The following is a 144,179-nucleotide window of genomic DNA, read 5'->3' on the forward strand; positions in this document are numbered from 1 at the left end:
CACCAGGAAGGCAAAAATTCCATCCCATCAAAACAGACTGAAATGTCAGGTGGTCTTTCAAATAGCTCTTACACTAAAAGGGCATTATCATAATTTTCACATCTTCACAGTATTATTCCAACCTCATAGTGTGGAAATATATCTATAAAATCACGTTTTCGACTCCACTGGGCCTTTAACCTTCTGCAAAGGTGCCAACAATGCACTTGTGTGAAGGCTTAGTCAATCTCAGGGAATCAGGCCATTTGACTAACCCCCTTAGGCAATGAGGCAATGAGGCTCTGACTCATGGCAATGCTGAGATTGATTAGGGGAATGATCATTAACTAGAGGAGGCCACGATGCTCTCAAATCACTAAATGGTCATTTGTTTTACAGGAAATAGAGGTCATTAATCACTACAATGAATGGGATTGTGCATGTGTGTGTGTGTGTGTGTGTGTGTGTGTGTGTGTGTGTGTGTGTGTGTGTGTGTGTGTGTGTGTGTGTGTGTGTGTGCGTGTGCGTGTGTGTGTACGTGCGTGCGTGCGTGTATATGTGCGTGTGTGTGTGTTCCTGGTAGTGTCTAAGATTCAGTCAAGACTTGAGGGGATCTGTTGGGGGGCTGGCGACTATCCTGGGGCCTCTCTGGGCAGGAGGGCTGACTGGTAACATATCTGATACTTGGAATGATGCTGGCTCTTCTCCTTATACATTCACAGTGAGTAGTCAGTGTGCGTGTGTGTGCATGTGTGTGTGCGTGTGCATGTGTGTACGCACACATGTGTCTATTCAAATACCCCATGTCACATTTAAAGATGCTGTGATATATCAATATATACATTTCATACATAACAATTCAGCACCTCACTATTTGATCAATCAAGTGGTGCGTTAGTAACATTTGATGACGATTGTAATAAACTGATTTTTGTTTCCCTTTTAAAATGTAACATTGGCTAGTTATTTCCAGGTGATTATAATACTATCCTATGGCCGCCTTGTTTAACACAAGGTAGTGCAGCACGCCCAAAACTCAGACAACGGAGAGTAGACCAGGGTCCTGTTCAGGAGGGAGAAAATGTTTTGAAGCAGGGATTTACTACCTGACCTTGTCCAATAGGAACACAGATTTTGAGTTTCTGATGCAACACATTTTGCACTGCTGAACTCTACCCTGCTGTCAACCTGAACGACAGCTGAAGCCCTAAAAAAGGTCAAAGGTGAGATGGTATGACACAAATATCTCCCATCGTCTATGAGAAGGTCAATGAATGCCCATCACAATGAAGGTGGTGTGTGTCTAAACTGTATGTATGTTACCTATATGTATCCAACCCACTTTAACACTCTGTGGAGTCCATTTTACTATACCAACATTCAACTTTGCACATTTTAGCGAACCTGTTTGATATATAGTTGCTATTTGTGTTTCTGTAGTGTAGAGTCTTTCGATATTTCCCAAAGGATGTAAACATAAATATATAACAGTGTATTATGGCTGTACACAAGGAGGCGCCGTCGCGCTCTGTGTGAAAATTCAGAGTACTGTAATTGATGTTAAATAAATCATGTTTTCAAACCGTTATTTATAGTGCACATGTTAATGCAGAGCATGTGTATTTCTTTCCTTTCCGAGAATAGATAGTGTTGTGCCTGGAGGAACTAACTTTCACCTCCTTCTCAGATCAGCGCTAGATTTTCAACATAGCCAAGGCCAGCGTTTCCCAAACTAAGTAACAGAAAAAACTCATTTGTGTTGCCTATGTAGAGAGGAAGTGCATATTTCTATCTTTATTTTGGATATTTGAACTTGAACATTTGAAAACATTTACAATGGACAATAGTTTCACATATACTGTGAGATTTACTCCATAAAGTTTAGTAATCAAAACAAAACAACAAGCATCATCAGTTACTGTTGCGATTGCAATGACATTCTTTTTAGCGTTGGTGTAAAGTACTTCAGTAAAAAATACTTTCAAGTACTATTTAAGTAGTTTTTTTTTTTAGGTATCTGTACTTTACTTTACTATTTATATTTTTGACTACTTTTACTTTTACTTCACTACTTTCCTAAAGAAAATAATGTACTTTTTACTCCGTACATTTTCCCCTGACACCCCAAAATACATTTTCAATGCATTGCAGGACAGGAAAGTGGTCCAATTCACTCACTTATCAAGAGATCCCTGGTCATCCCTACTGCCTCTGATCTGGAGGACTCACTAAACACAAATGCTTAGTTTGTAAATTATGTCTGTGTGTTGCAGTGTGCCCCTGGCTATCTGTACATTATGTCTGTGTTGCAGTGTGCCCCTGGCTATCTGTAAATTATGTCTGTGTTGCAGTGTGCCCCTGGCTATCTGTAAATTAGGTCTGTGTGTTGCAGTGTGCCCCTGGCTATCTGTAAATTATGTCTGTGTTGCAGTGTGCCCCTGGCTATCTGTAAATTATTTATGTGTATTGCAGTGTGCCCCTGGCTATCTGTAAATTAGGTCTGTGTGTTGCAGTGTGCCCCTGGCTATCTGTAAATTATGTCTGTGTTGCAGTGTGCCCCTGGCTATCTGTAAATTAGGTCTGTGTGTTGCAGTGTGCCCCTGGCTATCTGTAAATTATGTCTGTGTGTTGCAGTGTGCCCCTGGCTATCTGTACATTAGGTCTGTGTGTTGCAGTGTGCCCCTGGCTATCTGTAAATTATGTCTGTGTTGCAGTGTGCCCCTGGCTATCTGTAAATTATGTCTGTGTGTTGCAGTGTGCCCCTGGCTATCTGTAAATTATGTCTCTGTGTTGCAGTGTGGCCCTGGCTATCTGTAAATTATGTCTGTGTGTTGCAGTGTGCCCCTGGCTATCTGTAAATTATGTCTGTGTGTTGCAGTGTGCCCCTGGCTATCTGTAAATTATGTCTCTGTGTTGCAGTGTGGCCCTGGCTATCTGTAAATTATGTCTGTGTGTTGCAGTGTGCCCCTGGCTATCTGTAAATTATGTCTGTGTTGCAGTGTGGCCCTGGCTATCTGTAAATTATGTCTGTGTTGCAGTGTGCCCCTGGCTATCTGTAAATTATGTCTGTGTTGCAGTGTGGCCCTGGCTATCTGTAAATTATGTCTCTGTGTTGCAGTGTGGCCCTGGCTATCTGTAAATTATGTCTGTGTGTTGCAGTGTGCCCCTGGCTATCTGTAAATTATGTCTGTGTTGCAGTGTGCCCCTGGCTATCTGTAAATTATGTCTGTGTGTTGCAGTGTGCCCCTGGCTAAAAAAGACTATTGTGCCATCTGATTTTCTTATTATAAGCAATTTGAAATTATTTATACTTTTACTGTTACTTTTGATACTTAAGTATATTTATGCAATTAGATTTACTTTTTATACTTAAGTATATTTAAAACCAAGTACTTTTAGACTTTTACTCAAGTAGTATTTTTCTGGGTGACTTTCACTTTTACTTAATTAAGTCATTTTCTATTAATGTATCTTTACTTTTACTCAAGTATGACAATTGGGTACTTTTTCCACCACTGCTTTTTAGCCCTTTTAATCCTCGACTGTCCAAAATACACCACTAGGGGACACTGTGTGCTCTGCAGAGAAGCGAAATGCTTGGAGCGTTAAGCATCCGTAGCTAAATCTGCTTCATACAGACAGGTTGTAGGCTATAATCCTGTCATCAGATTTATGAAATCATGTTCAGGTTGTTTCCAACTAGACTCTATAACTGTCAATAAGTTACGACTAATCACAATGACAAAAATGGGAAAGTCCATGTCCATGTATCTTACATACACCTCGATGGAAAGTTAGGTGGGTCATGAAATATTAAAGGGCCTACATGTAACAGCCATTAGAGGCTCAGACTGAAAGTTATTTGTTTTACAGCAGATGAAGCATCTATATGCTGAGGTGAATCTTCTAGACCAGGGGTGTCCAACTCATTTTGATTATAAACTCAGCAAAAAGTTAAACGTCCTCTCACTGTCAACTGCGTTTATATTTAGCAAACTTAACATGTGTAAATATTTTTATGAACATAACAAGATTCAACAACTGAGACATAAACTGAACAAGTTCCACAGACATGTAACTAGCAGAAATGGAATAATGTGTCCCTGAGGGAGGGGGGGTGTCAAAATCAAAAGTAACAGTCAGTATCTGGTGTGGCCACCAGCTGCATTAAGTACTGCAGTGCATCTCCTCCTCATGGACTGCACCAGATTTGCCAGTTCTTGCTGTCAGATGTTACCCCACTCTTCCACCAAGGCACCTGCAAGTTCCCGGACATTTCTGGGGGGAATGGCCCTAGGCCTCACCCTCCGATCCAACAGGTCCCAGATGTGCTCAATGGGATTGAGATCCGGGCTCTTCGCTGGCCATGGCAGAACACTGACATTCCTGTCTTGCATGAAATCACGCACAGAACAAGCAGTATGGCTGGTGGCATTGTTATGCTGGAGGGTCATATCAGGATGAGCCTGTAGGAAGGGTACCACATGAGGGAGGAGGATGTCTTCCCTCAAACGCACAGTGTTGAGTTTGCCTGCAATGACAACAAGCTCAGTCCGATGATGCTGTGACACACTGCCCCAGACCATGATGGACCCCCCGCCTCCAAATCAATCCCGCTCCAGAGTACAGGCCTCGGTGTAACGCTCATTCCTTCGACAATAAACGCGAATCCGACCATCACAACCGGTGAGACAAAAGCGTGACTCGTCAGTGAAGAGCACTTTTGCCAGTCCTGTCTGGTCCAGCGACGGTGGGTTTGTGCCCATAGGCGACATTGTTGCCAGTGATGTCTGGTGAAGACCTGCCTTACAACAGGCCTACAAGCTCTCAATCCAGCCTCTCTCAGCCTATTGCGGACAGTCTCAGCACTGTTGGAGGGATTGTGCGTTCCTGGTGTGACTCAGGCAGTTGTTGTTGCCATCTTGTACCTGTCCCGCAGGTGTGATGTTCGGATGTACCGATCCTGTGCAGGTGTTGTTACACGTGGTCTGCCACTATGAGGATGGTCAGCTGTCGTGCCTTAGGCATGCTGCAAGGAGGCATGAGGACTGCAGATGTGGCCAGGGCAATAAATTGCAATGTCCATACTGTGAGACGCCTAAGACAGCGCAACAGGGAGCTTTCTTAGGCGTCTCACAGTACGGACATTGCAATTTATTGCCCTGGCCACATCTGCAGTCCTCATGCCTCCTTGCAGCATGCCTAAGGCATGTTCACGCAGATGAGCAGGGCCCCTGGGCATTTTTCTTTTGGTGTTTTTCAGAGTCAGTAGAAAGACCTCTTTAGTGTCCTAAGTTTTCATAACTGTGACCTTAATTTCCTACTGTCTGTAAGCTGTTAGTGTCTTAATGACCGTTCCACAGGTGGATGTTCATTAATTGTTTATGGTTCATTGGACAAGCATGGGAGACAGTGTTTAAACCCTTTACAATGAGGATCTGTGAAGTTATTTGGATTTTTACAAATTTTCTTTGAAAGACAGGGTCCTGAAAAAGGGACGTTTCTTTTTTTGCTGAGTTTATTTCCTTGGCATCAAAATTTGCAAAAAAATCCATCGTTTTGGGAATTTCCGATGCTCCCTGATTGTCTAGTGATTATTAACGAGTTGGACAGTGAATAAACTGTGTAAATAAACTGATTGTCTAGTGATTATTAACGAGTTGGACAGTGAATAAACTGTGTAAATAAACTGATTGTCTAGTGATTATTAACGAGTTGGACAGTGAATAAACTGTGTAAATACAAGCCCATTATCATTTCTACACACTTTCGGTTTGGTTTAAGTCATTTAAAAGTATATATATATATTTGTATATATTTTTTACTCAAACAACCCGCGGGCCGGATCCGGTCCCTGGGCCGTATGTTTGACACCCCTGTTCTAGACACTAGACAAAGAGAAGGCTAGTTAGGACAGTATGACATAATCGCTGAGTATATTGCAGTCATGCAGGTTTCACGGCATAGACATCCCCTAATATCAAAGTAAATAAAGTAGACTTTGTAACTACACTCTTAGAAAACAAGGTGCTATCTAGAACCTAAAAGGGTTCTTGTGATATCCCAATAGGATAACCCTTTGAAGAACCTTTTTTTGTTCCAGGTAGAACCCTTTTGGGTTCCATGTAAAACTCTTTCCACAGAGGGTTCCACCTGGAACCAAAAAGGGTTCTCCTATGGGAACAGCCTAAGTACCCTTTTTTCTAAGAGTGTACCATGTAACTACTGTTTAACAACGGAGCAAGTACATGTATGAAGTACTTGCCATTTTAGTAATGATCGTGATATGTGGTTGTTTTGCCTACCTTAGTTGAATTAACTGATTGTAAGTTATTCCGTATAGGGCTCAATCAGGGCTAGTAAGTAAGCATTTCACGGTAAAGTCTACTACACCTGTTGTATTCGGCGCATGTGACAAATAAAATTAGATTTGCGTGTCTGCTAATTTACCAAAATGTAAATGTAGCCTACTGCCTAGTTCACTTTAATTACACAATGTATTCCCCATAGTAATTAAGGAATACTACTCAAATACAAAGTGTTTTCCCAATCTCTAAGCACTGATTTAGAGTCATGTCATGTTGGAGTGACTAGACCGAGCATGTCAGGAATATTCTTCCTGTAACGAATCTGCTCTGAGGTAAATTAACTTTTCGGCAACTTGACAAAGATAAAGGTAAGTGAGCTGCAAGAATAACAGCGCATCATTTGAAGGCAGGAGAATAAGAGCATAGCCTATCATTTGACGGCAGGAGAATAACAGTATAGCCTATCATTTGACGGCAGCCGATATATTACAATTATCTTTCTGAAAAAATAGACTGGTAGACTACAGGACCCTTCCCTGATTGTATTATTTGTCTTGGAAGATGATTGTTAATGGGCCGTGGATGATTGATGAGCGAGTCAGAAGAGAAATATGAAAGAGACCAAAACAGACCAGGGATATTTTCTCATTCCATAACTAATTTTAGTCTTGGATATTGTCACGTCCACCCCCGCTCCCCCTCTCCGGCGTTCGACGTCACCGGTCTATTAACCACTGGTCCTGGCAACCCATCCTGGCGCACACTTGGCAACCTTCATTACAAACACCTGCTCCTCATTATGCACACCTGGACCTCATCTCTTCCCTGATTACTTCTCCTTTACATAACACTCTGTTGTTATCACACACCAGGCAATATTGTTTATGGTTCCATGTTTAGATGCGTTTCTTGTTTTGGATCGGCAATGTTCTTCGTCATTAAACTCATTAACTGCACTTGCTTCCTGGCAAGTACTCCATTCATGTACATATATATTTAAGAATACATTGTCATGAATTAATAGCATTTTGTTGGGTTGGGTTCGGTTTGTTTTATTAAATGCATTGAAATAGATATCAGTACTAGCAGTCATATACAGTCGCTGTTGGTCCAGGAAATGCTGGGCAGTTGTTGGCCTATAAGTTGTTTTCAACCTTGGTCCTGATTTTTACATGATTTGCAGACTTTTGTTCTTGACCAGCACGAACCCTCTCAATACATCGAATCAACTAATCATCGATTAGTTGTCGGATGTGTCAGTCAGTCAGCAGTAGGGCTGGAACGAAACCTTTCACATCGTGTGCATCCCTAGGTTGGAGGTCCAGGATTGAATATCACTATAGCTTAGAAGGATCTGGTCAGACAGCCTCCATATTGTAACTATATCAACTGTTGGGTCTGTGGGAGAGATTATGTGGCTGGTTGTCCTGGGAGACCAATGATCAGCCAGGATGATCCATTTAACATCTTTGAAATGTCTGGATGTTTACTCTATTCCTTGATGTCTATATGCCTTGTTTTATATACAGGAGCCTAGCAATTCAGTGTACAAAATATTAGGAACACCTTCCGAATATTGAGTTGCACCCCCCCTTTTGCCCTCAGAAAAGCCTCAATTTATCGGGGCATGGACTCTACAAGGTGTTGAAAGCGTTCCACAGGGATGCTGGTTCATGTTGACTCCAATGCTTCCCACAGTGGTGTCAAGTTGGCTGGATGCCCTTTGGGTGCTGGACCATTGTTGATACTCGCGGGAAAAACCCATCAGCGTTGAAGTTCTTGACACACTGAAACCGGTGCGCCTGGCACCTACTACCATACCTCGTTCAAGGACACTTAAATCTTTTGTCTTGCCCATTCACCCTCTGAATTGCAAACATACACACTTCTCAATTGTCTCAATAATGATTTCATACAGTAGCTTTCAGCTGGATTCACCTGGTCAGTCTATGTCATGGAAATTGTTTTTTTTCTTAATGTTTTGTCCACTCAGTGCAACAAAGGGCATAGCTGACTGAATAAATCTGTATGGACATCCTCTTGTCTATAGGCCAGACAGTATAAGCTACAGTTAGTTCTATTACAATGTGAAAAGCCCATTTGAAAATATTGTAAGAGAGGAAGAGAGAGGCAACGGTTCACGGCTCACTATCAACGAATACAAACCACGTTAATATTTGCCCTACCTCACAAGCCACTTGAGTTTTAAATGTGTCAGCCAAATGAATTTAACACCAAATACAGAGAGGAGAGCAGGCGGGAAAAGATCCAAAAGATTGGATTTATTCTCTGTGACGTCAGTGAACAGGGGTTTAGATGTTGGCCACAGATATTTAGCGACTAGCAAGCCCCGCTGCTGGATTCATTAGCCGTAGCCGCGGCTTCTATCAGGTGTCTCTCTCTGTGTGTGTGTGTGTGTGTGTGTGTGTGTGAATCTATATTCAGCGGAACAACCTCAGATATATTGAATCAATGGCCTCCACCCAGTCCCCGGGTCGGCTCGCCACCCCATGCACTCATATCTGAATACCCTCTGTGTTGGGTTGGAGGCAAAGTTCATTGATACTGCCACTTGTAGTATATTGCCAATTGACATCTATCCAGGCTCTTTAGTCAGCCAATTAGTAGGTCTACCTATTGAGAATTGGATTGAATTGAACATCTGTGTCATGTGTCGCTCTTTGAGATGAAACACAGAGATTGAATGTAATTTTAAGGAACAAAACCTGGCCCTAGGTATATGTGATATAGGGGAAAACGATTTTTTTTAAATTACCTTTGTTAGCGCCTCATTCCAAAAGCCATGCAGCTAATCTTGGATGCAGCACCTCAACCCTCCCACTGCTCAGCAATGTTGAGATATCTAAAACAACCATTCTTCTGTCATCCATTACAGTTTCAACCATGAAAACAAAGCCAAAACAAAAGCGCCACAAATCGATAACCTCTTACCCCGGACATCTGAAAGAATCTATCAAGCCTAAATATCCAAAGCGGCATGACGGGCATCCTCATATTGCATTTTATTGATTCCTATTGAGAAATTAGCTACCCTAAAAATGTTCTGTGGATATTACAGTAAGTGCACGGTCATGGTGGGTTTTTGTTGCTACTGTCACGCTCTGTCTGTAGCGCTATCCACGGGAGACCATTGTTCTCATTAACAGGATATTATAAAATGATGAGCATTTAATAGGAGGTCACCAAGGGATCAATGTTAAGCCCTCTCTCATTTATAATCCTCAGGACTGCAATGCAGCGCCGGGCTTTAAACATGGTTGTGTTGATCTATTCCCAGTTACACTCTGATGGATTAATAAATTAAATGATACTGTGTGGTGCCGTGTTGTGAGATAGTTAGTACAGTAATATATACAAAGACAGAACACACAGGCATACAACAGACACAGGGATACACACACACTGATCCCATACAAATGCACGCAACACACACATACATGTACAGTACCTGGTGAAAGTCTACACACCCTCCAGGCACAGTCTCCACATTTAGCTTCCTTAAAATGAAATCTAAAAAGGGATTGAATTCATTTATTTCCCTACATATCTACACAACCTACTCCAAATGTTCAAATTAAAAGAAAATTATACAACATTTTCCAAATTAATAAAAAATACTAAAACGAAGATGTCTTAACTGCCTAGGTCCTGAACCATTTATCTTTCACTCAATCCTGACTAGTCTCCCTGCCGCTGAAAACATCCCCAGAGCATGATGCTGCCACCACCATGCTTCACCGTAGGGATGGTGCCAAGTTTCCTCCAGACGTAACGGTTGTTGTTCAGGCCAAAGAGTTCAATCTTGGTTTCATCAGACCAGAGAATCTTGTTTCTCATAGTCTGAGAGGCCAAGCAGGCTGTCGTGCCTTTTACTGAGGAGTGGCTTCTGTCTAGTGGCTTCCGTCTGGCCACTCTACAATAAAGGCCTGATTGGTGGAGTGCTGCAGAGATGGTTGTCCTTCGGAATGGTTCTCCCATCTCCACAGAGGAACTCTGGAGCTGTCAGAGTGACCATTGGGTTCTTGGTCACCTCCCAGATGAAGGCCCTTCTCCCCCAGTTGCTCAGTTTGGCCGGGCAGCCAGCCCTAGGAAGATTCTTGTTGGTTCCAAACTTCTTCCTTTTAAGAATGATGGAGGACACTGTTCTTGACAACTTTCAACGCTGCAGACATTTTTTGGTACCCTTCCCCAGATCTGTGTCTCAACACAATCCTGTCTCGGAGCTCTACGGACAATTCCTTCGACCTCATGGTGTGGTTTTTGCTCTGACATGCACTGTGAACTGTGGGACCTTATATAGACAGGTGAGTGCCAATCCAAATCCGGTCCAATCAATTGAATTTACCACAGGTGGACTCCAATCCAGTTGTACCCCTACCTACACTTTACCCCTACCTACATGTACAAATTACCTCAACTAACCTGTACCCCCACACACTGACTTGGTACCGGTACCCCCTGTATTTTTTATTACATTTTTTACTTTAGTTTATTTAGTTAATATTTTCGTGAACTGTATTGTTGGTTAAGGGCTTGTAAGTAAGCATTTCACAGTAAGGTCTACACCTGTTGTATTTGGCGCATGTGACAAATAAAATTTTATTTTATTTGTAGAAACTTTTCAAAAAGGATTCATGGAAACAGGATGCACCTGAGCTCAATTTTGAGTATCATAGCAAAGCGTCTGAATACTCATGTAGATAAGGTATTTCTGTTTGTTATTTTTAATAAATTAGCAAAAATGTCTAAAAATTGTTTTTGCTTCGTCATTATGGGGCATTGTGTGTATATTTATGAGGAAAAATAAGGCTGTAATGTAACAAAATGTGGAAAAAGAGAAGGGCTTTGAATACTAAGGAATCATTGTGTAAGACAAATCAGAAAGGCTAAATCTGATTATTATGTAACTGCTCTTTTAGATTGTAATGGGAACCCAGCTAAATTCTGGAAAACTGTCTAATCTCTTAAGGGTTTTACTTCCTCCTCTCTGCCACAACAAATTAATTCAGACTCTGGCCTCTTTACGGAAAAAATGCCAACATTGATGCATTTTATAACCATTTTATTTCAGCGGGCTATCTCTTTGAAATAACTTCTAAGCCTATTCACAATGATATTGGGCTGGATGCTGATAGGGGAAACTTGCTAAATGATCAGAGACATAATAGTTAAAGCTTTTCTTTAGGTTATTTACAGAAAAATAAGTCCTGGATGCTTTGCTAGCAATAGACAAAAATAAATCCACAGGGACCGACCAATGGTCTGATCCTGGTCTGCTTAAGTGTGCTGCGCCCAGCATTGTTGCCTGAATAACCCACATGTTTTATTTAACATTGTTATCCGGAAATATTCCAAAAGTATGCAAATCAGTTCTGGTGCTGCCATTCTTTAAGGGCGGGTATAGTAGTGATCTCAATTATTATCGGTCCATTTCAAGGCTTCCTTGTCGAGCTAAGATTCTTGAATCCTTGGTAAATGTACAACTTTGCTGTTTTTTGTCTAAGAAATGTATTTTGAATGTAAACCAATCAGGGTTTAGATCTGAGAACAGCATTATTACATCAACCACTTTAGTTGTTAATGATCTTGTCAATGTTTTAGACACTACAGTGAAATGTGCTGCTTTGTTTGTGGACCTGTCAAAGCTTTTGATACTGTTGATCATGTTATTTTATTGAATAAGTCCTCGATAGGCCTGAGCTCTGATGCCTGTTCATGGTTTCATGATTATCTTAGTGACAGAACTCAGGCTATCGTGATTGATGGAATTATCTTGGCAAAGGGGACATGCTCATTAACAGGGGTGTTAACAAATTTGTGGACAACATTTGAGGGAAATAAGGTTTTTGTGCATATGGAAAATGTCTTAGATATTTTATTTCAGCTCATGAAACATGGGACCATCACTTTACATGTTGCGTTTATATTTTTGTTCAGTATATTTTAATGTGTGTAGATGTGTCAGTTCTTCGTATGTTTTACAGGTTTTCATTTTTTTATTTTATCACATACAAATGAATGCCAACGACACACCAGAATGGCTTTCCAATAAATGTTGAGTGTTCCTGAATGGTCCAGTCTCAGTCCTGACTTAAATTTGTTTGAAAATCAGAGACTAGGTTTGAATATTGCTGTCCATCAATGACTCCCAACCAAATGTGTTGAGCTTGAGCAATTAACAAAACAAACAATTGATATTTGTTTGTAGAATGTGATTTAAAATGAGTCCCAGCTGTAATGGCTGTAAAAGATGCTTCCACCAAGTATTAACTCTGGACTGTGAAGACATACACTATCAAGAGACATGTTCGTTTTTCATTGTCATTCATTTGGAAGTTTTTCTTTCACTTTGAAAATGTGGAGTAGGTTATGTACGTCGGCAGGGAAACAATCTAATTTAATAAATGTTTTGATTTATAATGCAGCGCCGGGCTTTAAACATGCCTGTGTTGATCTATTCCCAGTTATACTCTGATGGATTAATAAATGAAATTATTCTGTGTGGTGCTGTGTTGTGAGATAGTTAGTACAGTAATATATACAAAGACAGAACACACAGGCATGATCCTATACACATTTTTGCAACACACACACACACACACACACACGTACAGAAAGTCTACACACCCTTGAACTTTTTTCACATTTTGTAAAGGGGGATTGAAATAGATTTTTTTCACATTTTGTAAAGGGGATTGAAATAGATTTTTTTCACATTTTGTAAAGGGGCATTAAAATAGATTTAATTGTATTTTTGTCATTGATCTACACAAAATACTTTATAAGTATTCTTTATAAGTACATTTTTACAAATTAATAAAAATAAAATAACTAAAATATAGTCGTTGCCTAAGTATTCACCCCCTTTGTTTAGGCAAGCCTAAATTAGTTCAGAAGGCTTAACAAATCATCACATAATAAGTTATATGGACTCACTCTGTGTGAAATAATAGGGGTTGACATGATTTTGAAAACCCCTTCCTCTGTCCCCCATACATACAACATCTGAAAGATCCCTCAGCAGAGTATTGAATTTCAAGCACAGATTCAATTCGAAAGACCATGGAGCTTTTCAAAATTCTCATAAAGAAGGCTGATTTGATGAGTAACAATAACAAATCAGACATTGAATATCTCTAAGCATGGTCAAGTTAATAATTGTGCTGTGGATTTTATATTAAACCACCCAGACACATCAAAGATGTAGTCGGCCTTCTGAACTGAGCTGCAGGAAAGGAAGGAAACTGCTCAGGGATGTTACCATGACACCATTGGTGATTTTAAAACAGCTACAGAGTTCAACTTTAGCTAGGCAAGTCAGTTAAGAACAAATTCTTATTTACAATCACAGCCTACACTGGCCAAACCCAGACAATACTGGGCCAATTGTGCACCACCCAATGGGACTCCCAATCACAGCTGGTTCTGATACAGCCTGGAATTGAACCAGGGTGTCTGTAGTGATACTTCAAGCACTGAGATGCAGTGCCTTAGACCGCTGCACCACTCGGGAGCCCTAGCTCCCAATGGCTGATGGGAGAAAACTGTGGATGGATTCTTGTAGTGACTCCACAATAATGACAGAGTGAAAAGAAGAATACAAATAATATAATAAAATATTCCGAAACATGAACTGCAACAAGGAAAATGGCAAAAGGAATACACTTTTGGTCTAAATGCAAAGGCTCAAGTTTGAGGCAAATCCAACACAACACATAACTGAGTAAATTATGCCTTATTTTCAACCATGGTAATGGCTGCATCACCATGGTGAATTCACCTTTCAGCAGAACAATGACCTACAACACTAAGCCAAATCTACACTTTAGTTGCTTACCAAGAAGACAGTGAATGTTCCTGAGTGGCCGAGTTACACTTTTGACTTAAATCTGTTTGAAAATCTATGGCAAGATTTGATCTGTCTAGCCATGATCCCCACCACCTTGACAGAGCTTGAAGAATTCTGAAAAGAATAATGGGCAAATATTGCACAATACAGGTGTGCAAAGCTCCTATGAGACTTACCCAAGAAGACTCAGCTGTAATTGCTGCCAAAGGTGTTTCTAAGATGTATTAACTCGGGGGTGAATACTTATCTAATCAAGGTATATCAGTGTTTTATTTTTCATTCATCTTTAAAACAATGTTTTAGAATTTTTCTTCCACTTTGACATTACAGAGTATTTTGTGTAGATCATTCACACAAAAATGATAATTAGATCCATTTCAATCCACAGTCCCACAGTATATGGATGTATATTGTGGGACTGCTAGATAAAACTGCTATTAAAACAAACTAAATTAAATGAGTGAGTGTATAGTTGACCCATAACACCTTTCTCTCCAAAAAGTCATCACATAATATAGCAAATGTTTCAGACAAAGGTCGACATTTTGTTTGACATACTGTAAAACAGGCACAAATGAACCCCTAAAAAAACATATTCCTCAAAAATGTTCAAGTGTGTCTGTATAACAATGTCTGAATAACAATGCTACAGGATTTTAACCCATAAGTTGCTTACGTCAATCAAGTCAGATTTTCAGGTTGACATTTCCTGTATCAATTACAGCAAATAGGGGACTTTTGACATACAGCACTATATTAACTACAAGGCACCATATGGTCTGTAAGACCCCAGACATCTTTAAGTTTAGGAGCTTTGCGTGTGCCTGTCTGCCAGCCTATCTCCACTCTCTAAGACACAACGTCCTCAGTTAGAGGATTAAAGTAGCTAATATACATATCAGTTGGTGGATTAAAGTAGTTAATATACATATCAGTTGGTGGATTAAAGTAGTTAATATACATATCAGTTGGTGGATTGAAGTAGTTAATATACATATCAGTTGGTGGATTGAAGTAGTTAATATACATATCAGTTGGTGGATTAAAGTAGTTAATATACATATCAGTTGGTGGATTAAAGTAGCTAATATACATATCAGTTGGTGGATTAAAGTAGTTAATATACATATCAGTTGGTGGATTAAAGTAGCTAATATACATATCAGTTGGTGGATTAAAGTAGTTAATATACATATCAGTTGGTGGATTGAAGTAGTTAATATACATATCAGTTGGTGGATTAAAGTAGTTAATATACATATCAGTTGGTGGATTAAAGTAGTTAATATACATATCAGTTGGTGGATTAAAGTAGTTAATATACATATCAGTTGGTGGATTAAAGTAGTTAATATACATATCAGTTGGTGGATTAAAGTAGTTAATATACATATCAGTTGGTGGATTAAAGTAGCTAATATACATATCAGTTGGTGGATTAAAGTAGCTAATATACATATCAGTTGGTGGATTAAAGTAGTTAATATACATATCAGTTGGTGGATTAAAGTAGTTAATATACATATCAGTTGGTGGATTAAAGTAGTTAATATACATATCAGTTGGTGGATTAAAGTAGTTAATATACATATCAGTTGGTGGATTAAAGTAGTTAATATACATATCAGTTGGTGGATTAAAGTAGTTAATATACATATCAGTTGGTGGATTAAAGTAGTTAATATACATATCAGTTGGTGGATTAAAGTAGTTAATATACATATCAGTTGGTGGATTAAAGTAGTTAATATACATATCAGTTGGTGGATTAAAGTAGTTAATATACATATCAGTTGGTGGATTAAAGTAGTTAATATACATATCAGTTGGTGGATTAAAGTAGCTAATATACATATCAGTTGGTGGATTAAAGTAGTTAATATACATATCAGTTGGTGGATTAAAGTAGTTAATATACATATCAGTTGGTGGATTAAAGTAGCTAATATACATATCAGTTGGTGGATTAAAGTAGTTAATATACATATCAGTTGGTGGATTAAAGTAGTTAATATACATATCAGTTGGTGGATTAAAGTAGCTAATATACATATCAGTTGGTGGATTAAAGTAGCTAATATACATATCAGTTGGTGGATTAAAGTAGTTAATATACATATCAGTTGGTGGATTAAAGTAGTTAATATACATATCAGTTGGTGGATTAAAGTAGCTAATATACATATCAGTTGGTGGATTAAAGTAGCTAATATACATATCAGTTGGTGGATTAAAGTAGTTAATATACATATCAGTTGGTGGATTAAAGTAGTTAAAATACATATCAGTTGGTGGATTAAAGTAGTTAATATACATATCAGTTGGTGGATTAAAGTAGCTAATATACATATCAGTTGGTGGATTAAAGTAGCTAATATACATATCAGTTGGTGGATTAAAGTAGCTAATATACATATCATTTGGTGGATTAAAGTAGTTAATATACATATCAGTTGGTGGATTAAAGTAGTTAATATACATATCAGTTGGTGGATTAAAGTAGTTAATATACATATCAGTTGGTGGATTAAAGTAGTTAATATACATATCAGTTGGTGGATTAAAGTAGTTAATATACATATCAGTTGGTGGATTAAAGTAGTTAATATACATATCAGTTGGTGGATTAAAGTAGTTAATATACATATCAGTTGGTGGATTAAAGTAGTTAATATACATATCAGTTGGTGGATTAAAGTAGTTAATATACATATCAGTTGGTGGATTAAAGTAGTTAATATACATATCAGTTGGTGGATTGAAGTAGTTAATATACATATCAGTTGGTGGATTAAAGTAGTTAATATACATATCAGTTGGTGGATTAAAGTAGTTAATATACATATCAGTTGGTGGATTAAAGTAGTTAATATACATATCAGTTGGTGGATTAAAGTAGCTAATATACATATCAGTTGGTGGATTAAAGTAGTTAATATACATATCAGTTGGTGGATTGAAGTAGTTAATATACATATCAGTTGGTGGATTAAAGTAGTTAATATACATATCAGTTGGTGGATTAAAGTAGCTAATATACATATCAGTTGGTGGATTAAAGTAGTTAATATACATATCAGTTGGTGGATTGAAGTAGTTAATATACATATCAGTTGGTGGATTAAAGTAGTTAATATACATATCAGTTGGTGGATTAAAGTAGTTAATATACATATCAGTTGGTGGATTAAAGTAGTTAATATACATATCAGTTGGTGGATTAAAGTAGTTAATATACATATCAGTTGGTGGATTAAAGTAGTTAATATACATATCAGTTGGTGGATTAAAGTAGTTAATATACATATCAGTTGGTGGATTAAAGTAGTTAATATACATATCAGTTGGTGGATTAAAGTAGTTAATATACATATCAGTTGGTGGATTAAAGTAGTTAATATACATATCAGTTGGTGGATTAAAGTAGTTAATATACATATCAGTTGGTGGATTAAAGTAGTTAATATACATATCAGTTGGTGGATTAAAGTAGTTAATATACATATCAGTTGGTGGATTAAAGTAGTTAATATACATATCAGTTGGTGGATTAAAGTAGTTAATATACATATCAGTTGGTGGATTAAAGTAGCTAATATACATATCAGTTGGTGGATTAAAGTAGTTAATATACATATCAGTTGGTGGATTAAAGTAGTTAATATACATATCAGTTGGTGGATTAAAGTAGTTAATATACATATCAGTTGGTGGATTAAAGTAGTTAATATACATATCATTTGGTGGATTAAAGTAGCTAATATACATATCATTTGGTGGATTAAAGTAGTTAATATACATATCAGTTGGTGGATTAAAGTAGTTAATATACATATCAGTTGGTGGATTAAAGTAGCTAATATACATATCATTTGGTGGATTAAAGTAGCTAATATACATATCAGTTGGTGGATTAAAGTAGTTAATATACATATCAGTTGGTGGATTAAAGTAGCTAATATACATATCAGTTGGTGGATTAAAGTAGTTAATATACATATCAGTTGGTGGATTAAAGTAGCTAATATACATATCAGTTGGTGGATTAAAGTAGTTAATATACATATCAGTTGGTGGATTAAAGTAGCTAATATACATATCAGTTGGTGGATTAAAGTAGTTAATATACATATCAGTTGGTGGATTAAAGTAGCTAATATACATATCAGTTGGTCAACATCAACAGTAAAGAGGCGACTCCGGGATGCTGGCCTTCTAGGCAGAAATGCAAAGAAAAAGCCATATCTAGGGCTGACCAATACAAAGAAAATATAAAGATGGGCAAAAGAACACAGACACTGGACAGAGGAACTCTGCCTAGAAGGCCAGCATCCCAGAGTCGCCTCTTCACTGTTGATGTTGAGACTGGTGTTTTGCGGGTACTATTTAATAAAGCTGCCAGTTGAGGACTTGTGAAGTGTCTGTTTCTCAAACTAGACACTCGAATGTACTTGTCTTCTTGTTCAGTTGTGCACCGGGGCCTCCCACTCCTCTTTCTATTCTGGTTAGAGCCAGTTTGCGATGCTCTGTGAAGGGAGTAGTATACAGCATTGTACCAGATCTTCAGTTTCTTGACAATTTCTCGCATGGAATAGCCTTCATTTCTCAGAACAAGAATAGACTGACGAGTTTCAGAAGAAAGGTCTTTGTTTCTGGCCATTTTGAGCCTATAATCGAACCCACAAATGCTGATGCTCCAGATACTCAACTAGTCTAAAGAAGGCCAGTTTTATTGCTTCTTAAATCAGGACAACCGTTTTCAGCTGTGCAAACATAACTGCAAAAGGGTTTTCTAATGATCAATTAGCCTTTTAAAATGATAAACTTGGATTAGCTAACACAACGTGCCATTTGAACACAGGAGTGATGGTTGCTGATAATAGGCCTCTGTACGCCTATGTAGACATTCCATTAAAAATCATCCGTATCCAGCTACAATAGTCAATTTACAACATTAACAATGTCTACACTGTATTTCTGATCAATTTGATATTATTTTAATGGACAAAAAATGTGCTTTTCTTTCAAAAACAAGGACATTTCTAAGTGACCCCAAACTTTTGAACGGTAGTGTACATATCAGAAGAAGGATTAAAGTAGTTAATATACATATCTGTTTGAAGAAGCCCTTGAATGGGTATCAGTACAGATCAGAGATCAGGGTTGGCCTAGTATGATCACTGGTTCACGTCTCAGTGCTACTTTCGATAAAGATCTGAGAGAGCTCAGAAGAACTCAAAAGCCCAAAATCTGATAATATAACCTAAGATCTGGTATGTTTTCTGGGCCAATTAAGCTGTAGGGGGGCTTTTTGAAGTTCTACATTGAAGGGCGGGAGGCTGGCTTTCCAGCCCGGCCTGAACTCACCAGTGAGGGGGGAAGAGAGGGGAAGACCCCAGGGGTCCCGGTTCCCAGAGCCTGGGTGTGTAATCCAGTCAAACACGCATGCAAATCTCATCTGTGCCCGCACACAATGGCCTGTCTGTGCTCGAGGCCTGGGAGGAGAGCAAGGTGGACATGGTGGATGTTCCCTGCGTGCCACAGATACCCTGATAGGCATATATGCACAAACAAAGAAGACCTGGGTTCAAATAGTATCTGTTTTCTTTAGAAAGGGTTGATCGAGCATCAAGAGACAGATGGCGGAGTTTGGGGTTCCATTGTCCGGGGCCGACAGACGAGCTCAATCAAGCGCAGCTCACGTATTTGAGAGACAATAGAAATATGCATCCCAAATAAAAACTATTTGAACCCAGTTCTGATAGCGACAGTAAATAGACACACAGAGAAAGATTGAGAAACTAGCATCTTTCTTAGGGGCTGTTACACAAACATCTCGCTAATTAGCCAGACATTTTTATTGCTAATAGCGTCTGAAGAGAGAAGATACAGCGTCTCCAATAGAGGAACAATGTGCGGATAGCTACTTGGCACTTCTCGTGATACGGGTCTCTACAGGCAAACAAAGTTGGCAAAGCTCATCTCTGGGGAAATTAAAAATATTTATATTTTCTGGCCAATTAAATTGAATCCCATTTTCAAAAATGTGTTGCGGCTCCTCCGAATAAATGTTTTATTTGTGAGCTGTGTCTGCCATGTCTATCTAGTCTATGCCCATTGTTGAGCTTCATTGAGTTTCCTGACATGGAACAGTGTGGGAGTTGGGAAGGGGACTGGATGAGGGGGTGGATGTGGGGATTTTTCCCAGGGTTCCAGATCAGAGACACAGGGAACTCAGTTTACATCTGTCGCTATTTTATAGATTTATAGGATTAGGGCATATGCTCTTCAGCACACACTGGCTCCAATCTTTAATCTTAAACATTGGATTACATGGTCCTGTGAGATTGTGTGTGTGTGTGTGTGTGTGTGTGTGTGTGTGTGTGTGTGTGTGTGTGTGTGTGTGTGTGTGTGTGTGTGTTTCCCTTCAAATATATATGGTCCCTTTTCTCTGGCATCCCCTTATGCTATTGTGTGTGAGGGTGTATGCGTGCCTGTGTGTGTGTGTGTGTGTGTGTGTGTGTGTGTGTGTGTGTGTGTGTATTCTCCCCTAGAATCTGTTCTATTGTGATCCCAGTTAGTAGACTATAGCTCTCACAGGCAGCCTTCACTCCAATTTGCCATCGTTTGTCCCCATTTGTTCGCGCCCAACAAACAAAAGTTGGCCTTCAAGCTTTCCTGTTGCTCACAGACACACACACACACACACACACACACACACACACACACACACACACACACACACACACACACTGAATTCGGAATCCTCCTCTCTTAATATAATAAAAATTTGTTCTTCATTGACTTGCCTAGTTAAATGAAGGTAAAATAAAAAAATATATAAATGAGAATCCAGTAGGTCTATAACATTATTGAATACTCTAGGCCTGCATTGAATTGCCATATTGTTAGTATATTATCTGAAACTGTATTTGCATTATTAACGACAGTTGATTATAATACTGTTAATCACAAGTGGCTACATGCTGTGACAGTTCTATTGTGGCTTTATCATGAGAGCTCCCAGGCTCAATAAAGTTTCAAGTTTTAATGTAAAGTGAAATGCCTTTCTTGCAACCTCTAACCCCAGCAATACAATAATCAATAACAATGTAGCACAAAAAAATAACAAGGTAGAACAAAAACACACAAGATATAAAAATAAGAAATAAGAAGAACATGAGAAAGAAGCTATATACAGGGTCAGTTCCAGGGTCAGTTCCAGGGTCAGTAGTTATATACAGGGTCAGTTCCAGGGTCAGTAGCTATATACAGGATCAGTTCCAGGGTCAGTTCCAGGGTCAGTAGCTATATACAGGATCAGTTCCAGGGTCAGTAGCTATATACAGGATCAGTTCCAGGGTCAGTTCCAGGGTCAGTAGCTATATACAGGATCAGTTCCAGGGTCAGTAGCTATATACAGGATCAGTTCCAGGGTCAGTTCCAGGGTCAGTAGCTATATACAGGGTCAGTTCCAGGGTCAATAGCTATATACAGGATCAGTTCCAGGGTCAGTAGCTATATACAGGATCAGTTCCAGGGTCAGTTCCAGGGTCAGTAGTTATATACAGGGTCAGTTCCAGGGTCAGTAGCTATATACAGGATCAGTTCCAGGGTCAGTAGCTATATACAGGGTCAGTTCCAGGGTCAGTAGCTATATACAGGGTCAGTTCCAGGGTCAGTAGCTATATACAGGGTCAGTTCCAGGGTCAGTAGCTATATACAGGGTCAGTTCCAGGGTCAGTAGCTATATACAGGGTCAGTTCCAGGGTCAGTAGCTATATACAGGGTCAGTTCCAGGGTCAGTAGCTATATACAGGGTCAGTTCCAGGGTCAGTAGCTATATACAGGGTCAGTTCCAGGGTCAGTAGCTATATACAGGGTCAGTTCCAGGGTCAGTAGCTATATACAGGGTCAGTTCCAGGGTCAGTAGCTATATACAGGGTCAGTTCCAGGGTCAGTAGCTATATACAGGGTCAGTTCCAGGGTCAGTTCCAGGGTCAGTAGCTATATACAGGATCAGTTCCAGGGTCAGTAGCTATATACAGGATCAGTTCCAGGGTCAGTTCCAGGGTCAGTAGCTATATACAGGATCAGTTCCAGGGTCAGTAGCTATATACAGGATCAGTTCCAGGGTCAGTTCCAGGGTCAGTAGCTATATACAGGGTCAGTTCCAGGGTCAGTAGCTATATACAGGATCAGTTCCAGGGTCAGTAGCTATATACAGGATCAGTTCCAGGGTCAGTTCCAGGGTCAGTAGTTATATACAGGGTCAGTTCCAGGGTCAGTAGCTATATACAGGATCAGTTCCAGGGTCAGTAGCTATATACTAGCTATATACAGGGTCAGTTCCAGGGTCAGTAGCTATATACAGGGTCAGTTCCAGGGTCAGTAGCTATATACAGGGTCAGTTCCAGGGTCAGTAGCTATATACAGGGTCAGTTCCAGGGTCAGTAGCTATATACAGGGTCAGTTCCAGGGTCAGTAGCTATATACAGGGTCAGTTCCAGGGTCAGTAGCTATATACAGGGTCAGTTCCAGGGTCAGTAGCTATATACAGGGTCAGTTCCAGGGTCAGTAGCTATATACAGGGTCAGTTCCAGGGTCAGTAGCTATATACAGGGTCAGTTCCAGGGTCAGTAGCTATATACAGGGTCAGTTCCAGGGTCAGTAGCTATATACAGGGTCAGTTCCAGGGTCAGTAGCTATATACAGGGTCAGTTCCAGGGTCAGTAGCTATATACAAGATCAGTTCCAGGGTCAGTAGCTATATACAGGATCAGTTCCAGGGTCAGTTCCAGGGTCAGTAGCTATATACAGGATCAGTTCCAGGGTCAGTAGCTATAAACAGGATCAGTTCCAGGGTCAGTAGCTATATACAGGATCAGTTCCAGGGTCAGTTCCAGGGTCAGTAGCTATATACAGGATCAGTTCCAGGGTCAGTAGCTATATACAGGGTCAGTTCCAGGGTCAGTAGCTATATACAGGATCAGTTCCAGGGTCAGTAGCTATATACAGGGTCAGTTCCAGGGTCAGTAGCTATATACAGGATCAGTTCCAGGGTCAGTTCCAGGGTCAGTAGCTATATACAGGATCAGTTCCAGGGTCAGTTCCAGGGTCAGTAGCTATATACAGGATCAGTTCCAGGGTCAGTAGCTATATACAGGATCAGTTCCAGGGTCAGTAGCTATATACAGGGTCAGTTCCAGGGTCAGTAGCTATATACAGGATCAGTTCCAGGGTCAGTAGCTATATACAGGGTCAGTTCCAGGGTCAGTAGCTATATACAGGGTCAGTTCCAGGGTCAGTAGCTATATACAGGGTCAGTTCCAGGGTCAGTAGCTATATACAGGGTCAGTTCCAGGGTCAGTAGCTATATACAGGGTCAGTTCCAGGGTCAGTAGCTATATACAGGGTCAGTTCCAGGGTCAGTAGCTATATACAGGGTCAGTTCCAGGGTCAGTAGCTATATACAGGGTCAGTTCCAGGGTCAGTAGCTATATACAGGGTCAGTTCCAGGGTCAGTAGCTATATACAGGGTCAGTTCCAGGATCAGTAGCTATATACAGGATCAGTTCCAGGGTCAGTAGCTATATACAGGGTCAGTTCCAGGGTCAGTAGCTATATACAGGATCAGTTCCAGGGTCAGTAGCTATATACAGGATCAGTTCCAGGGTCAGTAGCTATATACAGGGTCAGTTCCAGGGTCAGTAGCTATATACAGGGTCAGTTCCAGGGTCAGTAGCTATATACAGGGTCAGTTCCAGGGTCAGTAGCTATATACAGGGTCAGTTCCAGGGTCAGTAGCTATATACAGGGACAGTTCCAGGATCAGTTCCAGGATCAGTTCCAGGATCAGTTCCAGGGTCAGTTCCAGGGTCAGTAGCTATATACAGGATCAGTTCCAGGGTCAGTAGCTATATACAGGATCAGTTCCAGGGTCAGTTCCAGGGTCAGTAGCTATAGACAGGATCAGTTCCAGGGTCAGTTCCAGGGTCAGTAGCTATATACAGGGTCAGTTCCAGGGTCAGTTCCAGGGTCAGTAGCTATAGACAGGATCAGTTCCAGGGTCAGTAGCTATATACAGGGTCAGTTCCAGGATCAGTTCCAGGGTCAGTAGCTATATACAGGGTCAGTTCCAGGGTCAGTTCCAGGGTCAGTTCCAGGGTCAGTTCCAGGGTCAGTAGCTATATACAGGGTCAGTTCCAGGGTCAGTAGCTATATACAGGGTCAGTTCCAGGGTCAGTAGCTATATACAGGGTCAGTTCCAGGGTCAGTAGCTATATACAGGATCAGTTCCAGGGTCAGTAGCTATATACAGGGTCAGTTCCAGGGTCAGTAGCTATATACAGGGTCAGTTCCAGGGTCAGTAGCTATATACAGGGTCAGTTCCAGGGTCAGTAGCTATATACAGGGTCAGTTCCAGGGTCAGTAGCTATATACAGGGTCAGTTCCAGGGTCAGTAGCTATATACAGGGTCAGTTCCAGGGTCAGTAGCTATATACAGGATCAGTTCCAGGGTCAGTAGCTATATACAGGATCAGTTCCAGGGTCAGTTCCAGGGTCAGTAGCTATATACAGGATCAGTTCCAGGGTCAGTAGCTATATACAGGATCAGTTCCAGGGTCAGTAGCTATATACAGGATCAGTTCCAGGGTCAGTTCCAGGGTCAGTAGCTATATACAGGATCAGTTCCAGGGTCAGTAGCTATATACAGTGTCAGTTCCAGGGTCAGTAGCTATATACAGGATCAGTTCCAGGGTCAGTAGCTATATACAGGGTCAGTTCCAGGGTCAGTAGCTATATACAGGATCAGTTCCAGGGTCAGTTCCAGGGTCAGTAGCTATATACAGGATCAGTTCCAGGGTCAGTTCCAGGGTCAGTAGCTATATACAGGATCAGTTCCAGGGTCAGTAGCTATATACAGGATCAGTTCCAGGGTCAGTAGCTATATACAGGGTCAGTTCCAGGGTCAGTAGCTATATACAGGATCAGTTCCAGGGTCAGTAGCTATATACAGGGTCAGTTCCAGGGTCAGTAGCTATATACAGGGTCAGTTCCAGGGTCAGTAGCTATATACAGGGTCAGTTCCAGGGTCAGTAGCTATATACAGGGTCAGTTCCAGGGTCAGTAGCTATATACAGGGTCAGTTCCAGGGTCAGTAGCTATATACAGGGTCAGTTCCAGGGTCAGTAGCTATATACAGGGTCAGTTCCAGGGTCAGTAGCTATATACAGGATCAGTTCCAGGGTCAGTAGCTATATACAGGGTCAGTTCCAGGGTCAGTAGCTATATACAGGGTCAGTTCCAGGGTCAGTAGCTATATACAGGGTCAGTTCCAGGGTCAGTAGCTATATACAGGGTCAGTTCCAGGATCAGTAGCTATATACAGGATCAGTTCCAGGGTCAGTAGCTATATACAGGGTCAGTTCCAGGGTCAGTAGCTATATACAGGATCAGTTCCAGGGTCAGTAGCTATATACAGGATCAGTTCCAGGGTCAGTAGCTATATACAGGGTCAGTTCCAGGGTCAGTTCCAGGGTCAGTTCCAGGATCAGTTCCAGGGTCAGTAGCTATATACAGGGTCAGTTCCAGGGTCAGTAGCTATATACAGGGTCAGTTCCAGGGTCAGTAGCTATATACAGGGTCAGTTCCAGGGTCAGTAGCTATATACAGGGTCAGTTCCAGGGTCAGTAGCTATATACAGGGTCAGTTCCAGGGTCAGTAGCTATATACAGGGTCAGTTCCAGGGTCAGTAGCTATATACAGGGTCAGTTCCAGGGTCAGTAGCTATATACAGGATCAGTTCCCGGGTCAGTAGCTATATACAGGGTCAGTTCCAGGGTCAGTAGCTATATACAGGGTCAGTTCCAGGGTCAGTAGCTATATACAGGATCAGTTCCAGGGTCAGTAGCTATATACAGGATCAGTTCCAGGGTCAGTTCCAGGGTCAGTAGCTATATACAGGATCAGTTCCAGGGTCAGTTCCAGGGTCAGTAGCTATATACAGGGTCAGTTCCAGGGTCAGTAGCTATATACAGGGTCAGTTCCAGGGTCAGTAGCTATATACAGGGTCAGTTCCAGGGTCAGTAGCTATATACAGGGTCAGTTCCAGGGTCAGTAGCTATATACAGGGTCAGTTCCAGGGTCAGTAGCTATATACAGGGTCAGTTCCAGGGTCAGTAGCTATATACAGAGACAGTTCCAGGGTCAGTAGCTATATACAGGGTCAGTTCCAGGGTCAGTAGCTATATACAGGGTCAGTTCCAGGGTCAGTAGCTATACAGGGTCAGTTCCAGGGTCAGTAGCTATACAGGGTCAGTCAGGCGTAGCTATACAGGGTCAGTTCCAGGGTCAGTAGCTATATACAGGGTCAGTTCCAGGGTCAGTAGCTATATACAGGATCAGTTCCAGGGTCAGTAGCTATATACAGGGTCAGTTCCAGGGTCAGTAGCTATATACAGGGTCAGTTCCAGGGTCAGTAGCTATATACAGGGTCAGTTCCAGGGTCAGTAGCTATATACAGGGTCAGTTCCAGGGTCAGTAGCTATATACAGGGTCAGTTCCAGGGTCAGTAGCTATATACAGGGTAATTTCCAGGGTCAGTAGCTATATACAGGGTCAGTTCCAGGGTCAGTAGCTATATACAGGGTCAGTTCCAGGGTCAGTAGCTATATACAGGGTCAGTTCCAGGGTCAGTAGCTATATACAGGGTCAGTTCCAGGGTCAGTAGCTATATACAGGGTAATTTCCAGGGTCAGTAGCTATATACAGGGTAATTTCCAGGGTCAGTAGCTATATACAGGGTCAGTTCCAGGGTCAGTAGCTATATACAGGGTCAGTTCCAGGGTCAGTAGCTATATACAGGGTCAGTTCCAGGGTCAGTAGCTATATACAGGGTCAGTTCCAGGGTCAGTAGCTATATACTGGGTCAGTTCCAGGGTCAGTAGCTATATACAGGGTCAGTTCCAGGGTCAGTAGCTATATACAGGGTCAGTTCCAGGGTCAGTTCCAGGGTCAGTAGCTATATACAGGGTCAGTTCCAATACCATATGTACAATGTGCAGGAATACTGGAGTATACTGTTTGTATAGGGGTAAGGTGACTAGGCATCAGGATATAATGATAAACAGAGCAGCAGCAGCATATATGATGATTGTATATGAGTGGGTGTGTAGAGGCAGTATAAATGTATGTGCATATTATGTGTGTGTGAGCAAATGGTGGAGTGAGTGTTTGTGTGTGTTGGAGTATCAGTGTGCGTAGTGTGTAGGGCCCTGTGGGTGTGCATAGAGACAGTGCAAAAATGAAGATTTTTGGGGGTGTCAACTCAGATAGTGCATGTAGCCATTTTGTTAGCTATTTAGTTAGCTATTTAGTTAGCTATTTAGCAGTTCTATGACTTGGGGATAGAAACTGTTCAGGAGCCTGTTGGTGTCAGACTTCATGGTCCGGTACCACTTGTCGTTCGGAAGCAGAGAGAACAGTCTATGGAACAGTCTAAGGAACAGTCTATGGAACAGTCTATGGAACAGTCTATGGAACAGTCTAAGGAACAGTCTATGGAACAGTCTAAGGAACAGTCTATGGAACAGTCTATGGAACAGTCTATGGAACAGTCTAAGGAACAGTCTAAGGAACAGTCTATGGAACAGTCTAAGGAACAGTCTATGGAACAGTCTAACGAACAGTCTAAGGAACAGTCTATGGAACATTCTATGGAACAGTCTATGGAACAGTCTATGGAACAGTCTAAGGAACAGTCTATGGAACAGTCTATGGAACAGTCTATGGAACAGTCTAAGGAACAGTCTATGGAACAGTCTATGGAACAGTCTAAGGAACAGTCTATGGAACAGTCTATGGAACAGTCTAAGGAACAGTCTATGGAACAGTCTATGGAACAGTCTAAGGAACAGTCTATGGAACAGTCTAAGGAACAGTCTATGGAACAGTCTATGGAACAGTCTAAGGAACAGTCTATGGAACAGTCTATGGAACAGTCTAAGGAACAGTCTATGGAACAGTCTATGGAACAGTCTAAGGAACAGTCTATGGAACATTCTATGGAACAGTGTCTCCTAGTGTATTGGGCATTTAGTCTGGCGTTTCTCACCAACTAAGGCAGACAATGGTTACGCCCCAAAAGGCACCCTATTCCCTATATGTCCCAAAAGGCACCCTATTCCCTATATAGTGCACTACTTTTGACCAGAGCCATATGGGCCCTAATCAAAAGTAGTGCACTATACAGGGAATAGGGTGCCATTTGGTGTGCAGCATTATAACAGCGACACACATCTCCATTACCAGACTGGCGGACCCTTGCATTCCAGATGAATCATGTTATGCTGCCCACCGAGTCAAACACTGCATGGTAGTTGTACTTCGCTAATGCTACTCAAACTTTCTCACGCAAAATATTAGATTCTGTCTGCAGGGGTAACATGAGAAGACTCCATGTCATCGGATTGTTACTGTTGGTTTCAGTTGGTGGTGGTAACATCGCAGTGCTCCCATCTCAACCGCTGTCTGTGGTGAACCTGAAGCATGATAAAATGGTCTATAGCTCCATAAATGCCAACGGAAGGTCAATCTGTTAATGATCTGTACTGGCTGGGAGGCGAAGCGTCTCTTTAGAGCGCCTGTAAACGGTTGGGCCATAAACTTTAGGTGACTGGGGGTTTAACGGTCAGGAATGAATCCAGTCAGTTGGAGGGATTCAGTTTCAACACTCATTCTCTACCATAAAATTTCAACACACATTCTCTACCACAGTATTTCAACACTCCTTCTCTACCACAGTATTTCGACACTTATTCCCTCCCACACTGATCTGATGTTCTGTGTTATTATGTTTTAGAGATGAGTTGGTCTCATAGACTAGACGTAACATAATAAATGTAAATTATGTTATGTTTGGTATGGTTTAAGGCAAAAACGAAAGTAGGGTGGTTAGTCAGGATGGATGGGTGGGCATATAACGCGAATGTCTAGCAACCCAAAGTTGCGAGTTTGAATCTCATCACGGACAACCGTAGCATCTTAGCTAATTAGCAACTTTTCAACTACTTACTACTTTTTAGCTACTTTGCAACTACTTAGCATGTTAGCTAGCCCTAACCCTAACCTTAACCCTTTAACCTAACACCTAAACTTAGCCCTAACGTTAACCCTAACCCCTAGTCTAGCTAACATTAGCCAGCTAGCTAATGTTAGCCACCTAGATAGAATTCGTAACATATCATACGTTTTGCAAATTCATAACATTAGTACTTTTTGAAAATTCATAACATATTGTACGTTTGGCAAATTCGGAACATATAATAAGAAATGGGTGATGAACATCCACGAAACGTAACATATCATACATATCATGGAGTGTCTCAGATTTATGTACAAAATAATACAAAATGCTCTGAGACCAGGTTGGATGAAGGGAGAGAGAGGGAACTGTTCCGTTTGGTGGTTCACTGTGTCAATGTGTAACTACATAAGGACAAGTTGGCTAAAGCAGGACACCCACAGATGTGGGATCTAAATTCAATCACCCTGTTGCAAGAGAACTTTCCTGCAATGCAGGACATTTTAAACGTGTAGTGTTTTTGTCATTTTAAAAGACTTCTGAAGTGTGTAATTTCCACTTAGAAATTCAGACTTGATTTTCCCTTATGGAAAATTGATCAACCCCTACAGAAATGTCCATTAATTATAATTCACATAGTAATTCACATTTCCTATTGCTACAGGATTATTTTCCTGCTGCAGCAAACTGAATCAAATTAACATCCTCTATCTGTATAGGCTAAAAAAAATCATAAAAAAAGGGAAGTGCAGATACTTGAGGTGTTAAAATCATTTTTTTTTAATGCAGTGAATTTAAACTCTTAATTAACCTGTTACTAGGAAGAATTTGTTGTCAAAAGCATGTATGTTGTACATATTTAAAACAGCATACTAAACTTTTAAATAGCATGTCCTTACTTTAACTCCTACCTAGCGTACCTGATTATAAATTCTCTCATTACTTTGCTATAAACTGTCTGCTCGTGTGGATCTACTAGGAAGGCCATGTGAGCTCAGACAGCGGTTAGTGGGTAATTGGAGACAGAGATGTTGACCTGGTAGTACATTTTCCAGACCAAAGTAAAGACCGACCTTGCTACTTTTATGTTTCTTTGCCTCCAGGGCTTTACGGCTCATGGGATATTTATTGCAAACATAAATCCAATGTTTAAAGACTGTGTGCAAATATGTTCAAGATGGTCTTGCTGATATCCTGTGATGTTGTAGGAATAAATAAATAAACAGTTAACATGTATTATATTCCATGAAGTCTATTGATGTGTTGTCCCTCTGATGGTTATAAGGTTTGATGGTAAGTTTGTAATACTGTATGTTGAAATTAGGAAAAATATATTGTGTCCCCAAGCAATTATGACCAATACAATTAAGGCGAGCAACACATAAAAAGGTACCCATAGTCTTATAGAGAGCAGGCTATTCACTAGTCTTATGAGAAGACTAGAACGAGGGCGTAACGGTACCATGGAAAGCCCCGCTGACAGCGGTCTGTAGGCATTTATAAGAGAAGTGCCTACATGGTCTGCAGCCACTAACATATGTTGCATAGCAAGTAACGACAAGAAAATCGTTGAAGATGCAAATGGGTTAATGTGGGAGATTACCAAGTGTTGTTTGGGAACAGTACTTAGTGAATGTGGATGTGTAAGTTGTGAGATATGACATAATAAGCTGATTGAAATTTGGATAATAAATGGATTGAAATGATTACTGTTAAGATTGAAATTTGGATAATAAGATTGATAAAAATGTGGATAACAAGAAAAATGGATAATAAGCTGATTGAAAATTGGATAATAAGAGATTGGAATTTAGCTATAACGTACTGAGTGAATGAGAGCTGTCAGTGAAAAACTCAGTAAATGTGAGTTTTTCAATCTATAATGTTATCTAGGGGTTCTGTCCACCACTGCCCATCGTAGTCTGGGGCTACTAATAATAGCACTGGTGTTATTGAGCACGGGTTGTTGTTTTATATGTATAGGAAGTAGTGGTCCATTTCTGGGAATTGTCTATGTGGCCTGGGATCACTGTACCATAGTCTCTGGGAGGCTAAAGAACCGTTGAAGATACATATGGTGCGTAGGATGCTCATGGAGCGGTGTGTATGTGAATACCTAAGTTGATTTATATAGGGAAAATAATGAACAACCCAACCTGTTCTGTGAGCTGACTTTTTCAATCTATAATATTATCTACGCTTATTATATATGTATAGGAAGTAGAAGGTGTGAGAAGGTCTTCCTATTGGGAAGAAGGTAGTCCTAGATGAAGCAAACATATATGGAGACTAGTGAAAGTAACAAAGTGAATGGTAATTGGCTTTCAGATAGCACTCTAATAATGCAATGTCTTAGTAATTTAAAGAAGTAAATGTTTAAATAGAAGGTCACATGACGAACAGAGGTATAAGGCCACCATCTGGTGTTTGGGTTAGAGATAAGCTTCCTGTGGAACAATAGATAGCCGTCAGTACACACAGAACTCAAACAGGCTGTAAGGGAAACAGTAAGGAAATTTGGGACAGAGGTATGAATAATTGAATAAGACACATTTCTGACAATTTATTATTAAATTCTATAGTTTGGGTAGCACCAGTGACTTAAGTAAAACATTTTATTTTACTAGGCAAGTCAGTTAAGAACAAATTCTTATTTTCAATGACGGGCTAGGAACAGTGGGTTAACTGCCTTGTTCAGGGGCAGCTCATGGATTCAATATTGCAACCTTGCGGTTACTAGTCCAATGCACTAACCACTAGGCTACCTGCAGCCCCTTTACTACTGTACAGTGTAAAGGTGCCCGGATCCAGGTGTGGAGGGAGCTCCCAAATTAAGGCCATTTTATTTGTTTTTACCCTACCATTTTTACCACACACCTCAGCACCCACACACAACCCACCTTGATAAGAAATGTACTGAAAAACCCAATGCGAACCTGTTTCAACAAACGTTAGAAATGTTTGAAATATCCTCCAGATTGAAATGTGTACTTGGTGCATTGAGTTGTTTGGAACCTCTCCAGCACGCTGATAATAAACAATGATTCATATAAGATTGACTTCCAGTGTCCCTGTGTAGAATTTCCACCACAGACCATTTATACAACGGGTGGGTCTAATCTTATGACCATATTTATATTTGTCAGAGATATGGGGAGTTCGGTTCAATAAAAATGCCATGAGAGGTGAAAAACAACCCAATCCCGGGTCCCCGCTGGTGAGACCCTTCCTCCTAATCAACTCAGGTGTCCCCTTAACCTTAACCTTAACTCAAATTCAGAACATGGTACTGTGACTTGGCTGAGGCTGAAGTATCAGTGAGGTAATTTAAAGGTTATTTCTGATTGATCAGATATGTGTTTACTGTGAATTCCATCTCGTCGACCGTGGGAACATTGCCTTTAATTGTCAATCGTGGTATAAAGCGGATCTTTAGCACTACGAATTAAATCAGCTGGGGGGGGGGCACTACTACCATGGTATTTCTTTCACCCACTGAAGCAGTATTGTCAGTATGAATGAGAAAAAGAGAAAAAAAGAGGAAACAATATGAAGGATGAATACGACCCCCTATATGCCACCTGTTCTAAATAGGCCTCAGTGTGTTTGTTAATCATTAATCTACAGGCAAGGCCTCAATGTGTTTGTCAACCATTAATCTACAGGTAACTGCCAAAATAAAATAAACACTTCGGTAAATGAGGGATATAAAGTATATTGAAAGCAGGTGCTTCCACACAGGTGTGGTTCCTGAGTTAATTAAGCAATAAACATCAAATCATGCTTAGGGTCATGTATAAAAATTCCCAGATGCCAACTATTTAGGCTACCATGAAGAAGAGATTTCAGTGACTTTGAAAGAGGAGTCTCAAAGGAGCTTAGGGGTTTTAAAGGGTGTGTGTGTGTATGTGTGTTTGTCTATGTGTGTGTATGTGTGATTGTCTATGTGTGTTTGTCTGTCTCTGTGTGTGTGTGTGTGTGTGTGTGTGTGTCGAAGTCACCAGATCTAAATCCAATTGAAGACTAAATGGGAGATTCTGGAGTGGCGTCTGAGACAGCGTTTTCCACCAACACCACCATCAAAACACCAAATTATGGAATTTCTCATGGAAGAATGGTGTCACATCCCTCCAATAGAGTTCCAGACACCTGTAGAATCTATACTAACACCTAGTAAGACACTTTACGTTGGTGTTTCCTTTATTTTGACAGTTACCTGTAAATGTGTTTATTAAGGAATACTTGTGGTTAAAAGCAGTGATGTAAAGCCTAGTTTCAAACATTCATCAAAGTTAAGATAGTAATATTAAGTTAAAATAGTACACACAATCAGTCATATTTTTATAGTTAAACTATGTGTTTATATACCATACATTTTTGCAGCGCCTATCCAATAAAATTATATGAATTTAAGATACAGATTCTCAAATCAAATCAAATTGTATGTGTCACATGCGCTTAACACAACAGGTGTAGACTTTACAGAAAAAATGCTTACTTACAAGCCCTTAACCAATAATGCAATTTTAAGAAAATACCAACAAAAAAAGTAAGAGATAAGAATAACAAATAATTAAAGAGCAGCAGTAAATAACACGGCCCTATAGGCTGGCTATATACAGGGGGTACCGGTACAGAGTCAATGTGTTGGGGCACCGGTGTCGAGGTAATTGAGGTAATATGTACATGTAGGTAGAGTTATTAAAGTGACTATGCATAGATAATAACAGAGAGTAGCAGCAGTGTGTGTGTGGGGGGGGGGGGGGGGGGGGGGCAATGCAAATAGTCTAATAGTCTGGGTGGCCATTTGATTAGCTGTTCAGGAGTCTTATGGCTTGGTGGTAGATGCTGTTAGAAGCCTCTTGGACCTAGACTTGGCACTCCAGTACCGCTTGCTGTGCGGTAGCAGAGAGAACAGTTTATGACTAGGGTGGCTGGATTTTTAGGGCCTTCCTCTGACACCGCCTGGGATAGAGGTCCTGGATGGCAGGAAGCTTGGCCCCAGTGATGTACTGGGCCGTACGCACTACCCTCTGTAGTGCCTTGCGGGCGGATGCAACCTGTCAGGATGCTCTCGATGATGCAGCTGTAAAACCTTTTGAGGATCTGAGGACCCATGCCAAGTCTTTTCAGTCTCCTGAGGGGAATAGGTTTTGTTGTGCCCTCTTCACGACTGTCTTGGTGTGCTTGGACCATGTTAGTTTGTTGGTGATGTGGACACCAAGGAACTTGAAGCTCTCAACCTGCTCCACTACAGCCCCGTTGATGAGAATGGGGGCGTGCTCAGTCCTCCTTTTGCTGTAGTCCACAATCATCTCCTTTGTCTTGATCACATTGAGGGAGAGGTTGTTGTCCTTGCACCACACGGTCAGGTCTCTGACCTCCTCCCTATAGGCTGTCTCATCGTTGTCGGTGATCAGGCCTACCACTGTCATCAGCAAACTTAATGATGGTGTTGGAGTCGTGCCTGGCCGTGCAGTCATGAGTGAACAGCGAGTACAGGAGGGGACTGTGCACGCAGCCCTGAGGGGCCCCCGTGTTGAGGAACAGCGTGGCAGATGTGTTGTTACCAATCCTTACCACCTGAGGGCGGCCCGTCAGGAAGTCCAGGATCCAGTTGCAGAGGGAGGTGTTTAGTCCCAGGATCCTTAGTTTAGTCATGAGCTTTGAGGGCATTATGGTGTTGAACGCTGAGCTGTAGTCAGTGAATAGAATTCTCACATAGGTGTTCCTTTTGTCCATGTGGGAAAGGGCAGTGTGGAGTGCAATAGAGATTGCATCATCTGTGGATCTGTTGGTGCGGTATGCAAATTGTAGTGGGTCTTGGGTTTCTGGGATAATGGTTTTGATGTGAGCCATGATCAGCCTTTAAAAGCATTTCATGGCTACAGACGTGAGTGCTAGTCATTTAGGCAGGTTACCTTAGTGTTCTTGGGCATGGGGACTATGGTGGTCTGCTTGAAACATGTTGGTATTACAGACTCAGACAGGGAGAGGTTGAAAATGTCAGTGAAGACACTTGCCAGTTGGTCAGCGCAAGCTCGGAGTACACGTCCTGGTAATCCGTCTGCCCCTGCGGCCTTGTGAATGTTGACCTGTTTAAAGGTCTTACTCACATCAGTTGCGGACAGCGTGATCACACAGTCGTCCGGAACAGCTGATGCTCTCATGCATGTTTCAGTGTTACTTGCCTCGACGCGAGCATAGAAGTTATTTAGCTCGTCTGGTAGGCTTGTGTCACTGGGCAGCTCTCGGCTGTGCTTCCCTTTGTAGTCTGTAATAGTTTGCAAGCCCTGCCACATCTGACGAGCGTCGGAGCTGGTGTAGTAAGATTCAATCTTAGTCCTGTATTGACACTTTGCCTGTTTGATGGTTCATCGGAGGGCATAGCGGGATTTCTTATTAGCTTCCGGGTTAGAGTCCCGCTCCTTGAAAGCGGCATCTCTACCTTTTATCTCAGTGCGAATGTTGGGATATGTTGGGGTATGTACGTACTGTCACTTTGGGGACGACGTCCTCAATGCACTTATTGATAAAACCAGTGACTCTCAGCCCAAAACCCCTTCCTGGACTGTGTGTCACGTTGCATCCCACATGGCAACCTATTCCCTACATAGTGCACTACTTTTGACCAGAAGTAGTGCACTACTTCAGTTGAATACATCCAGTTGGACAACTGACTAGGTATCCCCCTTTCCCTTTCCTTACTTTTGACCAGAAGTAGTGCAGTATATAGAGAATAAGGTGCCATTTGGAGCACATCATCTGCTTTAATTTCGAGGGCTGTGTTCACTCCAACTCCTGCAAAGGCTTCTTTGTGGCTCTAACTACGAAATAAGATTAGAGAGAATTCGCACGCCAACACTTTGATGACAAACACAGAAGAAACGCAAAAAAAATGTCATCCTTCAAGAACCCTAGTAACCAAACCGATTTAACTTGTGGGGGTTCAGTTGAAAATGTCAGTTTTTAACAGTTGTTTTCTGTGAAATGTGAGAGAAGCGCATGTTATCTTCAGTCAGCCCTAAGAAGCTGTGTTGATGCATCCTTTACTCAAGTTCAACCTGCGAGTAATCCAAAGCGTCTAATCTTCTCCCTCTTTTGCAAACATGAAAGTTATTTTAAGTATACTATTTAAATATATATATATATTTAAAGGCCCAGTGCAGTCAAAAACCTGATTTGTCCTGTGTTTTATACATTTCCACAATATGAGGTTGGAATAATACTGTGAAATTGTGAAAATGATGATAACCCATTAGGCACAGATGTCAATTCAACGTCTATTCCACGTTGGGTCAACGTATTTTCATTGAAATGACGTGAAAACAGTTGATTCAACTTCCCACTGGGCACAAACTGGTTTAATCAACATTGTTTCAATGTCACTTGGATTTGAAAAAAGTCATCAAAAAAGTCATCAACAATAAACTGTTGTTTTGAGTGTTCAACCACAGGATTATGTCATCATAGTAACCAATTTTAAACATAGACAAACCTTGTATAAAATATGTTGAATTTGTATCTTTGAAACAATGTCAGATCTTCAAAGTTATATCCTCTCTCAGAAAAGAAACAATAGGCACCTCCTACTACTAGAGAGTTGATCTATCTACAGCTATCCATTTGGTCTCCCGTCCAGGGTTTTAATCAAGCCCTGCTTAGCTTTGATATTTGTCACTGACTACTACCAAGTTTAACAGAGCAAATTAAATGCACGTTATAGGCCATACAGTATATAATCAATTATACTATTAAGGCCTATATAGCTGAAAAATATCCCCATAGCATGATGCTGACACCACCAGAGTTCACTGTTGGGATGGTGCCAGGTTTCATCCAGATGTGACGCTTGGCATTCAGGCCAAAGAGTTCAATCTTGGTTTCATCAGACCAGTGTCTAATGGTCTGAGAGTCCTTTAGATGCCTTTTGGCAAACTCCAAGCGAGCTGTCATGTGCCTTTTACTGAGGAGTGGCTTCTGTCTGGCCACTCTACCATCAAGGCCTGATTGGCGGAGTGCTGCAGAGATGGTTGTCCATCTGGAAGGTTCTCCCATCTCCACAGAGGAACTCTGGAACTCTGTCAGAGTGACCATTAGGTTCATGGTCACCTCCCTGACCAAGGCCCTTCTCCCCTGATTGCTCAGTTTGGCCGGGCAGCCAGCCCTAGGAAGAGCCTTTGTGTTTCCAAACTTCTTCCATTTAAGAATGATGGATGCCACTGTGTTCTTGGGGACCTTCAATGTTGCAGAAATGTTTTGGTATCTCTCCCCAGATATGTACCTCGCCACAATCCTGTCTCGGAGCTCTACGGACAATTCCTTCGACCTCATGGCTTGGTTTTTGCTCTGACATGCACTGTCAACTTTGGGACCTTATATAGAGAGGTGTGTGTGCCTTTCCAAATCACGTCCAATCAATTGAATTTACCACAGGTGGACTCCAATCAAGTTGCATAAACATCTCAAGGATGATTAATGGAAACAGGATGCACCTGAGCTCAACTTTGAGTCTCATAGTAAAGGGTCTGAGTATTTCTGTTTTATATTTTTCAAGAAATTTGGAAAAAAAATCCCAAAACTTCTTTTTGCTTTGTTATTATGAGGTATTATGTGCAAATTGATGAGGAAAATGTTTATTTAATCCATTTTAGAATAAGGCTTTACTGTAAAATGTGGAAAAAGTGAAGGGGTCTGAATACATTCCAAATTACATTTTGATATTTGGTTGCATTGTCAACCAAACAATTTAATATAACTTTTGTAATACAGTAAATACACTAAAGTTAAGGCTATCTTACAAACTAATATAACAGTATTTATTCAACCTTAAAATGAGTAACACATCCATGGCGGATGTGTTACTGCGGTTACTGTAACTATAAATGTCTTCTTATGTAATCATATAAAGCATGCATGTTCAATATAGCATGCATAGTTAATCGCAGGTCTGTGGAGATCTTCACAATTGATGTAATAATCTGTGCAGTATTTCAAACAGCATCGATCACTTTCAACATGTTCTTTTAATGTATTCTCAACTACAATCCAGGTCATTTGGTTCTCCTATTAGATGAAGCACAGTAATAACACATTAAGTTGTTATATAAATACCAAATATCTGACCTTGTATTCCCATTTGAACTTTGTTGTGTTTTTAAATGTTTGAAAGCACAGTGAAAACACATTTAGAAAAAAACAGGAAATTGTTTTAACATTGGAATTTGGTTGTGCTTCTATATGGTTGAAAGCATAGTGATAACACATTGGGAATTCAACAAACTTCTGGCTGTCTTTTTGAGTGTGTGAATAAAGGTTGAAATATCATTGATCAACATCTCAACCAAATACGATCCACATTTCCACGTTGAAATGACGTGGTGTGCCCAGTGGGAATGCCCTTTAGAGTATAAGAGCTGTTTGAAAAGACCACTTGGCATTTCAGCCTTTTTTGGTAGGATGGTGTTTAGGCCTGCCTGGTAACATCACCAGCCACTAAATTAGTTCATAGACCAATAAGAGGGTTCCAAACCTCTCTGCCAATAACAGCTACTTTTCAGTTTTCCCCTCCCCACTCAGACCACTCCCAGATAGTCCTAGCAACATTTTTGCTTGAGAAATTGCTCTTTGCTAAGAAGCAATTTTTGTTTATTTTTGACTATTTTAATTGAAAACAAGCGCAGTAAGGTACAGTACTTAATTGTTACCCAGAAATGATTTGATATTGAGATAAAAACATTTGCATTGGAGCTTTAATATATCCATGGATTAAAATAATCCTTCCTTAATTTCTAGAACTAATATTTTATTCAAATGGGAGCTTTCAGGGCAGAAACTCGCATAGGCAGCAAAATATACTTGCAGCACTGAGTTGTTCAAGCGAATAGTAAGAAACAAATTACAGCATCCCTCTCTACTGTACTCCAGTCTATTCCCCAGTAGTCATTACTGAGGGGGGGGGGGGGGGGGGGGGGGGGGGGGGTAGAAGAATAGAGGATGAATCTCAGAGCTCGTAGTGTTTCGGGGAAGTAGACTCATATCTCGTTACATACAGCTGGAGCTCAATTAGCGGCCATTTTGCCGAGTTAGGCACACTCAGCCCGATTCATTGCTGCGAAAAACAAATGTTGTTTGTCCAATCACGCCCCACATCTGTCAAGCTGCCTCTGAGGCTTTAAGACCTGAGTAAATACTGAAGGATACAGGCAGCTTCTTTAGCAGTGTGAATACAACAACAACCAAAATGAAGTGAGGAGCTATAACAATTCCAGTGGCTTCTAATCCAAGGTAGCTTTGATTTTTGAGTTTTAAAGTTTTTGGTGTACCCAAATTTCCCTCACTATTTTGTTGTTGTTATTGTTTATGAACTGCAATTATTCCACGAGGAGTGAGTCGTATCATGTAAAGTAGGTTGGCTTGCAAAGAGTGTTTCTAATAGTGCGTGAGCGAAAAACAAACTAGTGGCTACTTCACTCTCGATGAGTAAAGTGAGAAAGACCCACCGAGAGAGACTTGTGTTAATTGCCTCAGAAGTGTCTGTGTAGTTAACAATCTTGTCTCATGCGATGTGTTAAATTGAACCCCCGAGGGCGTTTGGGGACAGAAACTGTCCAGCTCTATACTCCAACTGCGTTCGGTATTAATTTACCAGACGAGACAGGTCCTCAACAGAAGGGTCAGTCTTCTCCAAACGATCTGTCGACCCCTTCATCCCTTTCTTTCATCCCTTATCATGGGTGCTCTTTCCTCCATCTAGCTGTTGCCATGGCTACTGGTCGCAGGGACGAAGGAATGAGAAGCACACTGGAGTTTAGAGAAGAAGAACTCCTGTCACTGGAGTTTATAGAAGAAGAACTCCTATCACTTGAGTTTATAGAAGAAGAACTCCTATCACTGGAGTTTATAAAATAAGAACTCCTATCACTGGAGTTTATAAAATAAGAACTCCTATCACTGGAGTTTATAAAATAACTCCGATCACTGGAGTTTAGAGAAGAACTCCTATCACTGGAGTTTAGAAAATAACTCCTATCACTGGAGTTTAGAGAAGAAGAACTCCTATCCACACACACCCTCTGTTATGTCGGACTAAATCCCTTCTTTTGATCCTCCTTTGATGGAACCATTAAGGATGTATCTTATGTACAGTTTGACTAGCTGAGGTATTCAGTTCAGAATGTTTTAGGCTCTCGATGGTGCAGCAATCTAAGGCACTGCATCTCAGTGCTAGAGGCATCACTACAGACCCTGGTTCGATCCCGGTGTATATCACAACCGGCCGTGATCAGGAGTCCTATAAGGTGGCATACAATTGGCCCAGCGTCATCCGGGTTAGGGGAGGGTTTGGCCGGGGTAGGCTGTCAGTGTGAAATAAGAATTTGTTCTTCACTGACTTGCCTAGTTAAATAAAGGTACTTCCATATGCAATATTTGAAGTTAGGGCGGCAGATAGCCTAGCGATTAGAGCGTTGGGCCAGTAACTGAAAGTTTGCCAGTTCAAATCCCCAAGCCAACAAGATGAAACATCTGTTGATGTGCCCTTTAGCAAGGCACTTATCCCTAATTGCTCCAGGGTAGCAGTTGATAATAGTAGACCCGGACCGTGATCCCACTCTTCTAGGGTGTCTCAGGGAGAGTCGGGTATGCTTAAAAAACACATTTCCAATTCATTCATACATATGTAAAATAGAACAAATATAAGCACCCACCAAATTAGAATTATTACACACAAACACAATGAGGACAATGAACTCTGCTGTGGTCTATGATAGAGAGTTGTGCACTACTCACTCCTAGTACTCTTACAAAGAACAAGAACAAGCTCAATTCAATTACAGAGGTTAGCGTCAAGATACATTGCACTTCAAAACTGACAAATGTAGTTTACGAAGGTTGAATCAGGAAGGCTGGTCTGAATGGCTTGTCACTTTTAAATTAATCTAGTAAACACAATATAATTCACATCACTTCCTATCGCACGGGCATAGCAGGTATCCATATGGTGTGTTTATCATGTTACCTCATCAGCATAGCAGGTATCCATATGGTGTGTTTATCATGTTACCTCATCAGCATAGCAGGTATCCATATGGTGTGTTTATCATGTTACCTCATCAGCATAGCAGGTATTTATAGGGTAGTGTTTATCATGTTACCTCATCAGCATAGCTGGTATCCATACGGTAGTGTTTATCACGTTACCTCATCAGCATAGGAGGTATCCATACGGTAGTGTTTATCACGTTACCTCATCAGCATAGCAGGTATCCATACGGTAGTGTTTATCACGTTACCTCATCAGCATAACAGGTATCCATACGGTAGTGTTTATCATGTTACCTCATCAGCATAGCAGGTATTTATAGGGTAGTGTTTATCATGTTACCTCGTCAGCATAGCAGGTATCCATACGGTAGTGTTTATCACGTTACCTCATCAGCATAGCAGGTATCCATACGGTAGTGTTTATCATGTTACCTCATCAGCATAACAGGTATCCATACGGTAGTGTTTATCACGTTACCTCGTCAGCATAGCAGGTATCCATACGGTAGTGTTTATCACGTTACCTCATCAGCATAGCAGGTATCCATAGGGTAGTGTTTATCACGTTACCTCATCAGCATAACAGGTATCCATACGGTAGTGTTTATCACGTTACCTCATCAGCATAACAGGTATCCATACGGTAGTGTTTATCATGTTACCTCATCAGCATAGCAGGTATTTATAGGGTAGTGTTTATCATGTTACCTCGTCAGCATAGCAGGTATCCATACGGTAGTGTTTATCATGTTACCTCATCAGCATAGCAGGTATCCATACGGTAGTGTTTATCATGTTATCTCATCAGCATAGCAGGTATCCATACGGTAGTGTTTATCACGTTACCTCATCAGCATAGCAGGTATCCATACGGTAGTGTTTATCATGTTATCTCATCAGCATAGCAGGTATCCATACGGTAGTGTTTATCACGTTACCTCATCAGCATAACAGGTATCCATACGGTAGTGTTTATCATGTTACCTCATCAGCATAGCAGGTATCCATACGGTAGTGTTTATCACGTTACCTCATCAGCATAGCAGGTATCCATACGGTAGTGTTTATCATGTTACCTCATCAGCATAGCAGGTATCCATACGGTAGTGTTTATCATGTTATCTCATCAGCATAGCAGGTATTTATAGGGTAGTGTTTATCATGTTATCTCATCAGCATAGCAGGTATCCATACGGTAGTGTTTATCACGTTACCTCATCAGCATAGCAGGTATCCATACGGTAGTGTTTATCATGTTACCTCATCAGCATAGCAGGTATTTATAGGGTAGTGTTTATTATGTTACCTCATCAGCATAGCAGGTATCCATATGGTGTGTTTATCACGTTACCTCATCAGCATAACAGGTATCCATACGGTAGTGTTTATCATGTTACCTCATCAGCATAGCAGGTATTTATAGGTATATAGGGGTTCGACGCCAGCTGCCTAGCATAAGACAACCTGTTATCAGCATCTGGCTCCGAGGAGCAATCCTCGGAGAAGAGACCATAGCCCAAACTATTCAATAAAATTCCATATTACATTCTGTCCTTATTGTCATTCAGTTAAGCCTGTACTCGATTGACCAGAATTGAATGGTCGTCATGGGTAACAATACACTAGAAAATCAAGAGGACATTCATATTCATCGCATGCCGCCTGGCACAATCATTTATAACCGCTCATGTCCATCAATGACAAATGATGCATCACACATAGCGGCATGCGCCAACTAGCTGACACGTTAACAAGGTCGTTGTGATTTGATTTGAGTGAGCCGTATGCATCGTTATACTCCCGTGAAGTCATTTGTCAGCTAGGGGTTGTAAAAGTTAAAACAGGTGTGGTGTTGTGTATATGCTAGCTGGAGTTCTATGGGGTGTGTAATAAATCGTTGGTGTCAGGTGTTTCCATGGGGATGATTACTTGAGAGCAAGACAAGGCAGTATAAGCATGTGGGATTTGGAACCAGCCCATCAAACGCTCGACAGGCCCATCTATTTCACATATACCAGGTAGTTTCGGGATAATAAGAATCTGCCATGGTATGCCTTTGTGTTTATTAGTTTCGGAATCAAATGTTCAGAATATGCCAAAGGTTGCCTATAAATACCTTTATGAACCAAACAACCCAAAAAAGTAATTTGAGGTGGCTTTGTTGCTATGGTAAACGCTTCTCTACATCAATACTTTTTTGTTGGTTTGGGAAATCTGTTTGCCTTTCTCTCCTTGTATTTTTAATATAAATCTTGTTGAAATGGTTCCCAGAGCAGTGCCAGTCTGTTCACATTACAAAGAGTCATCATGCCCTTTGGCCACACTCTTGAAATACCCTTTTAGATCTATGGCTGCCTGCTATACTACATTCTACAGATATTCGTTTTTTGGTGAAATATTCCCAGGCTTTAGATCTACCCTTTCACTTTCTCTCTTTCTTCCCCAATTTTCACCATCTGTTCAGAGACCTCATCACCCCAGTATCAAACAAAGTTTGCTCAAAGGCCTAAGTTACCCATCTATCTCTCTCTTTTCTTTGTTCTATCATTCTCTTTCCCCTTCCTGGTGGGGTTTGTAATGCAAGCAGGAGGTTTGTGAGACCTTCCAATCCCATCAGCAAACACTCAAACGCATAATCTGGCTAAATCTGCCATTTCTCCCTCACCCATTCACATGCAAGCTAATTTGTCTTGGTAGGCTCTTCTTTTGAACCAATGTCCATCACTGTGACTGGAATGACTGCTGGGCACCACAAGCCATGAATCAAGACTTCTTTCCTAGGATGTATATTGGTTAACACTTAAAGCTGACAGGAATAATGGGTTATTACTTGTTTTTAACTAATAACAATTTGGGGGTGGTGCTTATATTTGTCCTGTTACACACTGAGACACCATCTGTAATGAGTTATTATTTGTTACATAAGCATGTACTGTATGTTATGAGATGACATATGACTGTATAATGGGTTCATACATGCTTATGACATGTCGTAAAATGGATTATAACGGCACAATACATTATACCTATTGGGTTTAAGCAAAGTGGTACTTGATAAAATCTCCCTAGCATATTTTGTGGAGTGAAATGTAGAAATCACCACATAAATGTATCTGCGAGTGATAAACAGAGATTATGATATTTTACTTTTAATTCAAGGGTTCAGACTTGTACTTTGAAAGCCGAAGACATGGACAGTATTGTATTTGAAGAGAAAATAAAATGATGGAATTTCAGTGAAATATACAATATTTTTGACTGTTGCCAATGGCTCAAATGTGAGGGCTTTGATCTTGCATGACTCCAATTAAAGGGCATATTTTCGTTGAGTGTTGTCAGAGTCAATCATCTCAAACTCACATCAGTGGATTGGCATACTTGTGATGCAGCTCCACGTGATGATGTGTAGATCAGTGAATTAGTGTCATCCCTCGAGCTATGATGAGCAACCGTCAATTAACAAACCACACAGGTTCAATTAGACCAATGACTTCAGATTGATCTATTTTAGAATACAGATTAATTCACACACACACACACACACACACACACACACACACACACACACACACACACACACACACACACACACACACACACACACACACACACACACACACACACACAGCTGTGGGTGGCACAGACAGACAGGCAGTATTGGAAGAGCAAGGCTCTCTGCTTGTGAATGTAGCCAGGCACATTGTGATGCGCATCCTGCATCCTATCCATCAGACTCAGCCCCTCGGGTATTGACACCCATTTAATCAATGGCAGGCTTTAGGCCTTTAGTGGATCGCATCACACTGAACTATACAAAACAGACACAGGCCTTACTCTCTTCAGCCTCACCGGCCGCACACAAAGTGCACTGTCATGCTAATCTGGAAAACACTGGAAACTAAAGACATTAATGACAAAGACTGGCGGGAGTTGTGGAGTTGACTTGGAGCTGAGTTGCTTTGATTATTTTTTTTGGTCTCAGTTATATACTTTTATTTGAATGAATATTGGGGTATTTCTAATAATAAATAACCTACTAAACTTTTACACTGTCAGGACACAAAGCATGACTCTTGTAAAGGAGTGTGCAGTATGTTGACTCACCTGAACAATGTGATGCCTTCACTATACCAGCATTATGTAGATTATTGATGGCACAACATCATTTTGTCATTTCCCAACAACTTCACCTGTCAACTTTCCCCATCCTCCTTGATAAACCCTTCAATCTGCTGTGTTGAGGTTTCCTCCCAATGAGAGATAGCAGGCACAGTTGAAAGGCAGATCTTTTTGTGAATAGCCTGGCAGTTTTCAGCCGAACAGCCTGTCATTTTCTACATGAAGGGGGTAGTTTTCCACTGATGAGGCTGCACAGACAGCATCGGCCGTCTCACCGGCAGCAAATCACTACTCTGTTAAAAGTCCCTGATGCGTAGCAAACTCTGCCTGCCAAACCTCACTTCAAATCTGCCTGCTAGCACAGCCTCCAGTAATTGGAGGCATTACACTAGCTTTGGACAGAATAGCAAATGAGCGCTATGAGCTTAGGCAGAAACCGTACAGATGGAACCAAAAGGTGGTACTGAGAGATGGGGGGGGGGGGGTGGAATCAGAAGAGGGTACTGAGAGACGGGGGGGGTGGAATCAGAAGAGGGTACTGAGAGATGGGGGGGTGGAATCAGAAGAGGGTACTGAGAGATGGGGGGGTGGAATCAGAAGAGGGTATTGAGAGATGGGGGGGTGGAATCAGAAGAGGGTACTGAGAGACGGGGGGGGTGGAATCAGAAGAGGGTACTGAGAGATGGGGGGTGGAATCAGAAGAGGGTACTGAGAGATGGGGGGTGGAATCAGAAGAGGGTACTGAGAGATGGGGGGTGGAATCAGAAGAGGGTATTGAGAGACGGGGGGGTGGAATCAGAAGAGGGTATTGAGAGATAGGGGGGTGGAATCAGAAGAGGGTACTGAGAGATAGGGGGGTAGAATCAGAAGAGGGTATTGAGAGATGGGGGGGTGGAATCAGAAGAGGGTACTGAGAGACGGGGGGGGTGGAATCAGAAGAGGGTACTGAGAGATGGGGGGGTGGAATCAGAAGAGGGTACTGAGAGATGGGGGGTGGAATCAGAAGAGGGTACTGAGAGATGGGGGGGGTGGAATCAGAAGAGGGTATTGAGAGACGGGGGGGGTGGAATCAGAAGAGGGTATTGAGAGATAGGGGGGTGGAATCAGAAGAGGGTACTGAGAGATAGGGGGGTAGAATCAGAAGAGGGTACTGAGAGATGGGGGGGGTGGAATCAGAAAAGGGTACTGAGAGATGGGGGGTTAGGGGATGTATCTGTGTGTGGGGAGTGGAATAGTGTGTGTGTTGGGGGGGTGGCATTTGTGTTTTGTTTGTGTGTGCGTGTGTGGCTGTGTGTGGGGGGAAGGGAGTGTGTGCAAGCAAATGTGCATGTGTACGTGCATGTATTAGTCTGTGTGTGTGTGTGTGTGTGTGTGGGTGGATGATTATCCTTCCCCACACACACTCTCATGTACACACAGTGGTAAGTACAAGAGCTTGTCTGTTGTTAATCTCCCAGTAATCACATGGCTCACTCTGGAGATTTGACGTTCTACTGCACGAGTGTCTGGCCATCAAAGAGCATACGACAAGCAAGCAGGAAATTGCCTGCCATCTACGCGCCGCATCCTCCGTTCTTACTCCATCAAACACGCTCATTAAAATCTACAGATGAACTGTCTCAGTTGATTTGTCATTACCTAATAGGCTGTAATATGAGGATGGTGTCACATCCTTTCCTGAGAAGCTTGCTGTCGTCTAGCATTAAATGGAAGGATAAAAAAAAAAGAATTTCCGAAACAGTTTTGTTGCGATTAAGTGCTGGAAGATTGAAGATTTCTAGCTTCTAGTCCGTGGTGGTCCTGAGAGATATTGTGTTGGATCAACATTGATTTCATTGTAGAAAAATAGAATGCGACGCCCCTCTCCTGACAGCACGTGTCAACGACACTCCACACAGTCAATATGGAGCATACTCTCTGGCTGAACGCACTAGTTAGTCAAGGCCCTCATCTTCAACACCTAATGCACTGAAGTGCTGTATAGTCAAAGCTCTGCAAAAACCTACAATACTATTCTTCATTCTTTAACCCAACCTTTATTTGACCCATTGACATAAATCGACTCTTCTCCAAGGGAGACCTGGCCAAGATGGCAACTTCAGTATCTATATTAATAGGTTTCTCCCATCTACGTCTAGTGCTGTATGTTCCTAAACAACCTTTACTGAGGGCTACAGTACAAGAAGAATATCTATCACAAGACCCATTATAGCCCAGATATACTCAATTATACACAAGAAGGAAATCATGCCAGATCTAACCATACGTCTCAATGACCTATCCCCACGTTCTTCTTCAACTGGGACACTATATGGTGTTGGTGGCAGTACGTCTATCTTCTCAAGGACAAATTCGGAGGAAGATGGACATGTCACCACCGATCTCTCCTCAGGGAGATTATCATACGCCTGCTTGCTCAGCATCGGGTCCAAAAAAAAAACTATAAATATCTGCATTAGCCTTCCAGGCCATCCACAAGGGTCGGTTTTAACACAGTCAATAAGAACAGAACATCAGTTAGGTGTCCACCACTAGGGTGTTGCCAGGTGACAGCACCGCTCATCAATATTGGCAAGACAAGATCGATGTGACATGATGCGGTCGTGTACAGGTCATGTACAGGTCGTGTCCAGGTCGTGTACAGGTTGTGTACAGGTCGTGCACAGGTCATGTACAGGTTGTGTACAGGTCGTGTACAGGTTGTGTACAGGTCGTGTACAGGTTGTGTACAGGTCGTGTCCAGGTCGTGTACAGGTTGCCAAAAAATGCACATAGAGCCACTACCATTGTTGGAATGATGCCAGGGTATCTCGCTTCCTTGAAGCCTCTCCCATGACGGAGGACGAATCTATAGTCCTGCTTTCTCACTAATTAATGAGCTGTGTGGACTGGTCTTTGATTAAGCTTAAAAGTGAATGAGTTTCATAACTAATATGATATTCTAAAAGAAAAACATACTTGCTATTCCCTATGTTCGTCCTACGACTGGAAGAAGAGAAGACCTGGAATTACTTTGTGCTGGACCCGCAGAGAAATAAAAGAGAATACCATAGATCACTTTAATAATTGATTTGCATATGATTATCGAAAAAATACTAAGAGAGAAATGCGTATTTTGTTCGAGTTTCTTTTTTTTGTTTGTTTACAATTCCATACACCTTAGTCTTACAGAAAGAAGTCTGCCCTGATGGACATTAATTTCCTTATTTTTCTTATTTCACATAGATTTTTTTTATCCTGGTACATGGCCCCTTTAAACTGTCATTTTTCTTTTGATGTTGCCAACAATAAACAAACATACAAACGAGGGTTCACACGGAGGTCAGAGGGGTCAAATGAAAATGAACTGTGGGCGGATTTAGTAGGGATGGGGAGATCATATAACACAGCAGATACTGACAGCTGGCGTACTTAAAAAAAAAAAACATGTCAAGAGTAATTCACTGAATAATTCAAACTTTTTGTGGGTCAGGTTGATATTGAGGTCACATAATTATCATCTTAATGGCAACATATTTCATTTGCAAGGGATCCTTGACACATTTTACTTAAGAAAACATCCGACACATCAACATAGATATCAGTTAGCCTGGTACCATATTCTATGTGCTTTAGCCAACTTCCCTGACTATCAGTGTCAGGCCAAACATGTTCGGCATGACAATGGGAAAACACAGAGACGATTTGGTTAAAGCACAAACGGACTGGAGCCCCAGGCTAAGATATCAGTAGCGTGTCCAGAATAATGGAATTGACAACTGTACTGACAGGCTGACAATGTCTGCAAGCAATGGTGACTAGAAGTAGCTATGGTTCATCATTAACCCTTTCCTACGAGCCACAGCTGCCACAAAATATTTCATTCTTGTTTAATCATTAAATTCACTGTCTAGTGTATTAAGTTAATGTGTGAAAGAAACAAAAAAAAAGATATCCCTCAATTACTGTAGAAAATGCAATACTATTATCAGCTATAAGAAATAACTTAGCATCAAAAACAAGACATAGTTGAATAAAATAAGAGTAAGAAAATAGAGTAATAGTTATGCGGAACCATTGTCTCTTGTTCACATGACGTTCATCCACAACAGTTCCAATTTGGCATGCACATGATGGTGTGTCCTGTACTGTGTTACAGTCAAATACGTCCTACTCAGTCAGCCCCTTTATCCAGTGAAGGTGAATGGGACACGCAAACACACATACAGTATCATAAGACCAAAACATTCCACTGACATGAAAGACCACAATTAAAGAAAGTGGACAAAACAAGATAATAAAAAACAGCAATTCTTATAGAAGTCTGCAATCAAGTTCTCTGACCAAGGGCATTAGGATACAATCTTTTCAGGTGTCCGCGTTCCTTCAGAATCCATAGAATCCGTCCTCAAAGACTCATCATTTGAACAAACCCTTTTGTATCATCATTGCGCCTGTATCTTTCCAGTACATAGTATCCATATCCGTTCCCATCCGTGGTCAAAGTCAATGATAAAGGCAGGGAAGACATGGGAATCACTTTGGCAACAGGACACTTCCCAGGCAGCAGAAAACACATGCAGACATGCAAACATAACCTGAGGGGGAGTTTGGCTTTCTGTCAATGGACGGTTCTCGAAATCACAAATGTCAATACTGAGTGCGAGCACACACCAATAATCAAGTTCTCCACAAGCTGCTCAAGAGTCTATTCTCAACAGAGCTCCACTGAAGCTGTCCAAAGTCAAGATGTCCTTTTCCATGTTAGTTTTGTCTAGGTACAGCAGACCACTTTTGTTTTGTCTAGAAATGGGTCATCCATTCATTCATTCATTGGGTTCTGCTAGTAGAGCTCCTAGGTAGTTTCTAGTGGGTCCAGTTTCCTCTGCTGATTTGTTGGTTTGTTGTTCTGTTGGTCCAGATCCAAACCTCAGACCCTTATGGGGAGAGTTGCGCTCATCTGTTGTCGAACGATGTCATTCTGACTGCTGTCCAGGCTCTTCATGTGGTGGCCAGGCAACGTCCCCCCGATCCGCATCAGATCCCTGTCAACAGAGGCAATAGGTCAGTCACGTGTGGTTTTTTTCAAGAGTACAAACTGTTACACCAGTGTTTTTAGATTCCTGGTTCTGGAGCAGAGACCCATAGGGTGTGCAGGGTTTCGTTCCAGCTCAGTGCTAGCACAACATGTTCAACTTATCGACTAATCATCAAGCCCTTGGTTTGTTCAATTAGGTGTGCTAGAGCTACACTTGTCTACTTGAAACTTCATTTAACCAGGAACAGGGCTGAAGAACGCTGCTGTGTTAGGTGGTATAGTATTACGCTGTCAACAACACTGAGGATGGGAGACAGCACACAGCACACAGTGACAATCCATCAAATATGTGTTGATACCGATCATGGAAAAGACAACCTAGAAGCCAGTTCCACCACTTACAAAATCCAATTTAACCTCTGAGCAGAATAAATTAATCATGTTGGGATTGTAATAAAAACTAGTACCTCCGTCATCTTCATTCTAAAGATACTACAATATCAGTACAATATTGATAATGCTCACTCACTCACTCACTCACTCACTCACTCACTCTCACTCACTCACTGATGAGGCCATAAATGAATCATCGGCATGTCATCGGCATACAATGACACCTAGCATAACACACGCAAGACACACATTGACACACACACACACAAACACACACACACACACATTGACACACACACACAAACACACACATCCCCATTTGGCCCATCACAGCAATGGGCTTGGCCTCCCGTAGCAACCTAATTAAATACATTCCTCTTTTAGCTTCTCTTATTATTATCTCTTATTACCCACACTCCATCACCTCAGGTCTCTGTTAGTCTGTTTCTACATCCTCCATCACCTCATGTCTCTGTTAGTCTGTTTCTACATCCTCCATCACCTCAGCTCTACATTAGTCTGTTTCTACATCCTCCATCACCTCAGCTCTACATTAGTCTGTTTCTACATCCTCCATCACCTCATGTCTCTGTTAGTCTGTTTCTACATCCTCCATCACCTCAGCTCTACATTAGTCTGTTTCTACATCCCCATCACCTCAGCTCTACATTAGTCTGTTTCTACATCCTCCATCACCTCAGCTCTCTGTTAGTCTGTTTCTACATCCTCCATCACCTCAGCTCTACATTAGTCTGTTTCTACATCCTCCATCACCTCAGCTCTACATTAGTCTGTTTCTACATCCTCCATCACCTCAGCTCTACATTAGTCTGTTTCTACATCCTCCATCACCTCATGTCTCTGTTAATCTGTTTCTACATCCTCCATCACCTCAGGTCTACATTAGTCTGTTTCTACATCCTCCATCACCTCAGCTCTCTGTTAGTCTGTTTCTACATCCTCCATCACCTCAGCTCTCTGTTAGTCTGTTTCTACATCCCCCATCACCTCAGCTCTCTGTTAGTCTGTTTCTACATCCTCCATCACCTCAGCTCTACATTAGTCTGTTTCTACATCCTCCATCACCTCAGCTCTCTGTTAGTCTGTTTCTACATCCCCCATCACCTCAGCTCTCTGTTAGTCTGTTTCTACATCCTCCATCACCTCAGCTCTACATTAGTCTGTTTCTATATCCTCCATCACCTCAGCTCTACATTAGTCTGTTTCTACATCCTCCATCACCTCAGCTCTACATTAGTCTGTTTCTACATCCTCCATCACCTCAGCACTACATTAGTCTGTTTCTACATCCTCCATCACCTCAGCACTACATTAGTCTGTTTCTACATCCTCCATCACCTCAGCACTACATTAGTCTGTTTCTACATCCTCCATCACCTCAGCTCTCTGTTAGTCTGTTTCTACATCCTCCATCACCTCAGGTCTCTGTTAGTCTGTTTCTACATCCTCCATCACCTCAGCTCTACATTAGTCTGTTTCTACATCCTCCATCACCTCAGCTCTACATTAGTCTGTTTCTACATCCTCCATCACCTCAGGTCTCTGTTAGTCTGTTTCTACATCCTCCATCACCTCAGGTCTACATTAGTCTGTTTCTACATCCTCCATCACCTCAGCTCTACATTAGTCTGTTTCTACATCCTCCATCACCTCAGCTCTACATTAGTCTGTTTCTACATCCTCCATCACCTCAGGTCTCTGTTAGTCTGTTTCTACATCCTCCATCACCTCAGGTCTACATTAGTCTGTTTCTACATCCTCCATCACCTCAGCTCTACATTAGTCTGTTTCTACATCCTCCATCACCTCAGCTCTACATTAGTATGTTTCTACATCCCCCATCACCTCAGCTCTCTGTTAGTCTGTTTCTACATCCTCCATCACCTCAGCTCTACATTAGTCTGTTTCTACATCCTCCATCACCTCAGGTCTCTGTTAGTCTGTTTCTATATTCTCCATCACCTCAGCTCTACATTAGTCTGTTTCTACATCCTCCATCACCTCAGCTCTCTGTTAGTCTGTTTCTACATCCTCCATCACCTCAGCTCTCTGTTAGTCTGTTTCTACATCCTCCATCACCTCAGGTCTCTGTTAGTCTGTTTCTACATCCTCCATCACCTCAGCTCTACATTAGTCTGTTTCTACATCCTCCATCACCTCAGCTCTACATTAGTCTGTTTCTACATCCTCCATCACCTCAGCTCTACATTAGTCTGTTTCTACATCCTCCATCACCTCAGCACTACATTAGTCTGTTTCTACATCCTCCATCACCTCAGCACTACATTAGTCTGTTTCTACATCCTCCATCACCTCAGCACTACATTAGTCTGTTTCTACATCCTCCATCACCTCAGCTCTCTGTTAGTCTGTTTCTACATCCTCCATCACCTCAGGTCTCTGTTAGTCTGTTTCTACATCCTCCATCACCTCAGCTCTACATTAGTCTGTTTCTACATCCTCCATCACCTCAGCTCTACATTAGTCTGTTTCTACATCCTCCATCACCTCAGGTCTCTGTTAGTCTGTTTCTACATCCTCCATCACCTCAGGTCTACATTAGTCTGTTTCTACATCCTCCATCACCTCAGCTCTACATTAGTCTGTTTCTACATCCTCCATCACCTCAGGTCTCTGTTAGTCTGTTTCTACATCCTCCATCACCTCAGGTCTACATTAGTCTGTTTCTACATCCTCCATCACCTCAGCTCTACATTAGTCTGTTTCTACATCCTCCATCACCTCAGCTCTACATTAGTATGTTTCTACATCCTCCATCACCTCAGCTCTCTGTTAGTCTGTTTCTACATCCTCCATCACCTCAGGTCTCTGTTAGTCTGTTTCTACATCCTCCATCACCTCAGCTCTACATTAGTCTGTTTCTACATCCTCCATCACCTCAGCTCTACATTAGTCTGTTTCTACATCCCCCATCACCTCAGCTCTCTGTTAGTCTGTTTCTACATCCTCCATCACCTCAGCTCTACATTAGTCTGTTTCTACATCCTCCATCACCTCAGCTCTACATTAGTCTGTTTCTACATCCTCCATCACCTCAGCTCTCTGTTAGTCTGTTTCTACATCCTCCATCACCTCAGCTCTACATTAGTCTGTTTCTACATCCTCCATCACCTCAGCTCTACATTAGTCTGTTTCTACATCCCCATCACCTCAGCTCTACATTAGTCTGTTTCTACATCCTCCATCACCTCAGCTCTACATTAGTCTGTTTCTACATCCTCCATCACCTCAGCTCTACATTAGTCTGTTTCTACATCCTCCATGACCTCAGCTCTCTGTTAGTCTGTTTCTACATCCCCCATCACCTCAGCTCTACATTAGTCTGTTTCTATATCCTCCATCACCTCAGCTCTACATTAGTCTGTTTCTACATCCTCCATCACCTCAGGTCTACATTAGTCTGTTTCTACATCCTCCATCACCTCAGCTCTACATTAGTCTGTTTCTACATCCTCCATCACCTCAGGTCTCTGTTAGTCTGTTTCTACATCCTCCATCACCTCAGGTCTACATTAGTCTGTTTCTACATCCTCCATCACCTCAGCTCTACATTAGTCTGTTTCTACATCCTCCATCACCTCAGCTCTACATTAGTATGTTTCTACATCCTCCATCACCTCAGCTCTCTGTTAGTCTGTTTCTACATCCTCCATCACCTCAGGTCTCTGTTAGTCTGTTTCTACATCCTCCATCACCTCAGCTCTACATTAGTCTGTTTCTACATCCTCCATCACCTCAGCTCTACATTAGTCTGTTTCTACATCCCCCATCACCTCAGCTCTCTGTTAGTCTGTTTCTACATCCTCCATCACCTCAGCTCTACATTAGTCTGTTTCTACATCCTCCATCACCTCAGCTCTACATTAGTCTGTTTCTACATCCTCCATCACCTCAGCTCTCTGTTAGTCTGTTTCTACATCCTCCATCACCTCAGCTCTACATTAGTCTGTTTCTACATCCTCCATCACCTCAGCTCTACATTAGTCTGTTTCTACATCCCCATCACCTCAGCTCTACATTAGTCTGTTTCTACATCCTCCATCACCTCAGCTCTACATTAGTCTGTTTCTACATCCTCCATCACCTCAGCTCTACATTAGTCTGTTTCTACATCCTCCATGACCTCAGCTCTCTGTTAGTCTGTTTCTACATCCCCCATCACCTCAGCTCTACATTAGTCTGTTTCTATATCCTCCATCACCTCAGCTCTACATTAGTCTGTTTCTACATCCCCATCACCTCAGCTCTACATTAGTCTGTTTCTACATCCTCCATCACCTCAGCTCTCTGTTAGTCTGTTTCTACATCCTCCATCACCTCAGCTCTACATTAGTCTGTTTCTACATCCTCCATCACCTCAGCTCTCTGTTAGTCTGTTTCTACATCCTCCATCACCTCAGCTCTCTGTTAGTCTGTTTCTACATCCTCCATCACCTCAGCTCTACATTAGTCTGTTTGTACATCCTCCATCACCTCAGGTCTCTGTTAGTCTGTTTCTACATCCTCCATCACCTCAGCTCTACATTAGTCTGTTTCTATATCCTCCATCACCTCAGCTCTACATTAGTCTGTTTCTACATCCTCCATCACCTCAGCTCTCTGTTAGTCTGTTTCTACATCCTCCATCACCTCAGCTCTACATTAGTCTGTTTCTACATCCTCCATCACCTCAGCTCTACATTAGTCTGTTTCTACATCCTCCATCACCTCAGCTCTACATTAGTCTGTTTCTACATCCTCCATCACCTCAGCTCTACATTAGTCTGTTTCTACATCCTCCATCACCTCAGCTCTACATTAGTCTGTTTCTACATCCTCCATCACCTCAGCTCTCTGTTAGTCTGCTCTCTGCCATCTCTTTCTCTGTCCTATTACCGACATTCAGGAGGCAGCCAAGAGCACGGGGAATTAAACCTAGGTCAGACATTACATTTCCACACGCAATTAGCTTCACAGAGGCCCGCTCCTGGCAATAGGAATCACTCTTGGGGTAATGCTGCAACAGTGAAACTGGAAGACATTGAGGCTCAAGCGAGAAACTGATAAGTGGTATATGATATTTTTGTGGTTTTGTTTGGTGGGGTACAAAGAGCTGAACCAGACCTTCATGCCCTATACATCAGTTTAGCCCAACACGCTGCTGTTGATATTGTTGATCGCATGCCAAAACAACAAATCAAACCAACAACAAAAAAACACTAAATGTGTAGGTTGGTGTTTCGATAATTACTACTATTGACAGTATACTTTGAATTTCTGTTCATTATCATGGGAGAGGTTTTTGTGCAAATCTGTAGGTTTCTCGGCTGCAGACGCACGTAAGCTTATTTAGAAGTTGTTGTTTAGAAACCATTTAACTTTTTCTTTACACCGGTCTTGTTGTGCATATAAAAATACATATATATAACAATTATGAATAAAAACATTTATATAAAAAAGTCCTCTCACTGTCAACTGCGTTTATTTTCAGCAAACTTAACATGTGTAAATATTTGTATGAACATAAGATTCAGCAACTGAGGCATAAACTGAACAAGTTCCACAGACATGTGACTAACAGAAATGGAATAATGTGTTCCTGAACAAAAGGGGGGGTCAAAATAAAAAGTAACAGTCAGTATCTGGTGTGGCCACCAGCTGCATTAAGTACTGCAGTGCATCTTCTCCTCATGGACTGCACCAGATTTGCCTGTTCTTGCTGTGAGATGTTACCCCACTCTTCCACCAAGGCACCTGCAAGTTCTCGGACATTTCTGGGAGGAATGGCCCTAGCCCTCACCCTCCGACCCAACAGATCTCAGACGTGCTCAATGGGATTGAGATCCGGGCACTTCGCTGGCTTGGCAGAACACTGACATTCCTGTCTTGCAGGAAATCACGCACAGAACAAGCAGTATGGCTGGTGGCATTGTCATGCTGGAGGGTTATGTCAGGATGAGCCTGCAGGAAGGGTGCCACATGAGGGAGGAGGATGTCTTCCCTCTAACGCACAGCGTTGAGATTGCCTGCATTGACAACAAGCTCAGTCCGATGATGCTGTGACACACTGCCCCAGACCATGATGGACCCTCCGCCTCCAAATCGATCCCGCTCCAGAGTACAGGCCTCAGTGTAACGCTCATTTCTTCGACGATAAAGGCGAATCCGACCATCACCCCTGGTGAGGCAAAACCGCGACTCGTCAGTGAAGAGCACTTTTTGCCAGTCCTGTTTGGTCCAGCGACAGTGGGTTTGTGCCCGTAGGCGACGTTGTTGCCGGTGATGTCTGGTGAGGACCTGCCTTACAACAGGCCTACAAGCCCTCAGTCCAGCCTCTCTCAGCCTATTGCGGACCGTCTGAGCACTGATGGAGGGATTGTGCGTTCCTGGTGTATCTCGGGCAGTTGTTGCCATCTTGTACCTGTACCACAGGTGTGATGTTCGGATGTACCGATCCTATGCAGGTGTTGTTACACATGGTCTGCCATTGCGAGGACGATCAGCTGTCCGTCCTGTCTCCCTGTAGCGCTATCTTAGGCTTCTCACAGTACCGACATTGAAATGTATTGCCCTGGCCACATCTGCAGTCCTCATGCCTCCTTGCAGCATGCCTAAGGCATGTTCACGCAGATGAGCAGGGCCCCTGGGCATCTTTCTTTTGGTGTTTTTCAGAGTCAGTAGAAAGGCCTCTTTAGTGTCCCAAATTGTCATAACTTTGACCTTAATTGCCTACCGTCTGCAGGCTGTTAGTGTCTTAACGACCGTTCCACAGGTCCATGTTCATTAATTGTTTATGGTTCATTGAATGAGCATGGGAGACAGTATTTAAACCCTTTACAATGAAGATCTGTGAAGTTATTTTGATTTTTACAAATTATCTTCGAAAGACAGGGTTCTGAAAAAGGGACGTTTCTTTTTTTGCTGAGTTTAATAATAATTATTAAAAATATATATAATAATAAAGAAATAAAAAATAAAAAATGTATCTTTATTTGACAAGGCAAGTCAGTTAAGAACAAATTCTTATTTTCAATGACAGCCTAGGAACAGTGGGTTAACTGCCTTGTTCAGGGGCAGAACGACAGATTTGTACCTTGTCAGCTCGGGGATTCGAATTTGCAACCTTGCGGTTACTAGTCCAACGCTCTATCCACTAGGCTACGTTGCCACCCCATGGCAAAGAAATAATTCCTCTCCAGTCTCCTCCACTCACCCTGAGTATGTGCTGGTGACCACTTTGAGTGTGGCGGCGTTGCGGAGCAGCTTGTCCAGGGTGCTGACGATCTGGCAGAATTTGGGCCTCAGGTTCCTCTCCTTCACCCAGCACTCCAGCATGAGCTGGTGCAGCACCATGGGGCAGTCCATAGGAGGGGGCAGACGGTAGTCCTGTTCCACCGCAGTCATCACCTAAGGAAATGGTTAATACCATATGATACTATGCGATACAATGTGATAGTATACCATGCAGTACGATACAATATGATATCATATGGTATTGTATCCTGTGGTATGATAGAAAAGGTTTAGGGATCAATTCCATTCTCAATTCCTGCCAATTTAAAAAGTGTATTGAAATTCTAATTCACGAGGAAGAACAGAAAAGAAAGTAAGAGTCAGTTAATTCAGTTGATTACTGTTGATTGCTGTTGATTACATGTGATTACTGTTGATCACATGTGATTACTGTTGATTACAGTTGATTAATGTTGATTAGTTGATTACCGTTGTTACAATATGCTATTTTCTGTTCTACTTTCTATACACTTCACATGTATTTGACTACTTGCTACAAAGCAAATGGGCCTTTGTAAAAGATGAAGAATCTCTCTACTGCACTGCACAACTTGCACTCCCGTTTCCTCATTTATTTGTCATGACGTGTTTGTATTCTCTACAAAGCTATTTATATCCATATGCTGTCGTTATGTATTTCGGTTACTTCTTGCTGCAATGCAAATTTGCCTTTGGGATCATACAACATCTGTACTATTCCTATTGCTGTTTTTCGCTGCTCACAAATGTAATGATTCTTTTGAAAGTGGCTACTGTAGTGATACAACATGTTGGATGCCACGTTTGGATGAGCATAATTGCGCTCTATTCATTAATAAGGTAGAAGCCCAGTGAGATGGTAAGATGTGTTTTGGGGATAGAGAGTGGGTGTGTGTGCGTGAGTGTGTGTGCGCGTGTGAGCTTGTGTGTATGAGTGTGTGTGTGTGTGTGTGTGGTAGTTAACTACCCTGCCGTAGTAAATATCTGTGGATTGAAGATACAGGTGGAGACGTGGGTAGCAGGAGACAATAAAGTAAAAAAACGTCAACAAAGCTGCACTAACCACCTGCACAGTGAAGATAAAAACTCTCAAGCATAACTGTCAAGCTCAAACTAAAAGTGCAGCTGCAATGTACCTCAGTGTAAACTACCCCTTCAAGACTATGAATCTGAAATAAAATAGTGGCTCCAATCCAACATCCATACTAGCATACTACTTTCAATTCATGCCCAATATATTATTTCATTCTAAGTCATTCATTCAGGGAATATGGATGAAAATTTGCTTTGCTGCTAAACGGGGACTTGTACATTGATGTTGAAACTGAAATGTTTAATTCAATGATTAATGTGCACTGTCCCGATCAAATAAATACCCTGAATAAATAAATAAGTAGTATGGAACCATGGAACCATGTTCCACACTCTGTGTCGATCTGTCAGACGCTACGGGAGCTAGGACCTAACTACCTGACATCTAGGTCGCATGCTAGTGCGTTCTAGTCTGCTACAGTAGATATTGAAACACTTCTTCTGGTAGTATGAGCCTATCAGACGCAACAGGAGCTAGGACCTAACTCACATCCTGGTTTCCCATGTCCCAGTAGGGCCTCTCTCCGTAGGACACCACCTCCCACATGACGATGCCGTAGCTCCAGACGTCACTGGCCGAGGTGAACTTCCTGAAGGCGATGGCCTCAGGGGCGGTCCAGCGGATGGGAATCTTCCCTCCCTGCAGAGACACAGGGGGAGGCGGGGTTGTTACAGTGGAGCATGCTGGGCGATGGAGCCATTATAAACACTCACACAGGGAGAGGAAGGTAGACACACACAGACACATGCAGCAGAGATACACACACGCAGAAATACACACACACACACACGCAGAAATACACACACACACACACGCAGAGATACACACAGACACGCAGAGACACACACACACACACACACACACACACACACACTCACACGCAGAGACACACGAACACACGCAGAGACACACATATGCAGAAATACACACACACACATGCAGAGACACACACACAGGTAACCAAAGTCTCCCAAACATGATCACAGAATGCAGAGACACGAAGACACAAATTAGTGAGCACTCACACACACACACACACAAAATTGCAAACAAACAAAGAAAGCTAACAAACAAGCAATCTCACAGATAAACACACACAGACAAAAATAGATAGACCGATTAAACACAGACCAAGCTAACAAGATCCATACCTACAACCACCCTCTCTATCCAGGTCACTCATACCTACAACCCCCCTCTCCATCCAGGTCACTCATACCTACAACCCCCCTCTCTATCCAGGTCACTCATACCCACAACCCCCCTCTCCATCCAGGTCACTCATACCCACAACCCCTCTCTCCATCCAGGTCACTCATACCCACAACCCCCCTCTCCATCCAGGTCACTCATACCCACAACCCCCTTCTCCATCCAGGTCACTCATACCCACAACCACCCTCTCCATCCAGGTCACTCATACCTACAACCACCGTCTCTATCCAGGTCACTCATACCCACAACCACCCTCTCCATCCAGGTCACTCATACCCACAACCACCCTCTCCATCCAGGTCACTCATACCTACAACCCCCCTCTCCATCCAGGTCACTCATACCTACAACCACCCTCTCCATCCAGGTCACTCATACCCACAACCCCTCTCTCCATCCAGGTGACTCATACCCACAACCCCCTTCTCCATCCAGGTCACTCATACCTACAACCACCCTCTCTATCCAGGTCACTCATACCTACAACCCCCCTCTCCATCCAGGTCACTCATACCCACAACCACCCTCTCTATCCAGGTCACTCATACCCACAACCACCCTCTCCATCCAGGTCACTCATACCCACAACCACCCTCTCCATCCAGGTCACTCATACCTACAACCACCCTCTCTATCCAGGTCACTCATACCTACAACCCCCCCTCTCCATCCAGGTCACTCATACCTACAACCACCCTCTCTATCCAGGTCACTCATACCTACAACCCCCCTCTCCATCCAGGTCACTCATACCCACAACCACCCTCTCTATCCAGGTCACTCATACCCACAACCACCCTCTCCATCCAGGTCACTCATACCCACAACCACCCTCTCTATCCAGGTCACTCATACCCACAACCACTCTCTCCATCCAGGTCACTCATACCTACAACCACCCTCTCCATCCAGGTCACTCATACCCACAACCACCCTCTCTATCCAGGTCACTCATACCCACAACCACCCTCTCCATCCAGGTCACTCATACCCACAACCACCCTCTCTATCCAGGTGACTCATACCTACAACCATCCTCTCTATCCAGGTCACTCATACCCACAACCACCCTCTCTATCCAGGTCACTCATACCTACAACCACCCTCTCCATCTAGGTCACTCATACCTACAACCACCCTCTCCATCCAGGTCACTCATACCCACAACCACCCTCTCTATCCAGGTCACTCATACCTACAACCACCCTCTCCATCCAGGTCCCTCATACCAACAACCCCCCTCTCCATCCAGGTCACTCATACCCACAACCCCACTCTCCATCCAGGTCACTCACCAGAGAGCTAATGTAAGTGGGGTCGGCTGATGAATCGTCTAGGAAACGGGACAGGCCGAAGTCGGACACCTTACACACTAGGTTGGTGTTCACCAGGATGTTGCGGGCAGCCAGGTCCCGGTGAACGTAGTTCATGTCCGAGAGGTACTTCATGCCCGCTGCGATGCCACGCAGTATGCCCACCAGCTGGATCACAGTGAAGCGTCCGTCATTCAGCTGTGAGGGAGGCGAGGGGTAATGGGGAGGGGGTTGGGGAGGGAGGGTAGATAGATTGAGGGTTAATGCAGAAAGAGGGAGTGGGTAGATAGAGGGGGATGGGAGAGGAAGAGAGGGAGGGAAAGAGAGAAGGGAGGAGAGAGAGAGAGACAGAAATGGGGGAAATGGGAGAGGAAATATATATAGGGGAGGGAGAGAGAGAGAGAGACAGAGTGTGAGCGAGAGAAAGGACACCACCTCAGCACACATGGGGACAAACACCTACCTGGAGGTGACAGCATTCCCTCCCCCATATATGCCCCCCTAGGCACAACTACGACAACATAACCAACAGAAATGGGTCACAACTCCTGCAGCTCTGTCACACGCTGGGTATGTACAGCACCTAGTCAATGGTAGGCTTCGAGGGGACTCCTACGGTAGATACATTTTTAGCTCATCTCTTGGCAGTAGTACTGTAGACTACTTTATCACTGACCTCAACCCAGAGTCTCTCAGAGTGTTTACAGTCAGCCCAATGACATCCCTATCAGATCACAGCAATATCACAGTCTACTTGAACAGAGCAATACTCAAACATGAGGCATCAAAGCCAAAGGAAGTGAATAATATTAAGAAATGCTATAGATGGAAGGAAACAACAAATTCAATCCCTTTCAGACAACTTCCTGGACAAAAAGTTTCACTGTAATAGGAAAGGTGTAAACTTGGCAGTAGAAATCCTAAACCGTATTTGACCTCTCAGCTTCCCTATCAAATCTAAAAATTGCAAGCAGACAACCTAAGAAAATGAACAACAATGACAAATTGTTTGATGAAGAATGCAAAAACCTAAGAAAGAAATTGAGAAACCTATCCAACCAAAAACATAGAGACCCAGAAAACCTGAGCCTACACCTTCACTATGGTGAATCACTAAAACAATACAGAAATACACTAAAGAAAAAGAAGGAACAGCACGTCAGAAATCCTCTCAATGTAATTGAAGAATCCATCGAATCTAACCGCTCTGGGAAAATTGGAACACACTAAACAAACAACAACAAGAAGAGTTTTTTATCCAAAATGGAGATATATACATGACCAAATATAAATCTTAGAATAAACAATTAAAGACACCCAGAACCAACTGGATTCTCCGATTACATTGAATGAACTACTGGACAAAATACAAACCCTCTCACCCCAAAAGGCCTGGTTGTCCTAAATTAAATGATAAAATATACAGACCACAAATTCCAATTGGCTATACTTAAATTATTTAACATCATCCTCAGCTCTTGCATCTTCCCCAATATTTAGAACCAAGGACTGATCACCCCAATCCACAAAAGTGGAAACAAATTTGACCCAAATAACTACCGTGGAGTGGGATATGCGTCAACATCAACCTTGGGGATGTCACAAAAGTTGTCATGGAGAGAAGACCAAGGCGCAGCGGGTATGTGGATACTCATGGTTTTAATTTCAAAAGAGTAAAGTATTCACTGACAAAACAATAAAGATGACAACAGCAACAGTTTTACAGGCTATACAAACGCAGTGCAAAAACAACTACCCACCACCCCAAAGAAAAACACACACACCTATATAGGACTTCCAATCAAAGGCAACTCAACACACCTGCCTTTAATTGGAAGTCCCAATCACCAACACAAACATTCACACACACAAAACTGCCACGTCCTGACCTCAAAACTAATACAATAGCTCCATCTGCTGGTCAGGACGTGACAGTACCCCCCCCTCAAGGTGCAGACCCCGGAATGCACCTCCCAACAGAAAACACCAACAACAAAAAAATCCCCAACAAAAACCCATTAAACAATAACCCCTAAACAATAAGGGAGGGAAGGGAGGGTGGCTGCCGTCACCGACGACACTGCGCTACACCCTCCCTCCCCAACCCACCTATCCTGGAGGTGGCTCAGGTGCAGGACGTGGACCTCGCTCCACCATCGGCGTCGCCCACTTTGGTGGCGCCGATAGCTGCGCCGGGCAGACGGGCCACTCGGCTGACCCTGGCAGACGGACCACTCTGGCTGGACCGGAAGACATGCGGGCCACTCTGGCTGGACCGGAAGACATGCGGGCCACTCGGGCTGGGCCGGAGGACAGGCGGGCCACTCGGGCTGGGCCGGAGGACAGGCGGGCCACTCGGGCTGGGCCGGAGGACAGGCGGGCCACTCGGGCTGGGCCGGAGGACAGGCGGGGCACCCGGCAGATCCGAGGACAGGCGGGGCACCTCTGGCAGATCCGGGCAGTCGGGCCACATCTGGCAGACCCGGGCAGTCGGGCCACTCTGGCAGACTCCGGGCAGACGGGCGACTCTGGCATCTCCGGGCAGACGGGCGACTCTGGCATCTCCGGGCAGACGGGCGACTCTGGCATCTCCGGGCAGACGGGCGGCTCTGGCATCTCCGGGCAGACGGGCGGCTCTGGCATCTCCGGGCAGACGGGCCGCTCTGGCATCTCCGGGCAGACGGGCCGCTCTGGCATCTCCGGGCAGACGGGCCGCTCTGGCTATCTTCTACCGGGCAGACCGGGCCGGACGCTCTGGCGGCTTCTGACTGGCGGGCGGCTCTGGCGGCTCCTGACTGGCGGGCGGCTCTGGCGGCTCCTGACTGGCGGGCGGCTCTGGCGGCTCCTGACTGGCGGGCGGCTCTGGCCGCTCTGGCATCTCCGGGCAGTCGGGCCACCCTGGCGGCTCCGGGCAGTCGGGCCACCCTGGCGGCTCCGGGCAGTCGGGCCACCCTGGCGGCTCCGGGCAGTCGGGCCACCCTGGCGGCTCCGGGCAGTCGGGCCACCCTGGCGGCTCCGGGCAGTCGGGCCACCCTGGCGGTTCCGGGCAGTCGGGCCACCCTGGCGGTTCCGGGCAGACGGGCCACCCTGGCATCTCCGGGCAGACGGGCCACCCTGGCATCTCCGGGCAGACGGGCCACCCTGGCATCTCCGGGCAGACGGGCCGCTCTGGCATCTCCGGGCAGACGGGCCGCTCTGGCATCTCCGGGCTGGCGGGCAGCTCGGGCGACTCCTGACTGGCGGGCAGCTCTGGCGACTCCTGACTGGCGGGCAGCTCTGGCGACTCCTGACTGGCGGGCAGCTCTGGCGACCTGACTGGCGGGCAGCTCTGGCGACTCCTGACTGGCGGGCAGCTCTGGCGACTCCTGACTGGCGGGCAGCTCTGGCGACTCCTGACTGGCGGGCAGCTCTGGCGACTCCTGACTGGCGGGCAGCTCTGGCGACTCCTGACTGGCGGGCAGCTCTGGCGACTCCTGACTGGCGGGCAGCTCTGGCGACTCCTGACTGGCGGGCAGCTCTGGCGACTCCTGACTGGCGGGCAGCTCTGGCGACTCCTGACTGGCGGGCAGCTCTGGCGACTCCTGACTGGCGGGCAGCTCTGGCGACTCCTGACTGGCGGGCAGCTCTGGCGACTCCTGACTGGCGGGCAGCTCTGGCGACTTACGACTGGCGGGCAGCTCTGGTGACTCTTGACTGGCGGGCAGCTCTGGTGACTGTTGACTGGCGAGGCTGGGATGACGCACTAGACTCCTGATGCGTGGGGCTGGTACTGGACGTGCCAGCCTGGAGACACGCACCTCAATGCTAGTGCGTTTAGCGGGAAACACCGGACCGTAGAGGCGCACTGGCGGTCTTGAGCGCAGGGTTGGCATCACCCCTTCAGGCTCGATGCTCACACTCCCCTGGCACATGCGGGGCGCTGGTACTGCGCTTACCGGCCTGAAAATGCCAGGCCTCACCACAGCACCTACCCCAAAGCACGGGACCTGTCCAGTGTGTTTTCTTCCAAAAAGGGTACGGGGAGCTGGCCTGGGTCTCCCATCTCGCCCTGCCAAACAGCCCTTGTGCCCCCCCCAAAAAAATTATTGGGGCTGCCTCTCGGGCTCTACCTGCCTCCCAGGCAGGTTGTCGCAGTGCACCCGCAATTGCTCCCATGTCCAGTCAATCCTCTCCTCCAGTATTTCCAGCGACCAGGAATCCATCACCTCCCGAGCACGCTGCTTCCAACTTTCCTCCTTCACTTGCCTCTGGCATCTTCTCCGCTGCTTGGCCCTTTGGTGGTGGGTAGTTCTGTCACAGGACTAGACAGTGTAGCAGGCTCAATAAACGCAGTGCTCACAAACAACTACCCACCACCCCAAAGAAAAACACACACACCTATATAGGACTTCCAATCAAAGGCAACTCAACACACCTGCCTTCAATTGGAAGTCCCAATCACCAACACAAACATTCACACACACAAAACTGCCACGTCCTGACCCCAAAACTAATACAATAGCTCCATCTGCTGGTCAGGACGTGACAGGGGAAATCCTCTGCATTACATCATTAACAGCAGACTCGTACATATCCTCAGTGAAAACAATGTACTGAGCAAATGTCAAATTGGCTTTTTACCAAATTACCGTATGACAGACCACGTATTCACCCTGCACACCCTAATTTACAAACAAACCAAAACAAAGGCAAAGTCTTCTCATACTTTGTTGATTTAAAAAAAATGTTTGACTCAATTTGGAATGAGGGTCTACTATACAAATTGATAGAAAGCAGTGTTGGGGAAAAAATAATACATTCTAAAATCCATGCACACAAACAAAAAGTGTGTGGTTAAAATTGGCAAAAAAACACACACATTTCTTTCCACAGGGTTGTGTGGTGAGACAGGAATGAAGCTTGAGCCCCACCCTCTTGAACATACACCACTGTTCAAAAGTTTGGGGTCACTTAGAAATGTCCTTGTTTTTGAAAGAAAAGCACATTTTTTGTCCATTAAAATAACATCAAATTGATCAAAAATACAGTGTAGACATTTTAATGTTGTAAATTACTATTGTAGCTGGAAACAGCAGATGTTTTATGGAATATCTACATAGGCGTACAGAGGCCCATTATCAGCAACCATCACTCCTGTGTTCCAATGGCATGTTGTGTTAGCTAATCGAAGTTTATGATTTTAAAAGGCTAATTGATCATTAGAAAACCCTTTTGCAGCTCTGGCGACTCCTGACTGGCGGGCAGCTCTGGCGACTCCTGACTGGCGGGCAGCTCTGGCGACTCCTGACTGGCGGGCAGCTCTGGCGACTTACGACTGGCGGGCAGCTCTGGCGACTTACGACTGGCGGGCAGCTCTGGCGACTTACGACTGGCGGGCAGCTCTGGTGACTTACGACTGGCGGGCAGCTCTGGTGACTCTTGACTGGCGGGCAGCTCTGGTGACTGTTGACTGGCGAGGCTGGGATGACGCACTAGACTCCTGATGCGTGGGGCTGGTACTGGACGTGCCAGCCTGGAGACACGCACCTCAATGCTAGTGCGTTTAGCGGGAAACACCGGACCGTAGAGGCGCACTGGCGGTCTTGAGCGCAGGGTTGGCATCACCCCTTCAGGCTCGATGCTCGAGCCTGAAGGGGTGATGAGCCCCACCCTCTTGAACATACACCACTGTTCAAAAGTTTGGGGTCACTTAGAAATGTCCTTGTTTTTGAAAGAAAAGCACATTTTTTGTCCATTAAAATAACATCAAATTGATCAAAAATACAGTGTAGACATTTTAATGTTGTAAATTACTATTGTAGCTGGAAACAGCAGATGTTTTATGGAATATCTACATAGGCGTACAGAGGCCCATTATCAGCAACCATCACTCCTGTGTTCCAATGGCATGTTGTGTTAGCTAATCGAAGTTTATGATTTTAAAAGGCTAATTGATCATTAGAAAACCCTTTTGCAATTATGTTAGCACAGCTATAAAACTAGCCTTCTTTAGATTACTTGAGTATCTGGAGCATCAGCATTTGTGGGTTTGATTACAGGCCAAAAACACAGACACTGGACAGAGGACCTCTTCCTAGAAAGCCAGCATCGCAGAGTCGCCTCTTCACTGTTGACGTTGAGACTGGTGTTTTGCGGGTACTATTTAATGAAGCTGCCAGTTGAGAACTGTTTCTCAAACTAGACACTCAAATGTACTTGTGCACCGGGACCTACCACTCCTCTTTCTATTCTGGTTAGAGCCAGTTTACGCTGTTCTGTGAAGGGAGTAGTACACAGTGTTGTACAAGATCTTCAGTTTCTTGGCAATTTCTCGCATGGAATAGCCTTAATTTCTCAGAACAAGAATAGACTGATGAGTTTCAGAAGAAAGTTCTTTGTTTCTGGCCATTTTGAGCCTGTAATCGAACCCACAAATGCTGATGCTCCAGATACTCAACTAGTCTAAAGAAGGCCAGTTTATTGCTTCTTTAATCAGGACAACAGTTTTCAGCTGTGCAAACATAATTGCAAAAGAGTTTTATAATGATCAATTAGCCTTTTAAAATGATAAACTTGGATTAGCTAACACAACGTGCCATTGGAACACAGGAGTGATGGTTGCTGATAATGGGCCTCTGTACGCCTATGTAGATATTCCATAAAAGATCTACCGTTTCCAGCTACAATAGTCATTTACAACATTAACAATGTCTACACTGTATTTCTGATCAATTTGATGTTATTTTAATGGACAAAAAATGTGCTTTTCTTTCAAAAACAAGGACATTTCTAAGTGACCCCAAACTTTTGAACGGTAGTGTATATATCAACGAATTAGCGAGGGAACTAGAACAGTCTGCAGCACCTGGCCTCACTCTACTAGAATCTGAAGTCAAATGTTTACTGTTTGCTGATGATCTGGTGCTTCTGTCCCCAACCAAGGAGGGCCTACAGCAGCACCTAGATCTTCTGCACACATTCTGTCAGACCTGGGCCCTGACAGTAAATCTCAGTCAGATAAAAATAATGGTGTTCCAAAAAAGGTTGCCAGGACCACAAATACAAATTCCATCTAGGCACTGACAACTCTACCTACCTCGGCCTAAACATCAGTACCACAGGTAACTTACACAAAGCTGTGAATGAGACAAGGCAAGAAGGGTGCTTCTACGCCATCAAAAGGAACATAAAGCTTCAACGCCATACAACACTCCTTCCGTGGCCTCCACCTGCTATTAAATGCTAGTAAAACGAAATGCATGCTCTTCAACCGATCGCTGCTCGCACCCACCCGCCCGACTAGCATCACTACTCTGGACGGTTCTGACTTAGAATATGTGGACAACTATAAATACCTAGGCGTCTGGCTAGACTGTAAACTCTCCTTCCAGACTCACATTAAGCATCTCCAATCCAAAGTTAAATCTAGAATCAGGTTCCTATTTCGCAACAAAGCCTCCTTCACTCATGCTGCCAAACTTACCCTCGTAAAACTGACTATCCTACCGATCCTTGACTTCGGCGATGTCATTTACAAATTAGCCTCCAACACTCTACTCAGCAAATTGGATGCAGTCTATCACAGTGCCATCCGTTTTGTCACCAAAGCCCCATATACTACCCACCACTGCGACCTGTATGCTCTCGTTGGCTGGTCCTCACTACATATTCGTCGCCAAACCCACAAACGTATTGACTGTACGTTTGTTTACTCCATGTGTAACTCTGTGTTGTTGTTTTTGTCACACTGCTTTGCTTTATCTTGGCCAGGCCGCAGTTGTAAATGAGAACTTGTTCTCAACTGGCCTACCTGGTTAAATAAAGGTGAAATAAATTTTTGAAAAATAATAAAAAACATTGGACATACCAATTCAGATCTGGCTAAAAATACTTTAATCAGTTATATAACCCATTACCCTTTATGGCTGTGAGATCTGGGGTCTGCTCACCAACCAAGAATTCACAAAATGGGACACACACCAAATTGAGACTCTGCATGCAGAATTCTGCAAAAATATCCTCAGTGTACAACGTAAAACACCAAATAATGCATGCAGAGCAGAATTAGGCCGATACCTGCTAATTATCAAAATCCAGAAAAGAGCAGTTCAATTCTACAACCACGTAAAAGGAACAGATTCCCAAACCTTACATAACAAAGCCATCACCAACAGAGAGAGTAACCTGGAGAAGAGTCCCCTAAGCAAGCTGGTCTTGGAGCTTTGTTCACAAACACAAACAGACCACACAGAGCCCCAGGACATCAACACAATTAGACCCAACCAAATCATGAGAAAACAAAAAGCTAATTACTTAACACATTGGAAAGAATTAACCAAAAAACTGAGAATACTAGAATGTTATTTGGCCCTTAACAGAGAGTACACAATGGTAGAATGCCTGACCACTGTGACTGATCCAAAATTAAGGAAATCTTGAACTATGTACAGACTCAGTGAGCATAGCCTTGCTATTGAGAGAGGCCACCGTAGACAGACCTGGCTCCCAAGAGAAGACAGGCTATATGCACACTGCCCACAAAATGAGGTGGAAACTGGGCTGCAATTCCTAACCTCCTGCCAAATGTATGACCATATTAGAGACACATATTTCCCTCAGATTACACAGACCTACAAAGAATTCAAAAACAAATCCAATTTTGATAAAATCCCATATCTATTGGGTGAAATACCACATTGTGCCATCACAGCAGCAAGATTTGTGACCTGTTGCCACAAGAAAAGGAAAAACTCCATTATAAATACAACACATTTATATTTATTTATTTTCCTTTTTGTACATCATTACAACACTGTATATAGCCATAATATGACACTTTCTTTGGCAATGTAGACATGTTTCCCATGCCAATAAAGCACTTTGAATTTAATTGAATTGAGAGAGGGAAGAGGGAGATAAAATCAGTCAGTAGGTCAGTCTACATAAACATAAACCTACATAAGCCTACATAAACATAAACCTACAAAAGCCTACATAAACATAAACCTACATAAGCCTAGATAACCATTAACCTACATAAGCCTACATAAACATTAACCTACATAAGCCTTCATAAACATAAACCTACATAAGCCTACATAAACATAAACCTACATAAGCCTTCATAAACATAAACCTACATAAGCCTACATAAACATTAACCTACATAAGCCTTCATAAACATAAACCTACATAAGCCTACATAAATATAAACCTACATAAGCCTTCATAAACATAAAACACATAAGCCTACATAAACATAAACCTACATAAGACTACATGAACATTAATCTACATAAGCCTACATAAACATAAACCTACATAAGCCTAGAATAAACATAATAAATATACACCTACATAAGCCTACATAAACATATACCTATATAAGCCTACTTAAACATAAACCTACATAAGCCTGCATAAACATAAACCTACATAAGCCTTCATAAACATAAACCTACATAAGCCTTCATAAACATAAACCACATAAACCTACATAAACATAAACCTACATAAACATAAATCTACATACGCCTAGAATAAACATAATAAACATACACCTACATAAACATATACCTATATAAGCCAAATTAAACATAAACCTACATAAGCCTACATAAACATAAACCTACATAAGCCTAGAATAAACATAATAAACATACACCTACATAAGCCTACATAAACATATACCCATATAAGCCTACTTAAACATAAACCAACCTTTCTCTGCTTATCTGGTCTTGACTGAAATGAATTAAGCATTGAGTTGATGGAACCATGCTACCACTCACAAAAGCCTTCAAACATAAACCTACATAAGTCTACATAAACATAACATATGGCATAACTATCCATGACTGGTTCTGTCAGTCTGCAACAGATTACCATGTGTCTGATCCCATCTAATGAGTCATTTAAACATGTAATAGTTAGAGGTGTGTGTGTGTTGCTACAGCATGAAAGTGAATAGGACAGTCCACTGATAATTAGTTACAGTTAGAATTCAATTATCTTTTCCCAGAATGACTAGAGGTTCAACCTTTCTCTGCTTATCTAGTCTTGACTGAAATGAATTAAGCATTGAGTTGATGGAACCATGCTACCACTCACAACAGCTCCATAGAAATAGAATAACTAGAATGGAAAATCATGTCTCCCCAACTTGAAGCAGGTTGACATTTATTGTTATGAATCTTGCCTTGGAGGCCGAACTGAGCGATTTCCGCTAGGTGGGCCAGCTGCAAAATCGTACAGATTTATGCAAACAAAAATGTTTAGGTTAGGGTTAGGTTAATTTAAGGTTAGGGTTAGGCATTAGGGTTAAGGTTATGTTTAAAATCAGATGTGATGACGTTGTGGCTGTGCCAGCTAGTGACCACTCTGCAGAGCTGCCTCCAGTATATGAGTCATTCAAATAAATGCCAACCTTCTGACTTGAATGGGGATGTTCGTTCTAATGATTCTATTTTTATAAACAGCTCCGTAACCAGTCCCATTTCTCATTAGTTCTGTGATGGCATACTTCCATGTCTCAAGGAGCCTGGAAATCAAGGTTCATTTGTCATGAACTCAGGAGGGTTAGATTCCCAACATGCCAAGTATCTAAACATACTGCTTTGATCTTTACACTTGAATGGAGTTTGACATGAAAACACATTTGGATGGGTATGTTAACAACATGATTCATCAGGGGGGAACTCAGGGGGGCAACTTTCACATTTTGAAATGGCATTTTTGTCCCCCCCCCCAGTTTTATCATTGGAATGTGATACAAAATGAGGCAACGGTGTGCTTTAGGACCATGCGGATGCCTCTGAGCGGTCGGGTAGGCTGTTTGGAGTGTTTATCCGACTGGATTTAAATGAATAAAAAATAAATACAAATATGCCCCCCCCCCCCTCCACTAAAACCAAAGTTGCACCCCTGTGATTCATAACAAGGCTGGGTGGCAAGGAAACCAAACCCTAAGCAGATGTAACTTCTTTAGGAAAACAGCCCTAATGTTGGAAACAAACATCATTATGTTGTCGTCCAGAGTCACATTTATTTATTTTACAAGCTATAACACAACAGCACACTTTGGTCTGCTTTGTGTTTTCATTTTTGCCATGGAAAAAACATGACAATGCTGGTATCGTCACAGCCCTAATGCATTGGAGGCATAGATGGGTAGGGCAGTCCTGCTTGGGAGTGTGTGTTTGTGTTTATCCTTGAGTGCAAATGTGTTTCTTGTTGTTATGCATGTGTTATGTGCGTTCACATGTGTACATGTGTGTAGTTCTGCCTGCATCTCAGAGCCAGGCACAGTAGTTTGACGGGACATCACTAGATCACTGCAGTGTGTATCTATGAGTCACACACACAAACAAACAAATGTAGCTGGATGGACATCTGACTGACAGGAGTGTGTGAGAAGGAGTGAGAGAACGAGCTTGAGTCACGAGATGAGCTTGAGCTTGAGCCACGAGAGATGAGATGAGATGAAATGAGATTAAATTAAATGAGATTAATTGAAATAAGATTAAATTAAATTAGATGAATTGAAATGAGATGAGATGAAATGAAATTAAATGAGATGAATTGAAATGAGATGAGATGAACCAAGGAGGGTTATGGACATTGCTCTGTACTTTATGATCGTAAATTTATCCAGTAATTTAACCTTTAATTAGGCAAGTCAGTTCTTATTTGCAATGACGGCCTACCAAAAGGCAAAAGGCATCCTGCGGGGACGGGGGCTGAGATTAAAAAAAAATATATAGGACAACATTGGACTGTAATATCTGGGTTAACTGTTACAGAAAGGAGAGAAGCTACTGCATAACTACATCGAGATTAACATATTCCATATTATAAACTGGGTGGTTCCAGCCCTGAAAGCTGATTGGCTGACAGCCGTAGTATATCAGACCGTATACCACAGGTATGACAAAACATCGATTTCTACTGCTCTATTTACGTTGGTAAGCAATTTATTATAATTTTTTTATTTCACCTTTATTTAACCAGGTAGGCAAGTTGAGAACAAGTTCTCATTTGCAACTGCGACCTGGCCAAGATAAAGCAAAGCAGTTCGAGTCACATAAAACAACACAGAGTTACACATGGAATAAACAAGCATACAGTCAATAATACAGCAGAAATATCTATATACAGCATGTGTAAATGAGGTAGGATACGGGAGGTAAGGCAATAAATAGGCCATGGTGGCGAAGGACTTACAATATAGCAATTAAACACTGGAATGGTAGGATGTGCAGAAGATGAATGTGCAAGAAGAGATACTGGGGTGCAAAGGAGTAAGATAAATACATAAATACAGTATGGGGATGAGGTAGATTGGATGGGCTATTTACAGATGAGCTATGTACAGGTGCAGTGATCTGTGAGCTGCTCTGACAGCTGGTGCTTAAAGCTAGTGAGGGAGGTAAGAGTCTCCAGCTTTAGTGATTTTTGCAGTTTGTTCCAGTCATTGGCAGCAGAGAACTGAAAGGAGAGGCGGCCAAAGGAAGAATTGGCTTTGGGGGTGACCAGTGAGATATACCTGCTGGAGCGCATGCTACAGGTGGGTGCTGCTATGGTGACTAGTGGGCTGAGATAAGGCGGGATAGCAATAATAGCAATAAGGCACCTAGGGGGTTTGTGATATACAGCCAATATACCACGGCTAAGGGCTGTATCCAGGCACTCCGCGTTGCGTCATGCTAAGAACAGCCCTTAAGCCCTTAGCCGTGGTATATTGGCTGTATACCACACCCCCTTTGTGCCGTATTGCTTAAGTATGACCACCTATGAATGGACTTGAACGGTGCGCCATTCTCGTAAGAGCTCATCGAGGTTAATTAACTCTTACTGAGTGAGAGAGCATTAGTGCCCACTGCCTATTGCCTACTGTAATAGAACTCTCTAAGTTGTAGAAGTTCTGTACTTCCCCCATCAGCGTCCACTGGCGTGTAGGAGGTGGTGTGTGTCCTTGTCCCCAGGCTTTTGTGTAGTAATATAATAATTTACATTTTATGTCATTTAGCAGACGCTTTTATCCAAAGCGACTTACAGGGATGCGTGCATACATTTTATTTATGGGTGATCACGGGAATCAAATTCAATATCCTGGTGTTGAAAGCACCATGCTCTACCAACTGAGCTACAGGAGCACCATGCTCTACAAACTGAGCTACCGGAGCACCATGCTCTACCAACTGAGCTACCGGAGGAGCACCATGCTCTACCAAATGAGCTACAGGAGGAGCACCCCCATGCTCTACCAACTGAGCTACAGGAGGAGGAGCACCATGCTCTACCAACTGAGCTACAGGAGGAGGAGCACCATGCTCTACCAACTGAGCTACAGGAGGAGCACCATGCTCTACCAACTGAGCTACAGGAGGAGCACCATGCTCTACCAACTGAGCTACAGGAGCACCATGCTCTACCAACTGAGCTACAGGAGGAGCACCATGCTCTACCAACTGAGCTACAGGAGCAGCACCATGCTCTACCAACTGAGCTACAGGAGCAGCACCATGCTCTACCAACTGAGCTACAGGAGGAGCACCACCATGCTCTACCAACTGAGCTACAGGAGGAGCACCATGCTCTACCAACTGAGCTACAGGAGCACCATGCTCTACCAACTGAGCTACAGGAGCACCATGCTCTACCAACTGAGCTACAGGAGCACCATGCTCTACCAACTGAGCTACAGGAGCACCATGCTCTACCAACTGAGCTACAGGAGCACCATGCTCTACCAACTGAGCTACAGGAGGAGCACCATGCTCTACCAACTGAGCTACAGGAGCACCATGCTCTACCAACTGAGCTACAGAGGACCACATGTAGTCCAGTAAACTATGCTGTTGTACAGCTGAATTACTATCAGTCAGCGATGTTGTGTCTGACTATACATGTCTCTGGATTTTCAACAGCACAACTCCTATCACTATTGGTCAGAGGTATCATGAACGGTTCAGTGTATCGCCATAACTGGTGTGTGTTCGGTATGACTCTAAGCATTACTGGTGTGTGTTCGGTATGACTCTAAGCATTACTGTCGTGTGTTCGGTATGACTCTAAGCATAACTGGTGTGTGTTTGGTATGACTCTAAGCATTACTGGTGTGTGTTCGGTATGACTCTAAGCATTACTGGTGTGTGTTCGGTATGACTCTAAGCATTACTGGTGTGTGTTCGGTATGACTCTAAGCATTACTGGTGTGTGTTCGGTATGACTCTAAGCATTACTGGTGTGTGTTCGGTATGACTCTAAGCATTACTGGTGTGTGTTCGGTATGACTCTAAGCATTACTGGTGTGTGTTTGGTATGACTCTAAGCATAACTGGTGTGTGTTCGGTATGACTCTAAGCATTACTGGTGTGTGTTCGGTATGACTCTAAGCATTACTGGTGTGTGTTCGGTATGACTCTAAGCATTACTGGTGTGTGTTCGGTATGACTCTAAGCATAACTGGTGTGTGTTCGGTATGACTCTAAGCATTACTGGTGTATGTTCGGTATGACTCTAAGCATTACTGGTGTGTGTTCGGTATGACTCTAAGCATTACTGGTGTGTAGGTGGTGGTATGTGTGATTATGCGTGACTCCAAGTTTTTATGTAGTACGGTAGACTCGATATCAATTAGATGTATCATGTACAATTCCGCACATCATCACAACTGTCAGCCGCACTCACCCTGAGGAAGGAGTCCAGCGCTCCGTTCTCCATGAACTCGGTGATGATGAGCACGGGGCAGCTGCGGGTCAGCACGCCCTCCAGCCGGATCACGTTGGGGTGGTCAAACTGGCCCATGATTGACGCTTCGCCAAGGAAGTCCCGCCTCTGGCGCTCCGTGTAACCCGCCTTCAGTGTCTTAATGGCCACCACCGCCTCACGGCGCCCGGGCTGCTTCAGGCACCCGCGGCACACCTCCCCGAACTCACCTGGGTGGAGGGTTGGGGGGAAGGGGGGTGGTGGAGGGGGGGGGAGGGGAAGGGAAGGGGGAGGGGAAGGGAAGTGAAGGAAGAGGGAGGAGGGAGTGGAGGAAGAGGGAGGAGAGAGAGGGGAGTGGAGGAAGAGGGAGGAGGGAGAGAGGGGAGTGGAGGAAGAGGAAGGAGGGAGTGGAGGAAGAGGGAGGAGGGAGAGAGGGGAGTGGAGGAAGAGGGAGGAGGGAGAGAGGGAAGTGGAGGAAGAGGGAGGAGGGAGTGGAGGAAGAGGGAGGAGGGAGAGAGGGAAGTGGAGGAAGAGGGAGGACGGAGTGGAGGAAGAAGGGAGAGAGGGAGAGAGGGAAGTGGAGGAAGAGGGAGGAGGGAAGTGGAGGAAGAGGGAGGAGGGAGAGAGGGGAGTGGAGGAAGAGGGAGGAGGGAGAAAGGGGAGTGGAGGAAGAGGGAGGAGGGAGAGAGGGGAGTGGAGGAAGAGGGAGGAGGGAGAGAGGGAAGTGGAGGAAGAGGGAGGAGGGAGTGGAGGAAGAGGGAGGAGAGAGAGGGGAGTGGAGGAAGAGGGAGGAGGGAGAGACGGGAGTGGAGGAAGAGGGAGGAGGGAGGAGAGAGGGGAGTGGAGGAAGAGGGAGGAGGGAGAGAGGGGAGTGGAGGAAGAGGGAGGAGGGAGAGAGGGAAGTGGAGGAAGAGGGAGGAGGGAGTGGAGGAAGAGGGAGGAGAGAGAGGGGAGTGGAGGAAGAGGGAGGAGGGAGAGACGGGAGTGGAGGAAGAGGGAGGAGGGAGAGAGGGGAGTGGAGGAAGAGGGAGGAGGGAGAGAGGGGAGTGGAGGAAGAGGGAGGAGGGAGACAGAGGAGTGGAGGAAGAGGGAGGAGGGAGAGAGAGGAGTGGAGGAAGAGGGAGGAGAGAGAGAGGGGAGTGGAGGAAGAGGGAGGAGGGAGTGGAGGAAGAGGGGAAAGAGGAGGCGGAGTGAGGGAGAGGGAGGGAGGGAGCATTACTGGTTGAACCGAGGAGGAGGAAGAAGAGGAGGAGGAAGAGGAACTCTAGAAATATAGGAGTGAAAGGAAGAAGGAGATTGTAAAAGAGCGAGGGATGGGGGTTGAGCTGTGTAGGAGAGAGAGTGTATGAAGAAGGTAGGAAAAGAGAGAGACAGGAAACTTAGGGGTCTGAGAGGTTGGGGAGGGATGGAGAGAAGGAAAGATCATCCCGTGACCGGGAGTGGAGCCTAGGACCGGTGGAGGGGGAGAGGGAACGGATGAGGAGCCTGGGAGTTTTGGTGCCTTGGTAAAAAGTTGTGTGTTTATAAAGGAGAAGAGAGAGAGGAAGAGAAATAAAGGAACATATGGTTCAGGGTGAAGTCAGGAGAGAGAACACAAACTAGCTGGACGACAGAAGAAGTTGTTTCACTGACACCTCCCCTCCACACCTCCCCCTCCACACCTCCCCCTCCACCTCCCCTCCACACCTCCCCTCCACCTCCCCTCCACACCTCCCCCTCCACCTCCCCTCCACACCTCCCCTCCACCCCTCCCCTCCACACCTCCCCTCCACACCTCCCCCTCCACACCTCCCCTCCACCTCCCCTCCACACCTCCCCCTCCACCTCCCCTCCACACCTCCACACCTCCCCTCCACACCTCCGCCTCCACACCTCCCCCTCCATCCCTCCCTTCCACACCTCCCTTCCACACCTCCCCCTCCACACCTCCCCACCTCCCCCTCCACACCTCCCCCTCCACCCCTCCCTTCCACACCTCCGCCTCCACACCTCCCTTCCACACCTCCCCTCCACACCTCCCCTTCCACACCTCCCCCTCCACACCTCCCCCTCCACACCTACTCTCCACACCTCCCACCCAACACACACTCCTCCCACCCAACACACATCTTGTTCAACCAACAACCCACCCCAACATCACCCACTCCCCTAAACACACACCTGTCTCAAAACATCCCTCCATCTTCACAAATACCCCCAACCCCCCCCCCAACACCACCCCCCCCAAACACAAAATCCACTCCTTCTCAAAACCCTGCCCTCTGAACACCGCACTTCAACACCTAGCTATGTTGGTTACCTGCACCAATGACCTCCTCAATCTTCACACACGAGATGTCAATCTCCTTGGCAAACTCATGGACTGCCTCATTGGGGTCCTCATAAGTGAACGGATCAATGTACACCTTCACCCCAGGAGAAACTACAGAGATGGAAGGGAGGAATGCATCACATGTTCTTGAATACACACATTCATCAGATATTCATGACACTGGCAGTTCTTTGTTGTTGCGTTGAAATGCGGCATTATTAACTAATACAGTTATGAATGGAATCAAATTTGATGCATGAACAGCAGTTGGACATGTCCTGGTTTGAACAAAGGACCACAGAAAGGCGCAGCTCTCCAAGTCTGCACGCACAACATGCACTCACACACGCGCAGACACTCACACATGCAGACACGCGCGCACACGCACGCACACACACACACACACACACACAAAAACCCCTTCCCCCAACACACACACACACACACACAAAACCCCTTCCCCCAACACACACACGCGCACACACACACACAGACACACACACACACACACACACACGCACAGACACACCCGCACAGACACACACACACACACACACACACACACACACAAAACCCCTTCCCCCAACACACAAACACACACACACACACAGACACACACACGCACAGACACACACACACAAACACACACACACACACAGACACACACACGCACAGACACACACACACACACACACACACACACACACACACACACAACCCCTTCCCCCAACACACACACACAACCCCCTCCCCCAACAGACACACACCTTCCCCTCAGTACTCACCATACTGCTGCAGCTTCTCTGTGTACTCCAGCTCCGAACCGCTGCGTTGCTTCCTATAAACAAGGACCACACACGCACAATCTCATTCACATCATCCATCCTCTGTCTTGGCAGGCACTCCACAGTAGATACACAGGCTGCTTTCAAATAACAAGCAGGAGATAGCAGATAGTCTGCAGACGGTCGGGATTGGAAGAATGGAACAATGCTCAGGGTGGCTAAAGCCTTTCTAAGGACCTTTTCAGGATTCAAGGAACCAAGATACCAAACAATGACCAAAAATGTCAAAATAATGACCAAAAAAGGCCTGTTAGATAAATACACACAAGTCAAACACTTACCGAGAGGAAACTATGGCAATGACCACAAGGGCGACGATGACCACGAGACCGGCGGACGCTGAGCCCACTATGAGAGGCAGCTGGTCCTGCACTGACTTCATAGGGTCACCTAAAGGTCATCGAAGAAATAATAAACAAAGAATAAACACCTGGAATGTCACTGAAGAAATTCTTAAAGAAACAGCTTGTGAAATATGGAGGCAGATTCATGGCAAAACAAATAATGGGCATTGTATTCCAATCTGTGTATAAATGTATTTATTTTTTTTCTTCACAAAAAATACACGTCATTACGAAAAGCAATGCACAGTAAAATAAACAATACTCTAATATTAATTTGACTTCAATGTTATTTGTATTCACCTTTCATTCATCTGCTACCATAATATGCTAACCTGTGTATATAGCCAAGTTGTGTTTATTTAAAATTGTATTATGCATTGCTGGGAAGGGCCTGTAAAAAAAAGCACAGCTCCTTGAAATAGCTTGTTCAGAGTTTTTTCACTGCTTGGAGTGATTGTACTGATTAAAGATAACATAGAAAATCTTTAGAACACCGCTGAATAAAAAGATGAGGCATTATCAATGGTGAAGGACAATGATAAATAGTGATGGGACAGAAGGGAAGGGAGAGAGACAGAGAAGGAAAGACAAAGTAGTGAAGGCGGAGAAGGAGGAGAGAGGGAAAGAGAGAGAGACAGACACAGAACGCAGAGAGAAAGAGTGTGACAATGAAGTAGCGAAGGAGGAGGAGGAGGAGGAGAAATGAAATGACTTACTGTGTGTTGAGGTGCTGAAGTCCTTAGGGATGCTGTAGCGGCCATAGCCGGCCACGGTGCGAGCCCGGACCTGGACCACGTAGGGAGTGGCAGCCCTCAATCCCTCCACACTGACTGAGCTGTGCTGGGCCGTCACCGTGTGAGACATGGCCTGGCCCTGTGGAACACATCAATCAATCACATGTATTTATGAAGCCCTTTTAATATCAGCAGTTGTCACATGCTTTTACAGTAACACAGCTTAGACCAGTGGTATTCAAAGTCGGGGGTCCCCAGAATTTCTGGCGGAAAAAATGGGGTCCCCTGAATTAGCCAGACTTGTTGGATTCTAGCTGGAAATATACTTATTCATGTTACCATGCTACCATGTTACCATACCAGGACCATGAGGGATGTGTAACTCAACTTGAGATAAGGTCAACAGATGAAGAGAGAAGACACTGCTGGAAGGGGGTCCACAGGGGCCCACCCTGAAGACCATCTGATTATAGTAGGGAGTGGTTGCGTTGTCTAGTGGTTAGGATTCGGCACTCTCACCGCCATGGCCCGGGTTCGATTCCCTGCCAGGGAACAACTTATTATAGGGCTCCCGAGTTGCGCAGCGGTCTAAGGCAAGAGGGTCAATACAGTCCCTGGTTTGAATCCAGGCTGTATCACATCTGGCCGTGATTGGGAGTCCCATAGGGCAGCGCACAATTGGCCCGGGTCTGGCCGGGATAGGCCGTCATTGTAAATAAGAATTTGTTCTTAACTGACTTGCCTAGTTAAATAAAGGTTCAATACAACAACAACAAAAAGTGTCCTATCTCACACATTTCCACACCCATGAGGGTCCTAGACTTAGTCAAGGCCATGACAATGATCTAAATAATTATTGTGATTTTGCTATTTATTGTAAATGTTTGTAGGCATATGAAACCATTTTTGTTATTTTATTTTTTTAACTAGGCAAGTCAGTTAAGAACAAATTCTTATTTACAATGACGGCCTACTAAAAGGCAAAAGTCCTCCTGCAGGGACGGGGGCTGGGATTAAGAATAAAAATATAGGACAAAATACACATCACGACAAGAGAGGCACCACAACACTACACAAAGAAAGACCTAAGACAACAACATAGCATGGCAGCAACACATGACAACACAGCATGGTAGCAACACCACATGACAACAACATGGTAGCAACACCACATGACAACAACATGGCAGCATCACAAAACATGGTAGCAGCACAAAACATGGTACAAACATTATTGGGCACAGACAACAGCACAAAGGCAAGAAGGTAGAGACAACAATACATCACGTGAAGCAGCCACAACTGTCAGTAAGTGTCCATGATTGAGTCTTAGAATGAAGAGATGGAGATAAAACTGTCCAGTTTGAGTGTTTTTGCAGCTCGTTCCAGTCGCTGCAACTGAAAGAGAAGCGACCCAGGGATATGTGTACTTTGGGGACCTTTAACAGAATGTGACTGGCAGAAAGGGTGTTGTATGTGGAGGATGAGGGGTGCAGTATAGAGTGCAGTGATGTGTCCTATAAGGAGCATTGGTGGCAAATCTGATGGCCGAATGGTAAAAAACATCTAGCCGCTCGAGAGCACCCTTACCTGCCGATCTATAAATTACTTCTCCATAATCTAGCATGGGTAAGATGGTCATCTGAATCAGAGTTAGTTTGGCAGCTGTGGTGAATGAGTAGCGATTACAATAGAGGAAACCAAGTCTAGATTTAACCTTAGCCTGCAGCTTTTATATGTGCTGATTGAAGGCCAATGTACCGTCTAGCCATACTCCCAAGTACTCGAATGAGGTGATTACCTCAAGCTCTAAACCCTCAGAGGTAGTAATCACACTGTTGGGGAGAGGGGCATTCTTCTTACCAAACCACATTGTTTTGGAGATGTTCAGAACAAGGTTAAGGGCAGAGAAAGCTTGTTGGACTCTAACGCTTCAAAAACACTAACGGCGTCTTTGCATTTTGGTACACCAGAATTACATTCATTTCCAATGAAACGCTGCGTTTGCCTTGCAGCATTCTGTTGCAGAGGCAGTTGCAGTGCATTCGGTGTGGTGCATACGTTGGATTTGTCAAACGTATGCCGTCAAACTGTATGCGTAGACAGCTTGACAGAAATGGTAGAAGAAGGTGAATGTTGAACTTTTTTTGCATACATATTCAGATGACGATGTGTACTACTTTGCGCAATGACGCTGTCAGTGTGTTCGAAGCATAAGAAAGCTTTGTTGTAGAGCTTTTTATACAAAATCCGGGGCTGAGTATAAGACTGTATCATCTGCATATAAATGGATGAGAGAGCTTCCTACTGCCTGAGTTTTTTATTTTTTATTTAAGAGGTGGATCAGCTTAATATTGCGGAAAGATTGTTGCTTCCATCAATGTAATTGTCTGCATCATTTCCAATCCCCCATATGTTTTTTTGGTAAATATATATATCCATATACATACACTTACATACACATATGCATACATATACATATATATAAATACACATACCTATATAGATATACATACTTTTTTTTGAATATACCTTTATTATTTCCCGCAAACCCTACCACCCTTCCCCCAATTGGAGTAAACGAATAAACAATAACACTTAGGCTTCTACCTTCAGTATATACATCTTATACACATTTTACAGACACAATCTATTTTACTATAGTTATATTTTGTTTGTTTTTAGTCCTTCCTCTAATTCTGATGCCCATCCAGTTTGATTTCTATTTGTAACTGTGCTATTTCACAACATTTCTGAACCTATATACATTTTACAGACCCCGTATGTTTTACATTGGTTATCTTGTTATTAGTCCCACCCTTCAGCTCCATTCAACCCTTCCCATCTATCTCTCAACACCATACATTTTGGATTTCTATTTGCCATCTATTTTTCAGCTGTGCTATGATGCTTCACAAAAGTACTGAACCTTTCTATTCTCATAGTTTCTACAGATTGTAAATTAAAAATATAATTATTTTAGCAAAAAAAAATTATATTATTGATTGATTGACTATGGCTTTTCAAATCACCCAGTATTGCTATCTGCAGCGTTAGTTCTAGGTAAATGTTTCAATTCTTCAGCCATTCCTGGACCTGTGACCAAAAACGATCTACATATGGACAATACCAAAATAAATGATCTAATGACTCTGCCTTCTCACAGCAGAATCTGCAGAGCTGGGAAGATTGTATCCCCCATATATATAACATTCTATTGGTTGCAAGAATTTGTATAGAAATTTAAATTGAAAAATTCGAAGTTTTGAATCCGGCGTTGTTTTACGTATCAATTCATAAACCATGTGTCATGGAATGGGTACATCGAAAATCTCTTCCCAACTATTTTGTAATTTATATGGCACAGCTGTCAGTTTTTTGCTCCTTAAATGAAATTGGTATATGTTTTTATTTATCACACTTTTCTTTAACCATTTATGTTCTTTAATACAGGGCCGACATACTTTTTTCCCCTTCTACTTGCCTCTTCCATTTTTGTGGTGATGCTGCAAATAGTTGGTTGAAATTTTGGGTAGAGCAGACATTTACATATGTCTGTGTTAGCTGCATGTGTGACATAACTCCACCAGTCCTATTTATGATATCATTCACTAAAATTATACCCTTTATAAAAATGTCTTCGAAAAAATATGTTTTTTTAATCAATTAGTATATTTGAGTTTAACCACAATATTTGTTGTATTATTTGTTCTGTCTTTTCAGGTGGATTAAACTGAAATTGTAACCAACTTTCTAAGGCTTGTTTAAAAAATAATGATATTTTGGAGATTATTTCCTTTTCAAACAACAGAAAGTGAGCAGTTGTAATCTGAATAAAGGGGAAAAGGCCATTCTTGAACATAGGATGAGACATTCCTACCAGTTTACTAGAGAACCAGTTTGGATTTAAGTATAACTTTTGTATGACTGATGCCTTTAGTGAGAGGTCTAATGCTTTAATATTTAATCATTTCTGCCCTCCGAATTCATATTTGTTATATAAATAGGCCCTTTAAATTTTGTCTGGCTTGCCATTCCAAATAAAATTGAATATTTTTTGTCATATCATTTAAAAAGCAGGTCACTAGGTGTAGGCAAAACCATGAGCAAATAGTTAAGCTGTGATATGACTAAAGAGTTAATCAGGGTGATTTTTCCACAAATAGACAGGTATTTTCCTTTTCATGGTAGCAAGATCTTATCTATTTTTGCTAACTTTCTATAAAAATGTATTGGAGTAAGATCACTTCTTTCTTTTGGGATTTGTATACCGAGTATGTCCACATCTCCGTCAGACCATTTAATTGGTAAACAACATGGTAATGTAAAATTTGCATTTTTTAGTGATCCATCATAATTTGGTTTTAATCCAGAGAGAATAGCAAAAGTATCTAGATTTTCTATGAGGCCATGGAGAGATTATAATTGTGGTTTTAAAAGAAAACATGAATCATCAGCGTACAATGCCACCTTAGTTTTTAAGCCCTGGATTTCTAATCCCTTGATATTATTGTTTGATCTAATTTTAACAGCTAACATTTCAATGGCAATAATAAATAGATATGCCGATAGTGGACAACCTTGTTTTACTCCTCTAGATAGTTTAACATTTTCTGAGTTCTACCCAATATCTACTATTTTACACCTAGGGTTACGATACATAACTTCAACCAACTTTATAAGAGATTCCCCAAAATTGAAATATTCTAGGCATTTATATATAAACTCCAGTCATACTTTATCAAAAGCCTTTTCAAAATCAGCTATGAAAACCAGGCCTGATGTCCCTGATATTTCATAGTATTCTATTGTTTCCAGTACTTGTCTTATATTATGTCCAATGTATCGTCCATGTAAAAAACCTGTCTGATTAGGATGAATAATATCTGACAATACTTTTTTAATTCTGTGCGCCAATCATTTAGCTAGGATTGTTACATCACAACACTGAAGTGTAAGAGGTCTCCAATTTTTTAAATGGACAGGATCTTTATATATACACCACTTGGGTCCTGTTTCAGTAATAATGATATCAGACCTTCTTGTTGCGTGTCTGATAATCTACCATTTATATAGGACTGGTTAAAACATGCTAATAATGGTCCTCTAAGTATATCAAAAACAGTTTGGTATACCTCCACTGGTATCCCATCCAGCCCTGGAGTTTTCCCAGCCTTAAAGGCTTTAATTGCATTAAGAAGTTCCTCCTCTGTAATTTGGCCTTCACATGAGTCTTTCTGTACAGATGTTAATTTTACATTATTATTAGGAAACAAATCTATACAATTAGCTTCAGTTAGTGAAGATGGAGGAGACTGAAACAAAAAAATATTCTTAAAGTACTTTACTTCCTCTCTCAAAATATTATTCGGTGAATCATGCGTAACTCCATCATTTGTAACAAGTTTCAATACATTTTTTTTGGTAGCATTTCTATATTGAAGATTGAAAAATTATTTGGTGCATTTTCCCCCATATTCTATCCAGTTCGCTTTATTTTTATAATATATTACACTGGATCTTTCTTGAATAAGTTCCTCCATTTCTTTTTGTTTTTCCTCTAACTTATTCTGTGCCTCTATGGTACAGTTTTTATTGCTATCTAACTGTACTGTTAGTCCTTCAATTTCCTTTGTTAATATGGACACTTTTCAAACTTTTGATGCCAGAGAGAATGGCATAAGAAAGTAGTCAAGACGACTAGCTTGATTAAGCCTCTGCCATGTATATCTCACTAGGTCAGGATATTAAACCTCCTCCATGTATATCTCACTAGGTCAGGGTATTAAACCTCCACCATGTATATCTCACTAGGTCAGGGTATTAAACCTCCTCCATGTATATCTCACTAGGTCAGGGTATTTAAGCCTCCATATATCCACTAATTCCAATATATCCATGACATTCCTGATTTCCTTAAGTGCCCGAGGGTGATTGATTGTAGTGTGATTTCCTTTACGGTCCATAGAGGTATTTAAGACTGTATTAAAATCTCCCACCATAATAATAGAGTCTAGTGTTGCTTGTAGAGTTGATAAATTCTTATATATATTTTCAAAGAAGCTTGGATCATCATTATTTTGACCGTATAGGTTAATATGGCATATCTGTTTATTGTCCAATAACATATTTAAAATAATCCATCTACCTTGATGATCTGTTCGGACAATTTGCACATTTGGATCAAAATTACTGTTAATTAAAACAATCACCCCTTTTGAATTTCTTTGCCCATGGGAGAAATATATTTTGCACCCCAGTCCTTTTTCCACAAAACTTCATCAAAAATTGTTGAATGAGTTTCCTGTAAAGAATAGATATTATATTCCTTCTCTTTTAGCCAGGTAAATACTGATTGTATTTTCTTATTATCTGCTAAGCCATTACAATTGTCACTGTCTATATTTATTTCACCACTTACCATAATGAGACCCAACTTTCAATTCTATTTCTTAAAATATATGTTTGTAAACGTACCATTAAAAAGTAACATGATGATTGAGTGTCTATATAGCTTTACCATGATATCTGCATTGCTACTAAGTAAACCTCCAATTGGTCCCCACTATTCCACCCGCTAAAAGCCCTCCTCATCCCGAGTTGGGTTGTCATCCCAATGCCCGGCAGACCCCCCCCCCCCCGACCCCCTGGATCCCATAGCCCCGGAGAGATCGGGACCCATCCTTCGAAAAGACCACACAGTGCCACCCACAGAACAGAAGCAGATCAACTGCCAAATGCACTTCCATCGCCCTCACCTCGATTTGTATTATATATAGCCATCAATATATATATATATATATTTTATAAACCCTGTTTCTTATTTTCCATAATTAGCTATTAATATTTGTAGTAATGTAGGCAATTTATGCAAAGGATTTTACCTCTCACCAGTCTCGCCATTACCAAAATTACATTATTGCAAGCAATTATTATATTAGCAAACAATTATTGTGAATCATCCTATATTGTCCCTAACATCTTTTACTCTCTCGCAACAGTTGTGGGATATACACACACACCCACACCCACTCACACACACTCAACCCTTTCCCCCACAACAACCACAGACTCACATTCTCAACAGTTGCACCATCCCAGAGCCCAACTCAAGAAAGGTCTTGATTTAAGAATGCATATACAGTTGCAGCTGTATGAGAATGCCTGCAAGACTGTGTAAAAAAAAAATGGCCAGAAATGGAGAGATTTTATTAACCATTGTCACGTCCTAGATGATGAAGGTCAAATGTACACCTTTTCCATGAAACACCCACAACACGGTCCTCCATATAGATCATATTCCCAAGCATCTCCATGCAGTCAGACTTTTGATTTTGTGCCACCAGGGCCACAATAATATACCCCCTCTCTGAATGTCCGGTGTGACCCCACCCCATGGGTTACTGCAGCTAGTGACTAAGCTATGTTGTTGATGTAAATTAAGAAGAGGGTGGGGCCTAGGATCAAGCCTTGGGGTACTCCCTATGATCATATGCTATCCATTCATGCTTTTTATATGTTCTATTTATATAAGTAAACTCACCAACGAAATCAAGCCACACCCGGCCATGATTATAGACACCTGTGTGTCCTTTGGAACTATATAAACTAGTGACCTGCAGTGTTTGTCATTACACCCTGATGAAGACAACTTGTCTGTCGAAACGTTGGTTATTAGGTTATAGCATCTGAGCTCCTAGAGTGTGAGGCTCTCCTTTTCTTTTTTTAAGGGCCATGACAATACCAGTAAGAGGAACCTACCTGTGTTTCTGACTAACAACAGAGAAGGACTGTCTATCTTAGACATGGAAGGAGATGACTCCGCCTAGTTAGACATGGAAGGAGATGACTCCGCCTAGTTAGACATGGAGGGAGATGACTCCGCCTAGTTAGACATGGAAGGAGATGACTCCGCCTAGTTAGACATGGAAGGAGATGACTCCGCCCAGTCGGAAGGTATAAAGATGTGCTTGTGTGACTTGTATGTTGTCTTTGCAGCTGTATGACCCTGTGGGTGAATAAACTTGGTCTGAGCTTTTCCTGGTCGTCCCTTTGAGTTTTTACTCTTTTTGTTAAGAACCTAACAGACTGAAATCAGAAGCAGAGGCACATTGGCTAAGAAAAACTTCCTAGATGGAAATAAAACATCAAGGAACCCAGCAACACATCTATTAGAATAGAAAACATGCTAAACTCTTCGTTCTTTTGTTAAAGGGACAGCGTTCACTTGATGTAGTCGAGTGTATTTGGTTCATATTATTTTCTATAGTAGCAGCATGTCTATGTCCATGCTACACATGATGCTTTTGAAGAAAATGCTGCACAGCTGCATCAAGTGAGCACTAACCTGTGGAATGCCAAACAACTCTGTCAACCATCTACATCAGACAGGACACACATGGCATATTCATTTTCAAACATATTTCACCCCCACTCTTAGGTTGTGTCTCCAGTGGCTCTTGTTTACTTCAGTGAATCATAGTTGAATTAGAGAACAGGAGGAGTGGAATACACCGAATAAACAGATCTGGGACCAGGCTAGATAATTCTGACAATGGCAATAGGAGGGGGCTACACAGTATAAACAGATCTGGGACCAGGCTAGATAATTCTGACAATGGCAATAGGAGGGGGCTACACAGTATAAACAGATCTGGGACCAGGCTATAAAACAGTGCCTTACCCTTTCGTAGTACTTAATCTCGTAATCTAGGATAACCCCGTTGGGTTTCTCTGGGGGCAGCCAGGACAGGCTGAGTGTGTCTGATGTTGACTTCATCAGGTGCACTGTGGGTATTGCTGACGGTGCTGTGATTGGACAATAAAAACGGGGGACGTTAATAAAATAAAAAAATAAAGCTTTCATGTCAAACATGTTAAGAGTATTTTTGTTCCACTGTATACATGAAATTAGCAAAAATGTACACGCTCTTCATTTAGCATTGTTTACGATTATCTCACTTCTTCCCATGACATTTATCTGTGCCTTCTACGTGACATTTCAGTTTATTAATTTGGTACTAAACTGAAATGACACATACTGAGTCCATAAACTCAGGCAAAGCATCAGTACTGATCACAAGATGAGGCAGTAAAAGTAAGTGCCACTGTAAGATGCAGCTAGCCTGAGTTGAGAGGTAAACTTGAGTGGTGATGTTAAGTGGTAGCTAGCTACTGTACTTACAGTGGTGACCTTGAGTGTCGTGGGGTGAGGTGATAGTGAGTGATAGTAGCCGATATCAAGTATTAATGTTGAGTGCAGCTAACGTTAAGTGCCGGCGTCCAGCGCTATGGCGATACTTACCGGCCTGGTTGGTGGTGATGTTGACGGTGGCGTAGCGCGGTGCGCCGGGGCTCTTCCCAGAGACGCCGTTGACCGCCTGGATCTCAAAGCTGTAGCGGGTATGAGCCTGCAGGTTCCTCATTACCACCTTCTTCTGGGTCAGGCCCAGTCGGCGCGGCGATATGTCGACGTTGTCGTCACAGCGCGTGCATGGGCTCTGGTCGTGCAGACACTTCTTGCACACCACGTTGTAGATGACGTCATCCCGTCCGCCAGTGTCCAGTGGCTCTTCCCACTCCAGGGAGATGGAAGTCTCGTTCACGGTGGAGATTACGTTTTTAGGTGGCGAGGGCATGGCTGCACAGAAACACCACAGATGTGTTAATGGTACCCTCTGAACACTGTTTATAGAGGCTAATACAGTAGAACCTCGCTTTTATAACCTCACTATTAAAACCTTACTCTTAGAACCCCACTGTTAGAACCATAATCTTAGAACCCTGCTCTTAGAACCCCACTCTTAGAACCCCCACTCTTAGAACCCCCACTCTTAGAACCCCCACTCTTAGAACCCCACTCTTAGAACCCACTATTGACGGGGTAAATGATTTAGTTTATGATTAGCTTACTGAGATAGCCATTAGTCCATTAGTGCTTATCTTCCTGGGCCCATACAGTTCACTGTTCTGTTTCTGCTGGGGAAATATGACCTCCAGCACATACTTAAACAAATAGTCAACTTCATTCTTATTATATATGCCATATTCTTTCCATGCGTGACTTCAACATTATAGTTCATGGAACTTAAATCAGTACCCATTAAATACCAATGGGAGTTCATTCCATTAAAGTAGAAATAAGTTATGATATACATGACAAAATAAATATCGGTATTCATATAGAGAATAGAAACCACATCCATGCCACGCATGACTTAAACATTACTATTCACAAACATTACCCTTCATGAAACATTGATTCAATACCCATGAAATAGAAAATAGCTGAATTTCAATGCTTGTATCTATGGCACAGTGGTGGTGCATGATATATCCATGGGCCTGTGTTACTCAAAAAAGATGAGTTCTTTAAATAAGAATTGTATGAAATTGGGTGAGGTGTGATAACTGCTATGGGGGTCAACTGGTGCAGCAAGAAGAAGGTTCCTTTCATCCAATAATCTAACACAACCCCTCTCTAAGGCTGAAAGGTAATCTATCCCCAACCCCTCTCTAAGGCTGATGGGTAATCTATCCCCAACCCCTCTCTAAGGCTGATGGGTAATCTATCCCCAACCCCTCTCTAAGGCTGATGGGTAATCTATTCCCAACCCCTCTCTAAGGCTGAAGGGTAATCTATCCCCAACCCCTCTCTAAGGCTGAAGGGTAATCTATCCCCAACCCCTCTCTAAGGCTGAAGGGTAATCTATCCCCAACCCCTCTCTAAGGCTGATGGGAAATCTATCCCCAACCCCTCTCTAAGGCTGAAGGGAAATCTATCCCCAACCCCTCTCTAAGGCTGAAGGGAAATCTATCCCCAACCCCTCTCTAAGGCTGAAGGGTAATCTATCCCCAACCCCTCTCTAAGGCTGATGGGTAATCTATTCCCAACCCCTCTCTAAAGCTGAAGGGTAATCTAACCAAACCCCTCTCTAAGGCTTAGGGGTAATCTAACCGAACCCCTCTCTAAGGCTGATGGGTAATCTAACCGAACCCCTATCTAAGGCTGATGAGCAATCTAACCGAACCCCTCTCTAAGGCTGATGGGTAATCTAACCGAACCCCTCTCTAAGGCTGATGAGCAATCTAACTGAACCCCTCTCTAAGGCTGATGGGTAATCTAACCGAACCCCTCTCTAAGGTTTAAGGGTAATCTAACCGAACCCCTCTCTAAGGCTGATGGGTAATCTAACCAAACCCCTCTCTAAGGCTGATGGGTAATCTAACAGAACCCGTCTCTAAGGCTGATGGGTAATCTAACCGAACCCCTCTCTAAGGCTGATGAGCAATCTAACCGAACCCCTCTCTAAGGTTTAAGGGTAATCTAACCGAACCCCTCTCTAAGGCTGATGAGCAATCTAACCCCTCTCTCTCTCTCTAAGCATATTCAGACAACAACACTTCTGCAGCAGCACACGGCAAGAAGATAGAAATGCTTTCAGGGTGTCTCAGTTCACACATCTCAACCAGCTCAGTTCAGCTCCTCTGCCTGTTCACCCTGAGTGGAGTGTGTTTTCCCCCATGCTCTGTCCTATCCAATTAGACTGACACAGTTTGGAGTATGGCCTGATCTAATTGGGCACAAAGTCTGAAACGTTGGGCTCCCACAGAGAGCCGGAGGTGGCCCAAGCTGAGTTCTATAGTACGTCACCCTCGGTCCCTTGCAAAACATGAGCTACGTGGACTGGCACAAGCTCTGACAGGCTACAGGGGAAGTATGGAGCCCAAATCACCTGAGGATTTTTATTTTACATTTATTTAACTAGGCAAGTCAGTTAAGAACAAATTCTTATTTACAATGACAGCCTACTGGGGAACACTGGGTTAATTGCCTTGTTCAGGGGGAGAACAACAGATTTTTTAGCTTGACAGCTCGGGGATTCAATCCAGCAACTTTTCAGTTATTATCCCAATGCTCTAACCACTAGGCTACCTGCCACCCCAAAATGTCACACTCGGAATTCTGGACAAGGAAAGTCGATTAAGAGTCATTTGGGCTCGGTCACATTCCATTAATGTCATGTCAGTGAAAAAAAGTATTGGTTGTTAGGCTATGTACCAATTATCTGACATCAACAAAGCTTTGTCTGTAGAAACAACCATATAGGCACTCAGTTTAACACTAAACCTACCTCTACTGACATGTACACTCTAGTGCTTTTTGACACATATGGGCTGGTTTCCCAGACACAGATTAAGGAAATAGCATGCTCAATGGGGAATCTCCATTCAGCGTACACTTCAGTCCGTGACTTGACTAGTCTGTGTCCAGGAAAGAATCCCAAAGAATATCTACAGCCAATGACAACTGCTGAGAAAAAGCTAGGAGCTTGACTTACTGGTGCAGGCTGAGTCCGGAGAATCACTGTCGGCACGGTAGAAGCCATTTTGGCATGGGCAGATGTTGGCCCCCCTGGAGCTGGTGCGACTGTTGGGGGGGCAAGGGTAACATGAGGCCTCCCCATGTTTGTACTTGAATGACCCGGGAGTACATGCTATACAGGAAAGGCAGAAACGAAAGGGACAGACAGAACACTGTCAACGTCAATAAAGCACAAAACCAAACCAAGGTACGCCACACACTACTATCTCAGTCTGGCTGGGGTTGACATTTGTGACAACAACCTAACTCTTGGGCTAGTTCTAGATGAGCGATAGAGAGGAGCTAGTCAGTCCAAATCCTTCAAACCATAATGTCATAATCTTTGTCTGGGTGGGGTTGAAATATGTGAGGGAGTTTTAACTCTTTATAAGGGGTATTTCTGTTCAAATCCTTCATACCCTCTCATTTTCATCATAACATACAAGGGATATCAATCTATCCCAGATAGGTCTAAGGATGACAGATAAATTGAGAGGGAATGATAAAGATGGAGGGACGACAGTTGATTGCTCCTGTCTGGCTAAGAGGGATGGAGGACGCTGTTGAGAGTTAGGATACACCTACATCAATCACCCAGTGTCCATTTGGGGCTTAGAAGAACTCACTGTTTCAACACGTCATTCAAGAGGTGGTTCGGCATGCATACAAAGCAGCTTGATCATCAATCAAGTGCAACTATAGAGATACTGCCTTATAAGGTATTTTTTTGTTTTAGACAGGCATTCTTTTGGGCAGCCTTTCTCGTTTGGGGGGGCCTATCCTCTATCAAGTCAATCTCCAACTTCATTAAAGGAGGTCTCGTGTGGCTCAGTTGTTAGAGCATTGCACTTGCCATGCCAGGGTTGTTAATTCAATTCCCATGGGGACCAGTACGAAAAAAAATTTGCTCCCTACTGTAAGTTGCTCTGGATAAGAGCATCTGCTAAATGACTAACATGTAATGTCATAAGAATAGTTACCTGATAAACCAACACAGGTCTCAACCTGAAATAGGATTAAGGAGATTTACACTAACGGTGCATTTACCCCAGTGTTTAACCCAAAAAGCTCAGACTTTTCTTGTTCCATCTACGCGGGCCTGCACCCGTGTCTCCCTGGCCATGGCTCCGACGGACCTGCTCACACTTGGGGCCAAAGCCAGGCCACTGATACTTTTCAGATGGCATTTCCATAACAATAGCTAAATGTGAACTTTAAAACCTCACAAAGCAAGGGGTTTTGATTATGCAGAGGTTGTTGATCCTGTCCTCACTGTCAGCCCTAGTTATGGAAACACCATTTCCCCAGTAACATAAGGGTGTTTACACTAAATGCAGGATAAAAGGTTGCAAATAGCACTTAGGAGCTAGACTTTACTTTGACCTTTGTTCTTTAAGTGTGGTGTAAAACCGAGGCTCTGGCTAACATCTGTCTTATCAGTATGAGGGCTCATAAAAACCTGGCTGGCGAGGGTGTGATTAACTAGTCGGGCTAAGTGGTTTTCCAGTTTGAACTAGGCTCTGTCCTAATTCTCCGGAATGCCACTTTCAGTGACATTAGTGAACTTTAATGCTCCACATTCTAGCAACAACAAGAACCATGCAATAAATAGCCAAGTTAAGATAACAGGAAAATGTGTTTTAGCTCTCGTAACTCAACAAAGACCGCAGGTCCTGAAACACTCTTGAAACCCTGTAATCTGATTTATATTTGTCTTATTACACTCTGCACTACACTCTGCATCACACTCTGCATCACACTCTGCATCACACTCTGCATCATCGTTTTGTTTTGCTCTTTCTGGAGGAGAAGGGTTGCATCACCTGAATCGCTTCATTTGTTAACCTCCTTTTGTTTGTGTCTTCTCTGATACCGGAAAGTTCTGTGGCCCTCACTGGCCTCCCTCTCTCTCTCTCTCTCTCTCTCGCTCTCTCTCTCTACCTCTCTCTCTCCCTCTCTCAATTCCAATTCAATTCAATTTCAGGAAACATATGTTTACATTACCAAAGCAAGTGAAATAGATAATAAACAAAAGTCAAATAAACAACAAAAAATGAACAGTAAACATCTCTCTCCCCTTCTTCCGCTTCCTCCATACCCACTCCCTCCCTCCCATCGCCATCTCTCTCTCTCTAACCCCTTCCCTACACCCTCACCGTCCTTCTTTCTCTCTCTCACCCCCTCCCTATACCCTCACCGTCCTTCTTTCTCTCTCTCACCCCCTCCCTATACCCTCACCGTCCTTCTTTCTCTCTCTCACCCCCTCCCTATACCCTCACCGTCCTTCTTTCTCTCTCTCACCACTTCCCTATACCCTCATAGTCCTTCTCTTCTTCTCGTCCTCCCCCCTTTCTTATTTTCCTTCCCCCTCCCTCTCTCCCTCTTCCCACCCCCTCCCTCCCTCCCTCTCTCTCGCTCTAGACTGAGGTAAGAGATTAAACATCGCTGTGATTAATGGTGAACGGTGGCAGTGTTGGCTCACGGTGGTCTGAGCGGTGTTAATGAGTGCAGCCGACTGTACATGAACTAACGGTGGGGAGACCATAGAGGAAATGACACTTCCTCTTCCTCGCCACCACCGTGCCTGAAGCCTCTGGAGAGCCTTTTATCAGGCGTCGATGGCAGGCTTTTAACCTTGAGCCGCCAAATGGCGCTAAATTAGCTCTCTGGCTCGTTATTTACCATTCCTCATGCCCATGTAAAGACAGGAGAGGGGCGTGGAGGCTTCTCTTTCTTTCTCTGACCGCTCCTGATGTTGTCTTGGGCAATGGGAAATTCATGGCTCTAACTCTCAGTCCTTCTCTCTCTCCCTCTATGTGTCTCTCACTTTATCTTTCCTTCCCCCTCTCACAATATAACTCTCTCCCCCTCACAATCTCTTTCTCCTTTACAAACCCTCCAAAAAGATTCTCTCTCTCACAGTCTCTCTCTCTCCCTCCCTCCCACTATCTTGCTTTCTCGCCTCACTATCTTGTCCCCTTTCACTATCTCATTCTCATTTTGATTGCCCTCTCTCAATATTTGTATGCTGCTGCTCTCTGCAACAGCTCATTAATGCAAACTCTCCATCCTCCTTCACCCTTCATTCATATGCCACACAATACACACAGACAGGATGGTGTAGACTGTGACTTTCATTGGGCATTAAAAACAGGCTTTAGTTAAAAGTCAAAACAGTCGACTGTAGACTAAAGACTCACACTGGCACTGTGTGTCGGTCATGGCCGGCTCAAACCCTGGCATGCAGGTACAAGACCCCACGGGAACCATCCACTCCCCATCCCCATTGCAGTACAGCTTCAGAGGGACGGACACCTCCTGTGCGTTGGACACACATGCCCCTGGGGCGATGACCAAGGAGGTGGCCTCGGCCCCTGTAGCCGTCTCAGGGAAGACGGCAAAGTTTGCAATGGTCGTCGAGCACTTCTTGAAGAAAACCTGCACGGATATCAAGGACATACAAGCCCCCAGGTCCTGGAAGGCTAGGTAGAAGCCGGCCTTGGAGAGAGGTCCGAAGCTTCGCACTTTGGTGTTGATCCTGCCTGCCACCAGAAGGAAAAAACTCTCATCGGGAGCGATGGTGTCCACCTTCACGTAAGGGTTCTCTCTCCACAAGGGACTACTTTCCGTGGCGGTGTCGCCGTCAGACTCGTAGTAGAAGAGGTTAAAGGTCTCCTTGCAGGAGCCAGGGATGTTGGGAATACTGGCGCAGTCGCGGACAGAGAACTTGAGCTCCACGTACACGCGTAGCACGCCTTTACGGGGGATGAAGTCCGTCCTCAGCCAGTTGTTCTGGTTGGGCGAGCGCACGTTGCACACCTGATACGTCCTGATGGGACTCATGGAGTCATCGTAGCCACTCACCTCCTCCCACTGCAGGAAAACAGAGACAAACACTGTAACTAGTGAAGAGAGAGAACTGTACACATTATCAGACATGGGTTCAAATAGTATTTTTCGATCAAAACCTAGCATTTGATTTAGCTTGCCTGGTGCAATGGAACCAATGGAATCATCCCAAAAGTGCAAACCCCACCCAGCTGGCAATATCAGGCTGGTTCCATCTTTCGCTCAAAGTCTTTGAAAGAAAACAAATACTATTTGAACCTAGGTCTGCTTATAATCATATTATCATTGCACAGAGAAGGCAGCAATCAGAATGTCGTTCCTATGAAATAAGTCATTTAGCAGGTGCTTCTATTGACATAGATTATAGGGCATGTCCTCAATGAGAACTACCTCATCTCATCACAAACAGTGTATTATCTGCTGAAGAGGCGATTCAAGCACAATCTCATCTTGCTGGTTGCATCACAGAGGTGTTATAGAGTATCTTTTAAGATTCAAGTGGAACATTTTCTAAGCCTACACCTCAAGTCACGAGGAGTATTTTTGCATGCTATGAAATGTGGTCGAGCAGTCAATAAATCATTTCACAGCACTTAGCTTCGACAGCGATGATATGGTTCTCTACAGTTGGGGAATAAACCATTTACATCATTTCATATCAGCAGATCTTCTATATCAAAGACATTTGACATTATTACAATATAGGCATGACTACCTAAAGGAAATAGTCAAAGAGCCATCTATTTGAGGATTATATCTATAATTAACCATGATCCTAATTAACTGGGTTATTAACAGATTTTTGCCCAAGGAAATAATCATCTCCTCTAAGAAGTTCATCTTTTGATTCTAACAACTCAACCTGAATAATACATTTCCATTCTTAATTACGGCTCCAGACATCGATCAATTCAACAGGAGGAACAGAATGCATAATTCAATATGGTGGAGCATGCACGCATACAATTTATTCCAAAACGATGGGTCCAGGATTCAGCATCGTACACCATAAATCAAGGGCAGCACATTGCCGTAATACCTCACAAATATGATAATTGCACCCGGCCAGAACGTATGGGCTTGTCACACATTTTGAAAGGGCCATCTTGCCCTTATGACGTATGGCTTGTAGGGGTGCAAAGACATTTGATGTGAGCCTGCAGAAAGGCTGGAGAAAGCTGGACTGCCTAAGATTGTTGCCATAGTAACGCATCGTTTCCATTGACTGACTTTGCGCTCACGTACCAAAGACAAATTACACTGCCCTGGAGTGGGGGAGGTCTATCAAGCTGTTAGCCTGGGGGTCAAATTCATGTTGTTTTATTTTCTCATCATTCCTACGGGGGATATCATCATCTGAAACATTCCTTCCCTTCTGTAATTTGCCTATGTGTTTCTTCCACCTTAAGAGATATATTTCCACACTCTACAGCTGGTGTTGCTTGCAGACGTGTTTGGGTCTGTTTGGGTCTGTGTGGGTCTGTTTGGGTCTGTGTGGGGCTGTGTGGGGCTGTGTGGGGCTGTGTGGGGTTGTATGGGGATGTGTGGGGCTGTGTGGGGCTGTGTGGGGCTGTGTGGGTCTGTGTGGGGCTGTTTGGGTCTGTGTGGGTCTGTGTGGGTCTGTTTGGGTCTGTGTGGGTCTGTGTGGGGCTGTTTCGGTCTGTGTGGGTCTGTTTGGGTCTGTGTGGGTCTGTTTGGGTCTGTTTGGGTCTATTTGGGTCTGTTTGGGTCTGTGTGAGTCTGTGTGGGTCTGTTTGGGTCTGTGTGGGTCTGTGTAGGTCTGTTTGGGTCTATTTGGGTCTGTGTGGGTCTGTTTGGGTCTGTGTGGGTCTGTTTGAGGCTGTGTGGGTCTGTTTGGGTCTGTGTGGGTCTGTGTGGGTCTGTTTGGGTCTGTTTGGGTCTGTGTGGGTCTGGGTCTGTGTGGGTCTGTGTGGGTCTGTGTGGGTCTGCTGGGTCTGTGTGGGTCTGTGTGGGTCTGTGTGGGTCTGTGTGGGTCTGTGTGGGTCTGTTTGGGTCTGTTTGGGTCTTTTTGGGTCTGGGTCTGTTTGGGTCTGTGTGGGTCTGTGTGGGTCTGTTTGGGTCTGTGTGGGTCTGTGTGGGTCTGTTTGGGTCTGTTTGGGTCTGTGTGGGTCTGTGTGGGTCTGTGTGGGTCTGTTTGGGTCTGTGTACCCAATATGACTATGCAGCTGGGTTTCCTCTTTTTGGACTATTTTGGTGATTTGTGTTTTGGACTATTTTTGGGAATCCTGATATACGAGAAACTTTGCTTAAATTTCAAACTTAAAGGTGTATGTTTATCATTTGTTTTTAGCAACCAAGAAAACAAACAGAGGTATAAAACAGTGGGAGGTACGTCGTATAAGTCCGGGGGAGATCTATTAACTAGCAGATGGAACAAACGCTGTGGAATACTGCAGGAACACAAGTCAAGGTTTAAATTCTCTACCACACACACACACACACACACACACACACACACACAGACACACACACACAGACACACACACAGACACACACACACAGACACAGACACACACACAGACACACACTCACACTCACACTCACACACAGACACACACACACACACACACACTCACCCCACTCTCCGGAAACGTGGTCCAGGACAGTTCTGTGGTTGCCCACTTGCTGTCCATTAGTGTTTCTGTAAATCAAGAACAAGAGGGTTAGTTAAACTAAGTATTAAGAGGTGGTTTATGGGAAATAAAAGTATAGCACAAACACAAAAGCCCACACGGATGTCTATTATTAACTTAATGAAATATTTTCTGTATTTTCATTCTATTCAATTCTGTGGTCTTGACATCAACTCCACACACACAGACGCACAGACACAGAAAATGACTGAATACATAAATAATCTGTAATCATGACACAACTGGTATCACACATAAAGTTCCATCAAATAGAAATAAGATTATAGAAGAAAAAACCTGTCAGCCTTTGATAGAATTGGAAATACAGAAATGGGCAAAAATGCCCCATCCTCTAGGAGGGAGAACTCATCTTGACCGGATTTGAAAGCTTTACTGCTAAACGATATCGCAATCAATCACAAAGCACTCCGAGACCCAGCCATAGTGGATTCCCCAGAGTATTGACCTTGTATTATACAGGTCATTGTGAAAGAATCAGGAGAGTTAAAGTCAGTTTGTTCCTGCCTAGCAACAAATGATCCTAGTATCTTTTTTCTTTACACCTCTGTGTTTACGATGTCAGAACGAGGGATGAGGTTAAACAAATACAAGAAAAGAAAGTGTAAATTACTGGATCAATAGACACTGTTGTCACCTGTCAAGCTGTGTGATGGTTGAGTGTAGGTCATTAAACCACACAAAAGGCGCCGTTAAAAGGCTATCTTCTTGATTATGAAGATTCAATTGTTTATTCAAATGCACCTCCAATTTACAGTTGTGTCAAAGACTTTGAATAGAAACTCAAGCATGAGGACTCCCTTACTTTCATGGTAGTTTGGACCTAGATTAGCTATAAATTGTCAAAGGTTATCTTCTTCACTCTAAGAATCAATCTAAACATTGAAATCTTTACTCAATGCAACTCCAATTTACAGATGTGTAAGGACTCGCCCATTACTATATTGTGTTGGGGATCTACATTTGCTATAAGGTGTGGGTACCACTTTATAATAAATTACATGAATAACATTATATAAATGATTATAAATGTTATAAATTATTATGAATTGTAAGGCTTATAATGATTATAAAAAAGGTATTTATAGTTATTTTTATTAAGGTGTGCATGTTTGCTATTGTGTGTGTTGGATTACCTGTGGTTGACAAAGAGGAGAGTGAAGAGATACAACAGGTGTGTAGCTATGGCTGCTGCTCTACACATGATCAGATTACCATAGATGTGAGCTGGCCAGCTGCGGAAGCTTGAACACGGGTATTGAAATAAATGCCAATAACAATTCATCAGTCATGAGACAGCGAGAACATTGACTAGCTGTCTTCACGTTCAACAAGCGCCAAGCCCAAGTCCATCTATTTCAGGTTGCAGGTTATTTCTTGGATGTTAGAGCCTTTGCTTGAGGCAACATAAACTCTTCTCCAACTGAACTCTTCATAGACCTCAGTGAGCCTTGCTATGGCTTACTTAACAGGGCTTTGCCTGAGAATTCCACCGCTCCTCGCAGTAGCACTCAAAGAACATTTGTGTAGATTAGAGGTACTCTATCCACAGGCTTACCACATGAGTTAAATTCAGATTCCCAAGGTTTGACAGAAGGCTCAATACTAATTCAAACGTGCTTCAGCTGCGCAGGAAGTCTTTTTTTTTTACTTGACCCCCGAAAGCTAGACACAGCTTTTAATTGAATAGCGTCCCAAGTGTAAAACTCTCTACCTACCCATTCGCCCTCCATGTACCATTTGAAAGTCTCACTTTGCTGCTATTACTCAAATCCGTCAAGATACTCTCCCATAAAACTACAGGCAGTGGTGATGCCTCCCCCAGGGCGAAAGAAAACAATGGAACTTACAGGATCGCCATCACCGCCCATGGTGTTTACTGTTTTAATTCACTGGAGCAAAATGCGTCAGTAACTCCTTACTCACTGCTCCTATTGGAGCACACAGGCTCATGTTTAATTCATTTTGTTGAGTTGGGAGGCTATGAAAGGAAGGCCGCTCCTCGTATTCAATTCATTTGACACGTACTTCCACAAATAGATGTAATATTTAAAGGCCTAACATCTCTCCACTGATTCTGTGCATAATCAGGTACATATAGATGGACATAGGCCATAACACATGGGTATTTGGACTGGAAACGGAGCGGCAAATTCAGAGGTCGTAGGTCTACTGTTTGATTATTTTCGCTGGTCTCGCTAGATGAGTGCATCTTCTATCTCCATTCATCAATCAATCAATCAAATGTAATTAGAAAGCCCTTTTTACATCAGCCGATGTCACAAAGTGCTGTACAGAAACCCAGAAACCCCAAACAGCAAGCAATGCAGATGTAGGAGCACGGTGGCTAGGAAAAACTCCCTAGAAAGGCCAGAACCTAGGAAGAAACCTAGAGAGGAACCAGGCTCTGAGGGGTGGCCAGTCCTCTTCTGGCTATGCTGAGAAGTTGAGATGTTATGTTCGATGCTTGATGAACCGCTTTAATCAACTCAAGCTGACCCTAATTCAACGTTCTCCTTCAGGCTATTTGCATATGCACATATGGTTCAATACACATGATTCATATTTACCTCTAATGTACAGAGAAGAGATAAGGAAAGCGTGCACTGATAAAGAGATGTTCCTCATGTATGTGCAGAAAAAATGGCTAAGTGTGTTCTTCTGTAGTCATGCATCTTTTTCATCGCCTATTACGTCAGCTATTTTTATAGAATGTTAAGGTTTTCTGAGCAATTATGTAATTGCATTTACGTTCCAATACCATTGTGACTCAAAAACGGTACAGGTACACAACATTAATGTTAAAGGGGTTAGATATAAAGAAGATGACAGGGTCAATGCGCCACATTTCCATTGTATGGGTGACTAGGAGGCCAGAGCTTATTTCACCAGATAAACTCATGGACACACACAAGGATGCAGTTGGACACTGCACTCAAATCCACAAAACAAATCAAAATTCAACTAACATACAATACTGGGGGGGGGAAATCCTAATGGAAACCAATGTGAAACTGCCAATTCAATTGTTCCATTAATTCCAAATCATCTCTTGGAATGAACTAAACGACACTAAACTTAACTCAAATGAATTGGATTAATTCTATGGATGGAAGTAATGGGAACCAACAGGCAACTGCCACTTTAAGAGCCAAATTCCAACTCATCTCCATCATACTGACAACAGGGCATGGACCCCAACAGGCCTAAAACCCATAAGACACTCTAACCACTCTAACCTCAGCCCATCCCCAGAGGACAGACATTAGTTAACAACCCAGTGTTGAGTAACTCAAGTTGTTGGTCGGGGAGAAACTTGCTGATGAAAGGCCCAGTGGGACCAGCTAGGGAGGCTACGGCTGCCGCTGCATTGATTTAGATGCTGACACCAGAATTAATGAGGGATAATACTGGCTGGCGTCCAGGAGAAGCAGATTGTACTCGGAGAAGGACAGGCAGGCAGGCAGGGAAAGACGGGGGATTTGGAGAGAAATATATAAAGGAGCTGGTATAGCCTAAATGAATTTGCCTTGGTTTACATTGGCTGGGCTTCACCCTGTAGAAATAACCTGGTCTCAGATCAGTTGTCCAACTCGCGTGACAATGTCTGACCATAGGCATTGGTAAGACAGTGCCAAATGTGACAATGCCTACATGCGATGGCAATACAGCACAAACAGATCTGGGACCAGGCTATCGATTGGCAAGCAACTGGGAGAGTATGAGCCTCCAGTAATTAGTCAGTTTGTTTTCGTTTCTGAAACGACTACATATCAGTGAAGCATTTTGACAGGAAGCTTCAGGATTTAAATTGTTAGAGATATTGTCTTTTCCCTACACAAAGGAAATGTACAGACTGCCGCTAAATCTTGTTACACTAAGCATGTAATGTGCATGTTGTAATGTGAGGCACCTATTTTGGAGTTATGCCAATTGACTATACAGATGTAGGATCTTAATTTGATTACTCTTTTGTTGCTGAGAATTTACATTTGCAGTGTAGTCAAGGTATAAAAAGTTTATAATTTCCACTTTAAAATGTCAGACTTGATTTGCCCTAACAAAAAATGTATCATCCACCCACCCAAAATATGTCATTAATTATAATCCACATAATAATAAAAAATTCCTGTTGTTGCAGGATTATTTTCCTGCTAGCAAACTAGCTCAAATTAAGATCAACCATCTGTATATGAAAACTACAACCTCCCCATCAGTGTAATCCCTTGTTTACTTTGTGAGAACTAATTACACCATAGGTTTTATATATATATTCCGGACTCTGACATTGAGATATTTCTTCATTCTTTAATCTTTTGGATTTGTGTGTTCAGTTTTGTTATACTGCACTGTTGGAGCTAGAAACATAAGCATGTCGCTGCACCTGCGATAACATCTGTAAAATATGTGTACATGATACAATTTGATTTGGGTGTATTATACAGCATCAATCCTGAATGTCAAACTGAGCTGTTTTATGGGTTTGGTCAAGCTACCAAGCATAAGGACAGAAGGCCATCCTTAGCTTGTGGGTGTGACAACAGAGCAAAAGGTACTCGACAATAGTTGCAATGAAAGCATAGGAGTGTTACACATGGAGGACAGAGAACGCAAGGCATCCCTTTCCTTTGTAGGGAAAGCTATACCAAGGAACTGTGTGTGTGTGTGTGTGTGTGTGTGTGTGTGTGTGTGTGTGTGTGTGTGTGTGTGTGTGTGTGTGTGTGTGTGTGTGTCTCACTGATCAGTTTCATTGAACAATCATGTGTGGCTCAACCACAACACAATACAACGGTGTGATACGAAACACGACGTATTGAATAATATTTGAATAGCATGAACATAAACGGTAACTTTGTATCCTAAACAATCGATCTACTCTATCCATGTTCAACTGTGGAGCATTACAAGCGTTTTGGCAACCTTTTTTTATTTTAGGTTATTACAGGTATCCCACAACCTGCAATCAAAATAATGAATGTCTTTATGAGCCATGCAATTGCCAAAATAAAGCTGCGCTTCATGATATTGTACAACGAATATTCATATTATTCTAACATAATTGTCATATTGGCATTTCATCGAGGCTCGGAAACATTCTTTGGAACATCTACATACGTGAAAGAAAAGTCGTATAAAAGAGTGTAGTATATTACCATTCTTTTTACATACCTTCAACAGCTAATACCACGGGAAGCACAACGCTGCACATCCACAGCAAGTAATCCATTGTCATAAACTAGGATCTTGCAACATGAATAAAGGCTTTGACTGGACCCTTCGGATGGTGCCACACAACATACACCACCTATAGCACTGGAGTCGATGAACGTTTTACACGTCTCTTGAATTAATATGATGAATAAAACCATCCCATTCCACTACATCCAGTCGAAAGTAGTATTAATCAAGCACTTTTTGTTTTTCATTCAAATCATCGGGCAAATCCACGAAGAGAATGGACAAAGCTTACGGAGCATTACAATGCGCTCTTTCTCTAACTCCTTTCTCGCGCTTTACCGATGCCAAATTGTTATCCAAACGCACAGATATGCCCTTGCACATTGCTCCAAAAATACAGCAAATCTTTTCTATCTAAAAACTAGGTAATCCACTTCACTAAGTCGTTGTAGCTGTTGCTCCTCAAGGAGTGTGCATTGGAATGGCAATTGGGACATCCGAGACAGACGGGGGCTGGGGAGAGTACGGGACGGGTGGAAGGAGGGGGGTTCTGCCTTGCTCTGCGAACATGCAAGACACACCCCTCCCGAGACGCAGAGAGAATCTCGTGCACTTTGGGGACCAGCATTAGAGATAAGACAAAACCCTTCTTGGTTGATGTGGTGGTTTTGTTCATTCAAGCCCCATAACCTGACTGAATCAACGTGCAATACAAAACGAAGTGTGGATCGGTGACGAATGTCAATAACCAAGCCTTGTTTTGAAATGGATAGCTAGCGCCTCCCGCAGGTTACTGAGTGTCAAGGTTACTACTGTAGGCTAGCATGCTGTGGTTTTAATTACATTTGACCTACTGTGATTTATTGAACTATTGCAACATAACTCATACTATCGGTAATCTGTTTTTCGTTAAAACGCTGAGGGATGGGGCTGGAGAAATGTATCCAATCTCAAATTCAATTCATAGACAGAACTATGGATGCAGACTGACCATCCATATGCACAAACAAAATATATGGGGGGTTGGAAATGATGCAGACAATTACATTGGTGGAAGCCACAATCTATATGCAATATGATTTCTTTTTTACCATCCATGGTATCAAAATTATTGTTTTAATCATGTTTTGAGGCTATACCGTGTTAATTTACATTTAATTTGTTTAGAAACATTGGAGTAAAATAAGTTTATATTTTGGTTTCTGATGTTGAACTAAGCTCATGAGGCCTTTATAAATGATATTCTTCATGGGTACATATAATTAATTCACAAGTGCAAAACATTTATGTAGAAACTGCAGATTGCCTCTTTAATAAGAGATATCTTTTAAAAAATAATGAAGAGTCATTATCACCACCACCATTATCATACTTCCTCAAAAGTTTTCTCCTTCTCATCATCCTCTTCATATCCTCTATTTCATAATTCTCTCTGGGTCATCCCCCTCTTCCCCATTACACTAGACCGCTTCCCGTTTGACTCTCCCCCCAGCAGGGCACGGTACACATTAATCCCAGTGGTCTATGTAGGCAGCAGGGCACGGCACACATTAATCCCAGTGGTCTATGTAGGCAGCAGGGCACGGCACACATTAATCCCAGTGTTATATGTAGGCAGCAGGGCACGGCACACATTAATCCCAGTGGTGTATGTAGGCAGCAGGGCACGGTACACATTAATCCCAGTGGTGTATGTAGGCAGCAGGGCACGGTACACATTAATCCCAGTGGTGTATGTAGGCAGCAGGGCACGGCACACATTAATCCCAGTGTTATATGTAGGCAGCAGGGCACGGCACACATTAATCCCAGTGGTCTATGTAGGCAGCAGGGCACGGCACACATTAATCCCAGTGGTCTATGTAGGCAGCAGGGCACGGCACACATTAATCCCAGTGGTCTATGTAGGCAGCAGGGCACGGCACACATTAATCCCAGTGGTCTATGTAGGCAGCAGGGCACGGCACACATTAATCCCAGTGGTATATATGTAGGCAGCAGGGCACGGCACACATTAATCCCAGTGGTCTATGTAGGCAGCAGGGCACGGCACACATTAATCCCAGTAGTCTATGTAGGCAGCAGGGCACGGCACACATTAATCCCAGTGGTCTATGTAGGCAGCAGGGCACGGCACACATTAATCCCAGTGGTCTGTGTAGGCAGCAGGGCACGGCACACATTAATCCCAGTGGTCTATGTAGGCAGCAGGGCACGGCACACATTAATCCCAGTGGTCTATGTAGGCAGCAGGGCACGGTACACATTAATCCCAGTGGTCTATGTAGGCAGCAGGGCACGGCACACATTAATCCCAGTGGTCTATGTAGGCAGCAGGGCACGGTACACATTAATCCCAGTGGTATATGTAGGCAGCAGGGCACGGCACACATTAATCCCAGTGGTCTATGTAGGCAGCAGGGCACGGCACACATTAATCCCAGTGGTATATGTAGGCAGCAGGGCACGGCACACATTAATCCCAGTGGTCTATGTAGACAGCAGGGCACGGCACACATTAATCCTAGTGGTATATGTAGGCAGCAGGGCACGGTACACATTAATCCCAGTGGTCTATGTAGGCAGCAGGGCACGGCACACATTAATCCCAGTGGTATATGTAGACAGCAGGGCACGGCACACATTAATCCCAGTGGTCTATGTAGGCAGCAGGGCACGGCACACATTAATCCTAGTGGTATATGTAGGCAGCAGGGCACGGTACACATTAATCCCAGTGGTCTATGTAGGCAGCAGGGCACGGCACACATTAATCCCAGTGGTATATGTAGACAGCAGGGCACGGCACACATTAATCCCAGTGGTCTATGTAGGCAGCAGGGCACGGCACACATTAATCCCAGTGGTCTATGTAGGCAGCAGGGCAGCACACAATTGGCCCAGCGTCGTTAGGGTTTGGCCGGGGTAGGTCGTCATTGTAAATAAGAATTTTACTTGCCTAGTTAAATAAATGTGAAATAAAAAAAAAGCATGTGCCTGTGTTTGTGTCTCTTGACAGTCCCCGCTGTCTCCTCTCCCCCCTCCTGCGCCCGCCAGCTTTACACCAAACCCCATATCCCCCTGGTCATGGCCACCCCCTTGTGTCCCCCCACACTACCAGCTCCCTTTCAGCCCCCTACACACCCTCGCTCCCCCCACCGGTCTTCTTTTGTCCCCCTGTCTTTGTGGTCTAATTACCTACAGTTCATTCCCCAGCATGCTTGGGTCAGCCCCTCCATTGAAAGTGATGGGCAGGATGGCTCTTTAAACCACATCCCACTACATTGACTGAACCCAAAATATGACACTGCTGCCTGGCTTCTTCATAGAATCAATGACATCATTGTAAAGAGTGAGGGTCATCTATATAAATGCTAGGAATGCAGCATGTAGTCTATTATAGAGACATTGAAATACTTGTTGGGGGGTTTGGAATCAACTGGTGTTGTTGTGATGTATGCATCTAGTGATGTATTGGATGCTTTAATGTAGTTGACAGACTGGAACCGTAGCGTTTTTCTTTTGAGAAAATGAAAAATTTACTGTTTATGCGGGTTGTTTTCTCATTATGCCGATGTCGAGACAAAGAATATTCAGTGCCTTCAGAAAGTGCCTTCCACATTTTGTTGTGTTACAGTCTGAATTCAAAATGTATTAAATATAGATTTTTCCCCTTAGCCATCTAGACACAATATCCCATAATCACAAAGGGAAAACAATGTTACAAAATGTATTCAAAATAAATTACAGAAATATCGAATTTACATAAGTATTCACACCCCTGAGTCAATACTTTGTAAAGGACACATTTGGCAGCGATTACAGCTGCGAGTCTTCTGGGTAAGTGTCTAAGAGCTTTGTACACCTGGATTGTACAATATTTGCCAATTAATAATAAAACAATTCTTCAAGCTCTGTCAAGTTGGTTGTTGATCATTTCTAGACAGCCATTTTCAAGTCTTGGCATAGATTTTCAAGACGATTTAAGTAAAAACTGTAACTAGGCCACTCAGGAACCGTCACTGTCATCTTGGTAAGCAACTCCAGTGTATATTTGGCCTTGTGTTTTAGGTTATTGTTCTGCTGAAAAGTGAATTTCTCTCCCAGTGTCTTTTGGAAAGCCAACTGAACCAGGTTTTCCTCTACAATTTTACATGTGCATAGCTCTATTCCATTTTTTTTATCCTAAAAAACTTCCTAGTCCTTGCCGATGACAAGCAAACCCATAATAACATGATGCAGCCACCACCATGCTTGAAAATAGGAAGAGTGGTACTCAGTGATGTGTTGTGTTGGATTTCCCCCAAACATAACGTTTTGTATTCAGAGCATAAAGTTCAGTTCATTGCCACATTTTTTTCAGTTTTACTTTGTGCCTTATTGCAACCAGGAAGCATGTTTTACAATATTTTTAAGTCACCATTGACCTCATGGTGAAATTCCTGAGCGGTTTCCTTCCACTCCGTCAACTGAGTTAGAAAGTACTTGTGTATCTTTTTAGTGACTGGGTGTATTGATACACCATCCAAAGTCTAATGAATAACTTCACCATGCTCAAAGGGATATTCAATATCTGCTTTATTTATTTTATTTCTACCAATAGGTTCCCTTCTTTGTGAGGCACTGGAAAACCTCCCTGGTCTTTGTGGTTGAATCTGTGTTTGAAATTCACTGCGCGACTGAGGGACCTTACATATGTATGTATGTATGTATGTATGTATGTATGTATGTATGTATGTATGTATGTATGTATGTATGTATGTATGTATGTATGTATGTATGTATGTATGTGTGGGGTACAGAGATGAGGTAGTCATTCAAAAATCATGGTAAACACTACTATTGTCCATGCAACTTATTATAGTCCATGCAACTTATTATATGAATTGTTAAGCACATTTCTACTCGTGAACTTATTTAGGCTTGCCATAACAAAGTGGTTGAATACCTATTGAGTCAAAACGTTTCAGCTTTTCATTTTTTATTACATTTGTAAAGATTTCCAAAAACAAATTCCACTTTGACATTATGGGGTATAATGTGTGTAGGCCAGTATACACGACATCTCAATTGAATCCATTTTAAATGAGGCTGTAACAACAAAATGTGGAAAAAGTCCAGGGGTGTGAATACTTTTACAGCCAGTGCTGTGAGGAAGAATACAATAGCCAATTAATGAAGTATCCTATGGAGGAGGGTTTTAAAAGACTTTGATTGTGTAGGTGTTAACACTCCCTCTCCCTCCTATGTGATACCTATGTGCAATCACAGCAGCAACATTTGTGACCCGTTGCCATGAAAACAGGGCAACCAGGAGTACAAACAACATTGTAAATACAACCAATATGTATGTGTTTACTGATCTTAATTAAGAACACTGTATGTTGCTGATACTACACAATTTGAAACATCTTTATCCTTTTGAAACCTTTACAGTGCAATGTTTACTGTACATTTGTTTATGTTTTTTGTTGTTGTTGTTTTTTGGGTTTCTTCTCACTTTTGTTTATTTCACTTGCTTTTGCAATGTAAACATGTTTCCCATGCCAACAAAGCCCCTTTGAATTGAATTGAGAGGAGAGAGAGGATCAATGTCTGTGATTTAACTGAGGACCAGTGTTTCCCAAATGAAAGGCGTTTGGTGGGTTATGGGGCAAACACCGCATTTTAGACCCCCACTTACAGCAAGAAGTCAACAACAGAGGGGCTCCTGAAGAGAGGAAGGACTGTCATCTGAAGAGTGTTGCCAGCAGCTACGTATGTGGGTGTGAGATGTCTCAACCATCCTGTGACTTCCTCTTCCTGGGAACATGTTGGTCAACAGTATCATCAACACACCTAGTTTTACAGTTTCTCCACTGCTTGAGCACATTTGTCCAAACATAATTCCATTCTTCAAAACAATTAACACACAGCCCAAAACTGAAACACATTGGCCAAAATGACACATTTCATTTACATAATGTGTTTAAGACTCTTAAAACATGAAATACATGACACAAAACCAACTACCTCCATCAATGTAGAACTTGTTATCCAATGAAAAGTTATTTCAATCAATTGTTACACAATGGCCCAGTAAATACTAAGTACAGCTATCAATATACCCTAACATGGTTAACCCTCTTTTATATGTCTGGGCCATTTGTTGATAATATAATTATAGCACCATAAAAGGCAAATAAACATAATCGCAGCATGGGCTGTATTCCTTTTCCTAAAATGATTTTACCAAAGATGACCAACGCAGAATGTCACTCAAGAGCATCAATATTGAAAAACAAAAGGCTTTATTTGACCTCGTTCCGTTTTAACTGAGAGCTGAACTATCTTCCTCTGCGGGCCTCTCTACCTCTTCTTCGTCCTTACCCTTTGCCTCTTACTTGGTCCATTCTTGCAAACAGCAAGTCAAAGGTGACCTCTTTTATGCATGAATAAGGACTGATTACTGATTGAACAATTGTGCAAAGTTTTGGACACGTGCAGAAGAGTTTCACATTCATGGGAGTAATTTGTATCAGCTGTGACCAAAATGTGTAAATGTTGTTTGTCTTGATTTACTCAACTGAGTTTTGCATTTTTTGTAGAAAGTTGTGTTTACTGTTTTGCAAAAACATGTTTAGCATTTTCATTGTGTGTGAAAGCAATGAGAAATGACTTACTGTTTTGCAAAAAAGAATACTGTTGTGCTCTCTAGGCTATGATGGACATCAAGTGGACCCCAGTTTCATTAAGTGTCTTAGCAATCAAGGAGAACTGTAACACATTGCCATCAGCACATTGCATTCTATTGCATTGTTGGTTAAGGGCTTGTAAGTAAGCAATTCACGGTAAGGTTGTATTCAGCGCATGTGACAAATAAAAATGTATTTGATTAGGTTATAATCAACACATTATCATCGACACATTATCATCACACGTTATCATCAACACATTGTCATCAACACACTATCATCAACGCACTATTGTCAATGCATTATCACCATTGCATTAGCATCATTGCATTAGCATCATTGCATTAGCATTAATATCCCCGTTATTCTTTCTGCTGTTTCCAGAAGGTTGAGGCCTGAAAGAATGCTCTATACAGTATTCTGTATGTTAATCAGAGGTCAATTTACAGCTGTTACATGTTTACTGCATGATCCATAGGTACATAGCTACTGTATGTTTTAAAGGCCTTCATGAAGTTTCAATACTGATATTGAGTCACCCTCATTAAAGATGTTAGGCTATTTATTGTTGCATAAGTTTGTGTAGAATGATGCCTTTTTAGAGAAATGTATCTATAGCTCTTCATTCATTCAATAATTTAGCCATCCATCCAACAATAATTCTCACCCATTCATTCATTCATTCATTCATTCATTCATTAATTAATTAATTCATTCATTCATTCATTCATTCATTCAAACAGATCCTAACCCAGGCAGTCAAGTCTACCATATATACTATAGCTTTGATCATAGACTGAGAATATATGCGTCTGGGCTTTGCTGTGACGGCAAGTGGTGTGTTATGAAGAATCATGGTTGAGAGAACCTTTTGCCATCCCGCCACAGTCCACAAATGAGAAATCAGTGCTTGGGATGAGGTGGGGAAATATATATTTCACAGAGCATGGCGAAGAGAGGCTGCCGTGATATGACACGATTCAAGGGCTACAGATGTAGGATCTTAACTTCAGCCAGTTCGCTACAGCAGTGAAATAATCCTGCCGCAACAGGAAATGTTAATTATTATGTAGATGACAATTTAGATTTTTTTTTTTGTAGGGGTTGATCATTTTATTGTCCGGGAAAATCAAGTCTGACATTTTAAAGTGGAAATTCCAAACTTTGGAAGCCTTTTTAAACCTTGAATACACTACAAGTATGCACATTCCAGAAACAACAGGATGATCAAATTAAGATACGGCATCTGTATTTCCCCAATGGTACCCCATTCCCTATATAGTGCACTACTTTTAACCATGACCCATAGGGCTCTGGTCAAAAGTAGTGCACCGATGTAGGGAATAGGATGCCATTTGGGACTCAGTCAAGGTTAAGTCTGGGAATAGAGTATTGCACTGGGGGGGGGGGGGGGGGGTGTATGAGCTGCAGCTGACAGGACAGGATGACAGATCATTTCACAGCCTGAGCTCTCCTGGAAGCTACTTTGGAATTATGTCTAACTCTGCTACTGTATGTGTGTGTGTGGGGGGGTTGTGCGTCTCTGTGTGTGTGTGTGTGTGTGTGTGTGTGTGTGTGTGTGTGTGTGGAGGTTGAAAAGATTTGGCATGGGCTCTCAAATTGTCAAAACGTTCTACAGCTGCACCATTGAGAGCATCTTGACTGGCTGCATCACCGCTTGGTATCGCAACTGCATGGCGCCACATAGGGTGGTGCGGACCGCCCAGTACACCACTGGGGGTGAGCTCCCTGCCATCCGGGACCTCTGTATTAGGCAGTATGAAAGGAAGGCCCAGAAAATTGTTAAAGACTCCAGCCACCAAACCATAGACTGTTCTCTCTGCTTCTGCACGGAAAGCGGTACCAGAGCATCAAGTCCGGCACCAACAGGCTCCTGAACAGCTTCTATGCCCAAGCCATAAGACTGCTAAGTAGCTAACAGAATGGCTACACAGACTATCCGAGTTGACCCTTGTATTTTATTTTTGCACTGACTCTATGCACTCTCGCACACTGACTCTATGCACTCTCGCACACTGACTCTATGCACTCTCGCACACTGACTCTATGCACTCTCGCACACTGGCTCTATGCACTCTCGCACACTGACTCTATGCACTCTCGCACACTGACTCTATGCACTCTCGCACACTGACTCTATGCACTCTCGCACACTGACTCTATGCACTCTCACACACTGACTATGCACTCTCACACACTGACTCTATGCACTCTCGCACACTGACTCTATGCACTCTCACACACTGACTCTATGCACTCTCACACACTGACTCTATGCACACTATACACTCACGCACAATGACACTTCATCACACACACTTCATTTGCTCACACACACACACAACACGTCTACACATACATACTGACTTTACACACAAACACACACACACACACACACACACAATCATCATACGCTGCTGCTGCTCTGTTTATCATTATATCCTGATGCCTAGTCACCTTACCCCTATACAAACAGTATACTCCAGTATTCCTGCACATTGTACATATGGTATTGGAACTGACCCTGTATATAGCTACTGACCCTGGAACTGACCCTGGAACTGACCCTGGAACTGACCCTGGAACTGACCCTGTATATAGCTACTGACCCTGGAACTGACCCTGTATATAGCTACTGACCCTGGAAATTACCCTGTATATAGCTACTGACCCTGGAACTGACCCTGTATATAGCTACTGACCGTGGAACTGACCCTGTATATAGCTACTGACCCTGGAACTGACCCTGTATATAGCTACTGACCCTGGAACTGACCCTGGAACTAACCCTGTATATAGCTACTGACCCTGGAACTGACCCTGGAACTGACCCTGGAACTGACCCTGGAACTGACCCTGTATATAGCTACTGACCCTGGAACTGACCCTGGAACTGACCCTGTATATAGCTACTGACCATGGAACTGACCCTGGAACTGACCCTGGAACTGACCCTGTATATAGCTACTGACCATGGAAATGACCCAGTGTATATCGTTCTGGACAATATAGGAAGTCTGTCAGTCTCGATTCTAAATGATGCAGTAGCACTTCGTACAGCACTTTGTGACATCTGCTGATGTAGAAAGGGCTTTATAAATACATTTGATTGATTGATTTGTATTTATTACGGATCCCCTTTAGCTGCTGCCAAAGCAGCAGCTACTCTTCCTGGGGTCCAGCAAAATGAAGGCAGTTTATACAATTTTAAAACATTACATTACATTCACAGATTTCACAACACACTGTGTGCCCTCATGCCCCTATTCCACCACTACCACATATCTACAGTACTAAATCCATGTGTATGTATAGCGCGTATGTTATCGTATGTGTGTGTGTGTGGGTGTGTATGTGAGTGTGTGTTTGTGTGTATGCATGTGTCTGTGCTAATGTTTGTGTTGCTTCACAGTCCCCGCTGTTCCATAAGGTGTTTTTTTATCTGCTTTTTAAATCTAATTTTACTGCTTGCGTCAGTTACTTGATGTGGAATAGAGTTCCATGTAGTCATGGCTCTATGTAGTACTGTGTGCCTCCCATAGTCTGTTCTGGACTTGGGGACTGTGAAGAGACCTCTGGTTGCATGTCTTGTGGGGTATGCATGGGTGTCTGAGCTGTGTGCCAGTAGTTTAGACAGACAGCTCGGTGCATTACACATGCCAATACCTCTCATAAATACAAGTAGTTATGAAGTCAATCTGTCCTCCACTTTCAGCCAGGAGAGATTGACGTGCATATTATTAATATTAGCTCTCTGTGTACATCCGAGGGCCAGCCATGCTGCCCTGTTCTGAGCCAATTGCTATTTTCCTAAGTCCTTTTTTGTGGCATCTGACCACACGACTGAACAGTAGTCAAGGTGTGACAAAACTAGGGCCTGTAGGACCTGCCTTGTTGATAGTGTTGTTAAAAAGGCAGAGCATCGCTTTATTATAGACAGACTTCTCCCCATCTTAGCTACTACTGCATCAATATGTTTTGACCATGACAGTTTACAATCTAGTGTTACTCCAAGCAGTTTAGTCATCTCAACTTGCTCAATTTCCACATTATTTACTACAATATTTAGTTGAGGTTTAGGGTTTAGTGAGTGTTTTGTTCCAAATACAATGCTTTTAGTTTTAAAAATATTTAGGGCTAACTTATTCCTTGCCACCCACTCTGAAACTAACTGCAGCTCTTTGTTGAGTGTTGCAGTCATTTCAGTCGCTGTAGTAGCTGACGTGTATAGTGTTGAGTCATCCGCATACATAGAAACTCTGGCTTTACTCAAAGTCAGTGGCATGTCGTTAGTAAAAATTGAAAAAAGCAAGGGGCCTAAATAGCTACCCTGGGGAATTCTTGATTCTAACTGGATTATATTTGATAGGCTTCCATTAAAGAACACCCTCTGTATTATGTTAGACAAGTAACTCATTATCCACATTATAGCAGGGGGTATAAAGCCATAAGTCTAACAAGACAGCCCCCACAATCATTTTATCATCAATTTCTCTCAGTCAATCATCAGTCATTTGTGTAAGTGCTGTGCTTGTTGAGTGTCCTTCCCTTTAAGCATGCTGAAATTCTGTTGTCAATTTGTTTACTGTAAAATAGCATTGTATCAGGTCAAACACAATTTTTTCCAAAAGTTTACTAAGGGTTGGTAACAGGCTGATTGATCGGCTATTTGAGCCAGTAATGGGGTCTTTACTATTCTTTGGTAGAGGAATGACTTTAGCTTCCCTCCAGGCCTGAGGGCACACACTGTCTAGTAGGCTTAAATTAAAGATGTGGCAAATAAGAGTGGCAATATCGTCTGCTATTATCCTCAGTAATATTCTATCTAGATTGTCAGACCCTGGTGGCTTGTCATTGTTGATAGACAACAATAATTGTTTCACCTCTTCCACCCTGACTTCATGGAATTCAAAATAACAATTCTTGTCATTCATATTTTGGTCCGATATACTTGGATGTGTAGTGTTAGCATCTGTTGCTGGCATGTCATCCCTAAGTTTGCTTATATTGCCAATGAAAAAGTCAGGGCAATTTCAGTGGGCTTTGTGATGAATGAGCCATCTGATTCAATAAATGAAGGAGCCGAGTTGGCTTTTTCCCCCAAAATTTCATTTAAGGTGCCCCAAAGCTTTTTACTATCATTCTTTATATAATTTATCTTTCATTTCTTTCATAGTCTAGTTTATTTTTAATTTTTATTTAGTTTAGTCACATGATTTCTTAATTTGTAGTACGTATGCCATACCTTTTACCTCATCCCTCTCAACCATACAATTTTTCAATTCCTCATCAATCCAAGGTTGATTTAACAGTTTTTACAGTCATTGCAGTCTGTATTTGAAGACTTCCAGCTAACAGCCCTAGTACAGAAGACATACCCATACAAAGTTATACAGACAGATGAATAATATATACAAAAGTCAAACATACTGTCCTACAATACTACAAAAGACATTTGGCCGGTATATGAATAATATTGTGAAACAGTTTTTATTCATTTCTCAGCTAACAAGGCCCAAACAAGACTGTCATACACTCCACTTTTTGAAATGAGAAGTCAGTGAGATTCTGGAGTGGGATTTGAATTCGCTGCAAGAGTCTAATGATTTGTGCGGAGAAAGAACTAGTTGGTGCCTAAGGGTGCCAAAACTGTGGAGGCGGAGGGTTATTTTTTTTACCGTGTGAAATATGAATCAATGCTCCTGCACATTCAATGTGTTGGGCTCATCGAAAAAAGGAATTGAACCGGGATTATTTATGAACCTGTCTGACAGTGTCAACCTCACCTGGTAACATTGTCAACACAACCAATGACACCTGACTACTAGCTTACAGGTTGCCACGGGAGACGGCTCTAGTTTGTGGGTGCGTCACGACCATTGTGACAAGTTTTTCAGAGTACGCCAAACTCTTTCTCAGCCTACTAACATAATGAGTCTGCACCATGAAGACAAAACGAGACACAGTAACACTAATTAAAAACAACTCGGGGTAGGGATATTTCATCTTCAGCAGTAATCTTTTTTAACTCTAAAGTACTCCCATCCTCCGTCTGTTATTGATGACTCCCCACATTTGGGCTTCCCCCCCCATTCCCCTCCATTATTAATCCCGCTCTTTTTAATCTCCTGTGAGCTGACTCAGAAATCCTTTATCATTTGGAGACTGTTCATCTTCTATGCACATGTCCATAGCATTGATTAACTGGGTCTCGGTGAGCTGCGGATTACATTGGGGTTTATTTGAAATGGCATTTCAAAATGTTTTTCCATTACGGAGCAGGAGGAAGGGGAATTTAGATAAACTTGGCCTTGCACTTTCTGCTGAATTTCGCCTTGTTTGCCTCGTCCACTTGTGGCCTCGGCGCAAGTAACTGTCTTCGGCTGATGCCCAATTCTATGTTTACATCACTCAGCAGGATTCCACCAGTCAAAGAGAACTCCCATTGGAGGAGAGTGGAGGGAAGAAAGAGATGGAAGACAGCAAAAGTAGTACTTATCACGTGAGATTGTGTGAGGCGGAGTATTAAATGATATTGGATAATGGGGTAGCCTACAATTAGGGTCTGTGAGTATCACGTGAGTATCATTGGTTGAAAAGACATCAGGCTGAAGTGATCGAAAACGTTGTTTATACATCTTTTTGTAGTCCTTAAAAATGTATTTACCTGGTTGTGATCTGACAAGTAGGTTACAGTTCCCATGTCGAAATTCCCAGCTGAGCAAGATGCAAGCGGAAGATGAAGAAATGACAGATGGGCTGAATAGATGACATCCCTCCAGAACATCAATGTCTCGTGGCTTATTCAATCCCCATTGTTGTCTCTGGGTTAACATCCCATATCACAGAAGTGGGACTCTGTTCCCTTTATCACCACCGTTTGAGACTGAATTAACAGCGATCCATTTCTGTAGGTCAAAGGCTCTCTGAACGTTTCATAATGGGGTCAGAGTGAGCAGGTTTTTCTCCTACTGCATGAGTCGTTCCTTAAGTATTACATTTACATTTTACATTTACGTCATTTAGCAGATGCTCTTATCCAGAGCGACTTACAGTAGTGAATGCATACATTTCATTTCATGCATTTTTGTTTTTGTACTGGCCCCCCGTGGGAATCGAACCCACAACCCTGGCGTTGCACACACCATGCTGGCGTTGCACACACCATGCTCTACCAACTGAGCCACAGGGGATGAGTAAGTTAGTACGTTAAAAAATTACATGTTTTAGACCTGAATGTCTCTCCATATATTTTTTAAAGGCATACTCCATCATTGGAAAAATACGTTCTTTACAAATAATGGAGTAAAACATAACTGTATTTTTGGTTATGATGGAGTAAGACAGTTGAACTAAGCCATGGGCCTTTCGAAGTGATATTGTTAAAATACTCTGGAATCATTGGTGGTATAATTAATATTCATTTAAATTACCAAAAACTGCTGTGAATATCACATACTGCTCCTTTACAGGATGTTGATAATGAGTGTCTCTGTGTACCGCCCAAAACCGTCCCTTCTCATCCCCATACAGGTGACGGGTGGGTTTAGGTCATCAGTGATGAAAACGGACATTTGAAGCGGTTGATGAGTTACTCAAGCTGTCTTGAGGACATTGGGTATTTTGTCTTATACTGAAGCCTGCTGGATATTTGCTTAATGACCGTTATTCTCTGAACGCCAAATACTTACTGAATAATGGAGTGGAGGCGCCATCTAGTGCTTAATAGACCCATTACAAATCAAACTCTTATACAATGTTGCTGTGTCATTAGACTGTATAAAATAACGGTCAATAATTACAGCAAAAACCTGGGAGAGAGTTAAGCATCAGCATGTGTGTTATCTGTGAGGCTGGGGTTGATTTGACCATGGTAGAATGCTCAACTACTCATGTCATATGAAGGACAGTACCCTGTGCAGGGAAACATTTCAAATCAATGGCTTGAGGCATTGGAGTCTCCTTGGACCAGATAAAAGAGTGGCCCCTACTGACCCTCCAACAACTACTCCCATCCATGTATTGACAAGACCCGGCCCTAGCTTCTGAGGCAAGCCAGAAGAGGGTAGCAGAGTGGTAAGGCTGCCTAGGTCTGTTTTTTAACGATGACATCAGCACATCAGGAGGTTATCGATACAATATTAAAGAGGATTATTTTTGTACAGCTTGATGTTAGATGGTTCTTTGTCCTGAATGTAGTTCATGGCCCAGGAGAAACTGTAATCAATGGTTCAGTTTTCCTTTAAGGGGAAATTCACAGTTGAAACAATAAGTGATTCCCCACCACTGTTTTGGTAAAAAGCTGGTGCTGTATTGCTGCTGGTAGAGTATTGCGGTTGCACCACCATGGTTGTGGGTTCGATTCCTGGGACCACCCATAAGTAAAATATATGCACGCATGACTATAAGTCGCTTTTGATAAAAGCATCTGTTAAACGGCATATATTATAGGGCTGGAGAAATGTAACCACTCAAATTTATAGACAGAGCTATGGACGCAAGGACCCAGTAGCAGACAATAAGAAGACAGTGGCAGAATAAACTCAACCACACCTTTGTTTTATTACAAAACCGGAGAACAACCTTTGTCCAGTGAAGTCCACAAAGCATATTGCATGTACAGTAACAGACAGTTACATGACCTACAGCATGGTGAAGCAAGCTAAAGTTTCAGACATTTTCGGACCACTAAACAACTATTGATTTAGAACCACAGAGAGTTAACGCAAATCACAAAGAAAACAGGAGCTGCCTCCACTATTCCAGCACCATTTCAACTTCAACATTATAAAAATCACCTCTGTTTAGTCTAATACAGTGATAACTAAAAGATACCAAAAACGATTTAGTCCAATCAATATAAACTCAATATGATGTGGCTGTCCTTGGTTCTGATTTCTGTGTGTGTGTGTGCGTGTGTGTGTGTGTGTGTGTGTGTGTGTGGTGTGTGTGGTGTGTGTGTGGTGTGTGTGGTGTGTGTGTGTGTGTGTGTGTGTGTATGCGTGTGTGTGTGTGTGTGGTGGGTGTGTGTGTGTGTGTGGTGGGTGTGGTGTGTGTGTGTGTGTGGGGGGTGTGTGTGGTGTGTGTGTGTGTGTGTGTGGGCAAGTAGAAAAACATGTTGACTCACCCTATAGTAGAGAAATGCCAATGACATCCTCCTCTCTTTCACTGTTGACGAAACGGTCTATAACTGTGTCATACAGTACACGCTTTTAGTTTTTGTTGTCCTAGGCTACCTGGCTAAAATGTTTGCTCGCTAGACTAACTTCCTTTCATGGGCAACGTTAGCTAGTTAAACATTAGTCTTCTGCATCTAGCTACATATTGAACCTCCATCCTCTCAGGCCAGGGGCACAACAATGTGTATGAATTAATGGTTGAATCAGAATAACCGTTATAATCATTGGCCAGTACGGAGAATTAAGGAAAACCAAATCCCTTTCCCATCCATGGTTAATTTAGGAAAAGGACAATTTTAGCTAGGCCAAATGCTCGCTGGCTTCCCTTGCCTTCAATGCTACGGGAGGCAACAATGTCATACTCGTTTGGACCAGACAGCATCAGATACATGGCCTACACATACAGAGACAGAGGGGCGCTGTTTCGCTCACTCGGACGCTTTTTCCTGTGAGATACTTTCAGCCTCTTGCGAATTGAAGGACAATTATGAAACACAGAGAGACGAAAGATAAATATGTATTTTTTAAACATAAAATTCTTTTGGCGAAGCCTGGCTTCCCTTAGCATGAATTCACGCCACTGCACGGACCATCCATGATATCAAAATGATAGTTTTAACTATGTCTTGAGGCTATACAGCGTTTAGTGTGTACGTTATTTAACATTGGAGTAAAACAAGCTTATATTTTGGGTTCTGATGGGGTACTACAGCTGTTTAGTTTAGTTTATTAATTCGACCATTTTTAAAAAACAAGCACACATAAAACTTGAAAAAGTCATACATAACACACAATAAAGTCTGGGACTTATTTCCATTGGGGTCCTCTTGAGACAAGATGGCAAGACAAGATCGAACACAGTATGGCAGTGAAATAATAAAACTAAAACAGAGAAGAAGAACATCTATCTCATCATTCCAGTTACGTCATAGGGGTTATTCATATGGGCACAGAGGACATCAAACATATTTTTACTGTATTTTTAAAGCTGTCCAGAGAGGACGTTGTTTTTATAGGCAGAGGCAACTCATTCCATTCTGAGGCTCCAGTATACAAGAAAGTACCTTTCCCAGCATTACTCCTGAACCTGTATAAGCACACATCAGCAACATCTGATCTGGTGCTGTGATTGTGTCCGTCCCTAACACAAGGAAAGTAAACTTAGATATCTGGGCGCAGGACCATAAATATTCTTGTAAACCAAACCTAGTCTAATCTGGGACACCCAAGCCTTAACAGGCAGCCAGTTAAGTTCCTGAAAGCAGCTCCTGCCTATGTAAGTACATGGACTCACCTTCAATACTACTCTGATCAGCTTATTCTGGGCTCTCTGGAGCTTCCCCTTCATTAGTTTAGATAAGCCACCAAACCTGGAAGTACTAGCATAGTCAAAATAACATTGAATGAGGGCAGTAGCTAGCACATTCATGGAGTCCTTATCAAGCAGCTTGGACTTTCTAGACAAAAACTTAGTCCTGGCATTAACCTTCCCTAGCACTTTATTGGCCATGCTTACACCTCCCAAGCTTCCATCAAGGATACATCCCAGGTAGCTAACAGAGGTTTTAGCAGTTAGCACCTCACCCCCTAATTCCACACTAATTTCAGAGGACCTACTCAATTTAGGTCTGGATCCAAAAATAATTGCTTCAGTTTTCCATAAGTGTAGAGATAGCTTATTATCTCCAAGCCATTTCCTAATGTTAGTAAGCTCTGTGCTAAGTATGCTCTCCAACATAGTTTTACTTTTGTGAGACACCAGAAGTGTAGAGTCATCCGCATAAAGAAAAAGATGGCAAGAACAAGCATCTTTGATATCGTTAATATACAATAAAAACAGCAGAGGCCCAAGCACGCTCCCCTGCGGAACACCACAACTCCTTGGCTTTGCCTGAGACAGTGAACAATTAACCTCTACTACTTGCTCCCTTCCTGATAAATAGGACTTTATCCAGCCTAGAGGGATACTACACTGCTCAAAAAAATAAAGGGAACACTTAAACAACACAATGTAACTCCAAGTCAATCACACTTCTGTGAAATCAAACTGTCCACTTAGGAAGCAACACTGATTGACAATAAATTTCACATGCTGTTGTGCAAATGGAATAGACAACAGGTGGAAATTATAGGCAATTAGCAAGACACCCCCAATAAAGGAGTGGTTGTGCAGGTGGTGACCACAGACCACTTCTCAGTTCCTATGCTTCCTGGCTGATGTTTTGGTCACTTTTGAATGTTGGCGGTGCTTTCACTCTAGTGGTAGCATGAGACGGAGTCTACAACCCACACAAGTGGCTCAGGTAGTGCAGCTCATCCAGGATGGCACATCAATGCGAGCTGTGGCAAGAAGGTTTGCTGTGTCTGTCAGCGTAGTGTCCAGAGCATGGAGGCGCTACCAGGAGACAGGCCAGTACATCAGGAGATGTGGAGGAGGCCATAGGAGGGCAACAACCCAGCAGCAGGACCGCTACCTTCGCCTTTGTGCAAGGAGGAGCAGGAGGAGCACTGCCAGAGCCCTGCAAAATGACCTCCAGCAGGCCACAAATGTGCATGTGTCTGCTCAAACGGTCAGAAACAGACTCCATGAGGGTGGTATGAGGGCCCGACGTCTACAGGTGGGGGTTGTGCTTACAGCCAAACACCGTGCAGGACGTTTGGCATTTGCCAGAGAACACCAAGGTTGGCAAATTCGCCACTGGCGCCCTGTGCTCTTCACAGATGAAAGCAGGTTCACACTGAGCACGTGACAGACGTGACAGAGTCTGGAGACGCCGTGGAGAACGTTCTGCTGCCTGCAACATCCTCCAGCATAACCGTTTTGGTGGTGGGTCAGTCATGGTGTGGGGTGGCATTTCTTTGGGGGGCCGCACAGCCCTCCATGTGCTCGCCAGAGGTAGCCTGACTGCCATTAGGTACCGAGATGAGATCCGCAGACCCCTTGTGAGACCATATGCTGGTGCGGTTGGCCCTGGGTTCCTCCTAATGCAAGACAATGCTAGACCTCATGTGGCTGGAGTGTGTCAGCAGTTCCTGCAAGAGGAAGGCATTGATGCTATGGACTGGCCCGCCCGTTCCCCAGACCTGAATCCAATTGAGCACATCTGGGACATCATGTCTCGCTCTATCCACCAACGCCACATTGCACCACAGACTGTCCAGGAGTTGGCGGATGCTTTAGTCCAGGTCTGGGAGGAGATCCCTCAGGAGACCATCCGCCACCTCATCAGGAGCATGCCCAGGCGTTGTAGGGAGGTCATACAGGCACGTGGAGGCCACACACACTACTGAGCCTCATTTTGACTTGTTTTAAGGACATTACATCAAAGTTGGATCAGCCTATAGTGTGGTTTTCCACTTTAATTTTGAGTGTGACTCCAAATCCAGACCTCCATGGGTTGATAAATTGGATTTCCATTGATTATTTTTGTGTGATTTTGTTGTCAGCACATTCAACTATGTAAAGAAAAAAGTATTTCATAAGATTATTTCTTTCATTCAGATCTAGGATGTGTTGTTTAAGTGTTCCCTTTATTTTTTTGAGCAGTGTACTTAACCCCAGTGCCTCCAGTTTGGAGTTTAGGAGACAGTGGTTAACTGTATCAAAGGCCTTCTGTAGGTCAATCAGTACCATTCCACACAGATGTCCCTCATCGATCTCTTTCCTGATGAAGTCAGTAAAGTAAAGTAGACATGAATCAGTGGAGTATGTTTTTATAAAACCTGACTGAAAATCAGACATTAGACCCTGTTTGTTAACATATTCATACATTTGCTCATGTACAACTCTCTCCAGGATCTTTGATGTTATACTGAGGATAGATACAGGCCTATAATTCCCAGGGTCAGACTTTATCCTCTTCTTATACAGCGGTATAACTTTAGCTTGTTTCATGTCCCTGGGAAAGGTACCTTGTTCAAGAGAGAGATCAAATCAAATCAGATTTATTTATATAGCCCTTCTTACATCAGCTGAAATCTCAAAGTGCTGTACAGAAACCCAGCCTAAAACCCCAAACAGCAAGCAATGGAAGCACGGTGGCTAGGAAAAACTCCCTAGAAAGGCCAAAACCTAGGAAGAAACCTAGAGAGGAACCAGGCTATGAGGGGTGGCCAGTCCTCTTCTGGCTGTGCCGGGTGGAGATTATAACAGAACATGGCCAAGATGTTCAAATGTTCATAAATGACCAGCATGGTCAAATAATAATAATCACAGTAGTTACGATATGCGTAATACAAGGGCCAATTTGCACAGCAGAATCTATCAGAAACCTTGCAGGAATATTAACCAGGCCTGTGGCTTTGGAGTATTTAAGCTCTGCCAGCATACTGACTATTTTGGCTGTTTCTACCTTTGCAAAAGAAAAAGAGTTTGGCTGAACCCCAAACTCTACATAATACTTCTGGACTTGGTTACTTCCATACAAACCAGAACTGGTGGGCAGCTTGCTAACCAGCTTGCTGGCAACAGAAGTAAAAAAAAAAAAAAAGAGTTGAATTCATTGGCAACCTCTGCTTTTTCATATACCATCTCCCCCCTGATGTTCAGTCCAATACTGTTTAGTTTGTTTTTGGTAGTACTACTACAGCCTAGTTCCTTAAATGATTTCCCAAGATTTTTAGGGTCATTTTTGTTCTCAATTATTTTCTCAGCAAAGTAACCCCTCTTAGCTTCATCCATCCTGCTCTGTGCTTCATTTCTGTGACGTTTATATAGGACAAAATCATGCTGCTCTTGAGAGTTCTTGAATTTTGTAAAGGCCTTATTCCTTGCTTGGATAGACTCTAGAATCTCATGATTAAACCAAGGGCTAGATCTCTACTTTACTCTGACCCGTCTAATGGGAGCCATCACATTCACCACATCAAGGAATCTACATTTAAAGACTTCCCAGGCACTGTCTACCCCTACACTATCTAGCACAGGTGACCAGTCAATTTTACCCACTTTCTCCCTAAACTTTTCAACACAGTATTTTTTGAGTCCTCTGATTCTAACAGTTTTGTGACACTTAAGTATATCTTTAAAAATCCTGCTTGTGCAAAATGTAATAAAATGATCACTGATTCCATAGACTATTACTCCACTCTGCGATATTTTTTATTTATAAGACACCAATATTAAGTCCGTCGTACTTTGCACTGTTTCACATATCCTGGTGGGATCTTTTATCATTTGGGTCAGAGCAAGTGATCTACAAAAGTGCATAAATACATTGTGGGTTGTGCTATTCTTTTTGCAGACATCAGTATTGAAATCCCCTAACAAAATGATTTCCTTCAACAGGGAATCATTACAGTTTGACAACACAATTTCAAGACCTTCATAGAATGCATTCTGCTTGGGCGGCCTATAACACACCCCCAACAAAATCGGCTTGGTTTTGGGAAGGCAGATATCCAGCCAAACAATCTCCAGATCAGCGGTTAAATCCGATCTGACGTTAAAAGCAATGTCTGATCTTACAAACGCACGTATCCCCCCACCGTTCCAATTCCGATCCTTCCTGACAACAGAGTAATTACCTATCTCAATTTCTGAGTCACAAACAGATGAATCCAACCATGTCTCAGTAAAACACAAGACACCCACCTCTGATTTGCAAACAAACAGACGTATCTCATCGATCTTCGGTAGTAGGCTTCGGACGCTGAATTAACCTCAAGAATCAAATGGGTACACAATGTATCATTATTCAAAACATTTATGTAGAAACTGCAAATGTCCCCTTTAAAGAACCACTACAAACTTCAGCTAACTTAAGCCACCACTAGCTAACAATCAATGGGCGTGAGTAGTAGCTCTTAATGACCAAAAGCGCACTCTTTGGCCTCATAAGGGGAATGTTAATATTTTTCATAATTAACTTTTTTTTAATATATATATAAAAAAATAACAGTTTTGTTATATTTCAGTCTTCGGTGATGTATATATAGTGTAATATTGGGATGCAAACTCAATTTTATAAATTTAAACTTTATATCTGACATGGTACAGGTGTTTTTTTTAAAGCTCATAACCATGTGTGTGAGGTGTATATTTTTGTTTCGAAGTAGATGTGTTTAAGACCACCAAGAATCACTCTGTGTTACCCTGATTTACCTTAGTGCAGTAAATACAAGTCCAAAGTAGTAGTATATCAGTCTCCATTGCCAAATTAATTCTACTGTGCCAGTATACAGCAGCATGAGGCACGACAGACATCATCATTGTGACATGGACTCTGCATGGTTGACATTAGGGTATGCAAGCCTCTACAGAAACGGGAAAATGTGAAGGGCACAATGCAGATGTAATTTAACCAGAGGTACCAGTCAGTTGTATTTCAATATATTTCATACCAGGGAACTGAGTTATTTTAATGGTTTAAATATGGGAAGAATCAATAGAGGGCTCTTCTTTGCATCTTTGCCATAATGGCTTCTGTGACAGAATGGGCAGCACCATTGAGGGCTTTCTCCACTCTAACGTAGTACGTTTCTTCTTTTACTTCTATGAAACAAACAAAGGGTGCATACTGCCGGAATGCGTTGTCTGAACAGGTATAAAGTGATTTATTGCCACCTGCAGTTATGGAATGTTTGCCAAGTTGTATAATTCATTGGACAACCCTCCTACTGACCTGGTTGGAATTGTGTGTATCACAACCCAGGATATTCGGTTCGGTTCTCAGAATATTTATTGTAACAAAGGGGCAGGAAAAGGGCAGGTCGAGGGCAGGCAGAGGTTCGTAATCCAAGGAAGAGTCAAAAAGGGACAGAACGGCCGGCAGGCAGGCAGGCAGGCTCAGGGCGTGCGGGCTCAGGGCGGGCGGGCTGAGGGCAGAACCGGGAAAACAAGCACTAGCGAAACAGGAAAACAAAGATCTGACAAAACAAGACAAACTGGCAACAGACAGACAGAAAACGCAGGTATAAATACACAGGGGATAATGGGGAAAATAGGAGACACCTGGTGGAGGGTGGAGACCAGCACAAGACAGGTGAAACAGATCAGGGTGTGACACTGATCCTTCCAACCTCTTAGGTATAGGGGGCAGTATTTTCACGTCCGGATGAAAAGTGTGCCCAGAGTAAATTGCCTGCTATTCAGGCCCAGAAGCCTGGATGTGCATATTATTAGTATATTTGGATAGGAAACACTCTGAAGTTTCTAAAACTGTTTGAATGATGTCTGTGAGTATAACAGAACTCATATGGCAGGCAAAAACCTGAGAAAAATCCAACCAGGAAGTGGGAAATCTGAGGCTTGTAGTTTTTCAAGTGATTCCCTATCCAATATACAGTGTCTGTGGGGTCATATTGCACTTCCTAAGGCTTCCACTAGATGTCAACAGTCTTTAGAATGTTGTTTCAGGCTTCTACTGTGAATGGGGAGAGAATAAGAGCATATGGAGTCAGGTATGTGAAAAAAAGGCATGAGCTCAGTAACGCGCGCGGCCTTGGGAGCGAGTTGAGTTCATCTTCATTCCTAAAGAGAAAGGAACTGTCCGGTTGGAATTTTATTGAAGATTTATGATAAAAACATCCTAAAGATTGATTCTATACATGGTTTGACATGTTTCTACAAACTGTAGTATAACTTTTTTGACCTTTCGTCTGGACTTAGTAAGCGCGCGCCTTGCATTTGGAATAGTGAACCTAACGCGCGAACAAAATGGAGGTATTTGGACATAAAGATGAACTTTATCGAACAAAATTAACATTTATTGTGGAACTGGGAATCCTGGGAGTGCATTCCGATGAAGATCATCAAAGGTAAGTGTATATTTATAACGCTTTTTCTGACTTCTGTTGACTGCACAACATGGCGGGTATCTGTATAGCTTCTTTTGGTGTCTGAGCGCGAAGTTTGTTTTCAATGAGCGTGCAGATTATTTTTCTGAGAGCGACACTTGGCTTATTAGTAGTTGTTTTCCAATTTTATTGTATCTCTGCAACCAACTCTCTCCAGTATTAGAAAGGGAGATGAAACGCACCAATGCCATCCCAGTGCATACCCAAGTCCTCTCCACCCTGGGATTTTTGGCCACTGGAACATTCCAACGGGAGATTGCAGATCAGTCTGGCAATTCACAACCAACCATGAGCCGAATATTGCCTGCAGTCCTTCATGGAATTATTTTATTGACCTGAAAATACATACAGTTTCCATACACTAATGTGCAACAGGCCAGAGTGAAAAGGGATTTCTATACCGTAGCTGGATTTCCCAATGTCATTGGAGCAATTGACTGTACCCACATCACAATAAAAGCACTATCATTGAACGAATTCAACTTCGTCAACAGAAAAGGTTACCATTCTGTTAATGTGCAGGTCATCTGTGATTCACATTTGGCTTTGTTGAATGTAGTGGCCAAATGGGACACATGGGACACATTCATTGTGCAGAACAGTTCAGTCGGCCTTAACCTCCAGGAACGAGCTGTTGAGGATGGACGGCTTATTGGTAAGTGACTTATGTTTTATTTGCAAGGTTTTATTTGCCTCGTTAGACCTCTACTGGGAAACAATATCTGAATGTTGTGTTCATAACTGCAAGAGACCAGGGGCTACCCATTAAAAACATGGCTGATGACTCCCCTGACAAACCCCTCAAACCAGCAAGAGGCAAGTTACAACCAAGCCCACGCACGCACCAGAACAACAGTGGAGCGCACCATAGGCCTGCTGAAAGGGCGTTGGCTGTGCTTGTCTGGGACAGGAGGCACACTGCAATACCAGCCTAGCAAGGTTTGCCTCGGAAATGACATTCCTTCAAATGCCATTATGTGAATGTAATACAATATGCAAATTCCTTTTTAGGTTTGCTACATTGTCAAGGCTTGCAGTGTGCTCCACAACATTGTAATCAAAAATGGCATTCCACTGAATGATCCACCCAGACCCGATGAGCTTCCTGACAGCTTCCTGACACTTCCTGACAGGGAGTGTTTCCCACTACCCATAGCCCTGGCACTGAAGACAAGAGTCAGTATCATACAATGGTTTTAGGTATCTGTTCTTCCAAATATTGTAATCAAATCGACAAGGAAAACACATTTACATTGCACCAGAATGTATTGTCTCACATTTGACACAATCAACAAGTTCTTTCAATGATTGATTTCTCTCTCAGGCCGTTGTGTACATCCTCCAGCTGCTGTTTGAGTCCAAGAATTGATGTGTTGACCTCTTGTTGTTGTTTCAGGACTGCGTCAGTCAAAACATGCGGTGCAGCTGAAGCGCTCGAGCAAAGAGGACACCCTTCTGGTCGGCCTGGGGATGAGGGGTCAGGCAAATCACCCACATCTGTCAAGATTTCATGTTTTGTTATATTCATTTTGACATTTAGTTTGGTTATATATATATATATATCAAGAAAAAATATTTAGATGTGGTCCATGTCTGAATATGGTTGCGAAAATAAAGCTTGACTTACCATCAGTTGGTGTGTCTGGTATTCCTTCAGGGTCTGGGAGAGGGTCATCAGTATCACCATGACAAATGATACCAGACACTGAGGTCTCTCCAATTATGGTGTCAATGCTCTGGTCCGTATCAGACAGTGAAGAGTCACTCTGCCCTCCTCCTGTTGCACTTGTATAGCTTTTGTGGATCATAATATATTTTTTTGCATATGTTTTCAAATCAAACCATTTCTTTTTAATTTCATTAACACTCAGATGAGGCAGAATTTACCACAGCTCTAACCTGCTCCCAAGCAATATTTTTTTCTTATTTGTTAAGACATTGCTAAGGGTTCCAAAAAGTATGGCTTGTTTTGCTTCCACTTCGGTGATCAAAAGTTATATTTCTGTGTCTGACAAGTTTTTTTTCTTTGATTTCCCCATGTTGGCGGACAGAAATTAGTGACATTTCTTGCAGCTTTAAAGGGAAGATTTTTTGGTCATTTAGGGCGGTTCTTTATGTAAATGAGACTTCACGTGCTCTAGCACAGTGTTTTAGAACGTGTCTGATTTATCAAGACAAAATACTTACCATTGTGTGTAAATCAAGCATACGAACAATTGATAAATACCAACTTTTTTGTACTTGCGAACATTCTACATTTTTTTTTGTACGAGTTAATTTAGAAGCTTTTCTACGCAACATTGATGAATGAGGACCCAGGCCCAGCTAATCAGAATGAGTTTTTCCCAATAAAAGGGTTTTATTACAGACCGAAGTCCTCCTCAGTTTCATCAGCTGTCCGTGTGGCTGGTCTCAGACAATTCCGCAGGTGAAGAAGCCAGATGTTGAGGTTCTGAGCTGGCGGGGTTACACGTGGTCTGCGGTTGCGAGGGTGGTTGGACACACTACCAAATTCTCTAAAACGAAGTTGAAGGTGGCTTATGGTAGAGAAATTAACATACAATTATCTGCTAACAGCTCTGATTGACATTCCTGCAGTCAGCATGCCAATTGCACGCTCCCTCAACTTGAGACAACTGTGGCATTGTGTTGTGTGACAAAACTGCACATTTTAGAGTGTCCTTTTATTGTCCCCAGCACAAGGTGCACCTGTGTAATGATCATGCTGTTTAATCAGCTTCTTGAAATGCCACACCCGTCAGGTGGTTGGAGTATCTTGGCAAAGGAGAAATGCTTGCTAACAGGGATATAAAGAAAGTTGTGTGCAAAATTTGAGAGACATAACCTTTTTTGTGCGTATTGAACATTTCTGGGATCTTTTATTTCAGCTCATGAAACATGGGACCAAAACTTCATATGTTGTGTTTATATTTTTGTTCAGTGTATAATGGACCTATATACACTGAGTATACAAAACATTAGGAACACCTTAATAACCTTAATATTGAGTTGCACCCCCTTTTGCCTTCAGAACAGCCTCAATTCAATTCAAAATCTTTCCACAGGGATGCTGGCCCATGTCGACTCCAATGTTTCCCACAGTTGTGTCAAGTTGGTTGGATGTCCTTTGGGTGGTGGACCACTCTTGATACACAGAGGAAACTGTTGAGCATGAAAAACCCAGCAGCGTTGCAGTTCTTGACACGCCTAGTACCATTCCCCATTCAAAGACACTTAAATCTTTTGTCTTGTCCATTCACCTCTGAATGGCACACACACACAATCCATGGCTCAGTTGTCTCAAGGCTTCAAAATATTTGTTTAACATGTCCCTTCCCCTTCATCTGCACTGATTGAAGTGGATTTAACAAGTGACATCAGTAAGCGATCATAGCTTTCACCTGGATTCACCTTATCAGTCTTTGCCATGGAAAGAGCACGTGTCCTTAATGTTTTGTACACTCAGTGTATTTTCAAATAACTGCCGATTTTTCTGGCCCGCAAAATGCTTTTGACAAACAAATCGGTCTCGAAAAAAATCTCTGCGGCCCTCTGCTGAATTTTGAAATACTGATGAAGCCCTCGAACCAAAATGATTGCCACCGCTGATCTGATTACAAATACAATATACCCGACAGGCCGATGTATTAAAATAAAATACAAGATACTTTTGCAAAGTATTGTATCTAGATAAAATACTGGCATTTTTGATTGTTTGTATTTTCAAAATACAAAATACATTTGCAAGTACATGCCTTAACTACAACAACATTCTCAGTAAGAAAATTATTTTTACTTGCTATGACTGATCTACCTGTGTAATCTACCTTAGTTGAACGCACTGGCTGTAAGTCGCTCTAGATAAAAGCATCTACTAATGACCAACATCTAAATTTAAATCTAAAAATGTACAATTGCAAAGCACACTATGTATTAGCATTGGCCTTGTTTCAGGGGCAGGGCTCATTAGAATAATACCCAGCGTGCTTTGCAGGTGTTTTACATGTACATTTTGGTCATTTTGCTGACGCTCTCATCGCACGGTAGTGCCATCAGACTTCTGATACCAATGCAGGGTGAAAGGGGGCCACAAAATTGTGAACTGCATAAAAAATTATGAAAATACTAATTATATTTCAGGCAAGTGTAACACAAATGACAAAATACAAAAAATGTATTCAATAGTAATTAAATACGCATTTCAAATACAAGTTTCAGAAATACTGCCCATCTCTGATGGTCATCTATCCAAGTCTATGGACGGATCTGAGAGTCAAGTGGTGCAAAGAATTCAGGGAGGATAATGAATAATATCTGGTTCCTCTTTGTCTCTTCTGAATTGTGTAGAGAATGTTGTTTATTCCAAATCTGCTGCTTTTCCCATTAACTCTCTTGTTCTGTTGCTTTTCCACTAACACTCCATGGGAACATAACATGACCTATTGGTTTCCTGGAAAAATAACTAACTTACTGGACCATGTAAACACTAGAAACAGAGTGGGAGGAAGTGCAATGTTCTATGATCCAAGTATGTTTTGTCAGTTAGTCTTACATCTGGCATCCATTCAGTTGTAGAGGAAAAGTGGGTGAATGCAATTATCTTTCAGCTAGTTTTAGTTTTAGTCCCAAATACACAATTTGATCACTCTTTAGTCGCTAAGAATTTTCCTGCACGGCAAGGAATGCAGATGAGCTTCATGATTGACATAAATTAACTAAAAACCTGTACTAAGACATGGTTATATGAACAGTATTGCACTTTTCATGTAACCTAATTTTGGCCAGCTAATAATAGCCTAACCACCGATCAAGAAACATTATGGACAAAACATTAAAATCCTGTTGTTGCGACAATACTGGTCAAATGAAGATCCTACATCTGTAGATGGTTTGGAGTTGCTAAGTAGATGTTCAACTAACTTTTTACATTTAAGATTTGTTCAATTATCTTCCCTGTTGGAAGGAAGTAAATCCTGTTCATAATGAGAATATATTTGACTGAAGCTGAAGGGCAGCCCACTGTTTAACTGCTGGACATGAAGTCAATCAAATGTGAAAATGTACATGAATATTCCAAGGGTCATTTCATTTATAAAATTGTTGAAAACTGGTGCGTCTGTGTGTAATAATAATGCAATAATAGTGGGTGCTCATTAAAATGCAAATCAATTGATAACATTTTTGACATGCGTTTTTCTGGATTTTTTTGTTGTTATTCTGTCTCTCACTGTTCAAATAAACCTACCATTAAAATTATAGACTGATCATTTCTTTGTCAGTGGGCAAACGTAAAGAATCAGCAGGGGATCAACCACTTTTATCCCCTCACTGAGCAAGTGTGTCTCAATACACATGTGAATTGGAAATGTGTTTTTTTTGCATATCCCAAATCCTCCTGAGAGTGGGGTCACGGCCAGGGTCACCGTTGTCCAGCGCCCATGGAGCAATTAGGGTTAAGTGCCTTGGTCAAGGGCACATCGCCAGATGTTTCACCTTGTCGGCTCAGGGATTCGAAATAGTGACGTGTGTGTGGTGCATTTATCGCGCATTCCATCTCTCTGTGCGTGTTGAGTACCTAAACATGATTGAGATATGACGTCTTGGACACAGAGACATGATGCATGAAATTACATATTTTTCCCAGAACAATAAGGAGGTTAGAAGTGGAGAAACAGACACTGAAGGACATTGAACACCAACCATCTCATCCACTAAAACCAATATAAAGAACATATTCTCCTACGAGACGGTTTGTGAATTAAACAGCCTGCAAGAAAACAATGGTAATATATCTTTCTCTGGGAAACATCCTCATATTTGTCATTTTTTGACAGCTAGGCGAAGCAACCACATATCACACTCATAGTAAGTACATTTTAAATAAGTACCTCAATAAAGTAGTTATCAGCAATGTAGGAAAAGACAAGTGTGAGTTCTTCTTCTTAGGAAACGTGATGGAATGGAGCTTTTTAAATAGAGGTTTTCCATTTGTATAGCCTTGTTATCCAAATCATATTGCCTCCAGGCAAATGAACAATAACTAGGATAAGCATCAAGTATGCCATATGGAGGTACACAAGCATAACATTATCATCAGTCACACTCAACCGTATAGAGGACACGTCACACACCATAACGAACATCAACCGTGTGCATGTATAAAGGACTGGAACACTATAACGAACGTCGGCCGTGCTTGTGTAGATCACCCGCTGGCTGTCTGGCAGCCGCTGGATGAACATCAGATATCGCCGTGAGCTTGTGAGATCAAGTTGTTGATGAACTCTCAACACTAAACTGTGTTGATATCCTTATTCTTCTTCCTCGTCGTTTTCCCTCTCGTGGACAGTGCAGGAACTGTGCAACGTTGATACAGACCCAAAATGTTTGGCATGTCAGCAATCAAGTTTTCTAGATGCAGGACTTTGAAAAAGCTAATTGTAACCTGCCACATCATCCTGATGCGTTTTGACGATGATATATTTTCTTCATCACATACCTCTACTTCCTGTGATGTGAATGTCATATACCTGTAGAATGTTCTGAATCTGTTCCAAGAGGGTCTGCATGATCTCCATCAGTTGTGTAGCTTTGTTTAGGCCAACAACCTCTTGGTTACCAAAGTGATAGTTGTGGTTGTGATAGCGGCTTGTCCCTAGTAAAATAATGAGAATAATGTTTTTTTGTCTCTCATTATTAGACAGTTAAGCATCAAGGGAAACATTAAGACCCATCAGAGATGATTAGTACTGGTGGTCATATCACCTCCAATAACCATTGTCTGCCTCATTATACTTTTAATTGTGATTAGTGGTATGCTGCCATCCACTGGGTCAGCCTGAAAAAGTAAAGAGTATATTTAAAAAAAATGTGTAAAGAAATGCACATAAAAAATTAAACATGTTTGTGGCAGTTCAAAAATCGGTACTTTACACGGTTCCTACTATACACACATGAACTATTCTGCATTACGTGGGCAGACGCCAAATACTCTAACCTGTGGTCTATATGTTCACGCAAGACATTGCACTCTTTTTTCACCCACATGAACTATTCTGAATTATGTGTGCGGACACTGCCCAATAATACACACGCAGTACAAGAGCTTTAATTGTTACATGGACTCAATCTGAATGCCTTATGGTATTAACACTACCCTTTAGAAACATTTAGGAAAATCGTGTTGATAATTAAAACGCACTTATATATTTATTATTCTAGCAGTCCAGGTACATGTTTCGAGAGATGATAACAAGGCACTCGTTTTAATACCACTTTTATTTTTTCTATATTTTTTATTTAACCTTTACTAGCCAAGTCAGTTAAGAACAAATTCTTAGTTACAATGACGGCCTAACCCGGATAAAACCTGAACGACGCTGGGCCAATTGTGCACCGCCCTATGGGACTCCCAATCACGGCCGGATGTGATACAGCCTGGATTCGAACCAGGGACTTTAGTGACGCCTCCTGCACTGAGATGCAGTGCCTTAGACCACTGCACCACTCTTGGACATCGCTTAGTGATGTCAACATCTTTCTATTGTTTGGTTTGGGGGGAAAAAAGGTCAGTTATGCATCGTTAGTCCCCAAAGTGTCCAGTTCTGAAATTCTGCTAATAGTAGCACTTACTGGAAACTGGAGAAAACATCAAGGACTGAGAGGGAGGCACTTTAGCAGTCCAGGTACATTTGGGGTGGGAGGTTCTGCGTAAACAAGATAAAAGGGTTACTAGGTACATTTTCAATCAACGTAAATAAAAGCAGTTCATTTAATCAGCCAGGCTAAAGCGCATCTGCTTGCCAACACAAAATGAAAAACAGAACTATTGATTAAAGGCATGTGTCCTGTAGTATAATGGGGTAGTTTGCTATTATTGTTGGATTGTTTTGAACAGCTGATTGTTGAGTTGGAGCTGTCAGTGACCAGCAGGTAAAATAGGTACAATAACTTCTTCCTTCAGTCTAGATGGGCGTCATACTGTACAATGTGTGTGTCTCCTCTTTTTTCATAGGCCTAGGCTACTGGTTGCATTCAATACAAGGCCATTTTTATTGATCTCAGTTTGCATTGCATGAAATGCATTTATAAAAGGCCAGATGTTTGGACTGTATTTGAAGCTTTACGTCTTGGAAGGAGTGTGATTCTGTTCTTCATGTTTCATGTCATTGTGGCAAGCTAGGTGATACTTGTCGCTGTCTCATGTTTCCGTATTATGTCATCACAGACTGTGTCATAGTTAGGGCCCTGCAAGGTCATAATTCCGGTGTTGATATTGGGGGATCTGGGTGTTCTACCCCCTACATGTTTTTTTTACTTTTTCAAACGCATTTCCTACAATTCTACACAGTTTGACATGACTTATTATGCCTCTCTTCAGAGAAAGAAAGAAAGAAAGAAAGAAAGAAAGAAAGAAAGAAAGAAAGAAAGAAAGAAAGAAAGAAAGAAAGAAAGAAAGAAAGAAAGAAAGAAAGAAAACACCATTGAACCGGTAAATTACTCCAGGAGTAATATTTCCCTTATTGGTACTGAAGCTTGAGGGTTGATGTAATCTGAAAGCAGCTGACAGAGGCTGGACTGGACTTTGATGGAGGCAGACATTGGCAGGACTCATTGCAGCTGACAGACTGGACTGGAGTTTTCTAGCAGACAGTAGCTGGACGTTGAAGATGGCTGACAGAGACTGGACTAAACCTGGAAGGCGGCAGACATTGGCTGGGTTCTGACGGTGGCTAACAGAGACTGGACTTGACCTTTCTAGGAGGCAGACATTAACTGAACTTTGAAGATGTCTGACAGAGACTGGATTAAACCTGGAAGGCAGACATTGGCTGGGCTCTGATGGTGTCTGCCAGAGACTGGACTGGAGTCAAATAAATGTTGTCTGGTCTATCTTGTCCATACTTTTCTGGTGAGCATGGCGAACAGCCACATCTCTTCTGTGTCATTGATGTTCTGAGCCATATTATCAGTCTTATCAGGGCACTGAAGCTTATTTCAACCTCATCAGGAACAAGTAGAAGTCTCACCCAGGTTTCTACTTGCTTGAAGAGACTTCTCACCTCCAGTACCATGTTCTTAATGATATCGACCAAATACAGCAGGTGCTGTATGTGTAGCTAGACTCTAGCATGTCTAGCTGCACCTGCAATGCCCTGGGCTCCAACTCTGGGTACTGGTTGAAAACAAGAAATAAACAACTTCTACAACTGTTTGACTCCCCACCCCCCTGGTCACAACAGTCTGAACATTTTACACTTGTAGTATCTAAGATGTTGAACTACTGCTTTCTGTAGTATCATGGACATGACTGTTTATTTTCACTTTAGAGGAAAAGTCATCACAATCACTCACTCACCTGTAGATCAACACTGCTGCTGCTCATGCCTGCACTGACTTCACTCTCCTCACTGTCACTTTTTAAATATATATATATTTTTTTAACCTTTATTTAACTAGGCAACTCAGTTAAGAACATATTCTTATTTACAATGACGACCTACCAAAAGGCAAAAGGCCTCCTGCGGGGACGGAGGCTGGGTTTAAAAATAAAGACAACAACATAGCATGGCAGCAACACCACATAACAACAACATGGTAGCAACACAACATGGCAGCAGCACAACGTGGTAGCAGCACAAAACATGGTACAAACATTATTGGGCACAGACAACAGCACAAAGGGAAAGAAGGTAGAGACAACAAGAAATCACGTCAAGCAGCCACAACTGTCAGTAAGAATGTCCATGATTGAGTCTTTGAATGAAGAGATGGAGATAAAGCTGTCCAGTTTGAGTGTTTTTGCAGCTCGTTCCAGTCGCTAGCTGCAGTGAACTGAAATGAAAAGCGACCCAGGAATATGTGTGCTTTGGGGACCTTTAACAGAAGGTGACTGGCAGAAAGGTGTTGTATGTGGAGGAGTGAGGCCTAAGAGGGTTTTGTAAATAGGCATCAACCACTGGGTCTTGCGATGGGTATACAGAGATGACCAGTTTACAGAGGAGTATAGAGTGCAGTGATGTGTCCTATAAGGAGCATTGGTGGCAAATCTGATGGTCGAATGGTAAAGAACATCTAGCCGCTCGAGAGCACCCTTACCTGCCAATCTATAAATTAAGTCTTCATAATCTAGCATAGGTAGGATGGTCATCTGAATTTTTCCTCATATTCCATCCAGTTCCACCCCCCGAAGGTGCAGACCCCGACTGCACACCAAACCAAAAACCCACAAAAACAACCCTAAACAAAAAGGGAGGGAAGGGAGAGTGGCCACCGTCAATGACTGCTCCTGCGCTACACCCAGACCTTCTGCCAATCCTTCAGCTCCGGAGGTGGCTCCGGCGTAGCCCCCGTTCTGCCCGCAGATCCCTCTGCTTCTGGAACCCTGACCTGTGGATCATTACCAGAGGTTCTGCGCTGCCGACCACCGCTGAAGGCTCTGGGTTGCAGACCACCGCTGAAGGCTCTGGGTTGCAGACCACCGCTGAAGGCTCTGGGTTGCAGACCACCGCTGCAGGCTCTGGGCTGCAGACCACCGCCGGAGGCTCCAGACTGGGAGGCGTCGTCGGAGGCTCCGGGCTGAAGAGCATCGCCGGAGGCTCCGGGCTGAGGAGCGTCGCCGGAGGCTCCGGGCTGAGGAGCGTCGCCGGAGGCTGAGGGCTGAGGAGCGTCGCCGGAGGCTCCGGGCTGAGGAGCGTCGCCGGAGGCTCCGGGCTGAGGAGCATCGCTGGAGGCTCCGGGCTGAGAAGCGAAGGGCGCACTGGGGGACGAGTGCGTGGAGCCGGCACCGGACATACTGGGCTATGGAGGCTTACTGGAGGTCTGGTGCTTGCGGCTAGCACAACCCGTCCTGGCTCAATGCTGACGCTAGCCTGGTAAGGGCGGAGCCCCGGCACAGGACAAACTGGGCTGTGCTGGGGAATGCGGGGTACCGTGCGTGGAGCAGGCTTAGGATATATGGGGCCATGGACTTTCACTGGAGGTCTGACGCTTACAGCTTGCATAACCGGTCCTGGCTCGATGCTGGCTTTAGCCCGGCAAGGGCGAAGCGCTGGCACAGGACGAACTGGGCTGTGCTGGAGAATGCAGGGTATCGTGCATGGAGCAGGCGTAGGATATATTGGGCCGAGGAGGCCTGGAGGCCAGATACGTTGAGCCGGCGCACTTTTACCTGGCTGCTGGCTAACTGTCGCACGACAATGTTGAGGAGCCTGTATCGACCGCACCGGGTTGTGAGTGCGTATGGGCGACATAGTGCGCATTACTCCATACTGCATAGCTCTTCCCTCTATGCGTATGCTACGTCGTGCCCTTTCCTCCAGTCCCTCTGTCCGGAATCTAGCGTCGTAATCCGCTCTTGATTCCCCGACTGGCTCTGGTTTCCTCCATGGCTCCCTCCGAAATGCCCGGGAAGTTAGGTCAGGGTTCCCCCCTGACCTAGCAAAACTCGCTGCCTCTTCACCTCCTCAATTGGAGGATACAACGCCTCGTAATCCCGTCGTTCCCTCTTAGCTTCTTCCAGCTCCTCCTTCGGGCGCTGGTACTCCCCAGCCTGGCTCCATGGTCCCTTTCCATCAAGGATCTCTTCCCACGTCCACGACTCAAGATACCTCCTCTCACGCTGCTTGGTCCTTTTATGGTGGGTCATGAAATGGAGACCAAGACGCAGGGTGGATGGTGCTCATTTTCAATTCTTTAATGAAGATACTTGGAAAAAATAACAAACGACCAACACACTCCCGTCAGGTACACTTAGACTAGAACGGAAAACAACTACCCACAACCCCAAAGGAAAAACAGGCTGCCTAAGTATGGCTTCCAATCAGAGACAACGAAAGACACCTGCCTCTGATTGAAAACCATACCCGGCCGAACATGAAAACCAACACATAGAAATAGATAACTAGAACAAACCCACATAGAAACAGAAAACCCAAAATACATACAAAACAAACCCCCCTGCCACGCCCTGACCATACTACTATGGCAAATGACCTCTTTCACTGGTCAGGACGTGACAATATTACACTGGATCTTTCTTGAATAAGTTCCTCCATTTCTTTTAGTTTTTCCTCTAACTTATTCTGTGCCTCTATGGTACAGTTTTTATTGCTATCTAACTGTACTGTTAGTCCTTCAATTTCCTTTTTTAATATGGACTCTTTTGATCTAAATTGCTTTTGTTTTATAGATGAGTACTGAATTGCATGGCCTCTAAAGGCACATTTAAAAGTGTCCCATACAATAAGGGGATCTGCTGTACCTATGTTATGTCTGAAAAAGTCAGTTATAAATGATTCTGTCCTAGTTCTAAACAATTTGTCATCCAGTAGGCTTTGATTAGATTTCCAATAACCACATGGAAATTCTGTAAGAGTAATATATATGCCAATTATGTGATGATCCGACCACATTCTGTCCCCTATCAACACTTTTTAAACTTTTGGTGCCAGAGAGAATGGCATAAGAAAGTAGTCAAGACGACTAGCTTGATTAAGCCTCCGCCATGTATATCTCACTAGGTCAGGGTATTTAAGCCTCCATATATCGCCTAATTCCAATATATCCATGACATTCCTGATTTCCTTAAGTGCCCGAGGGTGATTGATTGGAGTGTGATTTCCTTTACGGTCCATAGAGATATTTAAAACCGTGTTAAAATCTCCCACCATAATAATAGAGTCTAGTGTTGCTTGTCGAGTTGATAAATTCTTATATATATTTTCAAAGAAGCTTGGATCATCATTATTTTGACCATATAGGTTAATAAGCCATATCTGTTTATTGTCCAATAACACATTTAAAATAATCCATCTATCTTGATGATCTGTTCGGACAATTTTCACATTTGGATGAAAATGACTGTTAGTTAAAACCATCACCCCTTTTGAATTTCTTTGCCCATGGGAGAAATATATTTTGCCACCCAGTCCTTTTTCCACAAAACTTCATCTAAAATTGTTGAATGAGTTTCCTGTAAACAATATGAGTTATAATAGGGCCATGGTCTTTGAATATTGTTTTCATGTTGTTTTAAAGGAAACTACGATGGCAGTATGAAGGAGATCCATTTCGTTTATTTACTGTTTATAATAACACAGATGTAACGTGACTGGAAGTACTTGAATAGATGTATCATGTTAATCACAGTGCAAGGGTACCATATAAGTGTAGGTGCTTACTGTGCACATATTGATTAATGATTTTTAACAATATACAATATAAACAATATATTCCTTCTCTTTTAGCCAGGTAAATACTGATCGTCTTTTCTTATTATCTGACAAGCCATTACGATTATAACTGTTGTGGTGGCTAATTTCTGCATTACCAAATGAGGAGAGTTACAAACACACCAGTCCGAGTTAAACTACATCTTTAATACTTAAGATACTTTTGCAAAAGCACTTGACCTTCAGTAATGCACTCTCTCAAATGAACCATTGAATAAGGTGATTACACAATGGCTACTGAGATATTTTATAGCAAATATCCACCCCCTTCAACGTACATGACAAACCACAAATACATAGGAATGGGTCACAAGGTCAAGTTTTGCATGACAGATATCCATTAAATACAGCAGGCAGTAACTGCTATATCAACAGGGTTCATTGTATAGCCCAGTATCTGGTCCCCTTAGAACCGTCCCTCCCTGGTACGGTATTGAACAGAACTATTAGCTCATGTCCTCTGGAATGCTTTTTAGGCGTTCTTATCAAAATACATCATAAATCTCCTCTGTCAGTGCTATCTCATAGAGGCCCATCCTCAGTAAAACACCTCTTGTTCCCACTCCTGGACAGGCTCACTGGGGGGAGTGAGCCTCTAGGCCATATACTATCACAGGATAAGTGCGAGATCTAAGAGAGGACATACAATGGTCCAGACATTGCCATAAACCTCCCCACAATAAGGAAAAAGGAGGGAGTGGCTTGCTCACAGACATTGTGGAGACAAGTCATTGGTTCCCCCTTAATCACGCCATCCCTTCACATGGTTTAAGAATAGGTAAAGAGACATTCACATATGAAGACAATATTTCATTCTGTCCTCCTCTCTCGCTGATATTCTGCATAGCAACAGAGACATGTAAAAAACAAGTCTGACCTCTCCCCTCTCTGGGCCCCAAGTGACTGAGCCCCAGCTAAGGGAAACATGCAACTGAAACATACCAGAGTCCAAAGGACACTTTCTAATGACAAGTACCTCACATAAGCATATTATAGTAATAAAACATCTTAATTATCTATGTTACCCAACTAATTCTGATTCATCCACCACACTGTCTATACTTATTTCACCACTTACCATAATGAGACAACTTTCAACTCTATTTATCAAAATATATGTTTGTAAACGTACCATTAAAAAGTAACATGATAATTGAGTGTCTATATAGCTGTACCATGATGTTTGCATTGCTACTAAGTAAACCTCCAATTGGTCCCCACAATTCCACCCACTAAAAGCCCTCCTCATCCCGAGTTGGGTTGTCATCCCAATGCCAGGCAGACCACCCCCGACCCCCTGGATCCCATAACCCCGGAGAGATCGGGACCCATCCTTCGAAAAAAGCACACAGTGCCACCCACAGAACAGAAGCAGATCAACTGCCAAATGCACTTCCAAATGCACTTCCATCGCCCTCACCTCGATTTGTATTATATATAGCTATATATATATACAGTTGAAGTCGGAAGTTTACATACACCTTAGCCAAATACATTTAAACTCAGTTTTTCACAATTCCAGCCATTTAATCCTAGTAAATATTCCCTGTCTTAGGTCAGTTAGGATCACCACTTTATTTTAAGAATGTGAAATGTCAGAATAATAGTAGAGAGAATGATTGATTTTAAAAAAAAAGCTTTTATTTCTTTCATCACATTCACAGTGGGTCAGAAGTTTATATGCACTCAATTAGTATTTGGTAGCATTGCCTTTAAATTGTTTAACTTGGTTCAAACGTTTCGGGTAGCCTTCCACAAGCTTCCCACAATAAGTTGGGTGAATTTTGGGCCGTTCCGCCTGATAGACCTGGTGTAACTGAGTCAGGTTTTTAGGCCTCCTTGCTCGCATGCGCTTTTTCAGTTCTGCCCAGAAATTTTCTATAGGATTGAGGTCAGGGCTTTGTGATGGTGGCATCTTCCTTGCTGAGCGGCCTTTCAGGTTATGTCTATATAGGACTCGTTTTACTGTGGATATAGATACCTTTGTACCTATTTCCTCCAGCATCTTCACAAGGTCCTTTGCTGTTCTGGGATTGATTTTTACTTTTCGCACCAAAGTACGTTCATCTCTAGGAGACAGAATGCGTCTACTTCCTGAGCGGTATGACGGCTGCGTGGTCCCATGGTGTTTATACTTGCGTACTATTGTTTGTACAGATGAACGTGGTACCTTTAGGCGTTTGGAAATTGCTCCCAAGGTTGAATCAGACTTGTGGAGGTCTACAATTTTTCTTGACTGATTTCTTTTGATTTTCCCAGGATGTCAAGCAGAGGCACTGAGTTTGAAGGTAGGCCTTGAAATACATCCACAGGTACACTTCCAATTGACTCAAATTATTGTAAATTAGCCTCTCAGAAGCTTCTAAAGCCATGACATAATTTTCTGGAATTTTCTAAGCTGTTTAAAGGCACAGTCAACTTAGTGTATGTAAACTTCTGACCCACTGGAATTGTGATACAGTGAATTATAAGTGAAATAATCTGTCTGTAAACAATTGTTGGAAAAATTACTTGTGCCATGCACAAAGTAGATGTCCTAACTGACTTGCCAAAACTATAGT

At 42.8% G+C, this 144,179-nt stretch overlaps 1 protein-coding gene and 1 long non-coding RNA gene across 2 annotated transcripts; one reads left to right on the forward strand and one right to left on the reverse strand.

The window, feature by feature from the left end:
• Positions 1–48,451: 48,451 nt before the first annotated feature.
• LOC115170062 (ephrin type-B receptor 3) lies at positions 48,452–105,247 on the reverse strand. The gene is made up of 15 exons (XM_029726306.1): positions 104,707–105,247; positions 99,463–99,527; positions 96,217–96,889; positions 92,994–93,149; positions 89,957–90,292; positions 89,336–89,460; positions 80,635–80,791; positions 79,856–79,964; positions 79,515–79,567; positions 78,718–78,840; positions 76,401–76,648; positions 61,713–61,928; positions 59,692–59,841; positions 58,051–58,244; positions 48,452–50,430 (listed from the first exon to the last, which is right to left on the reverse strand). Exons 1-15 carry the CDS (start codon positions 104,768–104,770, stop codon positions 50,316–50,318), a joined length of 2,784 nt encoding a protein of 927 aa, XP_029582166.1. The 5' UTR covers positions 104,771–105,247; the 3' UTR covers positions 48,452–50,315.
• A 24,180-nt stretch (positions 105,248–129,427) lies between these two features.
• LOC115169263 (uncharacterized) lies at positions 129,428–130,018 on the forward strand. The gene is made up of 2 exons (XR_003870832.1): positions 129,428–129,562; positions 129,783–130,018. It is a non-coding gene; the product is annotated as an uncharacterized LOC115169263 (long non-coding RNA).
• The last annotated feature ends 14,161 nt before the right edge of the window (positions 130,019–144,179 follow it).

Source organism: Salmo trutta, chromosome 31, assembly GCF_901001165.1.
Source record: "Salmo trutta chromosome 31, fSalTru1.1, whole genome shotgun sequence".
In the NCBI taxonomy this organism is placed as follows: domain Eukaryota; kingdom Metazoa; phylum Chordata; class Actinopteri; order Salmoniformes; family Salmonidae; genus Salmo; species Salmo trutta.

Bases quoted from the DNA above. Each gene is read 5' to 3' on its own strand.
- LOC115170062 (XM_029726306.1), bottom strand. From the start codon at position 104,770: ATGACAATGGATTACTTGCTGTGGATGTGCAGCGTTGTGCTTCCCGTG. The intron at 99,528-104,706 runs GTATGTAAAAAG...CTTGATTTACAG, and splicing joins CGTGGTATTAGCTGTTGAAG to AAACACTAATGGACAGCAAG. The intron at 78,841-79,514 runs GTGAGTACTGAG...CCATCTCTGTAG, and splicing joins AGAGAAGCTGCAGCAGTATG to TTTCTCCTGGGGTGAAGGTG.